This window comes from Micromys minutus, assembly GCF_963924665.1.
Source record: "Micromys minutus genome assembly, chromosome: 11".
NCBI classification, from domain to species: domain Eukaryota; kingdom Metazoa; phylum Chordata; class Mammalia; order Rodentia; family Muridae; genus Micromys; species Micromys minutus.
In genome coordinates, this window is record NC_137980.1 from 29,742,938 (window position 1) to 29,887,116 (window position 144,179).

Here is a 144,179-nt window from a genome sequence, read left to right on the forward strand (position 1 = left end):
TGAAGAGTGGCCCAGTGGCTGGCTCAGTTCATCTAAGTCTCCTCTCAGCACCTGGGCTGGGCTGCATCTTTGCACCTTGGTTGACCTTTATTGCTTACTCTGAAAGGGAGGAGCCTAGTGAATCTGGTCAGTTTCAGGGACTTCCTAAGGCTATTCTGAGTTTCCCTTCTGTCTTAAGGAGCTTTTCTGGAGGTGGAATACTATAAATATTAAAAGGATGGCTTATCCTTTTATTGGCCCCCGCAGTCTCACTCCGTGGACACTGCTACAGTGTGGAGCTGAGCGCATAGACTCTGTCACTTGGTCCACAAGCCACCCTCTCCAGGCTGTTCCCTTCCCAGGTGATTTACTCTACCCACTCTGCTGCTTTTGTCCCCGGTGGATACAACCACCCAGGGTTCCTTTCCTCCACCATCAAGCACAAACATGACTCCAAAGCCCAGTAGCTTTTCAAGCAGGTTTATATATTAAATTCTCAACCCACAAACCCTCTACACAATAAGATTACATCCAATGGGCAAAGATATAAACTGTCCTTCTATATGAGATAAAAAGACCTATAGAAACCCTTAAAAATATTCATGTCTACCTATAGCCAATTAAGTCCACCTGGATCTAGATCCTCCTTTTCCAGCTCCATCTTGATTCCTCTCAGAATCTCCTCCCCACCTCCTGCCTCCACTTCCATTCCTCAACCTTTTTCCGCCTATCTCTCTCATTTTCGATTATATATCATCTTAACATAAATCTACAGTGGAATGTTGCAGTCTCAAAGGAAACTGCTACCCAACACCCCCAGCCTTGCCTTTATCCTGGCACCCACACCAAAGTCTGACATCCTAATGGTTTAGGAGAAGCTTGGACATCGCTGCACATACCGTTTATCACAGCCTAGCATCATAAAAGAGCAGCTGGCTAGCCTGCTGGCTGCTTTGAACATCTGGTAGATGCTGCCAGCAGGGACAACCCTCTTCAGTCTTGTTATACCTAGAAACCCCAAATTTATTTACTTAATTTTCCCAATTAGGTGAGGTTCTAGAGTGCTCAAAAATTAGTAAGAGAGAGGTTCATAATTCAAAATTAGTTTACTAACTTAAAATTAGAGGTGGGAGGAGGAGCGGGGTTCCCTCACAGTAGCAGGCCCAGAGCAGCACCCCCTATCAGTGTGGTCTAGACTGTGGTACATGTGATAGTGATAACAGTGTGCCTCTTTAGACTCAAAGGCCCTGTGTTGAGGGCTCAGTGTTTAGGTGACTAAGAAACTATCGGCGAGTAATGGGACCTTCTGGAGGTGGTGCCTACCAGAGTGAATTAAGGCACTGGAGATGCACCTGTTGCGGGGGTTATTGTGGGCATTAGCCTGTAGAGATATTAAAAGCCTGAAGGAAGTAAAATAATTTAATTCTAGAAAAGTACATTAGCAGGGAATCACAGACCCAAACACATTTCAGAGTTTAGAGCAAGCATGGCTTCCCTTTCGTGTGACAGAAATCTAATGATAACTAACCTAAGCAAAAAGGAATGAATTTACTATCCAAATCCTGGGACTGTGGGCAGCAGCAGGCACATCTAAGGGCAGCTAGAAGCCGAGATGCCTGACTGGCAGTACTTTCGGCCTTTGCCATGCCAGGCAGCTCTAGACTGACTTCATTTGTAGCTCCAAGATCAAAGCACGGTGGTCCTCACTGCCAGATCCCTGGGATAGTTCTTCCTAGTTCAGTGCACAGCCACGCTTCACCCATTTGCCAGGTTTTTGTTTGGGATTTCATAAGAAGACAAGGAACGTGGACAGTAGGTAGAGAATGATAGAGCAGGTAATGCTTCATGGTGGGGGGTTAAAAAAGCAGGTAAGTCAGTGTCATAGTTAGAGTTTCTATTTCTGCACAAAGCATCACGACCAAGAAGTAAATTGGGGAGGAAAGGTTTATTCAGCTCACACTTCCACACTGCTGTTCATCACCAAAGGAAGTCAGGACTGAAACTCAAGCAGGTCAAGGAAGCAGGAGCTGATGCAGAGGCCATGGAGGGATGTTACTTGCTAGCTTGCTCCCCTGGCTTGCTCAGCTCACTTTCTTATAGAACCCAGGTCTACCAGCCCAGGGATGGCACCACCCACAATGGGCTGGGCTCTTCCCCCTTGATCACTAGTTGAGAAAATGCCTTACAGCTGGATCTCATGGAGGCATTTCCTCAACTGAGGCTCCTTTCTCTGTGATAACTCCAGCTTGTGTCAAGTTGACACAGAACCAGCCAGTACAGTCAGTCAATCATGTTAGAACAAAGACTGCCTTGGTATTAAAGATCCAGATATAGAAACTTAACAGTGTCGCCCACCTGCTCTGAATATCTAAGAATATGCTTTACATTCATATGAGGATCACAAACCTAAAAGTGCAAGCATTCCCAAAATGCCATCAGGTCTCCAATTCCCTTTTTTAAGCATTATTTTTATGTGTATGAGTGTCTTGTCTTCATGTATACAAATATACCATGGGTAGGCCTGGTGTCTGCAGGCGTCAGAGAAAGGGTCTCATGTACCCTGGAACTGGAGTATTGGGTGGTTGTGAACCACGATACAGGTGCTGGGAACCTAACCTGCGTCCTCTGCAAGAACAAGTGCTCTTAGCTGTGGAACTGTCTCTCCAGCCCTCAGGTTTTCTTTTCGTTACTTTTGTGGGTTTTGTTACTACTACAGAGACATGGTTCACAGCACAGTGCATATACATGGAGATCAGAGGATGACTGTGGTGTCTTATTCCATCTTTACTGGGGTCCTGGAGACTGAACTCAAGTCATCAGGCTTAGGTAGCAAATGGTTTTCCCTATTGAATGATCTCAACAGCTCAGGTTATCTTCCTCCTCTTCCTCCTCCTCCCTCTTTTTCTTCCTCCTCCTCCTCCTTCTTTCTTCCTGGCTGTCAGCCATATTTCTAGGTTACCTAACCCCACTGAGCTCTTTATAATCACCAAGGTTCTTTTGCCTTACACTGTAAGTTTAGACACCAAAACAAGACTTACTCTTGTGACACACCCAAATTGTTGGCAGGAATACTTTTCAAGTGTTGCCACACTCAGTGGTCTCCACAGTGGTTTTACTTGGAAATACTGTGGAAGGACAGCTTCAGTTGTGCTCCCAGCTCTGAGCACATGCCCACTTACGCCTCATTGTGGTCTCTGACGCCTGCCCCGTTCTGACAAGAGTAACGTGAGGGGTACAAAAAAAAAGTATACTTGCTTTTCTTTGACAACCTCCAGTGTCATATAATCATATTGACAAGTATGTTTTTCTCTTATTAGTTTCCTTGACTAGAAAGAGGGACCCCAAGCCTCTGTTTAGAGAGTTCTGGCCATGTGCTTCCTGTGTACTAAACACTTTGCATTAAACCATCTTGAAGATTCCTTCCTGCAGACATCTGAGATCTTACTCAAAGTGTGGCTTGCCCAGAAGTCTGAGAGTCTCACTATGTCCCTCTGACTGGTGTAGAACTTGCAATGTAGACCAAGATGGATTCAACCTCAAAGATCGCCACCTGCTTCTACCTCCCAAGTGTTAGGATCAAAGGCATGTGACACCATGCCAGCTTCTTTTTATGTTTGTTTGTTTGTTTTTGTTTTCCTTAATAGGTTTCTAAGCTTGCTTATTCTCTCTCTCTCTCTCTCTCTCTCTCTCTCTCTCTCTCTCTCTCTCTCTCTCTGTGTGTGTGTGTGTGTGTGTGTGTGTGTGTGTCTGTGTGTGTGTCTGTGTGTGTCTGTGTGTACTATAGCTTGTATGTAAAGGTCAGATGACTATTTTTAAAAGTCAATCTACATCTCTCTTTAAATAGGGCAACAGCCAGGAGCCACATTCAGTCACACTAACAATTGTTTTGTAATCAGTGTTGTTTGTTTTGAGACACAATCTCATAATACTCAGGCTGGTCTTGAACTCACCATGTAGCCAAGTTTGGCCTTCACTTTCTGATCCTCCTGCTTCTACCTCCTAAGTGCTGGGATTAGAGGTGAACCACATGCCCAGTTCTGCTCTTGATGATAGTCAACTCTGGAATAGTTTGAATGAGAATGGCACTTCTCAGCTCATGTTTGAATACTTGGTCCCCGGTTGGTGGAAATGTTTGGGAAGGTTTAAGAGGTGTGGCCTTGTTAGAGGAATTGTGTCACTGGGGGTGGGGGCAGGATTTTTGTTTCAAAGGACTGGGGCCATTCCCACTGTGCCTCTTCTGCCTTTGTTTACAGAGGGAGATGTGTGCTCTTAGCTCCTGCCTCATCAGGGCTTTACTCCTAGAGCCATCTTGGACTCTAACTCTCAAGCCATAAGCTAAATTAAATTTTTTCTTTTATAAATTACCTTAGTCATGGGGTTTTATCATGGCAATAGAAAAGTATTTAACACACTGCCCTATGAGTGTTTGGAAGAAGTGGATCAAGAGGGCAGACTGAGCATGGTGTACTCTTTCAGCCATAGAACTATTTAAGATATTTCATGGAGCTAGAATCTGAAAGGTCAGACACACTTGCCATGGAAACAAAGACAGATCTTTTTGAGTTCCAGGCCAGCCAGGGTTGTATAGTGAGTTCAAGTCCAGCCAGGGTTGTATAGTGAGTTCAAGACCAGCCAGAGTGGCATGATGGTCTCAAAACAAAACAGAAAATAGAAAGAAAGGAAGAAAAGAAGAAAGACCATATATTGAATGCACCCAATATAAATAGAAATATATCCATTTTTAGAATCAATTCTGATACTGGCTTTGTATCTGAAGCCCTCTCTACTCTCAGTAAGGTACAAGATCCCCGAATCAAACTATTCTTTCTTCAATTTTTTTTCTCCTTTCCCTCCCCCACCTCCATACCCATTCAACTCTCTCTCTTCCTGTCTGTCTGTCTCTCTGTCTCTCCCTCCCTCCTACCCTGCCCCGTGTGTGTGTGTGTGTGTGTGTGTGTGTGTGTGTGTGTGTGTGTGTGTGTATACGTGCACGTACACATTGTCCAAATGTGGGTCTCTGTGTGAGTTGTCACCTAGACAAGGGTTGAGAGAGGCAGTGGTCTATTGGAAGATTAGTGTGCCATTAGGAGTCATTTTATGCTGTGCTCCTTTAGCAGAATAATAATGGGTTGTCTTTATATGTTGCATCCTACATACACAGTCTCTCTTGAACTGGTTTTAGTCTCCGGAGGTAGCCCTCCTTGAGCTATCTCATGGCTCTGACATATCTAGTATCTCGTTGTCCCTACCACAACCCAGCCTTACCAGCTTCCCACGCTGGCCTTGGGACTCCATCCTTACTACAAGTCGCCTGGCCTCCGAGGTTTTCTGAAACCATGAAGAAAGAATCCACAACCCCTCCACTCTCTCGTCATCCCTGCCTCCAAAGCCAACATCTCGTGGATGGCACTGCCGGCTTGGAATGGTGTCCCACACCCCACAGCACATTTTTGGCATGTCCTTTAATGTGTGGCTGCTTTGCTGAAGCAGGGAACTCATTAGGCCTCCAGATTGCTGGTTCCTAAGGGTTTTCAGGAGCCGCCTACTCCAGAACAGCTCCTCAAAGTATTTTTCCTTCTTAAAAATGGGCAGAAGATACATTATCATAAAAAAACTTATACAGCTATGAAAATGTAAGCTGCGGGGTGGGGGCTGGGGGGAACAAACAAGCCTGCCGGGCCAGGCATGGTAAGTAAGCTTTGACCCTGGCATCAGCTTCTCTGGGTTCCTACCCTGTTTGAGTTCCTGTCCTGACTTCCTTTGGTGATGAACAGTGATATGGAAGTGTAAACCAAATAAACCCTTTCTCCCCTATCCCCCTAAAGAAAGAAAGAAAGAAAGAAAGAAAGGAAGGAAGGAAGGAAGGAAGGAAGGAAGGAAGAGAAAGAAAGAAAGAAAGAATGAAGGAAAGAAAGAAAGAAAGAAAGAAAGAAAGAAAGAAAGAAAAAAAAAAAGAAAGAAAGAATGTAAGCTAACAGCAACTTGGGAACCGACTATTGTCCTGAAGAGATGACTCAACGGTTAAGAGCACTGGCCGCTCTTCATAAGAACCAGGGTTCACTTCTATGTCCTCCGTGAGCTCTAGGCATGCACGAGATACACAGACATACAAGCAAAACACCCATATGCATAAACTTAAAAATAAGGATAGGGCCAGGTAGGGTGCACATCCTTTTAATCCCAGCATGCAGGAGGCAGAGGCAGGTGGTTGTCTGTGAGTTTGGGGCCAGCCTGGTCTACATAGTGAGACACTGTGGGGGGGGGGGGATAAGGAGAAAAATATCTGAGTGGTGTTGGTGCACACCTTTGATCTCAGCACTCAGGAGGCAGAGGCAGGTGGATCTTTGCGTTTCAAGCCATCCTGGTCTAAGTTCCAGGACAGGCAGAGCTATGCAGAGAAACCATATCTTTAAAAAAAAATAGAAAGTAAGAGAAAGAGGAAGAGGAGGAAGAGAAGACAGAAGCCACAGGAGCTAGTACATTATATCCTGGAGGTCTGTGGTTAGATATATTACTCTATGATGACATAAAATGGGGAACAGTTCTAGGCAGTAGACCCATCCATAAAAAGTACAATAACATGCTAGTTTGAGTGTATAAGCCGGTAAGCATTTTAAAGATTATAATAAAAGTCCACAGCACGCCCTAGAATTGATGAAGAAACTCAACATAATTCTGCTGAAATTTGTCAAGGTCACTGGAAGCCCAATGCAAACAGTTAAATGCATCTTACCAGGTACAAACACTTGGAGCATCGTTAGCCTGGCTCGGGCCACTGTACGGAACAAAAGCGGTGGGCTACCTTGTTCTCATTTCTTTTCCATGCAGTGAAGCACGCGTACACAAACCATGAGCCGTGGCAAGAACAAAACCAGCCAGGGTGAGGAAGATAAATTCTTTGTGTACCAGGGTGAGTGAATCGGGAGATGGAGTGTTTGAAAAAGGGCTGTGAAAGAGATGGACCATGAAATAGATGCTGAAGGGACAGGAGAAATGAGCGTCTGGGATAAATCAAGAGGAAGGCATCTGCAGGGGAGGGAGGGAGGGGGCGTAGGTGCTGCCCCCGCTGAGGTGCATAAAAGGGGCAATGAGCCACGCCATCCGTATACTGCAATCTTAAACAGTCACAAGAAACCCAAAAGGTCCAAGTTTTGTGCTGAGCCATCTCGGCCCTCTCATCTGGTGTCCCCTGTGATCTAGGGAAGGCAGAAAGATGACAGATGTGACCACAATGCTGGCAGAACCATATGGAGATGAAGTTCATGCCCTCAGCGGTCATCACTCTGGGAAAGCTGGGCACTAGGTGCAACACTGCGCAAGAGCCATTTAGTCGGCTATGCTGACCCATTGCAAGGCTGATGGAAGCAGCGGGGCTCAGTTCCATGACAGTAGGGGACTGAGGGAGTCAGGCGGGGACAAGAGGAGGCTTGGGCACAGACTGATGTACCAATTGGCATTTGCTTTCTTGAAGCAGAGGCAAACCCTTTTGGCTTGACAGAAGGTGACTGAGCAAGTTGGAGCCAGATGCTGACAGTTGAGAGGAGAAGTTAGCTCCTGAATGTCAGCATTTCTAAAAGGCTCTGAGATCCTAAAAGCAACAAGCAAGAGACTCTATGCATGCATGTGTGTGAGGGAGTGCATATATGAGTGTGTGAGTGAATGTGTGTGAATAAGTGTATGTATGTGTCAGTGAGTGAGTGTGTGTGTGTGTGTGAGTGTATGTTTGTGTGTCTCTGTGTGAGTGTGTGTGTGAGTGAATGTGTGTGTATATATGTGTGTGTCAGTGAGTATATGTGTTTGTGAGTCTATGGATGTATGTGAGTGTGTGTGTGTGTCTGTATATATGTGTATTTGTGTGTATGTGTATGTTTGTGTGTACATATGTAAATGTGTATGTGTGTGAGTGTATGTATGTGTATGTATGTGTGTATGAATGAATGTGTGTATATATATGTGTGTGTGTCAGTGAGTATGTTTGTGAGTTTGTGTATATATGTGAGTGTGTGTGTATATGTGTGAGTCTGTATATGTATGTATTTGTGTGTATGTGTATGTGTGTGTATATGTGAATGTGTATGTGTGTGAGTGTGAATGTGTGTTTTGTGAGTGTGAATGCATGAGTGTGTGTGAGAGTGTGTGAGTGTTGGTGTACAGCAGCACGAGCTCTCTAAAGGAACCATCCTAGGCGTATCTATCACCAGATGGAGCTGGAACAAAATTCCAGCAAAGCATGAGCTTTGCCACACAGGTATTTTAAGAGGAGCCGGGTTTATCCTAGAAGTACCGGCGTGAACCATTAGAAGCTGTGCTGTCTTTTAGTGAACGGCAAAATCATTCATCGATTTCAGACTGAAGCTGGGAGCTACTGTCCAAAATTTCGTCAAGGGAGTCTTTGCTGACTTCTGATCTGGATGCAGAATGTTCTGCTTAGATCACTGTTAGAATGGTATCACTAAGGCCCAAGTGTTGCCTTCTCTCTGTCATAAGCCTGGGTATCCAACCCAATGTCTGCTCTCCTCTCTTATATGATCACTGGAGAGATGGGGGTGGGGGGGTTGGCAATTATTCCAGCACCCGGTGTAGCTCTTTGGTTCCACTTTCAAGAGTTCTGCAGTAGCCTTCAGAAGCCACGTGACCTTGAAAAGCTTCCCGTGCCCATCAGTTGGGCCTGAGCAGGTGCAGTTTGGAATGACCTCAAAATGACTGAACTTTTATAGGCAACAACAGCCTGCATTTGCTCGCCTTGCCTGTGCAGACTTACTAAATCAAAACCAAACGTTAATGATGGCAGTTTCTCCTGGCTGGAGAAACTAAAATGCAGAGAGAGGAGACTCTAACAGCTGTCAGTAATCGGGTCACTGCCTTCCCCTGGGCCCGGGCTGTCAGGATTCACACCAACACCTAACAATTGCCCAGCTCTGTGAAACGCTCCCCTGTGTCACAGTGTCCGACTGGAGAAGTGTGTTCTTCAGAGCCTGAAGGTCCTGGAGAGGGACAGATCAGAATAGAAAGCAGATGTTAAAAAGCAGAATGGTCCTATGCCCCTCACAATAGTGCCACTCCCTGGAAGCTGCTGAAGCTACCCTGCAGCTACTGTGACCAGCACATTCTCCAGAGCCGGCAGCTTCCCCACGGGCCTATCATATGAGCTTTTGTTGCCTTTTCCTATAAAATGAGAACATCCTACCGTTCTGCAAAAAAAAAAACGTTCCTGTCAGCCGAACCCTGAGAGACTCTTGCCCCTCGTTCATTCTGAATGTGTGATCACAGGCTGTGGACCCCTAAGGGCTGAGAAGTGAATTTCAGTGGCCTATGCAGAGTGAGAAGTGTGGGTCCCAGCCTTGGGGACAGCCCTGGATCCTTTGTGTCACTGTTTCACTGGTGACTCACGTGGCCTTGAGGAATGAACTCCAGCCCATGTCTCTTAAACCAACAAGAAAATTTTATGTCTGTGCTTGTGCTCCCTGGGGGCAGTGGGGTTCTCCTAGATTTAAAAAGAGAAAAATAAAGAGGAGAGGGACAAGGAGGAAAAGAAAGAGGAAGAAAAGAAGAGGAAGAGGAAGCAACAGCAGCTGTTCCTGCTGCTCAGGCATTGGCACCAGGTCAGCTGGTGGAATGAACAGTGGCGTTTGCTCCTCATGACTGGCTTCTGATTCCTTCACCACAGGATGCTTACAAGAGGCATGTGGGAAACCTGTCACATGTGACTACTGAAAAAGAGAAGGTCTAGGCATGGTGGCCTGCAAGGTTGAGGTTAGCTCCATCTCCGTAGCAAGTTCCAGGCCAGCTGGGGCTACATAGTGAGACTCTTCCTAAAACAACACTAACTTAACTCTTTACTGGCTGGAAGGATGGTTCAGTGGTTAAGAGGACTTGCTGCTCTTAAAGAGAACCCATGTGCAGTTCCTACCTGCTCACATCCAGAGGCTCACAACTACCCATGACTCCAGCTCAAGGGGATCCAATGTTCTCTTTTGGTCTCTACGGTTACCTGCTCTCATGTGTACATAGACACACCCACCCATGCACACGCATGCACTCATAATTAATAATAAATTTCAGAACTCCGGTTGTTGGGGTCATGCTTGGGGCCCCAGAGATTGATCCAGAATGTCTGTGTGGGGCACGCTAAGCGATTTGATGTAAAGGAAATGATGAGATCTCAGAGCAGTAAAGAATGGGGGTCCTTCTGGTCTCCTTGCCCCTCCCTTCACAAGCCTGGAGATGCTCTTTGTGATCCTGTTAAATTCTGCATCACTGCACACTGCCTTCGCCCCAGTGATCCAGCCACCTCAGCCTAATTCAGGAAAGAAGACAGGGAGATGGAGCCACATGGGATGGACTCACCTACAAAGTACTGTTTGTCCCTCAGACTCCTTCAGATTGCAAAGAGAACCGTTCCACAGGGTTGCCCCTGACAACCCTTCCTTCACCTCACCGTCAGCCACAGGTCCTCCACGCCGTCCGCATCTCCCACATCACCCTCCCTGAGAAAGCAGGGATGTGAACTCGTGAGTCATCTCATGCTGGAGGTTTTACACTATCATCGCTTTGTGAAAATAAATTTTAAAAAGTATGATCCTTTCTCTAATTAATCTTTGTCACTTCACTGGGTCTCTACAGGGGGACCTCATCACTCCATGGTCACATCACAGAATAAAATTAGGGTTACATTAGGGGCAGGAGAGGAATCTGTCTATAGGGCTGTATGTGGTCTTCTGTATAGTCTGTGAAGAGTCATGCTAAGGTCATGTGCCACCAAATATTCCCACAATGCACTTTATTCAGGCCGGGTTATAGTGAAATTTAAGACATTGGCATCCCAGACCTCACTGAGGCCCAACCTGTCTGTGTGTTTTGATGGCTCTCTACCACAAGCCCATGGTATCGGGCCCTCTGGAGTTAAAGGCAGTGTGTACCACTTATGTACATGCTGAGAACTTGAACTCAGGACCTTTTGGAGATCATGGTATGCTTTTAATCACTGAGACATCTTCCTAGTCCTAGACCTCACTTCTGCTGTGACCTGCCCCTCGGGTTTACTCGCTTTTCCCCTTAACTGCCCACTCTTCCTCAGACCTCTGCACAAAAGCTCAGACCTAATTCCATTTCTCTGGGCTTTCACTTCTGCACACATGTCCCATAAAAGTGCTCAAGTGATCTGTCACGCTTCTCTCTGAGCAATCTGTGTGTTTGTCGTAGGACTGTCAGCCATAGGCATGGTGACATTAAGGAAAAGACGCTGACGCTACTGTTTCTCCCTATGTCTTTCTACTAATTGCTTAGTTTGGATCTTAAATGGTCCCCAAAGGTCCACGTGTTAAAGTCTTATTTTCCAGCATGGTGCTATTAGGAGGTAATGGAGTGGTACCTTGGTGGGGGTGGGGTGGATAATTGAAGGCATGTCCTTACACGAAATTGTAGGACTCAGGCCTCTCTCTCTCTCTCTCTCTCTCTCTCTCTCTCTCTCTCTCTCTCTCTCTCTACCCCTCCCTCTCTACCCCCTCCTTTTTCTCTCTCTCTCTCTAGCCTTGGGATGAGCAATTTGACTGTAATACCAGCCCCCACCATGATGGGATGGTATACAAGAGGACCCAAAGGAATGGGACCAGTCAGTCAGTCATTCAAAGACCAAATGTTCCAAAACCACAAGTGAAAACAAGCCTTGGCCAGGTGCAGTGCAGTATTTCTAATTAGGAGGACAAGGCCCAGAGTACAAGTTCCAGACCAGCTTCAACCTCAACGTGAGGCCTCCCATCTCAGAGAGTAAAAAAGGCAGGGACAAGTTGTCAAGCTGGAGAAATCGGAGAGACGGTATGTTCCTAGCATGAGGGAGACACCAGGCTCAGTAGCAAGACACACTCGAATCCCATCGTCTTTCTAAGTTGATTTACTGCAGTGATGGAAAGCTAACACACACACACATACACACCACCACCACCACCACCACCACACACATTTTTTTTTTAAAAAATTAAAATGTTGATCTTTTATTAGCAAAAGGTTTGCTTTAAAAATGATTCCCATGACTGTAAAAAGTAGTGATTAACTGTTCAGCTGCATAACAAGTCAAGAAAAATGAGCTCCAGGTGGGAAGGCAAACGTTGACCCCTTGCTGAGACTGCAGAGCCCCAAGGGAAGACCTTCCTGTTCACTCCCACCCTGCCAGAGGACAGGAATGCTGACTGCCCATCAGCGCCTACACAGCCGTGACAGATACGGACTAAAGGTATGAGAAAAAGACAGCGGAACAGCAGCTAACAGGAGTGACCCAGAAGAGACCTTGCCTATCTTACACGTTAGTGTCTTTTGTCATTTACGTGACGTTATTGTGGAAGAAAAGCTATGTTATGGTGAGAAAACAAAGTCACCCATTAAAAATTTAGAACACGAAGAACATTTAAAAAATGTCCCCATCCAGAAATAATTCATGCTGACCCCTGCACTCGTCATTCTTGTTTGCTTCAAACATACACACTTTCCCAATGCGCTCTACTGTCCTCCTAATTATTGGTCCTGTATGAGGGAATGAGGTCATTGCCAGAAGTTTATGAGAGCACCAATGTCACACCTCTCGGGTGACATTCTCCATGTTCATATAATGGTGGTCTAGGGTGGTATTTGTACATAGCAAACCTGCTATGCTAATGTGGAAAAAAAAAAAAAACAGAAAGAGGAAACCCCTGCCTCAGTGGGAAAACAAAGGTGAATGCCTCCCAAGGACTGACACACGAAATCTATCTATGATCTCCACAGGCAGTGTGCATACTCGAATTCGTGTGCACACACAGACACACAGGCACACATGCACATGCATCCATGCACAAACATACACAGACTCACAAGCACACATACACATGCACACACATGCAGGCTCACATGTACACATATGCATGCACGCACACACAGACACACGGATAGATGAGTGCACACACAAGAAGACACCAGTCGGCTCCCCTTTCTGTGCCTAAGCTAATGGATCCAAACTGAGGGGAGGAGCCTACCCCAGGTGTGCTGGTTTGAATGAGAACGCCCTTGCAGGCTCACAGATCTGAATGCTTGGTCACCAGGGTGTGGCACTATTTGGAAAGGTTAGGAGGCTTTGAGGTCCTAGCGAATTCAAGTGCCTCTCTTCCTGCTGCCTACTGATCCAGATGTAGAACTCTCAGCTCCTTCTCCAGCACCATGTCTGCCGATGTGCCCCATGATGACGACGGACTAGACCTCTGAAACTGTCAGCCAGCCCCAGTTAGATGTTTCTCTTTATATGAGTTGCCATGGTCGTGGTGCCTCTTCACAGCAATAGAACGCTAACTAAGACACCAGGCCGAAAAACACACTTCAAGTTCCAAGCCCTGCAGGGAAATGGATTTCAATTCCCAGATCCTTTTCCATGGGGACTCTCTCTCTCCTGTGTGTGTGTGTGTGTGTGTGTTTGTGTGTAGAAGCAAATGTGTGCATTCTTTCCTATGCCTTTTAATTCTTTCTTTTTTCAATGTATTTATTCTTTTATGATATGCTTACACTGTAGCTGTCTTCAGACTCACCAGAAGAGGGCATCAGACCCCATTACAGATGGTTGTGAGTCACCATGTGGTTGCTGGGATTTGAACTCAGGACCTTTGGAAGAGCAGTCAGTGCTCTTAACTGCTAAGCCATTTCTCCAACCTAGTCTTCTAATTCTTTAATAGTTGAAGAAAATAAACCTAATCAAGAATCCTAGATAGAAAGTTTTGTGGCTCCCCTTAGTGGAGTGCACGCTCAGCATGTACCAAGCCCTGAATTCCTCCTTTCACCATACACACACACACACACACACACACACACACACACACGCACGCATGTGCAAGCAGGGAGAATGTCACAACAAGGACAGAATCAGAGGTAGGAAGGGTGGATCTATAATTCAAGATAGTCTCTCTGACACTTGGACTTTGGTCTCCCAGGCCTCAGAATCATAAAGAATAAATTCTTACTGTTTGAAGCCATGAGGTCAAAGCACTTCCTTACAGCGGTTCTGGGATATAACTTCAGGGTGTGAGGATGCTCCAATTGGCTTCTTCACTATGGTCTTCCCTTCTGGGTCCTGGGACGTTCTTCAGTCTTGATAGCCTTGCCTCTCTCCATCTCTTCCCACTTTTGCCCAGGGTGAAGGAGGAAGAAACTGACTGCCGAGTCTGGGCAAGGCCAGACTATCCAGATCTGTCTTCTACCCTGCTCTGAGGCCTCCTGTTCAGCTCCACCATGCCAGGTGTGATGGCTTCCAGAAAAGCAGAGCCTGGGACAGTCTGAGCCGTCCCTCTCAGATGTGTCCACCAATGTATTCTAAAATGCCTGATCTACAACTCTTCTCCCACTACAAAGCTGCATCAAGCTGCTTCTATGTTGGAACATGGAACCTGGGGTAACCTGACTCCCTGTTTCCAGGGCTATGGACACTCGAATTTGCCTCTGTAAGAAACATTCGAGTCTTTTCTATTAGATATTATAAAGCCGGTATTTAGGACAATTAATTCAAATATGTTTATCATCCTTGATTTGTAATCCTTCCCACTCAGTGTTGGGATTCTGTAAACCCCACCCCACAGTTACCTGGCAACAGCCAGGCATGCTCCACCCCAGTTACCTGACACTATAAAAGGGGCTGCTTGCCCCCTCCTCATTCTCTTGCCCCTCCTCTCCCTATTCCCTTGCCCCCTCTCCCTCCACGTGCTCATGGCTGGCCTCTACTCCTCTTCTCTCTCTCTCTGCCCCTACTACTTTCTTAACTCCACTCCCCATGCCCTGAATTAACTCTATACTATACCATTCGTTGTGTGTCTGGTTCCTCAGAGGGAAGAGACTCAACATGGGTCCACCAGAGGCATCCTTACCCCCACGCCTCACCACACCTCCAGTGAACATATCCCCCCCCCACTCTGTCTTTTTACTAACACTCAGTAAAACCTGTGTTCACCCAAAGCCCCACTATGTTCTCATTTAAAGTGGTTTCCCTCTCCCTGCCTTATTTTCCTTGCACAGATTCTTTTAAAACTGATGGAAAATTGTGAGGTGAGCCCCAGACAAGGGAAGAGACACAGTCAACCACCTGCATTAGAATGAAAACCAGTGACTTCCGGTCTCTGCATGCTCCCCCTCCCAGGTGCACCCTCTTGATCAAGAGTAAGGGTCTGTGGTGTTGATACGTCAGTTGAGTGGGGATCTCTTTTCTGCCACCCCAAACTTATCCTGAACCCAAGCTGTGACTGTCCTTACCAAAGAGGTGACAATGATTTTGTTCCCGCAATATGAAGGAAACTGACAGAGAGACATCCACAGCACTTGTGATTAGCAGTTAGGGTTGTTCCCTTGTTTTTAAAGAAAGCATGTTTTTAATCATTTATTTATTTTATGATCATAGATTTCTGTTTTGACAGCATGTATGTCTGTGTGAGGGTATTGGATCCTCTGGAAGTGGAGTTACAGTCGTGAGCTGCCATGTGGGTGCTGGGAACTGACCCCAGGACCACCGGGAGAGTAGCCAGTGCTTTTAACCCCTGAGCCATTGCTCTAAGCCCAGAGAAAGCATTTCTTATTGTGACAAAACTCTGTGGAGTTTCTATCCACACAAGAAAAGCAACTAGAAAAGCAGCAGCAGCGACTAGTTTCAACCTCCATCTCTTCTCGTCTCTCTTATTGGTTTTTTGTTTGTTTGTTTGAGATAGGATCTGCCCTCAAACTTGTGTGGTGAGATCACCTTGGGCTCCTGACATCTGCCTTCACTCTCACGCATAGATCACACCTTGTACTTAGCTTGGGCCTGCCTTATCCAGACGGAAATGTGGACAGCTACAATCCAAGCATGGTGAACTGTAGTGATAGGGTTCTGTGGTGAGCTTATTTTAGGACAGCAGATGACACTCAGATTAGATTGTAACCACTGACTTTCACTGTGGCAACCCCGGCTCTGCAGCTGCCCCTAGTGGATGAATAGGGCGGACAACCACGCAGCTGCTACCATGAACCGGGTCTAGTGTCAAAGCTGGGCACGATGGTACACACCTTCAATGCCAGTATTTGCTAGGGAAGCAGAGGCAGGAGGATCTCTGTGAGTTCTTTGAGGCCAGCCTGGACTACAAACTCCAGGCCCGCCAGGGAGACACAGTGAGACCCTGTCTTGAAACAATAATAACAAAACTCAACACTGTTTGTAGCTAGGTATCACTCACACCAAGAGGATGCAGGTACATCTCTTCTGCTGTTTTCTTCCTCTGTGGCTTCCTGATTACTCTCCTACCTCAGTTTCCTTGTCTGTACCATAAGGTTAATAACTGAACGAGAAGATGAATAAAGGGGGTTGGGGTACACGACGACTCCTAAAGTATGGAGAAAAGTTTTCTTGTAAATGTAAGAAAGAAAGCAGACAGAGGGGAAAATTCAGGCTGAATACTGCCCGGGGACTAAACCAGACCATGAGAAGAGGAGGGCAGGCAAGAGAGGAGCTGCCAACCAAGAGACAAGAACGGAAAAGCCAAAATGGCTGGATTATATAGGAATCAGGCTTGGGGAAGGGAAGTGGAAGCTCAGTTCTCCCCTCCCCCCCGTGCCCCCCTCCTAGAAGCAATAGGATTGGCATAGGACTGGGGTGAGAAGTGCTGGGAGGAGCCACAGTACTGAGGGAGGCTGGGGGAGCTGGTGGACATCAGCTTTGATATGTTTATAGGCACCTCCGTTAGCACTAATAGCATCTGCATCGCTTATGTGAGAGCCAAGCCCATTATACAATCGTTTTTCTGGGTAAGTAGTATCCGCAAGCCTTAGCTTTCTAAGTCTCTCTCGATATCACTGTGCTCTACAGTGGGTACGAGGAAGAGGCCATCTTCCCAGTGAGACTGACCTTCTGGCAAGAGCTGTGATGATTCTCCAAAGGGCCAAGTCTGCCTCGCTCTTCGGAATCCTCCCAGAGGGCTAGCTTTGAGCCTACTTTCTAGCTCCCTGAGCAACTTTAAAAGTACCTAATTACCTCTATAAGAAGTTCCTCGCCGGGGCTGGCGGTGAGCATGGGAACACGGGGGAAAGGGGGAGGGCAGGGCACTTGATGTCTTCCACTGGCTTCCATGAGCACAGGAAGCTGCACACACACACGTCTCCCTAAGACACATGAGCTGCGCTCAGCTCCTACAAATAAACTCTTAGCACACTGAGTCCCTGTCTTAGTCCCTGGAATACTGCTATGCAGGGTTACCATAACCAAGACACCTTAGGAAAGAAAGCATTTAACTGGGGGCTTGCTTACAGCTTTAGAAGGTGACGCTGTGACCATTGAGGCAGTCGGGCAGAGACTTACATCTTATTCACAAGATGGAGGCAGACAGACAGACAGAGACAGCGAGCCCAGCCCTGGTGTAGGCATTTGAAAGCCCAGCCTGCCTTTAGATCTCCATTCTAGACGGTGTTTTTGAGTTGTTAGCCCAAAGAATCTACAGAAGAGACTTAGGTAGAATCGAAGTCCATGCTGCCTTAAGCCATTGGTTGCTATAAACCAAGGAGCTAAGACCAGGCATCTTATAAACAACAGTCATTTCCCAGAGCCCTAGAAGATGAGGTCAAGGTGCTTCAGGGGACACAGTTCTCTAGGGTTCTGTTTATTATTTTATCGTGATGGGAGCTCAGTCTTAAAAAGAGCTTCTATAAGAACTCTAATTTCGTCTGTGAGGACTCTGCCTCTGTGACCTGTCCATACCTTCTAAAGCTACTGTCCCCAAATGCCATCGCTCTGGACTCAAGCATTTAGTATATGGCAGTGGTGTGCTACGTTTGCTGACACACGCTTTTGATGCCAGAGACTGTTCTGTACCCCCAAATAAGGAAGTCTGCCATAGACTTATTAAATGTCTGAGCTCTTGGCTTCAGGGTGTGATGAGACTGATAAATCCCCACTGAAAAGTGAAGTTCCTGAGATAACCAGGAAGACAGTGTAATGCTGTCATTTCTATACGAGTGTGTGTGTGTGTGTGTGTGTGTGTGTGTGTACCATATGTTCCAAAGGCCAGAAGAGGCTATTGATCTCCTGAGAACTGAACTCATGCCCTCTGCAAAGGCAGCAAGTGCCCCTAACCATGGAGCAATCTCCCCAGCCACCCATGAAAAGGCCTTTACCTCACAACCATGGCTGCTTAGGCTGTGATTCGTGAATTGAGCAGTATACTGAGATAAAGCCGAGGCTTTGCTATTGTCACAGACTAGTTCATAGGTCTGACCAGCAGGGCTCACGGGGCCTGGGACCAAGGAAACCGGAAGCTGTGAGGAACCAGCTGGGTTGTCTCTCTGCTATGACCCAAGCTTGGTCTACCTTTGCTGGGCACATCTGTCTCTGTCTCTGCAGAGGGGCTCCTCAGCCCCATAGACACAGTGCTGGGAGTGGGGCCATAGACACAGTGCTGGGAGTGGGGTGCTCCCAGCAGTGACTTCAGCATCCTCATTACAAGACCCAGCATACCAGACACATACCAACAGGAGCTCATAGAACAAACTTACCATTCTGTATAAGTGTGTGTGTGTGTGTGTGTGTGTGTGTGTGTATGTGTGTGTGTGTGTGCGTGCACATGTGTTTTTGAGGAGGAAGAGAGAATACAGATTTTGGAGGTGCAAGACCACGTAGACAGTGTGACATGAAGGTAGAATACTCCAGGGAATGAGGACTTTGTAGATTTAAAGAACTTTCTTTCCTACAAGTACGGATGTTACACCAAGCATAGTCCTCCCTTCCCTTTTCTCACAAGACTGTTGTAGGAAGCTACCACATTCCCCATTACAAGATGGCGCTCAGCCCTAAGGGAGAGTGGCCAGTTTTGAGATAAACAAACTAAGTGCACATGCATGCCTGCCTGTTTTTGCTGACTCATGCTGACTCTGAGTATGCTAATTAGGGTGCACAGAATGCACCAATCAGGTGGCCACACAGTCCTCCTAAGCATATATAAGGAGGGCTGGTTTCTGGGCTCGGGGTCTTTCGCCACTGCAATCAAACCCGCAATAAACGCCTGTAGAAGGATCCTGTTGTGGTGCGTCTTCCTTGCTGGCGAGATAGGCGATCGCTACACTTTGTTCCTTGAAGAGGAAAGCCATGTGATAGTTATGTCTGCCTATAAGAACATTATGGCCTTCACATTTCAAACACACCCTCTGTGTATGATATGCATCCCCTTGTAGCCCCCTGAAATTGCTCAAAGCTAAAGCCTGGTGGCTTTAGAGTTTTCCTTATCCAAAAACACCATCTGGTGAGTCTGAGAAGGTTCCAGAGTAAGTGCAAAGACAACAATGAGATAAATAAAATTAGAGCTCTGGAAATGGTCCAGTGGCCAGTGCTCAGGATGCAATTAGGCAGCTGGAGAGGGGAATCTGTTTACTCGGGCCACTAGGGCACCATTGAAGAGATCCTTACGCCAGTAAATGAGGGCAAATGGGCCTCTAGTGACCAGGAAACCTGAGGCTGTTTTCAAAAGTTCTGATTTGCACCCAGGGAGCACCAGGAAAAGTCTGGGTGGAATAAAAAGCCAGATAAATAAGGCAAGATCAGAGTCTGGGCTGAGATGGCAGTGGGGGTTGAGACAGCAGGTGCTGGCAGATGCCTCAAAGGGTTTGTCACAGGAAGGTGACCACAGCACATTGATCGGCTTTGACCCCGGGGTGACGGCAAGGACAAGGGTGCACATGGATTCACTTGTATATTCCTAGCTGAAGCCAGGGCTTAGCTGAGGATGGAGACCAGAACCATGAGAAGCTCAGAGGAGAGAGTAGCCGGTCCTTCCTGGAGTCATACCTGCTTTCCTTCCTGCAGACTCAACGCTGTACTCTGTGGAGCATCAGTCAGTGTGAGGAATGTCTCTCTATCATGGGTTTTGTTTTGTTTTTTTTTTCTGCAGACAGAACATCATTTGTTGTTTCCACTTTAGAAATTAGTATTTAGGGGACAGTGAGGATCCACTAGGAGAGGGAGAGAATGCAGTACCAGAAGTTGTCCTCTGACCTCCACTCATGTGATGTGGCCCACACTCACCCACAGATCACACACTACACTAATAAACAAAATTAAGCGGTAAATAATGTCAACAATTTAATTAAGCAAGTAAATCCCCGCGGCTATTTCTAGATAGACTAATACATTCACCATATTTGATTTTCATCACCATTACTACGTAAAGCAACACGATGCTCCTATATCTTAAAACCTAACAAACTGTTAACATGTCAGCTTAAAATACCAGCTGTTGGGGCTGGAGAGATGGCTCAGTGGTTAAGAGCACTGACTGCTCTTACAGAGGTGCTGAGTTCAAATGCCAGCAACCACATGGTGGCTCACAACCATCTGTAATGAGATCTGATGTCCTCTTCTAGTGTGTCTGAGTTACTGGTTGACAGTAAACATTCATTAGTTTTTTTTTTAAAAAAAAATACCAGCTGTTGCCTGGCCGTGGTGGTGCATGTTCCTTTAATCCCAACACTCAAGCTGATGAGCAGGTGACTCTCTGGGTTCAAGGCCAGCCTGGTCTACAGAGTGAGCTCCAGGACAGCCAGGGCTGCACAGAGAAACCTCAAAAAAAAAAAAAAAAAAAAAAAAAAAAAAAAAGCAAAAGAAAACAAAAGACAGAATGAGATGTCATGTGTTCACGTGCTCCGATCATCTGGATAACGAAGCTATGACATCACTCTGATGTGGCACAGTTCGGGGACTAGAGAGGTGCTTGGACAGTTGAGAGCGCCAGTCCAGTTCTCAGCACTTCTGTGTCCCAGGGGACCTGATGCCCTCTTCGGGTCTCTGCAGCCCTGAGGCGGGCACATGGTGCACAGACATACTTGCAGGCAAATGCCCATTCACATGCAATAAAAATAAACACGCCTTTTGAAAATATCTACAGCTTTGTTAGCCTGAAATATTTGTGTCTAGATGTGGTTTTCCTGAACAAACCTCTCTTTAATGTTTTCTAAGAGTACAAGGTTTATCCCAAGGACAAGGACATGTTCTGCCTCCTCCAGAGGCTGCTGCTCTGATGGTTGAGGGCCCAAGAAACTAAGTAGCTGAGGATGACCTTGAACTTCTGACCCTCCTGCGTTCCCTAGGATTACAAGTGTGCACTACCATGAATTGTTGCTTGCAGGGTCTGAGACAGAATCTAGGAATTCTCCCGCATACAAGGCAAATATTCCACCAACTAAGTTCCATTGCCAGCCCTCAGCTGGAATGATACTGTTTGTATAGCAATGCAGCAGTGAACTGTGTATGACCTCTAATGATTTCCAAGGTGGGGTGCTGCCCTGGGGCCGGGCAAGTCAACCGTGTCACAGATCACCCTTTCCAGCACACTTTCCAGTGGGGCCGGAGTCTTACTCACTTTTTAAGATTGTGTGTGTGTGTGTGTGTGTGTGTGTGTGAACTTTACATCATGCACCCCAGCCCCACTCATCGCCCCTCCCCTACAACAGAGGGAAAAAATGGAAGCTGGGTTGTGTCATAGCATGTCCCACCGTTCCATTTAGTCCACACTTCATTGCTTGCAAATGTGATGACTTGTTAGTCTGGCACAAGGCATCTCCCCAAGCCTGAGTCTTATGAAAACCTACCTCAGCCTTCCTTTTCTTTATTTCCCTCCACCTCTTTTTCCTCTTCCTCATTCCTTTTTCTTTTATAGTGCTGGAAGTAGAACCTGGGGATTTAGGCGAGGTTAGCCCTGTGGAACTGAGCTACAACCCCAGTCTAGTTTACTGAGACAAGCTCTCGTACAGCTCAGAATGGCCTTGCGTTCATGATCCAGTTGCTTTAGCCTCTGGAATGTTAGCGTCATCAGCAAGTACCAGCACCCATCGCTGGGACCCTGACAGCCACCTAGGATGAAACACCGGGCCCATATAGTTTGCACTTCTTTGTTTCTTTTTACACATCTGAATTCACAAAATTTAGGGGTTTTTTTTTTCCCTATCTTGAAGGATGTATAATCCTTTCACACATTAAAATGCTGTCCAATGAACAAAAAAATTGAATAGTCATGCATTCTATAAAGGAACCATTCAAATGGTAAATAAGTACATAGAAACCATCATTAGTCAGCAGTGAGATGGAATCTAAGACCTTAGTGAGGTAAGATCACACACCCACCAGAATACCTAAAATGTTTTAAAGTAACACAACACAAAATAGTAAAGCTTCAGAAATTGTTTTGGATTGACCCAAAGATTTGTTCTGCCTACAAGATATGCAGGGACAAAGATGGACAGAGACCGAGGGATTGGCCAATGATTGGCCCAACTTGAGACCCATCCCGTGGGAGAGAGCCATCTCCTGACACTATCAATGATGCTCTGCTGTGTCTGCAGACAGATCTAGCATAACTGTCTCCTGAGGGGCTTCATCCAGCAGCTAATGGAGGCAGATGCAGAGACCCACAGCCAAAGAAGAGGTTGAACACAGCGAGTCCTGTGGAAGAGTCCAGAAACAGGGACGAACGAAGGGGAGGGGTCAAGGACACCACAGGAAGATCTGCAGGGTTAACTAACCTTGGCCTATGGGGCTCACAGAGACTGAACCATCAGCCAAAGGAGAAGTAGGGAATGGACCTAGGCCCCCTACGTGTTTGTAGTAAATGTACAGCTTGGTCTTCTTCATGTGGTTCCCCTAACAAGTTCAACAGGTCCTGTCTTAGACTCAATGCCTGCCCTACTTGAACTGCCTGGTTGGGCCTCAGCAGCAGAGGATGTGCCTAGTCCTGCTGGAACTCAATGTCCCAAGATGGGATGGAACCCAAGGGGTCTTCCCCTCCTCTGAGGAGAAGGGAAGGGGGTAACAGGGAGAGACTGGGAGGAAGGGGGGGCCATGATCGGGATGTAAAATGGATATTAAAAAATAAATTATTGAAAAAATTGTTTTGGCGCTGGTCCTGATGGTGCATGCCTTTAATCCCAGCACTCAGGGGACAGAGTCGGGTGGAATCTGACTTCGAAGCCACTCTGGTTGACAGAGTGAATTCCAGGACAGCCAGGGCTAAGTAAGGGTCCCTGTCTCAAACCATCAACAAGAAAACATTGTTTTGGCGATTTCATAGAAATTCTTTGCCTCTCAGTAACTCCTATTTGCCCCAGAGGAAACGTGACTGCGGTGCAGCCTTGCTGGAGAAGGCGGTCACTGGGGGTGGGCTTAGATGGTCTACGGCTCCGTTCCACTTCCGCCTTGTTCTCTGGTTTCCTGTGTGTGGCTGAGTCCTTCTCGCTCAGCTTCCTGTACCCAGGCCTCCTGCGGCCCATACCTTCTCCACCCTTCTGGATCTCGAGCCCTCTGGAACCACAAACTAAAACGAACTCTTTTATAAATTGCTTTTGGTCATGGTGATTTATCACGGCAACAGAAACACAGTGATAACGGTGCTGAACAAATTGTTTGCTGTTCTCCTGCAAGCGTCCTTCATATCAGCCTAAGTCTCGGGTGCACACTGAGACAATTGGAGACCGCCATGGATAAGGGATGGATAAAGGTCTAGGCTTTGATCCGTAATGGGTTACCCACTCAAAAGCAACAGTGTGGCTTGTCCCTATCCTGCTTTATCTTTTAAACTACCTATAGAATGTGCCCTTCCCGGCACTCCTATCTTGACGCAGGGTTGCAATCCGACGTCTCCAGGAATGAACCAGCCTCCAACCTAAGCACCGTAACCTAGCAAGCTGCGGTGATCTTTTATCCCAGCACTGGGGAGGCAGAGGCAGGTGGATCTATGTCAGCCAAACTGGTCATGAGTTCTAGCACAGCCAGGGATGCTTAGGTAGGGCCCTGTTTCAAAAACAAACAGACAAAGGAAAATTCCTGACCAGACAGACTCCAGCCCACACCAACAACCCTAGACAGACCTTGTTGGCTAAATAGCGCTTGGTGGACACTGCTCTCCTATGCACGGAAGACCACAATAAAGCTTTCCGAGTGTCTCCAGCCCCTTTAGCTTGTCTCCTCAGAAAATACCCATCACAGCCAAGGAACGAACCTAAGAGGGTGGAAAGAGTTCATAGAGGCGGCAATAGCAAGTGTTGGAGAAAACATGGAGAAGTGGATCTTCACACCCTGCTGGCAGAAATGAATTTAGTAATGGTCAGCACAGAAAACAGCTTGGCCAGGATCCCTCGAAAAGCTACATGTGGCGTTATCACGGGACCTGCTAACTCCTCACCTTAGTAAGTGAGAGGAAAGGAAAACATTTCTGCACAAAGAAGGCGTATACATGTGTAGAAGAACTAGGGAGGGAACAACACAGATGTCTATCGGTGGATGGACAGACAACACGTGTGGACTGTCCATGGTGATTGTTGCTCCTTGAGTTTTGGTTTGTGAAGCTGGGATTTGAACCCAGGGCATGCTACAACCTTGGTCCAGTGTGGCATATTCATAGAAGGGACTATTACTCGGCCATGAAAAGACACAAAGTGCCACAGTACACGAGAGACTTAACAGCAGTAAGAAAACAACAGTTCAGGAACCGAGACACACAAGAAACACTTAGATGCCTGGTGCTTCCTCAGTCAACATAGCTGGAGTTGACTTTGAAGTTCTGGTCCTCCTGCTCCATCTCCTAGGTGCCGGGATGCCGGGTGCACACTATCACGTTAGTTTCTTGCAGCACTCTGGATTGAAGCCAGGGCTTCTTAACAAACGAGCTATGGTAACTACGGTAAATTCCCTGCTCCATTCATTCATCTGAGACTATTTTGAAATAGATCCTAATCATCTCCGGTTTGCCTTCGAATACTCCAGCAGAGAGCTCTAAAAATCAAGGATCCTTGAAAAATAACCACAAGGCCAACACCCTGCCTTCTAAAATTAATGTTCACTTTTATGTTTACCTGTTCCCGGTTGCATCAGAGGTTTTTCTTTTTAAAAAAAAAAAACAAATAATTTACTTAAGTTTATTTTATACACATTCATGTTTTGTCTGCATGCACACCTGTGTGAGGGTGTCAGATCCCCTGGAACTGGAGTTACACACAGTTGTGAGCTGCCATGTGTGTGTGAAAATTGAACATGGGTCCTCTAGAAGAGCAGCCAGTACTTTTAGCCAATGAGGCCCCCTCCTTTGTCTTTTGAGACATCACTCATGTGTCCAGGTAGTTCAGAGTCACTAGGTAACTAAGGCTGGCCTTGAACTCCTGATCCTCCTGCCTCAGAGCTGGGATTCTAAAAGTCTGCTCCACATTCTGCCCATTTCTAGCATAAGAGGAGGTTTCCTTCAGGGGTGAATGCACATTTGACTTGTTTAAGTCTGAAGAGGCTCCAAGCATAAAGACTCGTCCTGAACAAATCTGATCTCAAATATGCAAACCACTTCCTGTGTCGCTACAGGTGGGTCTGGACTGTCCCCCAAGGGTTCGTGTGTTAAAGGCTTGATCACTGGCCCGCAGCTTCTGTGGCAGGTAGTGAAACTATAAGCTGAAAGGCCAAGAGAAAGATTAGAGGTGAAGGAAGAGGGCGCCCTACGGTGTTGTGGGAGCCAGAAGTGGAGACTGAGCATCTCTGCCACATGCTGTCACCTTGCTACGCCACACCAACGCTGGCCCAAAGCAGAGGCCTGAAGCCCCCAGGAACGTGAGCCAAAGAAGACTGCTCTCTTTTTAAGTTGAGTTCTTAAAGATGTTCTTATTATTAATAACGTGTGTAGACGTGCGCAAGAGAGAGCACGTGGAGGCGAGGACAATACTGTGACTCTGGTTCTCTCCTTGCATCCCATGTGGGCCCAGGGACTGAGCTCAGATCTCTGGGTTTATATGGCTTTTGCCCACTCAGCTGTCACACCATCCCTAAAGTTGACTTATTCCAGGCATTTGTTAAAGATACAGAAAGCTGATTCGTATGCCGGTTTAAGGGAGAAGAGGAGCCGTTTCTATCTGCATCCCTAATGGCTTCCACCTGGCTGCAGATGAAGTGTGTTAATGACTCGTGTTCTGACCAATAATGGTCCCATTTTCTAGTCACCATCTGAAGTAATGACAGCCTGTTACAATATTCAAGTGGCCATACGCTTGTGACAACCTTAGTCTCTTGTGCTGCTTTAACAGAATATCTGTGATTTGTAATGAATGGAAATGTATTTCGCACCGTTCTGGAGGCTGGGGTCGAGTGGACATCCACAGGCAGAAGCCTCCTTACTGAAGCATCCCATAGTGTTCAAGCAGAGGCTGGGTGGGAGTCCCTTTATATAGAATCCATTTCCAGCATATTAAACTCCTATAATGTCACCAATACTTCCCTGTGTGTTTGTGCATGTATGCAACATGTATGTGCAAGTGCATTCATGCACGGTTGTGTTTGTTATGACATTTATTATTTTTAACATATTTATTTTATTATTTTGAGACAGGGTTTTACTGTGTAGCCCTGGCTGTCCTGGAATGCACTCTGTAGCTCAGGCTGGCCTCGAACTTACAGAGATCCATCTGTCTCTGCTTCCAGGGTGCTGGGCTTACACTTTGGCTTTTGTAATGTGGATTCTGGGGTTTGATCTCAGACTCTCACACTGGAACTATCTCCCCAGTTACCTCGTGCAGATCCTACGTCTTTATAGTATTGAAATGCAGATCCTACCTCTTTGTAGTATTGAAATGCAGATCCTACCTCTTTATAGTATTGAAATGGCCAGTGAGATTCAGCAGCACTGGGAGTGATTCAGCCGGGAAAACACTTACCACTCAAGAACAAGGTCGGAGGTCAGAGGTCAGAACTCCAGCTAAGACAAGGTGTGAGTGCCACATGTCTATAACATCAACAGTCCTACAAGGTGGGAAGCAGAGAAAGGAAAATCCTGGGAGCTCTTGAGCCAACTAACCCAATGATGGCAGTGGTGAAAAACAAAAGATCCTATTTTAGAATGGGAAAGTAGACTGACCCTCAAAGCTATCCTCTGAGCTCCACATGTGTACCATGACACATTCATGCTCCCTCTAGCTCTCTCTCTCTCTCTCTCTCTCTCTCTCTCTCTCACACACACACACACACACACACACACTCACACACAAAAATAATTTTAAAAGTTAAACTGCATGTGAAGTGTGATGGCAAACAGCTTTGATCCCAGCACTCAGGAGGCAGAGGCAGGTGGAGTTTGAGGTCAGCCTGATCTACAGAGTGAATTCCAGGAAAGCCAGAGCTATACAGTGAAACCCTGCCTCAAAATAATAAGTAAGTAAGTTAATTAATTAATTAATTAATTAATTAATTAAATATGTTAAAAATAGTAAACATCATCCTAAGCTTTTGCGGTACACATTAAAACCATGGTAGTACCTGTAACACTTATAAGCCACCTAACCACTCAGTGGCCACTCCAGGCAAACCTGCAGAGTAAACAGTAGTCAGTACAAAACCTCAGTCACAGGGTATCTCAGGGTTTCTATGGCCACATCCAAATGCCATGATCAAAAAGCAAGTTGGTGCCAGGAGTGGGGTATTGCTGTGACAGATTTGACCATGTTTTGGGGGATGATTATGGAAAAACTTTGGAACTTTGGGCTAGAAGAGCCATTGAGTGTTGAGAGCTCAGTGGGAAGTTCTGTGGGAGCTTGGAAGAGGATGTGGAGAGCCTGGCTCGTGAAGCTCCAGAGGGAAGTTTGAAAACACTCCCAGGACCATTTGTTAAGATTCTGTGGTTCTGGTTAGCTGGGGTTGAAGAATCAGCTCTGATTAATAAGATACCGGAACTACTAAAATAAAACTTTGCCTTGCTTGGATACCTGATGCTCATCAGCTGTAGCTAAGAAATTAGCAGAGATTAAGAAGAGACCAGCATCATTGAGATAAAATCTTCTGGGAAGTGCTTCCTGAGAGCACAGAGGAGCTGTGTTCCAGGGGCAACCACGGTTATACCTAGTGTTGGCAGCCAGACTTGGTATTGTATAAGGGAAAAGCCCAGATGGTTTTGAAGGCATGAAGGGGTCATAGAGAGCAGCTGAGGCTCGGGACTGTGAGAGGCCAGGAGAGGCCATTAGTGAAAGTGCAGCCCAGATGCAGCAGAAGACCCCAGGGTTTCGGAGATGATAGTTCCATGGGAGGACCACCAGTGGAGCCCGAGGGAGCCTAGAAGACAAGCTGTGTGTACTGCAGAAGGCAGAGCTGGAGAAGTGACACAAGCCCTTTGCAGTTGTCCAGAAGATCATGAGTGGATCTCAGCCATTGGGCTGTTGGAGTTTGATTTTGCTTTTGATTGTGACTCTGTCCTGGTTTTTCCGTCTTGAAGTAAGTATTTTACCAGAAGAACCCACAGTAGAGAGACTTTAAATTTTAAGGGAGATTGGCTATTTTAAAGGGACTGGTATTTTAATGTGCTTTAATTTGTAATGACTGTGTGACTTTTAAAGCTATTTATGTTATTAATGTGAGACCTTGGGGATGAATAGGAAAGGAAGGCTTATAGATTAATAACGATGTGTTTGTGTGTTAAATTGACAAGGGGTCATTTGTACTGGCTGGTTTTTTGGGTCAACTTTACACAAGCTAGAGTCATCAGAGAGGAAGGAGCCTCAGTTGAGGAAATGCCTCCATAAAATCCAGCTGTAAGGCATTTTCTCAATTAGTAATCAATGGGGGAGGCCCAGCCTCTGGTGGGTGGTATCATCCCTGGGCTGGTGATACTGGGTTCCATAAGAAAGCAGGCTGAGCAAGCCATGTGAGCAAGCCAGTAACATCCCTCCAGGGCCTTGTGTCAGTTCCTGCCCTAGGCTCCTGACCTGCCAGGAACTCAAGTTCCTGTCCTGAATTCCTTCGGTAAAGTGGAAGCTGAATAAACCTTTTCCTCCCCAACTTGCTCTTTTGGTAATGTGTGTGTATGTGTGTGTGTGTGTGTGTGTGTGTGTGTTTCACAGCAACAGAAAGTATAACCAAGACACAGACTAAGTGAGTTCCATTGTATGGACTGTCTAGGGCACAGGCTTCCCTCCTAAGTAACTCAGAATTTGGAAGAAGCAAACTGGGAAATCTTTTTGCCCATCTTCAAAGTAGATTTCTTCATTCCCTTTCTCTCTTTCTCCCTTCCTTCCTTTTTTCTCTCCCTCCCTCCGTCCTTCTCTCTCTCTCTCTCTCTCTCTCTCTCTCTGTGTCTGTGTGTGTGTGTGTGCGCGCGCGCACACACACACACGCGCACTCCAGCTACTATGACTCAAACCCAGGACCCTGCACACTCAGTTTACCCCATATGTCTACCCAAAGCTAACTTACCATGAACCAGCAGTCCAGAACAGAGTAGAGAGCCCAGACTAAATACACCATCAGATGAGGCTGCTCTCTCCCAGACCTCAGTATTCCCACCAGCTGGACACATTTGACGGACATGCCTCTGTAACCTCAGCACTCTAGGACAGAGGGAGGAAAATCACTACAAGTTCAAGGTCAGCCTGGGCTGCTGAGCAAACCCCTGTTTCTGCAAACTCAAAATGAATCAATAAGGCGATAGTGTTGAATTCTTTCACCTGAAGATACATTTTAGGTTTCAAAAGGAGCCTGGTGTTTCTTGTATACTAAAGTCAGCTAAATAAAATGAAAAAAGAACTTTGAACTATGCCAGAGTACCTCACCTCCATCTGTCAGAAGAACTTGAAGCTCTTCAAAGTTAAGAAACGTTGTCTAAGGCCGAGCAGAGCAAGCCGTGAGTCCCAGCACTCAGGAGGCAGAAGAAGGCAGATCTGTTAGTCCCAAGCCAGCCTTGTCATGTATGGAGCTTCAGGCCAACTACGTCTCAAAAGCAAAAGTAATTGCCCGGTGGTATCACATGCCCGACCTGGCCTTACAGAGCGAGTTCTAGGACAGCCAGGGTTACATAGAGAAACCTTGTCTTGAAAAACAAACAACCAACCAACCAACCAAAAATGATTAACTATTGCTCCAAGGCCTCACACCGTACTGAAGGCAAGCAAGGGACTTTGCTACAAACACTCCGCATGTCCTATTAAAAAGTGTCTGAGGTGACAAATTCTCTGAATATGACCATCTCTCTTTCCCTGCTGTGTTTCTTCTCTGGCACAATAGGACAAAGCAACTTAAGAATCTGGAGCCAGAACTTAGATCTAGCCAAGAAACCATCATGAGCCAGCACTACCTTGGCTTCCTGTTTGTGTCCCAGTCCCTACATTCCCAACCTGCCTGGAAACCCTCCTTGTCACCTCTCAGGAGGTCACAATGTGGAAACATGGAGAGCTTGCAGTCTCCTTCCCAGAACACCCCACTACTCAGTAGCAATTGGTATGGATGGCTTCACCCTGTGACATTAGGAGGGAGGTGACAGGTGAAATCCACGTCAGGACACAGACAGAAAAAGGCCCCATCTTCTGCTTCCCCCTTCGGTAGGATTATACACTCTGGTCAGTTTTCTGTTACCATGACGTTTCTCTCTTTGTATCGTGACTATAGCATACCAACTCAGTGCAGGCCAAAGCATTAGCTATGTGTGTAGTTTTTAAATCACCCAAGGATAGACAGATTAATGGGTACAAATTAGATATACATTTCATAAAAGAATAATTGTTTATTGCTTTACTAAACAGAAAAACCCAAGGGCGTCATTAGCTTACTCAGTAATTACGAATTGATTACCTACTACAGGCCAGGCACGGTACCATGCATGGGCACGTCATGGGTATACCACAATCCCCATCCCTGCTTTTGAGAACTTTGTAAGCCCAGAGATAAGGTGAGCAAATACGGTCAATTCCAACTCGGAGGAGGCTGTGAGATATGTGTGCAGTGTGAAGTGTGTGTAAACGTTAAGAAAAACTAAAGAAAAATTGAGGCAACCGCAAAAGATAAATGCATGGGGGTTGGGGGAGGGGTAGTTGCTTGGGGGGCTTCTCGCTGGGTTTTAGCGGTTGACCATGCCTCTTAGGCTCTCCCAAGTACTGTTTACATAAGTTGTTTGAAAAACAGATTCCCCCCCTCCCCAGGACTGATTTCTAGTTGAATTTTAGCCAATGCTCAGATCAGGTTTTTCAAACTGCAAAGGGGATACCTGAGAAGCAGATCCCGGGCAGAGAACATCTTAGCTCGGTCAGATTCTGGCAGGCTCAAGTGACCAGCGTCTTAAGGCAGAAGGGAGTCGGGATAGGGGCTGGCTGAACCCTCAACCGGGGCTTTTAATTCAGGGTCTAGTCCTGACATCAAGTGGATAGGAACTAGAAAAGGTGACAGGACACCAGGAAGCTGGTCCCACTCCAGCGCGGCTCCCGGGCGTTCCCTCCCCAGGCCTCTGAGGATCTTGGATTCTGGCCACCTCCGCACCCTTCGGATGGGTGTGGATGATTTCAAAAGTGGACATGACCGCCGCGGAGGGGGAAGCCAGCACGGAAATGAAAGAGAGCAAGGAGGGGAGGGCGGGGAGAAGAGGGCGCGGGGGAGGGACGCGGGGGAGGGGTAGGAGGGATGGAGCGCTGTGGGAGGGTATGGAGCCCTGGCGCCAGAGGCGAAGCAGGACCGGGTACAAGGGGGTAGAGCCAGCGCGCCAGCTGCCCCAGCTCTCACGGCAGCGGGTGGTCCAGCCAGGTGGGATGCTGCGGCTGCTGCTGTTGTGGCTCTGCGGGCCGCTCGGTGCCCTGGCCCAGGGCGCCCCGGCGGAGACCGCGCCGACCGAGGACGTGGTGGACTTGGAGTTTTACACCAAGCGGCCGCTCCAAACCGTGAGTCCCTCGTTCCTGTCCATCACTATCGACGCCAGCCTGGCCACCGACCCGCGGTTCCTCACCTTCCTGGGGTAAGTGTAGCCCCCAGGTCCCATTCCCTCGCCTGTCTTGTCCAGCCACACACTCTTTGCTCAAACAACTTTGTGTTTGCTCTCGGGAGCCTCCCTCCCATGTGCAGCCACCACTCAAAAGCTTTTTCCTGATTCATTTACTCAGAGGTTGTTGCCTGGGCACCAGCCAGGCACAGGTATTAAGAGGAGATTTGGAGGAAAACAAAACAAAACAAAAACAAACAAAGCTGTCACAAGCCACAGTACCTCATCTGGAGCCTTTGAATTTTGCTTCACTGTAGAGCCTGTAAGCTGGTGTCCTTTACACTCTGTTAGGAGGTTTTGATGTAAAAGAAAAGCCATATGGAAAAAAACCCTATGGAGAACAACCATTGTTCATCTTGCTGGATTTTAAGCATTTAAATATTACTGGGTTGGGTGTGATTCGTTTAATGGACTGTGTGCCTCACATGCAGGAAGTCCTGGGTTCCAGCACCACGTAACCCCAGGCATGGACACACACTTGCAATCCCAGCACTCGGGAAGTGGAGGTAGAAGGATGGGGAATTAAAGGGACCATAGCAAGTTTGAGGCCAGACTGAATGGAGTGGAGGGAGGAGAGACTTGGAGATAGGAGAGACAGTCTAAATGGGAAAATGATAGAGGTCAGTGGGAGGGGCAGGGGAGAATATGATCAAAATACATTTTAGATATTAGAAAACGTCATGATGAACCCCATCATTATGTATAATTAATATATGCTAATAAAAAACTCCTTAAACGCATAGTTCTCCAAGATGAGGGTGCAGACTGTCGGCTGCCTCGTCAGCTGCAGGAACCACATCTGTGGCTTCTGTTCCATGAGTGCAGACTGTCCCCAAGATGAAAGGCTCGGGGCACAGTCATAGGTCATCTAAGCCTGGGAGCCTCCAGAGATCACCACATCGTTTGTTGTTTTGATCTTATGTAGCCATTAGCACAGGCTGCCCTTGAACTTGTGATTTCCCTGCCTCAGAGAGCCACCACACTCTTGACTACATCTTCCCCAGCCCTCTCTGTCACCATTATCAAAGGCCTAGACATCAACGGCATATGTCCGAGCCCACACTATCCGGTGTCATTTCAGATCTTGAAGACTCATGCCTGAGGGTCTGGTAGTCCAACCACCCTGCTTTCTCAAATCCAAGTCATTGGATTTCTGTGATGGCTTCATGACGTAGTAGGTACTTCCCACAAAGCTTGAAGGTTGAGCTAATTGTTTCTTCTTGACTACACACACAGAATCCTGGATTCAGTCCTCAGCATTTTGTAAAACTAGTCATGGTGATTCTCGGACTCTTATTCCAGGACTCAGGAACCAAAGGGTTGAGGATCAGAAGTTCAAGGCCATCCTCAGCTACATAGCAAGACCAGCCTGGGCTACATCAGACTTTATCTTAGGAAAAAAAGAAAAAGAAAGAAAGAAATATAAAGGCTGGTTGTGATGGTGAACTCTTTTAATCCCAGTATCTGGGAGGTACCAGTGAAGAAACTGAGGTTGTGAGAAATTAAATAACTCAACTGTGGTCTATCAGCTAAGAAATAGAAGTAGAGTTTGAAGCCAGACTCTGATCACAAAAACAAAGGCATACAAAAAGAAAACAAGCCAATTATTATTTTAAGGGAAATAGGGCAAAGTGTGTTTGTGTGTGTGTTTGTGTGTGTGTATTTGTGTGTGTTTGTATGCGTGTGTTTAAACAATTATCTAGAAACAAATTGATAGACTGATTTAAGAAAACAACAACTTCCATTAACATTCAGATAGGAGACGTGGGGCCCAGGCCTCTGAGGTACCTCCAGGAGGTTTTATCAAATGAATTCTGTGGTATGCGTTTGTTACAAGCACTAAATGAATTGAAACAGGTCTCTCTCACATTTGTAACCAGAGAACAGACAATATGCAAAATTTAAATGTTAATCATAGAAGACTCTAGAATTGAAAAGGGAACATCTGTTAAATTTCTCTTCCCTGGGGAATTTAGTCAAAATATATCCTCAGCCTGGATTAATGCAGAATATCAAGGAGACCCAGTCCTAGACACAGCGTGAAGCAGAATTGTGATGTGAGGCTCAGATACAAATGTAATTTTAAAACTTCTTGGTAGACACATTTAACAAGAGGCAGAAAGGCCAAACATGATCACTAGCTATAATCCTAGCACTTAGAGACAAAAAAAGCACATGTTTGAGGCTAGCCTGGGCTACATAGTGAGCAACCCCCCCCCCCCCATCTCAAGTAGCAAAACAGCAAAAAGGAAACAAACAGTAAAGAGACCTGTGTGAACGCTAAGGTTTGATGGAGCCTGAGTCCAGGGTCCCGCACACTGAACAGCCTGCTCTGCCACAAGACTGCGTCTGCGGCCGCTGTCAAAGCAGTACGAGATAGCTCACATCCCCTTTCCGGAATGATGCATCCAAAAGCCAGTGGTTTGCCCTGTCACTTCTCAGTTAAGCCCGACTACATCGGCTTACAAGTGCCCAGCAGCTATGCCTGCTGTATTAGAGAGCCCAGCTCCATCTGAAGTGAGGCACATACACAGGGCCATCATTTCCTCTGTTGGGATGACGACACGTTGTTTCAGATGACAGAATGTCGTGTTGAGGAGTGGCAAGTTCTTCAGGACAAAAGAATGACAAAGCAAAAGAAAAAAAAATGCAGCATTTGCTTGCTTCCTGTGCTGATCTTTTTCTTAGGAAACATTTTTTGTCATTTTATTATAATTTTAATAGTTAAATTCCCATATCATCATTGGCAGCTGCATTCCTTGTTTGAAGAAACATTTGTTACCAATATGAAGTACATGTTTCAATAACTCATTTTATTAGTTACTTTTCTGTTTCTGTGATAAAATAACACAACTGAAGGCAACATAAGGAAGAACGTTTACTTGGGCTTATATTTCAGAGAGAGTCCATGAGCATGAGGAAGAAGGGTGAGGAGGACGGGTGAGGAAGAAGGGTGAGGAGGAAGGGTGAGGAGGAAGGGTGAGGAGGAAGGGTGAGGAGGACGGGTGAGGAGGAAGGGTGAGGAGGACGGGTGAGGAGGAAGGGTGAGGAGGAAGGGTGAGGAGGACGGGTGAGGAAGAAGGGTGAGGAGGAGGGGTGAGGAGGACGGGTGAGGAGGACGGGTGAGGAGGAAGGGTGAGGAGGACGGGTGAGGAGGAAGGGTGAGGAGGACGGGTGAGGAGGAGGGGTGAGGAGGAAGGGTGAGGAGGACGGGTGAGGAGGAGGGGTGAGGAGGACGGGTGAGGAGGAAGGGTGAGGAGGAGGGGTGAGGAGGAAGGGTGAGGAGGAGGGGTGAGGAGGAAGGGCAGTGTATGGCCAGGCCAGGGAGTCTACACAAAGCAAGAGCTTCTGAAGTGGGGTGAGGCTGGAAGTTCTCAAAGCCAGCCCCTAGCGGCTTCCTCTAGCAAGGCCTCATCCTCTAACCCTCCTCAAACAACACCACTGTCTGGGGCAGGGGGGCGGGGGGACCGTAGGTTCAAATATATGTGCCTGCCTTAGTCAGAGTTTCTATTGCTATGATGAAACACCATGACCAAAAAGCAAGTTAGGAAGCAAAGCACTTATTCAGCCTACACTTCCAAATTGCTATTCATTATCAAACGAAGTCAGGACAGGAACTCAAACAGGGCAGGAACCTGAAGCCAGGAGCTGATATAGGCACTATGGAGGGATGCTGCTTACTGACTTGCTCAGCTTGCTTTCTTATAGAACCCAGGATCACCAGCCCAGGGATGGAGCCAGTCATAACAAGCTGGGCCCTCTCTCACTGAACACTAATTGAGAAAATGCCTTACAACTGGATCTCATGAAGGCATTTTCTCATCTGAAGCTTCTTCCTATCTGATGACTCTAGCTTGTGTTAAGTTGACATAAAACCAGTCAGTACAGAACCTATGTAGGACATTTCTCATCCAAACCACCAGACCTATTTTGGAAAGGGCCACAGGTCCCCTGTCTATTACTGAGAGAAAAAAAAATGTTTACTGGAGAGAGACAAAGAGCTGAAAACAACCACAGGCCTGATCCCTGAGATGCTCTGTCTCCGACTGACCTTTTGGTGTTTGGTGTCCCCTTCACTCCTAAGCCATTTCACTACACTCCCTGGAACCTTAATCTTGGTGGCCCGATATCATTTTCATAGTGTATTCCTTCACCCTCCATGCCCTAGCTAATACAAAACAGTTCCTGGAAGCCTCCTCTCCCCTGTAGCCTATGGAGAGCAAGTTGTACTTTCCCATTCTCCAGGCCTGTGCCTGCTTCTAGACAATGGCTCACTGGTGTGGATGCAGACTGCTGTAGTTTAAATCCCTGAGCTTGTGGCCTTCGGTGTGTTAGCTTGACTCCTGTTTGCTTAGGTTCTATATTTATAACGTGAGGATAATAACAACGCCCACATCATTGTGATTTCAGGAGACCTAGTGGGAAAAAAATCCTTCCAACCTGCCCACAGCGCTGGATAAAAGTGTTATGTATTAAAGACTGTTGTTGGGGCACCAGGGTGAGGTTTTTCTCCAGCTTCCTAGTCTCCAGATTGATTAAGGCCTGGTACTGCTCTCAGTCCCAAGTCACACTGTCACCACAGGTGACATCAAACTTACCCAAAAAAAAACAAATCTCAATTTCTCCATCCGCGTCCCTCAGATAATTGCTACTCGGTGTTGGACTGGTTTTGCATCACTGGGTCAAACCTGAGCATTTCTTCTCATGGCCACATTCTGTGGCATCGTGCCGATACCTTGAAGACAGTGACAGTGAGAATATTTATACCTTGGAAAATCGGCAAGCCCTGAGAACTAAGGTGCTTCTTTCCCTGATGGTTGTGAGCATATGTCACTCTCCTCCATATAAACCTGAGAACCTCACGACTGCGTCCTGACCCTTCATCTCTATTACCATCTTTTCTGTCTGTAAAAACTTGAAATTCCAAAGTCCTGCTCTTGGATCACAAATCTACGCCTTCTCAGCTCCTTCATGTTGTAGCAAAAGTAAAGCCCCAGCGCTCGCGCCTTTTAAAAAGTCCATCCCCGAGCACCTGTGTCCTCCCTGTTCCCTCCATAGTTGAGCTTTTGGATTTATCACCCAAAGTCTTCTGTGATAATAACTTCTACTTCTGCCTCATTGCTCTTTCTGAAATGCCAACCTATCACTTAGTCCAATCCTATTTCTGCCATCCCTTTGGAATCTCGGGGGTGGCCCCTAAGTCTGGCAATGGAAATATAAGAGCATTTGGTGCAGAATAATAAACCACCTCTGCTTCAGTGTCAAAGAGAAGCAATGTAGCTTTGCCCTAAAAGTAAAATAAAACACCTGCAGACTGGTGTGTGTGTGTGTGTGTGTGTGTGTGTGTGTGTGTGTGTGTGTGTGTTTGACAGCCTCTGGAAAAAGAACAGCTGCAACCACCTTACACATTTCTTTATTACTTCTTTGACACTGTGGTACATGGTGTTTCCTTTTTCTTTTTCCTGATATGACTAAAATGCTGTGCCTTTGATCAACTTTGTTTTTATGGAAAGTTTTGCAGCTGTGTTAAACCTAAGGGGTTTTTTTGTTTTGTTTTGTTTTTCTCCATCGGAGGGTATTAATTCCATACTCTGAAACCACAAAAGACACTTTACAGAAAAGGAGACAAACAAAAGATCCTTAGCAGCAAAACTCTGAGACTCACAACTTGCTCTGTGTGGCTATGGCTGTAGCCATGAGTTTTAATGTCATCTTCTCAGAAACAGTCATCGGCTGGTCTTCTCTTGCCTTTTCTTGGGCTGGCTTCCTTGTTCATTCACTTAAGGGATATTGGCTACGCCCTGCTGTGGGTCATTCTCTAGGCACCGAGGAGAATCTGATAGACCAGGCAAGGTCCCTGTCCTCAGGGACCAGGCAGCAGGTGAGACAGACAGACTAATGAGACAGATGCACGGGGAAGCCACTTCAGAGAGTGGGAAACCCTCTGCAGAACATAAGGTAGGCTGGCTTGATGGAGAGTGACCCATGACACTGCAGTCCATTCCTCAGGGGACCAGGGTTCCACCCATGTGTATCTGACCCAGACCATCCATTGGTTACAGCTCCTTTCCCTCCAGATCCCAAAGGACACCATCTGTTGTGTTGTCTCAGTTACAGATAGTAGGTACCTGCCTTACAGGTAGTAGGTACATAAACCCAAATGGATCTCTGTCATCAAAGTCAAAATGCCAGAACCAGTGCCTGGCCAGAGTCAGCAGATGATTCGAGGCCTGGTGACTCTCTGAGGAGGATGTTTCAAGGCCTGGTGACTCTCTGAGGAGGACCTTCGCATGAGCTCTAGGGATGTGTACTGACGCTCGGGGGCTGTGGGACTAATTTTGCTGGGTGGGTGTTCTGTTCTGTGGTTGCTGTCACTTCAATAGGACAGGTTGTGGACCAGTAGAATGATACTTGGTTTTCAGTCTGAGGCACTCTGGGTTTCGATGTTCAGACTCTAACTGGGCCTAGATCTGAAGCTCTGGTTGGGACTCTGGGTTCATGCTCTGAGCAGTCCCAGTTCATACCTTCCCAGATGGGTGAGGAGGGTTGGGGTGAGTGGTGGGCTGTCAGTGGGGGAAAGGGACTGACTCCGGAGATCTCTTATGTGAGGACTGAGGTCTGGCTCCACAGAAGGTGGGCAGAGGCAGAACTATGGGTATCATGGGTTGGCCAGGATGGCTTTGGAGCGGGGGTGATATGGGTAACAGTGGTAGGACTGGGGGGACCCTAGAGAGATTAGAATAGAGGGGGGGACAGAAGGCACAGGTGGCCACCTAGTCCCTGCCAAGTGTCGTGGCTGTGGAGTTCCTAGAAGCCATTAAGTCTGCAGTCTAGGTGTGAGGGAGTGATCCTGACTTTATACCAAGGAGTCTACAGGATATGTCCCCAGATTACATGCATTTCTCGAGCTCCGGTCACATGTGATCTGTAGCCCTGTGGGGTTTGGTGTCTGTTTATGTATTAGCTAGTTTTGCCAACCTGTGTCACAAAATGTCTGGCAAGAGCAACTTAAGGATGGAAAGGTCTGGTTCAACATATTGTTCATCACGCCAGGGACGTCCCAGTGGTGGGAGCCGCAGGCTGCTGGTCACATGGCATCTGTATGGAAGGCAGAGGGATGCTAATCTGGTTAATCACTGGATCTTTATTTCTGAGTCTTGGATTGCTCACCTCTCCTTATCCCCTAGGGGCAGATAACAGCCAGGAGTTAAGGAGTAGGTCCACCAATGAAAATGGTTAACTGAAATGTTAACTAAATGTTTAGCTTTCTCAGAAAATAATGGTTATAAGCTGCAACAATGTTGATTGTCTATAATCCTAGCATTCTGGGCAGAGAGATCACAAGTTTGAGGCAAGCATGGACTACATATTAAGATGTCTCAAAAAAAAACCCTAAACTAATAATAATTTTTGTTATGCTTTTTTGCCTGTCTCCTAACAGCTCTCCACGGCTTCGCACTCTGGCTAGAGGTTTATCTCCCGCATACTTGAGATTTGGCGGCACCAAGACTGACTTCCTTATTTTTGATCCCAGCAAGGAATCAACCTCTGAAGAAAAAAAGTACTGGCAATCTCAAGTCAACCATGGTAAAACTTTAAAAAGATTATATATTTCCGTTGGCCTCCATCAGTCATGAGACTGCTTAGTGGAAAGTGTTATTGTTCAGGCCTGACCCTCAGACAAGTAGAGGACTGAAGCAGAAAGAAGAGTCAGGTCGGCTTCCCTCCTCTGATGTCTTCATGACTGTCGAGCATCCCACACAGAGTGTGCTGAGCATAACTGGGGGTTATGAACACACACTGGTTGTAGCTGAAAATACCTGTTTGAAGAGATCCTATGGGTAGAAATAGTCAGACTGGAGTGTCTGTAGGTAACAATGTAGCAGTAGACAGAAACACATGATTACGTGAGAAGAGAAAGAAACAAAGAAACACAGGAGAACTTCCACCCAAGCATGATTTACTTTACTGGGCATTGGTTTTCAACTTTACAGATGGTCCCTATTGCCCCGTGAGTCTGAGTGATGGGGGTCCTCAGGGTTCCAACGTTAGATTCTGTCTTTACCAAGCTTATCAGACGGTTCTGTATGGGATATGTGTGGACCTGGTCTGAGAACCTGCTCTTGCTGGTCCTGAGGATTTGTCCATGACATGAGACACCAGATGTCTGGACCGTATACTTCTTCACACCTTTAAGAGTGTATACATATTGTCTTTGGTAGTGAGCAGCATCTAACCAGTTCACGTGTGACATTCCTTTCAGCTTACTTTCCCTGGTGAGAAGGTATTCAGTCAGCCAGCTATTGGTCCCAAATTGGAGAGTGGTGATTAGAAAAAGGCAGGAAAAAGGAGTGAGCACTCCTTTAATAGTAAGTTCCAGGTGTTTGCTCGGCTGGACGCTTGCCTACCAGTCTAAGCATTCCTGATTTTCTCTTTTGACTGTTATTCTGCAGCCATCCTTTAAGGGTAGATGGGAAGACAGTCTCTGCGTCTCACTTTCCTTATCCCAGGGCTCCCCTGAGACATCCTTTCTGAGCACTAGGGTAGAGAAGGGACTTTGTCAGCCAGTCCCAGGGCAGCATCCCAGGAAGGAAGTCATCAGCTGGTCAGCTGGTTCTGGCAGCATCTCTGGCAACCCTTCTGTCTTGTAATAAGGCCATTCAGACTTCCTGGGAGGAGAGTTGGGGTGGCTCCAGAGGCTTGGATTGTACCAGCCTTCGAGGCAGAACAGTCAGTAATTTGCCAGCTAAGAGCACCAAGTGCTCCTAACTACAGAGTCTCTCCAACCTTTTCTGGCTGGTTGTTTGTGCTCCGAAAGGTACTACATTTTATTACTGGACAAACCGCACCCCCAATTTAGACATGATCAAGTCTCCAGGTTAAAAATGTTGAACTCTAGAGCTTGAGAGATGGCTCAGCAGTTAAGAGCACTGAGTTCAATTCCTAGCAACCACATGGTGGCTCACAACCATCTGTAATGGGATCTGATGCCCTCTTCTGCTGTGTCTGAAGACAGTGACAGTGCACTAAGATATAAAATAAATAAGTCTAAAAAAAAAAAAAAATGCTGAACTCTGTCTGGCATAATTGTTAGGGACCGTGATTGAGTACAAATCCTGTCTTGCCTTTGTGTGGATCCTTACAGACCCAGCTTCCAGCTCCTATAGTGTCTTCTCTTACAGTTGTATCTGATTTTGTTCCCAGTTCTCATCTGAATCCACTGAGGAACAGAATAGTTTTGCTTTGTTTCTTGGCCTGGCATCACTTGACTTTGAAAGTCTTGTGAAATGTCACGGAGAGAAGCTGGCGCGGTGTTCTGTTTTGTTTTTAAGACAGGATCTGACTATATAGTCAAAGCTGGCCTCAAACTCATGCCAATCCTCCTGCCACAGCATGTGGGGATACGCTGAGGTGACAAGTGTGTGCCCCAACCACCAACTGCATATTAAAAGTGAACTTTCGTGTTTGAGCTGAACTCTGACCTCCACATCCAAATCTCTGATTAGCTCAAGCTGCTGAGGGGATTTCTGGACTATCAAACCATTTGAATCATTGCCCAGTGCTCCATGTCAGTGGGTACCCAATGTTTCTTAGGTTGTTGCCCTTTGGTTGTTCTCTTGGTAGTCAGTAGTTAGCCAACAAATGTGGTCCATGTAACAGAATATGTTTCTCTGATTTTGTACGTAATAACCAGAAATGTAATCAGCTGTCTCAGTAGCCACATAACAGTTGACTAGGTATCCAGGTTGGGTTTCAACCTTGCCTCTGGGCAAATTGTGTCCCTGAGTCCTCTCTTCTGCTTGCAGATGTTTGCAGGTCTGAGCCCGTCTCTGCTGACGTGTTGAGGAAACTCCAGGCAGAATGGCCCTTCCAGGAGCTGTTGCTGCTCCGAGAACAGTACCAAAAAGAGTTCAAGAACAGCACCTACTCAAGTAAGAGCTGCAGGCACCTGAAGGCTTTCTAGCCACAGGCATGCTCAGAGGGGTAATAACCACCTCAGCAATGTACAAAGCTCCACCGTATTTAATACTGTCAAGAATTAATGAGGAGTTGGGGGAAAATGGCTCAGTTGGTAAGGTGGCTGGTCGTACAGGCATGAAGGTCCCCAGCACTCACATTAAAAAAAAAAAAAAACTGTGTGTGCTGTGTATATGAGTTACCCCAATACGGAGACAGGTAGGTCTCCTTAGCTAACACTAGTTGATTGGTAAGTTTCAGGCTCAGTGAGAGACCCTGTCTCAAAAAAAAAAAAAAAAAAAAAAAAAAAAACTAGGGTGGGGACTGGCACAGTTAAGAACCATTAGTATGGCTTAGTGGTTAGAGCAGTGGCTGCACTTCCAAGAGAACTGGGGTGGGAGGTGTGATTCCCAACAACCTGTAACTCCAGTTCCAGGGAATCTGTCTTCCTCTTTTGCTCTTGTACACCAGGAGCCCATGTGGTATAAGACATGCATCCAGACAAAACACCTATACATACAAAATAAGTAATTTTTGAAAAGCTATTTGCTGTTATTTGAATAATGGATGAGAATAATCTTTTTTAAAAACCAAAGTGGGTAAAAAACATAGAAAGACTCAATGTCAATCTCTGACCTCCATAAGCGTGCATACACACACACACACACACACACACACACACACCTGCACACATGAACACACATGTGAACATACATGTACATATACAGAGTTAACCAGATAGGCTGGCATGAAGCTCCATGGTAGAGCATGCTCTGAGCACACATGAGGCTCTGGCTTCAATAACCAGCATCGAGAAGTGAAGAAGAATCCACAGAAGACCCCACCCCAAGCCCAAAGCTGGTAGGGCTTCCCCTTGACTTCTGACTCTGGCAGCCTGCTACAAAGTAGGATTCAGAAACCAACTTCTTCCTAAGTTTTCTTTATCCCTATGGAGTTTCTCAATGAAAAAGGAGGCAAAGAGAAATGAGAGAAAACACAGAACATTTGTCTTGCTCTGTCTGGGTTACCTCATTCAGAATGATTGCTTTCAGCTCCGTCCATTTACCTACACATTTTATAATGTCATGTTTTTCTCCATTTCCTAAGACAGTTACTCTGTGTAGCCCTGACTATCCTGGAACTCACTCTATAGACCAGGCTGGCCTTGAACTCAGAGATCCGACTGCCTCTGCTTCCCAAGAGCTGGGATTAAAGGCATGTGCCACCACTGCCTGGCTCGTAATTTCATTTTTAACAGCTGAATAATTTCCCATTGTGTAAACGTAGCACATTTTTATATCCTTCAGCTAAATAGTTTTCCAATGTGTAAACATAGCACATTTTTATTATATCCTCCAGCTGATTGACATCTGGGCTGTTTCCATTTCCTGGCTGTTGTGAGTAGAGCAGCAATGAATTTGACTGAGCTGCGAATCTATCAGAATATAGAGTTCTTTGAATAGAAGCCCAAGAGCAGTATAGTTGGATCACGTGGTACTTCCAGGTTTTATTTTGAAGCCCTCCCCACTCCTTTCCACAGTCACTGCACCAGACTGCAGTGTCACCAGTGTCACCAGCATGTGTTCACTCTCCTCATGTCCTCACCAGCATTTAATGTCTTTTTTTTTCCTTAGCCATTCAGCGTAGGATGACATTGTCCTACAAGGACAACAGGATTCTTCATTAACTGTGAAGTGTTCTCATCTGAAAGCTGATGTCGGATGACATTGCTTGGGTTGTGCTGAGAGGACAGCGTGGGCTACTGTGGCCTGATTCCTTTTTGTTTGTTCATGTTCCTTGAGACGGGGTCTCTCTATGTAGTCCTGTCCTGGCACTGACTAGGTTGAATATTCTGGCCTTGAAGTCAGAGAGATCCTCCTGTCTCTGCCGCCCAAGTGCTGAGATTAAAGAGGTGCTCCGCTGTACCCAGCAACCTTTAGCGTTCTTGTTGAAATTGTTTTGAGGTACCACAAGCTACATCCAAAGAAGACAAGGAACTTAATAAATGTGTGAATGCTGGCTGCCCCACCCACTTATTATTCCCTGCCCCGCCCCTCTTGCCCTCCTATTTCCCAAGACACAAGCAGATTGCGATTTGGCTGAGTCATGGTTCACAGTGACCTCTGATGACTCAAGCGGAAAAACATAAGAGTCAGCTGTCTCTCCAAGTCACAGTGAGCACAGCTTATCAAAAACCGAGGTAGGCAGAACACTTGGCCTCTTCCACTGAATAATTAGCCACACTCTGACTTCGAGGGGACACTGCTTAAGGAAACTGAAAGGTCTACTCCAGTGAGCACATGGTTGACTGGAAAGCAAAATGCCATTATTCATAATAAGGAGGGAGTTTTAGGGGTCAGCATGGAAGATTAAACCAGACACCACAGCCCCTTTGCCCAAAGCCTAATGCAGAGCAAACCATAGCTTTCCTCAGTTCTGTGAATCGGGGTGCCACAGAAGCGGCTAAAGGGACTGAGAGGGAACCTCAGGGCAGGGCAGTGTGCCCAAGGTATCTGCAGCCAGTTATCCAGAAGGTCTGGCTGGGATGATTGGTGAAGGGAGCTGTACCAACATCAGTGTAGGCAAAGCAGCCTTGTTCTAGAAGATGCCATGCAAGACTTTCAGAGCTGGAGAGAAGTCAAGGCTGGCTTTCCTGAGGTTACAGGCTCAATGAACAGTGGCTTCGACTTAAAGTCCCCCACTGAGACCTACCGATGGGGCAGGGGGAGAGATTGCTTTCAAAAACATACTGCACGCCAAGGTCACCCAGAGCTCTTCTGGAGGCGTCCAGGAGGCTAATGCAGCCTTCACGTCTGCTACCACAGCAGCACGCTATGGACTGCTGGTGCCATCCATGATTATGTGGGAGCACATCGAAATGCCAGTTGATGGGAGAGTTTGGAAGGAGTTCATTCTAACCCTCAAGGAAGATTTGGGAGGATTCAAAATGCCAGTGGAGGAAGTGACTGCAACTGTGGAAATAGGAAGGTGGCCCGGTTCCACTTTCACAGCAAAAATTTGTCATAGCTGAGGAGTTACTGCATAGAGACGGGCCAAGAGGGCGAAGAAGAGATTTCTTGTGATGGGTTCAATTCCTAGGGGAGATGCTGTGAGCATAGCGAAGCCACAGGGTCAAACTTAGACTGTTACATAAACAGGGCTGACAGAACAACACAGGATCTGAGCCTTTGGCTCGCTTTGCTGAAGCAGCTTCTTCAGGTAAGAGGCTGTCAAACTGCATCACATGATACAGAGAGAGCGCCAGCTGATAAGACAAGCTTCATTCCTGTCTTTAAAATTTTTCTGTAAATGTCTCCACCTTCAATAATCACAACCCCCATCAGTTAACAGCTGCCCAAATCGAGACCCTCTGCCACCAGCCAAATGTCACAAAATGTTACAACAAGGTACAGATGATTATTAGCATTTTAAAGCAGCAAAAAAAAAAAAAAAATTTTAAGATCTATTGTTTTGTTTTGTTCTTAGAGACACGGTTTCTTGTGTAGCCCTAGCTGTTCTAGAACTCTCTCTGTAGACGAGGCTAGCCTCGAACTCATAGATTCACCTGCCTCTGCTGCCCAACTGCCGGGATTAAAAGTGTGCACCACCACTGCCTGTCAGATCTATTTATTTTGTGTGCACTAGTGTTTTGCCTGCACGTATGTCTGTATGAGGGTGTTAGATCCGATGGAACTGGAGTTATAGACAGTTGTAAGCTGCTATGTAGGTGCTGGGAATTGAACCCTGGTCCTCTGGAAGAACAGTCACTGCTCTTAACCACTGACTCATCTCTTCAGTCTGCAATCTTTTTAAACTAAGGTAAGTACATGTTAACTTAATACTATATTGCATTCTAAATAGACTGTGGCACATATAGATATAATCTTCGGTTATACTCAGAAACAAAAAATTGTATGACAGACTTCATTATAATTTCATGTTTTCTTGCAATGATCTGAAACCAAGCTACATATCGCATAGCCGTGTTTATTTAGTACACAGACGAATTTACCTATCTTTGTAAGGCTTGCTGCATACAATCGGATTTCAGTATATCAGACCAATGCTTATTATATGCTATATACTTTTATATATAAAGTACATTAAAATGTGATCTATAAGGAAACCAAAAATGAGCCAGACTGGGGTGGCTCACACATTTGATCTGAGTACCTGGGAGGCAGAGGAACTCTAAATTTTAGGCCAGCCTGGTCTATAGAACAAGTTCCAAGACAACCAGGGAAACCCTGTCTGAAAAAAAAAAGAAAGATAAGAAAAAGAAGAAACAAAAAATGAATCAAGTGTTATATTGATGAGTAATATAGTTCTCTAAGCTCTGGCTTTATTTATTTGTTTGTTTGTTTGTTTGTTTGTTTCTGCATTACACAAAATGGTATTTTGCTTGCATGTTGTCCGAGCACAATGTGCATGCAGTGCCTGCAAAGGCCAGAAGAGGGCATTTGCGGTCTTGGTACTGGAATTATAGACAGGTATGAGCTGCTTTCTGGGAGTTAGGACTGCAGCTTGGGTCCTCTGGAAGAGCAGCCAGTGTTCTTAAACTGCGGAGCCATCTCTCCAGCCCCAACTCTGGCCTTCTTAAGTGGCATCAAACTACCCAGGCATGTTGGTTAGCTTGATTTATTGTTGAGTTAAACTTGGCTTTGATGGGCCATCTCTGATCCCTCTATGGGAATGACAGAAAGTATTAGAAATCCACAGTATAAAGTCTTATTTGTAAGAGGTCATTACATGGGTATGTAAGGAAACACATGGCGTTAGATAATAAATGATCTCCATTTCCATGTTGAGGGGGGTCATATTAAACATCATCCTACTTTAGCTTTAGTTTCTGAAACAGACTAGTGAGGACATACGTTACCAAGGTGATGGATTTACAGCATCCTTATGCCTCACAGAGGTGGCCTTACCAACAGGTAATTGACTTGGTACAGATGAGTCACTGTGTTGGTGATGCTAAAATGTATATAAATAAAATAAAATAAAATAAAATAGGTGTTCTAGAAAATATAGGTAAGTTTCCTAGTGCAGGTCCTATCGGACCTGCTTAAGAATCTCAACCTTCTTAATGCTGCGACCCATTAATACAGTTCCTCATGCTCTTTGTTGCTACTTCATAACTAACTTTACTATTGTTATGAATCATAATGTAAACAGGTTGAGAATGACTGGCTTAAGTTGAGAGCCTACTGGGGCAGAAGGAAGGAAGGAGCTGCCTTGTTATGCTGATCAGAGTTGAGGAGCTAGCCTCAGCTTCCTGTTCCTCTACCTTTCTCCCCTCTGACTCCAGCCCCTCAAGTGCAGCCCTATACAGAATGTCTTCATGCTAATTTAGATTGTAACTAAAAGAGAAGATTGGTTCTGTTTCTTTAATGTGTCTCCTGGTTTCCATTCATCCCATAGATCTCTCTGCTTTCCCAGGGTGTGTGTGTGTGTGTGTGTGTGTGTGTGTGTGTGATGTCATGTGTGGAGGGCAGAGGACAACTTGTGGAAGTTATTTAATCCCACAATATGCATCCTAGCAAACCAAACCTTTACTCACCGTGCCATACCTCTGGCCCCCTACTTTTCCTTTTAAGAATACATTTGAACTCAGAAGTACAGTGCCTTCGTCCTAGGAGATATTAGTGTTTATCATGTTATCAGGAGATGTTTGTTAAACCTGAAAGCTGTGAGGAGAATGACCAAATCCACAATTACCTAACTAAAGTAAGTTTCATTTAATACTGGCCAGGATGGTGGACAGTGCCCAGAGCCATATCCAGAATTCCCAGAGAATAGCAATGAATTGGGTTACAGAAGGCTAGGTACTAACTGTCTTCATCCAGAGTGAGGCATGAGGAGGGGTCGAGACCATATATTCTGATGTACTTCCTGCCTACATACATCTCACCTATGTGTGACCACACATATTTTGTGCAGCTGGGACAACCAACCTTGTTTACCAAAGTGAAAACACCTGGCTCATTACTGCGCCAAACAACAGCTTCCAGTGCAGGCATACAGTTTTTGCAACCTACTTTCAATAAGGGTTCAACCTCTCCTCTAGCCCACCAACCAGCAGAGGGAGTAGAAGAGAAAAGTTGTGGACCCGTTCAGCAAGAGTTCTTTGGCAGCAATTCAATCCCATAGCAAACACCAAATACGATTCAGCAGCTGCAGACCAGTCCTCTAGGCAGGCAGGCAGACACCAGGCACGAACCAGCAGCTGTAGTTCAGTTGCTGAAGAAACCACCAGGCTCATCAACCGACCTGAGGGGAGGCCGCAGAAGAAGCAAGCTGCCTCGGGAACCTGAGTGCTTGGTCGAGTTTGTCTCAAAGGCAGCATTATCACAAGTTGAGCTCAGCAACGATATGTAAGGTGAACCAATACACATGTGTCGTTAGCAAAAAGTAACAAGGCGGAGCAAACCAAACCAAGGCTCAGTGCCCCTCCCCCACTGTCTGTGGGCCATATTTATGCTCCTTCGTCAGGTGTCCTTTCACGAGTTTCCTGCATCCAAACATCCTTTCACCGGTGTCTGCTTCAGGAAAAGTCTTTTTCATGTCTGCTCTGGAAAACATGATCTGACAAAACTGACTTTCCAAAGAAACTAGACGTTTCCACTTCGCTCCAGCATCCCAGGGCGTAACTGTCCTTGGGCAAGTAGAGCAGGCTTTTTTTTTTTTTTTTTAAATAGATCTCCTATACACAGTAAGTTAAACTTAAAACATAACTTTAACATTCACAGTATTGTATACACAAACTGATGGTACATTTGGGAGAATTTAAAGAAATAGAGGCCAAGAGAAGCATGAACAGAATATACTCTACAAAGCGGGTGTGCCAGACTTTTTGAAAATGAGGACTAGGCAGCCATGATGCCTTACACCTGAATTTATCTGTCTGTCTGTCTGTCGTCTATCCATTGGTTTTGTTTTCAAAACAGTTTTCATGTGTTTGTTCTGCCATTGTTGTTTGAGACAGAGCTTCTTCACCTTGTAGTCCAGGCTAGCCCCAAACTCTTGATTCTTCTGCCTTAGGCTTCCGAGTACTAGGACCCCAGTTTATGCCACTGAGCATGTCTCTCATCCTTTCTCTTTGGAGTAGATGTGTCTGGTCCTCGTTTGAGACTGCAGACCCACTGCGTGCTCTGGAGGATAAGCTCGCTGCTCCTGCTCTTATCTGTAACTGGCAGAGGTGAACGTGTGACTCCTGTCCCAATTACAGATCCCTGTAACTGGGAAATCCCTGATCCACTTTCTGTGTCACACTTGGGATACAGTGTGATCATGGGTGTGACTGCAGCGGCTGAGCTACAGTTTGCAGTAGGCTTTTTGGCCAAGTGTAGATCACTGGACTTGATCTTTGGGTCTACACACATGACTGCTGAGGAATAGCCAACACAATCCCACTGTGGAGGTGGGCAGTCACCGGTGCTGAGTAGACCTCATAGCAAAGGTCTGGGGTGAGCTCAAGGCTGTCCCAAACGAAGGCTTTAAAGACTCAGTGGAATGCTATGTGGTTTCTCAAATCCCAGTCCACATCGGTCCTTGCTGACTGGCCACAGTGCTGTGGGACTAGGTGACAGCAAATATTAGCAAAGTGTTGTAGTAAATATTATCCTGGGCGTTTTTTACCCCACTCAGACCACATGCTTCTCAAATAAAAGACACAAAGCCTTCATATGAATAATAAACCTTAAAGTACTAGATCTGGGCAGATCTCTACCCTCTATGTATTTTGTGTCTACCCCTGTCAATAACTCAGGGATATCACTGCCTTGTTCAACTTGGGCCACTCCTACTCCAGCAGGCCAGCCCTCACTGCCCTGTGCTCACGATCCACCTACCCCACAGTGACTTCTTTGTTCTTTCTCTTTCCTCCTCCTGGTCTATGCCCAGGACCCAAAGCCCTGGAACCTTTGCTCCGCCCCCTCTTCTGCCCAGCCCAGGCTGGAATCTTTATCAACCAATCATGGAAAACTTGGAGGCAGGTTTCCAGGACAAAAGCTGGTGTGTGTGAGGATCTGCTCATCTTGGAGCAACCAGATCTTAGGGTCCAGTGTATAGCATTTGAATACAGAGCCCCAGACCAAGCCTTACACCCAAGGCTTTGCCAGCAGCGTTGAGCCTGAGACTTCACTGCTGTGATTACAAAGAAAGCAAAGCCACTTTCAAGGAGAAAGTCTTGACATTTATCAGATACAGAAGGCTCTCTCTCTCTCTTTCTCTCTCTCTCTCTCTCTCTCTCTCTCTCTCTCTCTGTGTGTGTGTGTGTATGTGTGTGTGTGTGTGTGTACGTGTGTGTTATGTTTAAAGAGTTCTTGAGTGAATTTCTGCTGAATAAATAATTTGAGAATTCATATAAAAATCATAGAGACTTATTACACCTATTATACCCAATTCAAAGACCACACTTAAAACTGCATTGATGAGGACCGAGCGATGCCTCCGTGGATGCTCTCGCAGAGGACCTGGGCCCAGTCCCCAGCACCACACGGCAGCTCACAACCATCTGTAACTCCAGTACCAGGAAATCTAATGTCCTTTTCTGGCCTCTGAAGGCATATATACACATGATGGTACGGCAAACATGCATGCAAACATGTGTGGGTGGTTATCCATGCACATATAAAAATGAAAGTGTAAAACCCTAAAATTGTATTGTTGACACTCTCAAAACCTAAGTAGAAAGCTACAATCACCAATGCTTAGGAGGTGGAGGCAAAGGGTTTGAAGTGTAAAGCCTTCCTCGTCTGGACAGTGGGTTTGAGGCCTGACTAGAACCCTCGGCTTCCTACATGTTAGCCAGACTCTACCATCTGAGCTATAACCCCAATCCAGACTTTTTTTTTATAAAGATGTATTTATTTATTTATTTAAGATAAGTGAGCACACTGTTTCACACACACCAGAAGAGGGCATCAGATCCCATTACAGATGGTTGGTTGCTGGGATTTGAACTCAGGACCTCTGGAAGAGCAGTCAGTGCTCTTAACCACTGAGCCATCTCTCCAGCCCTTCAGTCCAGGCTTTTCTCTGCTTTATTGCTTGTCCAGTTGTGTCGCTGCCTAGGCATAATGATAGTCATTTATTAGGAACAGAATTCCTTTGACTAAACAATAGAAAGAAAACTCATGGAAGTCTCCACTGCGGCAGTGCCAACGTAACTTAATGCTGCCATTTGCCTTTTAGGAAGCTCAGTGGACATGCTCTACAGTTTTGCTAAGTGCTCGAGGTTAGACCTGATCTTTGGTCTAAATGCATTATTAAGAACCCCAGACTTGCGGTGGAACAGCTCTAATGCCCAGCTTCTCCTCGACTACTGCTCCTCCAAGGGTTATAACATCTCCTGGGAACTGGGCAACGGTATGTATCTGGGAACATTTCATTTATAAATACAGCCCCTTGATGTTTTTCTGTTTTCATATTCCATCGGTCTCCACCTATTTTTTGAGGCAGGGTTTTTTGTTGAACTTAGAACTTAGTGATTAGCTAGATGTTTTGGGCCACTGAGCTCTGGGATTCCTGTTTTCTCCTCCCAGCCATTGCTTGGTTCTAGGAGTACTACTGTGCTAAACATTTATTGTGGGTCCTGGGAATATGAACTAAAGCTTTCTTGCTTGCTACAGCAGGCGCTTTGTTAACTGAGTCATTGTCCTGCCCTAAATGCTGGTGATGTTGGTTACATTGTTTTCCCTCTCCCTCTCCCCCTCCCCCTCTCTCTTTCTTTTTCTTCCTTCCTTTGTTGTTCAAGTGTGTATTATTTTTTTATTATAATATATGTGATAGGGGAAGGTCGAATGCCATTGCACACACATGAATAAATCAGAAGTCAGTTTCGCAAAGTTGGTTCTGTCCCCTTCCGGGTCCACGTGTGTTCTATGAAATGCTTCACCAGCCAGAATATCTCATTAGCTCATCTTCACGTTGTTTTGAAAACCCACAGAAGCCATCAGCTCCTGGCTTCCTCCCAGATTCCCATAAGCTTTGCAGTCTTTTAAACCTCTTGTGCTTAGCAAACTGATCTTTGTTTACATGTTGAGGTTGGCAGTTTGCTTTTCTTCCTTGCATTTGTCTCTCAGTCTGTCATGCAATCTCCACATGGCTGTCTGAATGAGAACTGTCTCCTGCCTATTCTTTTTATTTCTTGTCTTGTTTTCTCTCTGTGTGTGTGCTTGCATGCTTGTGTGTTTATGTTGTGTGTACACATGAACGTGCAAAGGCAAGTGAACACCCTAAAGTGTCATTCCTTGGTGCCTCCTACCTTTTTGTATGTGAGCAAGCTATGGTCTCTCACTCACCTTGGAACTCACCTGGAACTCACCTTGTAGACTAGGCTATCTGGAGAGCAAGCCACAGAGGTCCTCTTGTCTCTGCCTCTCCAGTGCTAGGTTTACAAATGTGCCACCATGTCCGGCTGTTTTTACATGGAGTCTGGGGATCAAATTCAGGTCCCCTGCTTGCAAGGCTGGTGTTTTACTGATTGCACTATGCCCCTAGTCCTCAGTTTTCAGTTGTTCTTTGTAAGGGAATAAATAAAAAGCTACTAAGTCCTGGAGATGACCTGCTTTCCAGATTCCCATAGATTTAACATTCTAGGTTTTGTAGTTCGAAAAACGTTTCTTGCTGTATGCTTGTGTTTATAGAACAGATGTTCAGGTGAGAGGTGAGTGTGAGACTTGCTGTCTTTCAGAGCCCAACAGTTTCTGGAAGAAAGCTCACATTTCTGTCAATGGATCCCAGTTGGGAGAAGACTTTGTGGAGCTGCATAAACTTCTACAAAAGTCAGCTTTCCGAAACGCAAAACTCTATGGTCCTGACATTGGTCAGCCTCGAAAGAAGACAGTTGAGCTGCTGAGAAGGTAGGAACTGGGGATGAACAGCTACTTCCTCCTCCTCCTCCTCCTCCTCCTCTTCCTCCTCCTCTTCCTCCTTCCTCTTCTTCTTCCTCTTCTTTTCCCCCTTCTCCTTCCCTTTTACTTCTCCCTCCTTCACTTCCTCCTTCTCTCTCTCCTCCTGTTTTCTTGCTTTTTCAAGGTAGGATTTCTCCGTGTAGCCCCGGCTCTCCTGGAACTTGTTATACAGACCAGGGTGGCTTAGAACTCAGAGGCTCACCTGCCTCTGCCTCTAGATTCTGGGATTAAAGGTATATGCCTCCACCACCTGGAGCCTTCTTATTTTTTTAATGCTTAGAAGAAGTACTTAAAATTAGCCTGCTGAACCGAGTTTAGATGGCCCCAATTTTGTTGTATGAAGATGAAGTGGAACATGTGCCTCTGTCAGGCCTGAGTAAGGGATATAGATCGATGTCCTAGATTCTCCTCTCAGCCTGTTTGATCCAACTCTTACTGGTCTTGACATAAACAATGAGCTGGATCATGTCGATGACTTCTGTCTTCTCTGTGACTGACTTGGAGGTCAGGGGGAACTAGATGATGACAGAGAAGTCAAGCTTGTTCTTCCAGGGGATGCGATCAATCGCTGAGGTATTCAAATTGCCTCTGGAGCTGTAGGGTCTCGGGCTGTGGGAGGAGGGTGACGTGCTCTTCTTTCAGTGGCCTTGACTTTGGCTTCAGCTCTGAGAGGGACAGGGGTTTCCTCCTTAGCTTTTGCTGCTCTCTTGGCAAGAAAGCAGAACCACTTTTCTTCCAGCGGAGAAGCCCCAGTAGTCCACAGATTAGTCAACAGTTTGCTGCTCAATTATTTGGTTTGCCAAAATAGAAAACATTGGCTTAAAATTCCAAGGATTCTGGAGCAAACGTCGAGTAGGATTAATGATGTTTGAGTTGCTTGACACTCATGTCATAATCAGACATCCCCAGGGAAAAAAGGTCTTCCGAAGCACACGTTCGTTTGAGGGTAAGTGACCCCCACCATGAAATGTTTCTTCTAGTTTCCTGAAGGCTGGCGGAAAAGTGATCGACTCTCTTACGTGGCACCAGTAAGTACTCACCGTACAATATTCCATTACTGATGTCAGTGTGTCTAACATTAGTTACATTACAAATGGCCGCTAATAGGCTGGAGAGCTGGCTCAGCGGTAAGAGCTCCACTTGCTGTTCTTTCAGAAGACCTGGCTTTGGTTCCCAGCTCACAAACATCTGTAACTCCATTTCTAAGAGATCCAACACCCTTGTCTGGCCTCCAGGGGTACTACACACACGTGTGCATGTAACTCATACAGACATACATTTACGCACAGAAACTAAAAATGAGTTGGGTGTAGTGGTACACATCTTTAATCTTAGCTCTCAGGAGATCTCTGTGAATTCAAGTCCAGCCTGGTCTACATATTGAGTTCCATGACAACCAAGGCTACAGGGTAAGACTGTGTCTCTAAATAAACAAACAAAATTTTTAATAGAGATTTTTTTTCTGATGTTGGTTTGTTTTCTGTTCTGATTCTTTTAGACAAAGTCTCTGTGCAATCCCACCCCCTTTTCCTTTTTGTTTTTTTGAGACATGGTTTCCTTGTGCAGCCCTGGCTATCCTGGAACTCACTTTGTCCAAGCTGACCTCAGACTCAGAGTTCCACCTGCCTCTGCCTCCCGAGTGTGGGATTAAAGGTGTGCACCACCCACCACCTCCTGCCAAAAGAAGATTTCTTAATGCTGAAAACATAATTCCAGTTGTATTTACTGTTATTTTTGCCTGACTGTTGATGGACTTTGAAAAGTTCAAGTAATGAGCAGGCAGCATCTCGAATGTCATTATACAAAAATTGTAATATTAACGAAACAAAAATGTAATGTTGTTTTAAGTAATGTGGTAGTCCTTACAAAGATGGAGGCACGTGGCCAACTGAGCCATGCACTACAGATGCAGGTAAAAGCAGCTGCTTGTCCAGGAATGAGTAACGCTGAGCACCTGTATTCTGCCGTCTCTTCCTAAGGTGAAGGAACTGATTGACACATAGTCATTTGGGCAAAGTAGTTCCTTCCTCGAGTTCGTTCCTCTCTGGAAGAACTTCTGCCTTTTAAAAAGTAATAGTAATGAGAAAGGGTATGAAAAAGAACAAGGTTCACCACTGACTTAACAGCAGGGAGTAAACTGTAATTTTTTTTTTCTGAATAATTTAGTTACTACTTGAATGGCCGTTCTGCTACCAAAGAAGATTTTCTGAGCTCTGATGTGCTGGACACGTTTATCCTATCTGTGCAGAAAATTCTGAAGGTAATAGTTTTTCATGCCACACTAGTCTCTATGGTACAGTCGAATGGTGTCTGTGGATATGTGTATCAACATTTTTTATCCTAATTTTAAAGAGTAAACACTATGTTTCACTCCTTGGTTTCCTAAGCAATGGATCTTATTTAGATATGATGATTAGAAATTGGAATACTCCCAATGGCCTTTCAGTGGAGTTAACTATTATTGGCCATGTTTCTTTCTCTTCCTTCGGTACCTTAGCAGGCCCATAAAAGAGACGTGTGCAGACCTGAGTAGTCACCGATGTATTTGTAATCAATAGGACAGATGAGCCTAGAGACTCAGCACGTGCTTTGTGCACTGTTCAGTCAGCGCTGAGGTGTTTGACTTGTTTTCGATGACCTTGTTCCTCAGGTAACTAAGGAAATGACACCTGGCAAGAAGGTCTGGTTGGGAGAGACGAGCTCTGCCTACGGCGGCGGGGCGCCCTTACTGTCCAACACCTTTGCAGCTGGCTTTATGTGAGTGACACTGTGTGGCCCTTAGGCTCAGATCCCAGTTCTTCTGCACCCACCGATGGCAGCCAAAACTTGTGTCAAGTCTGGTTTCTGGGGTAGAGCCCTAAAATTGTATGCCAAGGACTTAGGAAAAAAGCAGTTTTCCAGGTTGGAGAGATGGCTCAGTGGTTAAGAGCGCTGGATGCACGTTCAGGACTGGGGTTCAAGTCCCAGCACCCACATGGTAACTGCAGTTTTAGGAGATTCAGTGCTCTCTTACAGTTCCACGGGCACTGTACACACAAACACACATGCAGGCGAGAACACTCCAACACTTCAATGGAAGGTCTGCTAAACCTGTTGGACATCTTTACTTGGTGTCCCCAGCCAACCGTTGCAAACAAGTATAACATTTTTTAAATCAAGTTTGGCTGGGCATGATGGCACATATTTGTTATTCTAGCTACACAGGAAACTGAGGCAGGGGGTTGACATGTTCAAGATCTGATTGGACTACAGAGTGAGTTCAAGGCCAGGCTGGACAACTAAGAATCCTGTCTCAAAACAAAAAAAAAAAAAAAAACACGAAATGAGGCCTGAAGATATGTCAGTGACAGAGAGCCTGCTAGAGTGTTCTTGGGCCCCAAGCCTGACCCACAGTGTGACTATGGTAACGGTGATGATGATGGTGGTGGTGATGATGAGGATGATGATAAAGAGGAGGAGAAGGATTAAGGGGGAAAAAAAGAAACAATTATTATGCTCTAAAAACAGGCCAAAGAATTTGTGCAATCTTTCTGTCACTGTGGAAAAATACCCAAGATAAACCGTGTAAGAAAGGTTTATTTGGGCTCACTATGGGAGGTTTCAGCCCTGGACCGCTCGGTCCTGTTGCCTTTGGGTCTATGAAACAGACTGTTATGGCAGAAGTGAGTGGTACTAAACTGTTCACCTCATGGGTGATCAGAAGCAAAAGAGGAGCCAGGAGGACCTGGTACCCTTTCCCCCAAGGACCTACGTCCTCCAGCTAGGTCTTCCTGCCTCACACAAGCACCAGTAGCTAAGGCCAGGCCTTTGGAGACCGTTTAAGGTCCAAACCATCAGAATCCTTCACCGAGGAAGCTTGCTGTTTTCTAGGAGCCCACAGCTCCCTCATGAACCCTGTGGGAAAAGAAAGGAGGTGAGTAAGGAGAGGAAAGAAGGGTGGGGGAGGGGAGGGATGAGGATGAATGTCCTCCCAGAGTTTGGGTTCCGGGAACGCTTAGTGTGTGTGCAGCTTCATTGCAGAGTCTCAAGAAGCTTCGCCCTGAAATACTTACCGTCACATTCAGAGGGTGACCTGTGGACTTCGGGACTGTCGGTGACAGCTCACTGACCACTGCACACACTTGGTTGTTTAGAGCAGGGGTTGCTACTAGTCAGCACCTGCTGCTCTTCACCCTGGATCCTGCCGAGGCTCCCCCACTTCCGTTCCTACTCCTTTGTGCCCACCACCTTCCATTTTATGCAGTAGAATCAAACATGAGCCTTCGGTGTTTGCAAGGGCACACGGAACTGAAAGACGGAAGAGTTTGCCATTCGCTGAAGATGTGAGGGAGATGGTCCTAGTGGACTGGTTGTGGTTCTGTGTGGCCGACGTTTGACTTCACTGTTGGCTGCTGTCTTCTCCCTCTCCCTCTCGCTCTCCCTCCCCTTTCCTGAGTGTGTGTGTGTGTGTGTGTATGTGTGTGTGTGTGTGTGTGTGCGCATGCACTCGCGCGCACACGGTAGGGGTGAAGGATTGAGACCACTGGATAAGGAACTGTCTCTTTAATTCTGCTCTGCAGAAGTTGTCTTGTCCTGGAAGAAACTCCTCCAGCCTGTCATTCTAGGAGGGTGTGTCCTTTACCATCCCTTTTGAGCAACTTATTCTCAATTAACGACATTCTTATGGTTGGTTTCCTGTCAACTCCTCCCACCTACATGAACAAATCTACATGTAATTAGAATGGAATGACTTTGTTTTCCAACCTAAAGAGAGCTCTTGTCACTCTGTCCTAGGTGGCTGGATAAATTGGGCCTGGCAGCCCAGATGGGCATAGAGGTCGTGATGAGGCAGGTGTTCTTCGGGGCCGGCAACTACCACTTAGTGGATGAGAACTTCGAGCCGTTACCTGTAAGTGACCGCATTCTCCTGTGTCTGTGCGCAGAGGGAAGTCTGCCCTGGCCCGGTACTAACCTCTTGGGGATAGTTGGTGCCCTCAGTAAAGAGCCATGTGTGGCTGGGAGGACCCTTTTGGATTTTTTTTTCTTTCTTTTTTCTGTGACTCGAGGATAGAAATTAAAAATCAGGAATTATTTTTAAAATATTTCCCCCTCCAAAAAAAAAAAAAAAGCAAAAAAGCTAGGTGGTGGTAATCCCAGCCTTCAGGAGGCAGAGACAGTGAGTTCAAGGCCAGCCTGGTCTACAGAGTGAGTTCCAGGACAGCCAAGGCTACACCTGTCTTGAAAAAAACAAGGGAAAAAACCCTACTTGGAGTATGGTGTGCATTTTATTTAAAAATTTGAGTGAATGTTTTGCAGATTTTAGCAAGTCAAAGGTAAGGTTGCTGCTCCAGGACTGGGGGGCCACTTAGTGTGGGAAAGTGCTTATTGCATTTCCGTTTTTGTTTTGTTTTGTTCTCATTTATTTTCGAGACAAGAACTCTCTATTATGTAGCTCAGGCTGTCCTGGAACTCACTATGTACCTCAGGCTAGCCACGGTCTCACAGAGATCCCCTGCCTCTGCCTCCCTAGAGCTGGGATTAAAGGCATGCACCACCACACTTGGCCCATTTACTGCACTTTGAATCTGTTTTGACTACGAGAAGCTTGGTGCAGCAGCGCCATCTGAGACCCCAGAGCGCATATGAGATGCTCTCCAATGTGAGCCCTTGCCCTTTGGAAGAGCAGCCGGTGCCCTTAACTGCTGAGTCACCTCTCCAGCTCTTCAAAGAATGATTCTTAAGAGAATGAGTTGAATATATTTTGCCAATATTTCAGTTTCCTTGTTGGAAATAGTTGATTTATTCTGGTCAGAACTTATCCCGTTTACTGAGGTCATGACAATCCCTGGGGTAATTGTCACACTGGAACACCATAGCTGTGTAGCTGACACTGGCAGGTTAAGATACAGATGAGAAAATAACCAGAGATCTGTTTTCTGTCTCCCCTCCCAACCCCCCCCCCCCCCCCCCCCGCCGCCATGACTAGGATTACTGGCTCTCTCTTCTGTTCAAGAAACTGGTAGGTCCCAAGGTGTTAATGTCAACAGTGAAAGGCCCAGACAGAGGCAAACTCCGAGTGTATCTCCACTGCACTAACATCTATCAGTAAGTATGGAACATAGCCTTCTCCCAGCAGCAGTCTGGACTGTGGAGGCACGTAACTTCCGCGTCCAGCATCCAGCACTCTGGCTGTTCCATAGCTCTGATGGATGGGACCCATGTCGTTTTTCTTTCTCCCTTCCTGCTTGTCTTCATGATAGCAGGATCTAACCTCAAAAACTTGCTAGCAAGCTGGAGAGACTGCTCTGTGGGGGACGTGCTCTGTGGAAGCTTAGGGACCTATGTCCCTGTAGAAAAAGCCGGATGTGCCCCCCCCTACACCCTTAAGGACAGCACATTTGCATATGTGTGCGTACTAGAGAGTTGGCTCAGCAGTTAAAAGCACCAGCTGAGGGAGGACCCAGGTTCAATTCCCAGCACCAGCACTCATACAAGTCACTTAAACTGTAACTCTCGTTTTAGGGCATTCAACACTCTGGCTTCAGCAGGCACCAGGCACACACGCAGTATACATATATGCAGGCAGATCACTCATGCACATTAATGTTGTAAGACCCCAAGGAGTCTCAGCTCAGGAGCACGACCCACAGAGCACAACTAGATGATAGACCGCTGTAATAACCAGAGGTTTTTATTCTATGTACATGGGGTTACTCATCCTTGCAGGGAGAGTCAATCACGAACTCAAAAAGCATACATCTTTTATACTTTTTTGTGAGGTGGTGAACTACTATTTTACCATTGGTCAGCAGTATAATTTTCAGAAGGCAGAGAGGAAGGGGGAGAAAAAGAGGGAAAAACTTTGGCAGTAAGATTGTTGACAATTTGCATTCTCCTTGGAAATCAGTACAGGGAGGGGTAGGGCAGCTGTTCCTAAAGCAGCCATTTTTGTTTTGTCTTAACTCAGCTTGGTCAGTATAACTTTAGCTTGACCTGTCCACTAAAACTTTGTTTTTACATTTTCAGAAACTTGTTGATATATTTCAAAACTTTGAGGAGTTTTGTCCTTGTTTTGTTTCTCAGAATTGGGTGATTAGAGCATGAGCTAATTATGACATACGTCGGATCCTATCTAGGGTTTTCTAGAGGGCCAGGTGGCTATCAGTCAGTATATTCTGTGGTTTTTCCTGAGAATTACTCTGGGCCATTGTTTTTATTTGTCAGGCACAGGCAGGATCTCATAGCCTTGGGATGACTGGAAAAATTTCTGAGTCTGACTTTAACCATTTTTGTGCCTTTAGGGTCTCACATTATAAGAATGGGGTGTTTTGGTAAAGTCTCAGAGCTCCCAAAAACTTGGTTTTTTTTTTTTTTTTACATCATTAAGAATAAGTTTTTAAAAATAAAAACACGCCCGGCAGTAGTAACACACACACACACACACACACATTTAGCCCTAACACTTGGGAAGCAGAGGCAGGCAGATCCTTAATTTGCACCAGCCTGGTGTACTGAGAAGATTCCAGTCAGCCAGGGCACAGAGAAACTCTGTCTCAAAAAACCAAAATAAGTAAGATTTAAAAAACAAAACAATTGCTTTAAATATAGGCATTTGCAACTCAGCAAAGATTTACATAAAGATTTTAGTTGTTATAGTCTATACTGAAAATATCCTGAGGTTTTTAGGAATGGACACAGTAAAAATTCACCACATTCGGATGAACAGATGATCCCTTGAAGGAGTATGATGTTTAATCTGTCATGGTTGATAGGTTAGCACTAGCCCCAAACCACTTTCTATCTCTAGTGACAGAGGACTGTCTGAATGGAAAGTCCATAGTAAGAAGTAGGGGATTGCAGAAATGCATACATTATAAAAAGTCAACAGATTTAGTATTTGTTCTGTTTTGTTTGGACTAGAGTCTTACTAGATAAGAGTCTACTTGACTGGCCTGGAATTTGCTATGGAAACCAGGCTGGCCCTTGGATTCAGATCTGCCTGCCTCTGCCTCCCACCCACTCTGAGTAAAGACAGACACCATGCTTCACCTTTGTTTGTTTTAATTATCTTTTTTAAAAATTTTGCTTGTTTATTTTATGTGAAGAGGGCCTTGGATCCCATTACAGATGGTTGTGAGCCACCATGTGGTTTCTGGGAATTGAACTCATGACCTCTGCAAGAGCAGCCAGTGCTCTTAACCTTTGAGCCATCTTTCCAGCCCTTTAATTATCTTCTTTATTTTGTGTGATTATTATATCTTGTGTGTTCTTGTATATGGGCATGTTCACATGTGGGGTGCACATGTGTAGTCCCAGGTGTGCATATATATACACATATACATCGTGCGTGTGCATATAGAAGCCAGCATTCTCAGGGGTTCTTCCTCAGAGGCCATCTACCTTTTGTTGGAGAAGGAATGCTCATGGGCTTGGAACTTTGTCCAGTTTGTTAGACCAGTGGGCTAGCAAGCTCGGGGGGTCACGTCTCTCTCTCCTGTCCCACCATCACTAGAATGACAAGCAGGAGCCACCTCCAGCTTTTTCCATGTGTCTGGAGATAAAGCAAAGCATCTTAGCGGCTTACCCATCTCTCCAGCCCTGCCTCAGTCTTAGTGTTTTTGTTTGATATGTATGGTGTTCGCCTGCACATGTTTGTGCCCCGTGTGTGCCCATGGAGGCCAGAAGATAGCCTCAGCTCTGAAACTGTCACCTTGGAGACCGAACCCTGGTCCTCCAGAAGAGCAACTAGTGTTCAGTCTTTTTATGAGACTAGGAACAGCTCTTGTTGATATAGTTCATAACAAATTGACATGAATAGATGTTATTATCATTAAACCTTCTAAATATAAAAATATATGCCCTAGCTATGGGCTTCTGGAGCTCTACATAGCAAAGGAGAAGAGTGTTCTATCTCGGGAAGTGGTGGTGTGGAGAACAGTACTTTTCTTGTTTACAAAATAGGGCCACATGATTGGTCTAGCATCATCCTAGGAAGGGCTGCTAATAGGTCCCACCACCTTTGTGAATAAGGGCACTCAGGATGTCTGATCACATACAAGTTCATGTTCTCCATCATACCAGACAAATGCGTGACTGAATTAACCTGTTTGCATTTAGCCCAAGATATCAGGCAGGAGACGTAACGCTGTATGCTTTGAACCTCTATAACGTCACCAAGCAGCTGCAGTTACCATCTTCGTTCTTCAGCCGACCAGTGGATAAGTACCTCCTAAAGCCCTTTGGGTCTGATGGATTACTTTCCAAGTGAGTACATTTTCTTGTTGGTTGCAAACTTTATGTAAGTTTATTGGTATTTATTACAGAGGAGACGGGTTATTTTTTATGGAGGGGAAGGAAAGGGTAACCATTGTATTCTAACTTTTTTTATTTCAGAAACCCCATATATGAATACTTATTTATAGAAGTGTAGCTCCAGTGTAGAAGGAATGGGCACAAACTGATAGTCTAGTCATTCTAGAAGAAAATCTGTGATCTCAAATATTTTCACATATCAAGATCCATCCAGTATATCTAGTTAAATTTAAATTTATTTTGATCACATTCTTCTCTACCTCAAGTCTTTCCAGATCCTCTCTCCCTCCCTACCCACTCGGCTTTAAATTCTTTCTCAAAACAAAAACCAAAACCAACATAACCACAAAGCCTCCCAAACCAAGTAAACAAAATAAAACAATACCCATAAAAGGCGTCTGTTGTCTCCTGCCAGGGGAGGCTGGGTACGCCTCTCTTTTGGAGAAGACTGTTCAGTTGTTAACCTTTACCCTAATGACTAAGTTTCCCTGCATGTATTCATTCATTAAAAAAAAAAATAACAAAATAAAACATAACATAAGACAGAAATGATCACATCAAAGTTAGACAAGACAAACCAACAGAAGGAAAAGAGCCCAAAAGAAAGCACAAGAACGAGGGACCCACTGCCTCTCACACTGCGAGCCCCAGGCACCACGAAATTGGAAACCGTATTCTGTACCGCGGTGGACTTGGTACATATCTGTGCAGGCCCCGTGCTTGCTTCCTCCGTCTCTGAGTTCATATGAACCTTGCTCGTGTTGTTCAATGACAGTGTCCTCCATCCCCTCCGTCTCTTGGAGTCTTTCTGCAGAGCTCCCTGGGCTCTGAGGGGAGGATTTGACGGAGACGTTCTCTTTAGGGCTGAGTGTTCCAAGGCCTCTCACTCCCGAACACTGGCTGTGGTCTCTGTATGAGTTCCCGTCTCCTGCAGGAGGAAGTTTCTCTGATGATGACTGAACATGACGCTGATCCATAAATGTAGCTGAATATCATCCAGTCGTTTGCTCACCACGTTTTTGTTTGGTTTAGACCAGTGTTATTTGGCTTTACTGGGCTATCTAGTCTCAGGTCAGCAGTGCAGTGTCAGGTATGGGTTCCATCTCGTAGAGTGGGCCTTAAGTCAGATCAGACAGTGGCTGGTTACTCCCACAGGCCCTGTGCCACCATTGCCTTAGTGTATCTTGTAGGCAGCACAGCCTTGTAGATAAAGGACTTGTGGCTGGCTTGATGTTTATGGTATGTAGAATACCTTCCAAATTTACATTATTTGTTCTGAAAAGATACTCCTCTTGGGGACAGACAGCCACAGGGGTTGAACCACAGGTCTGATCTAGTTAGGGGCGTGTGAGTGGAATAAAACACCACACACGGGCTGGGTGGGATTCTCTGGGAGTACCAAAGCAGCCTTTTCCTTCCTTCCTTCCTTCCTTCCTTCCTTCCCTCCTTCCTTCCTTCCTTCCTTCCCTCCTTCCTTCCTCCCTCCCTCCCTTCTTCCCTTCCTTTCTTTCTTTTTTTGACTAGAGTAAGAAAAAACGTGGCCATAAATGTGCTTCTAGCGAAATCACTTGAATTCTTTCAAAATACATGTTGTGTGTGCATTCCCGAGTGCAGGATCGAAGGATAGCATCTGGAGGTCAGCTCTGAGCTCCCACCTTGTGGCTCTGGGAAACCAGATCCAGGCTGTTAGGCCCAGCGCTATTGCCTGGGGGAGTCTCTGCTCTGCCAAGCCCTTTGATGACTTGAACCTGCATCTCACCTGCAGCTTAACAGACTTTTCTCCTCATCCTCCCCTTTCTGTCTTCAAAACACACAAGAAGTTATCCCCCTCAGAGAAAGCCAATCATCCTCTTGCTCAAAGCTTGAACACACTTCCTGAGAGCGTGAGTGTGAGCGCAGCTGGTTAGCCGCCACACTGAGCAGATGGGAGCTTGCCGTCTCCGTGTCTTACGCAGCACTATTAATTCACAGTAACCAGGTTTGCCTTCAAGCTGAGGTACCGAAGCACTCAAGTCGGTGCACGGACTTTGGTAGGCATGGTCACATGATCCCTCAGTTCATGCGCAACACCCTCACACCACCATTCAGAGATACTTTTCAAGACCTAGTTCTGCTTCTGGCTTCCTGAAGCTGGCCATATTTTCTCCCCACCCTCATCTAAAGATTTGATGGGATATATAAGTATAAAAACAAAGCCAAGGCCTGTGGGCCTCACTATAGATTTGGTAGCCCATGGAACAGTCAGAGCAAGCTGTTCATAGGTCCTGAGTTGTGACACTCAGAGTCGAGCATCTAACAAAGGTTAACAAAGATGGAAGCTGTCTTCTTTCTACTGCTGAGCCCAGTAAGAATGGGAGGTGTGGCAGGACACCTTTAATCCTACCACTCAGGAGGCAGAGAGAGTTGGATCTCTGTGAGTTCAAAGCCAGTCTCGTGTACAAAATGAGTCCTAGGGCAGCCAGAGCTACATAGTGAGATCCAGCCTTAGACAAGTGAAGAGATGAAAAGGCTTTAATAGCAAACAATGCAAGCCAGGAATGATCATGTATAGCTATAATCCCAGCACCTGAGAGGCAGAAAAAGGAGGAGGTTGGCCCATAGGTTAGGAGCCAGTCTAGGCTACATAGTAAGTTCCAGGCCAGCTAGGACTACAAAGAGAGACCCTGTCCGAGAGAGAGAGAGAGAGAGAGAGAGAGAGAGAGAGAGAGAGAGAGAGAGAGAGAGAGAAGCACAGGATACATGGAAATATCTAAAAGTAGAGGATTAAGTAAATGCACTAATGGACTTAGAATCCTATGTGTTGCTTAAACTGAAGTGGTGGATGAATGCTGTAAGATGTGATTGATAAAGGGCTGGAGAGACTGCTCTTCCGGAGGTCCTGAGTTCAATTCCCAGCAACCACATGGTGGCTCACAACCATCTGTAATTAGAGCTGATGCCCTCTTGTGGTGTGTCTGAAGTCAGCTACAGTGTACGTGTATATAATAAATACCTTTTTAAAAAACGAATGACAGAATAAATATGTCAAAATGTTACAAGGAGTATGGGTAACAGATTACTTCTGTTAGGTTTAGTTTTGTTTTAGGGGTTTTTGTGGTGGAGGTCTCGTGTATTCAGAGCTGACTTTGAACTCCTGACCCCACTCCCAGAGGTCTGGCCTGGCATGCTCATTTGTGTGCAAAGTGGCAATATATAATATTTTCACAATGCTTATTGTGTACAGGCATAGTGATGGGTGTTCTACATGTGACATGAGTATTCCATATATGGCATAAAATAACTCATCTTCTCAGTTTTAGCAATAACGACAAAAATTAAGAAAAAGATAAAATCCCCGAGTGCAGTGCAGGTAGGAAGACTGTTAAGAGTCTGAGGCTAGCCTGGGTTACATAGTAAGTTCCAGCCTGAGCTACAGGGTGTGATGCTGTTTCAGAAAACAGGATATAATAGGTACCTGATCTTGTGCATGTTTCTACAAAAGGCTGCATACTCTCGGCTAGTCCCATTACGTTCTCTCCACTGCAGGTTTAAGTTTGTCCCTGTCACACACCTAAGCTCACCTACGCTCACCTCCCACTGAAACACAAATCTATAATTCAAGCTGCCACAAAAGTCCCCCCTTGATGATCTCAAATGATTTCACAGGTTCTGTAGGAGCCACAGTTCATGCGCAGCCTGCCTAAACTCAAGCGTGTCTTTCCTTCCTGCAGATCCGTCCAACTGAACGGTCAAACCCTGAAGATGGTGGATGAGCAGACCCTGCCACCTTTAACAGAAAAACCTCTCCCCGCCAAAAGCCCACTAAGCATGCCTGCCTTTTCCTATGGGTTTTTTGTCATAAGAAATGCCAAAGTTCCTGCTTGTATATGAAAATAAAAGGCATTCAGTGCCCCTGAGATGAAAGCCCTCAGGGGTGCCATTCATAAGAGTTAAAGCAAAACCTTAGCTGTAGGGGCCGACTCCTTATCCAGCTTCAGAGCCTTGGAAGGACGGGGCACGCTTCAGTGTTGCATCCAGTGCGGGGTTCTCCTCTAAGCAGACCACCGCAGGTGGTGACAGCTAATGGCGCTGTGTGGCAAATGTCTCCTAGCACTTTGCACGCACTATTCTGAGAGTTATTAAAAATGTATAGGAATGCCTCCAATATGACCAAGAGGCAAATAAGTGAAGGTTATGTCCTGGTTTTCTTTTTTTTAAGCTTTGTTTTTATTTTTGAGAAGATTGTCAAATACGACCAAATAAGATAGGAGCCTCTCTGTAGCTCCAGTGGGGGAAAGGCCCATTGCCACAACACCACACTGGCTGTAAAAAGACACCTGCTCACACTCTGAGAGGAACTAAAACAGAGAAACGGCCCCTGTGCCTCTTCTCTCTGTTCTTCATGAGTCCAGGAAAGGACAGGTGGCTGGGTGGAGTAGTATTAATCAAAGACAAAGAAAAGACCAGTCACAGTTGAGAGGAAAGGGACTCGAACAGTTTAGAAATGACGGTACGGGAGATGGATGGTTGGTGGCTGCGACATGTTTCTGGAAACATCTGACCTGCCATCATCCTCCATTAGTGTTTACTGTCTCTACCCCAGTAGTCGTTGCTTTGCTGAAAAAGCTTGGCCTGTGACTAATGGAAGCCTCTAAATGATGATACTTATAACCCCATGTGAGAAGTCGTTGGAGTGACATAAGGCCTGACAGCTGGGCACAGCAGCTTGACACGCCAGCAGGAGTCTGTCTTCCTTCTCCCTCTCTGTCCTGCTGTCTGTAGTGCTGGTTCCCAGCTTGGCCTGGTCATGTGATGGCTGTGCCTGATCTACAGATTCACTGAGATCTGGCAGCGAGCAGAGGAAAGAGATGACTGGTTTCTTCACAGGCCTGAAGCGCTCTCTCTCTAGGAGGCTCTCCCAGGAAGCCTTTCCTCAAGTCTCCTTGCACCTTACAGGCCAGGAACAGGTCTGTGGTCATTCCTCATCATATCCAGGATCAACAATGCCTGTAATAGTCCTTAAGCAATATTCCTGTGGGGCAGAGAGGTTTGGTGAAGTCCTCAGCACTGGACATTTGCTTTTGATCTGTGCTTTTCTGTAACAAAATGTAATTCTCCCCCTGCCCCAGGATTTCAATCTTCTCTATGTTTGTTCGCTGTGACTATTATCTCAGTCAAATCTAGTATGTCAATGAAGCTAGATCCTAAAGTTTGTAGGCTTCAATACTCTGTTTTTATGCAAGTAGTTTTTATATCTTCACATTTGAAATAAAGTAATTTTATAACCTTAATTTGCACAGTTATTCTAATAAATCTAAATATATAGGATCTTACATTTGAAAGTCTCATTTTGATGGATTGGAGCTGTGGTTCACTGGAAAAATGTTAGCCTAGCACAGAGAAAATACCCTGGGTTTGATCCTCACCACCTCAGGATGAATGAATGAATGAAGGAAGGAAGAAAGGAAGGAAGAAAGAAGCTTCTTGTTTATAATTTTCTGTATGCCTCCAAGCTGCATTTGTGCATCCTCCCCAACATTAAAGTGCTTGACTCTGCAGAAGAGAAAAAATCAGGCATAATTATAATTTCCTACTTCAGTCCCAAAACCTCATCTATTTTCTATGTCTTTCTCCCACTGAATAAACTCAATGCCTAATTTTTCACTTGGATAACTATAGCAACATCTAAGTTGTTCATTCACCCTGACTTTGCCTCAAACACTTTTGAGATTTACTTTTTATTATTCAACTGGGGGATAGGGGCTGATACACATGAACACATATGAGTGCATAAGCCCTCAGAGAGCAAGAACCTCACATTCCCTTGGAGTTGGAGTTACAAATGATTGTGAGCCATGCTGGGAACTGAACTCAGGTCTTCTGCAAAAGCAGTTATGTGCCCTTAATCACTGGCCACCCATTCCCCATGCCCTGCTCAAAGTACCTAAGTGGCTTCCCAGGCTTTCAATAACCAACACCTGCCCTTCATTGCCCTTAACCTTACACACTTCATCAATTCTGTTCTCTTTGCACACAAGGAGATCTGAGCAGTGTGCGCCTGTGCCTTGTTTCTTTCCCATGTTGTGTGTATGCTTAACCTCTGGCTGCTCTAGCCCAGTTCTCCATTCTAGGTGACAAATGTCCATGTTTGTGAAGGTTCATTCGGACATTAACTTCAACTTCTGACGTTCAAGGGACTTGCGTTGTTTGACTCTTTCCAGAGAACCTTCCCTCACACTCACAAGTTACTTCAGCCATCTTCATCCCACCTCACGTGACACTTATAAGTGGATACAGAGTCATAATCACTTTTTAAATTTCCTGTGATCATCGTACGGTCACAAATCTTTTTCTAATGGCAAACAATGAAAGAACAGGCAACCTAAGTTCCATCCTTGGAACCCACATAACGTTTCCTGGAGAGAGCTGACTCCACAAAGAACTGACCTCTACACATGCAGGGTGGCATGTGCACCTCCCCCCAACACACACAAATAGCTAAAAATAGATTGAGGTATTTTGATTTTTAATATTCAGGAAGTTATATTGAAACCTGAGAAGGTATTGCGTGTGTAAATTTAAGCTCCTGAAATAAATAAATAAATAAATAAACGGCTAGAACTATGCTCTAGATTCTAACTGGCTAATTATCTCGAACTTCATTATCGTACAGAGTCTAATTGTTATGGATCCAGAACCAAAATTACCTTGGACTATTTTTAGTTCCCTTACTAATCAGTCATTGCTAACCTGTCTCTGAACCAGCATCCTCCCAACCATCACACGAAACCTTTTAATGGATTCGTTTAGTTTGCCAACCCCAAACTAAGCGCCATAGGATTTATTCCTTCCTTTTGGTGTGTATTATTATTTCTATGTTGGAACATGATTTTGAGGTAATCTGAAGCCATGGTCTCGAGCCACGGTCACTCATGTGGTTCAGAAAAAACTAATATTCCCTGTGAAGTAAGAGATGTGTTTTTGTGTTTATGTATGTTACCTAGTTTAAAAGATTTGCAAATTTACTTGGCTATAGACATTGCTCATTGAGTAAAGGTGCTTGCCACTGAGACTGATGATTTGGGTTCAATCCCTGGGATCCACATATTTGACTTCGTAGACACACTCACACACATGGACATATGCACAGTCTCAAACATGTGGACACATGCACACTCACACACACATGTAGATACACTCACAAACATCGACACACACACAAAACAAGGTAACTCCTATCCATACACCTTACAAGACACCACTGCGCATGCCCGCTCGCGGGCCGTCGCCCTGGATGACGTCACCAGCCGGCGTCCAGCCAAGCGCCATGCTGCGCTTAGGAGGCGCGGGGCTAGCGCGGTGCCTGCGGGCCGTAGCGCCCGCATGGCTGCGAGGTCCACGCGGACTCCCGCTGGCCCTGGCGCGCACCGCAGGGGCGTCGGGACCGCGGGACCGGCAAGCGCCGGCCTCCGGAACGCAGCACGGACGCGCGCTCAGCCTCTCGGCCGCGGCCGTGGTGAACTCGGCGCCCCGCCCGCTGCAGCCCTACCTGCGCCTCATGCGCCTGGATAAGCCCATCGGTGAGTGGGGCGGGCTGGGCTGTGCGCCCCGGTCCTGCAGCCGAGAGCCCGGGAACTGCTGCCGGTGTGTTGAACACTGGGCCACTTACCTCGGGACTCGGTCAGCCAGAGACACGCAGTTTACCCTCACGCTCTGAGCCCCGAGATCCGAAGGTGGATATTGTAAACATGTATTCCCAGAGACCATTCAGATGTGGTCCGGCGCTCCATTGCTTTCTCGAAGCTTTTGATTGGCGATTTGCAATTTTGAAGCATTTCTGCATTCATTGGTTTTCGATTCTGCCTCCAATTATCGAAGGCCCAAGAGACCCTTAAAATTCAGGCTCCTCGTCAGAGCCAGACCAGAAAGACCCAGTAGTGTCGTGCCCGTCAACGTTAAACTCACACAATCCCCTCTCTCTCTCTACGACTCTCTTCCTTCTCTCTTTCTGTCTTTTTCATCAAAGTGCTCACGCATTGTTGATACCTGTAACACAATATAAGCACCGTGTGCACGGAACGCTTTTGTCTAGTTGGTAAAACGCTGGTCAGGGTACTAGATAAATTCACCCGGCTTCAGTGACAAAAAGAGCTAGGGAAACTACGGTCTTTGAAAGAGTTTGTTTCTGTGTGGAAAACACAGTTGATGATCCAGGAGAGTATGGAAACCAGTATCAGAGGTATAGGAAACAACCCACTGTGGGTCTCCAAAACTAGAAAAATGGAAGAATTAGTACTCCAGAGGAAATGTTATATTACAGAGGAGAAGAGAGATCTTGGAGATCCAAGGGTAGCCAAATACAGAGGCTCATATCTATAGTCCAACATTCAAAAGGCGAAGCAGGAGGATTGCTTCAAGTTGCAGGCCAGCCTGGATTATATATTCCAAAATAAAAAAAAATAAAACCAACCAAACAAGCACACTTAGTGCTGAAACACTACAAATATGAGTCTGACCTGCAACTCTAGAAAGATGTAGGAAATACGGGAGACGAGGAAGATGGAGAGGGAAACAACTGAATTCTAGCTAATTTAGGTGCCGAGATCTACAGTTTCAGTGTATGGAAGTATATCCAAATGCCAAATTATTTGTTCTGCCTTTACCTCTCCAGGACCCCCAATGTGGTCCCATTTGGGTGTGGTGTTTGTTTTCACAGAGGGTCCCACTATGTGTCTTTAGCCAACTTTCCACTCCTGCCTCCATTTCCCAATTGTTAAAACTGCAGACACTCCCCTCCATGATTTCGGTGTGTGTAGTTCAAGGTTTACACAAGCACTTCATAATTCTGTTCTTAGATTCTGGGTGACAGAGCTACAGGAGAGACTTGCAGACATGCAGGACAGATCCACAGCTGCCATTGCTTCTGTTTTCATAGTTAAGCATCATTATTCTGGTGGCTGTACATCCTGCTGTGTAAGAGGTTGTGAGGCAGGCTTTGAGCCAGTTCTTGTGGATTTGAACCTTCAGCTCCATCTAGTGGAGGGGCTGTGGTTAAATTACTTCATGTCTCTGCACCTTCATTTCTTTTTCTAGAAGGGAATGCTAATGTTGACTTTATAAAGTTAGCCTTAATGTCCATCTACACATGGCAAATACTTTGACTAGTGTTGCACATAAGGGCTCCAGAGGCGTTAGTCACTATCACTTCAAGCATGGAGGTTAGAGGAAATTATCTTTGTAGTTATTTGTGTTGAGTATCTTAAGATATTGACCTGCGTGTTTTGATTCTAAATAAGACAATTACAGGGTAAAATTCATTTAGTGAGTGGTTTTGAGCCCCTACCATGTATCAGAAACTCCTACCAAAATCAGCTGTAGAAATCATGGTTTAATATGTATATGCTTGTCTTGTAAGGCAGTGGTAGTTACTGTTTTACTGTATTGATGTTATGTCTAATTAATTTCATAGAGCAGTATTAGCCATTGTTGTGTTTTAGGAGGCAGTAACAAAGCTTTCCCGTTGTTTCTCAGTCCTAGGAGTGGACTCAAAGGGCCTTCCTATGCTAGTCTAGTGACATCCCTCTGGGCAGCCTCCCTGATCAGTCAACTGATGTTACTCCAGGAAGTTTCAGCAGGTGGCGCTTTCTACCAGGCTGGCAGTGTGTTTCCCGCTTCACTGCAGATGCCTGAAGCATTTTTTTAATTAATGATGTGAGGGGGTCTAGCCCACTGGGGGCATTGCCGCCCTGGTCAGATGGTCCTGGGTGGTAGAGAAAACAGGCTGAATGAGGCAGCAAGCATCAGTTCCTGCCTCCAGGTTCCTGCCCTGAGTTCCTTTTATGATGGACTGATGGGGATGCACACACACACCAAAGCAACCCTGTCACCATGGAGTCTGTCATACCAAAGCAACCCTTCTTCCCCACACCATGCAGTCTGTCATAGCAGCAGAAGGCAAGACGGTGACTCAGCAGATGGAGCAGTTAGTTACCTGACTTAAATTTGTTCCTTTCTTTTTTCTATGTGGTTTTGGTTTTGTTTAGGAACCTGGCTGCTGTATTTGCCATGCACTTGGAGCATTGGTCTGGCCGCTGACCCAGGTTGTTTTCCAGACTGGTACATGTTATCACTTTTTGGTACTGGAGCTATTCTGATGCGTGGAGCAGGCTGTACTATTAATGACATGTGGGACCGTGACTTCGATAAAAAGGTAGTTTCATCCTGGGAAGGAACAGAGAGGCCTCTCTCATTTTTGTAGAGCACCTGATGATTACAGGAAACCACTGAAGGCCACCGTGAAAGGTGGACAGTTGAGTGGCCACTGTTGAAATGCGGCTCACTTCCCTTCCAGCAGAAGAGTGGCCAAAGGGCAGGGTGTGTGCTGGAGTTTTACAAGTAACTCAGTGTGGGAAACAGGGTGAGGAAGGTGCATTAGAAACTGACCCTGAACCTTGGCATGCCCAAGAGATTGTCATCCTTCCTTTGAGGCTGTTCTGTCAATCAGTCTTAGTTTAAACGAACCCTGGCACAGGCCAGGCCTGTCAGCATTGGCCTCACTACAGCCCCACCCTCCGTTTACTCTCCAGCCCCAATACCTAGCCAGCAGTTGTCCAAAACTAAGTGGGAAACGCCAGAGTATCAGTGTATAAGCTTCATATGCACCATCCGAGTGTTTCCACAGAGCTCTTCCTAAGTAGTCTCACAGAGTCCTGCTTATCCTCAGATCTATAGCTAGTCTCCTACCGTGCCACAGAAGTACGAGCGTATTGAACAGTTCCATCCCTCCCTCTTTCTCCCCTCCTCACCCACGTGCCCTCCCTCCATCCCTCCGTGTCTCCCCCACCCTCTCGTGTGTGTGTGTGTGTGTGTGTGTGTGTGTGTCTGTGTGTGTGTGTGTGTGTGTCTGTGTGTGTGTAACCAGGTTGGCACTGTAATGGAAGGTGGGCAGAAGCCATGTGATTAAGCACCTCCATGCTATGCAGACATTGGGGCTGTTTGATTGGCCAGCAAACGCAAACTTGATTTGCATGTTCCCATTTCCTGGGTCATTTTTCATTCTGCATACCTTATGAATGAGGCTTCAGATTCATGTTTAAAGTAGTTCAGTGTTCCTTTTTTAAAAAACTCAATATAAGGCTTATAGAAAAAGGGGAGCTATAAATTAGTACATCTGTGAGTAACAGCTTACTTATGTATAGAAATGAGCATTGGAGGTTAAATATTTGAAAAGGATTTTGTTCTCAGTTACCTTCAAAACTAATCTTAGACTTGAGATTGGAAGTAGGGAATTTGAAGAAGAAATGAAACTTATATGAGTTACTTTGTCTGACTTAGAGACCATGTGAAAGTCCCGCACTTTACCTGTGTTAACACTGCTCAGATGTCTGACTTCCACCCTTAAGGTGGACTAGCCATGCTTGCTTTATTCTTCCCACCGAGCACAGCCAGAACTCCAGATAGCATGTAGAAGACAACACAGAAGACTGTAGAAGAGAAAATGGCAGAACCTCAGCCCCCAAAGCATGGGAATGACCTTTCCTGATCCTTTCTTGCCTCACATATCTCAGTCTTGGAACTGAAGAGGCCAGCAACCTGGGAACACAAGTGGACACTGACCACAGCCAAGTACTGACAAACGCCTACTCCTCCGGGAGCCAGTGGAGGCTAAGGAGCAAGAGTGAGCTAATTCCATGTGGAAATAATTAGACAGCATCTACAGTTCCTTCCCCTTGCCAAAGAGTTGTCAAAAGCCCAACTGAAACAAGATTAAAATGAGATCAGAGAGATTGGAAAGATGGTTCAGTGATTAAGAATCACCTGGATTCAATTCTCAGTGCCACATGACAGCTCACAGTCATCTGTAACTTCAGTTCTAGAGGATGTGACACCCTCTCCGGGGCTCTGTAAGCACCAGGCACAGGACTAATGAATAGACATACAAGCAGAACACCCATACAAGTACAACAAAAGAGATAGACTCTTACACACCTAAGACATTTGGATTTCAGGTAAGAAATACTGAAAAATGCCTGAAGAAATACAGATGAACGTCTGAAATTTGGCAAAAGGTGTAAGTACACTATGTGTTGGTGTACATTTTCATGAAGGTGCAAATATCAGCAGTTGTTATTGTTTTTTTAATGTTTATTTATTTTATTTTATGTGTGTGAGTACACTGTCGCTGTCTTCAGACACACCAAAAGAGGGCATCAGATCCCATTACAGATGGTTGTAAGCCACCATGTGGTTGCTGGGAATTGAACTCAGGACCTCTGGAAGAGAGCAATCTTAACCTCTGAGCCATCTCCAGCCCCATTATTGATGTGTTTAACAGCATTGTCCACACTCCTCCAACAGATTTACCACTAACATTTCAGCATAGTCAGCTAACATCACAGACTACAGACTCACTCAGTAGTGTGGCAAAACATTCCCGTGTGCCACCTCAGCGCATTTCTTCGCTGACTTCTGACTTAGTGCTTCCTATTCTCGGAGCAGGGCATTGGCTTTACACAGTATCTGCTGCAGTTCCCTCGCTCCCAAGAAGGAGCCTGTTACTACCTGCTTACCTGTGGATGGGAGCTGGATGTGCATTTGCTGAGCTGAGGGGCTATGCATCTAGATCGGGAAGACACTGTTTTGTTTGGAGTTGGGATGGGAATGCTTGTAACATTTAGCCCTTCACAAAGCCATTTTAAGCATTCAGTGTTAGTTCTTGATGGAACTTCAAATGTTGGCTTCATTCTGTTCATATTTGTGCCTAAGTGCCTGCCTTGACCCATCACTTTTAAATGCTTTTGTCTGCATGTATGTTTGCACACCAGAAGAGGGCAGCAGATCCTTTTTATATTACAGATGGTTGTGAGCCACCATGTGGTTGCTGTGAGTTGAACTCAGGACCTCTGAAAATGCAGCCAGTGCTCTTAATCTTAACCATTGAGCCATGTCTCCAGCCCTCACCTTAATTTTGAAATAACATTTATTTGTATGTGTGAAGGAAACACTGCTAATGAGTGGAAGTCAGAGTAAGCCTGGAGGAGGCATTTCTCTCCTGTCACCAGGCTTGAAGGCGAGTGCCAGCCCTGCACTGTGTCAGTAGCCCGTGGACTGTCTGCTTTAGGTGTTTAGATGGACAGTTGACTTGGCGTATGAATTAAGGTGCCTGTTTTCCTGTGTTGAGGTTATGAGGACAGCAAATCGCCCAATTGCTGCTGGAGACATTTCAACCTTCCAGTCCTTCGTCTTCCTTGGGGGACAGCTGACCTTGGCACTGGGTGTTCTCCTGTGTTTGAACTACTACAGGTACATCAGATGTGGTTCCACAGTTGTGTGTAAAAGATTCTCTGATTCAGATGTGGGAATGAAGTAGGAATCGCTGTTACAGATCTGCTCACTGACCCATGCAGAGCCTGTGCGTCAGCAGCGCACAGCACCTCAGCACATTGTCAGGTCCGCTTCACAGGCGCGGCAGCCAAGAGCACTTGTAGAGCACATCCCTGGGTTCTCTAGTGTGTATACAGCCATATGTGTGCGTATTGTGTATATAATTTTACTCACTCCACTCCTGTTGTTGCTGAGTACCTGGAAGCAGAAGTGGTTGTGCTCAGTTAGCAAAAAGTGGAACCGTGTCTTTCCCAGAGCCTGGAACTCCACAAAATAGCAGAAGAGAAAATGTGAGGACCCATTCTTGGGACTCGTAAATAGACACAGCATCAGCTGGCTGTTTTCAGAGTGCTTCGTGAGTAAGAAGAGGACAGGAGGGAGTGTCCACAAAAGTATTGCACTGTAGAGACTAGACCTGGTTATGTCAGTCCCCCAACAGCTTTACTAGTACTGAGGCTGTGTTAGATGAACTTTGAGCAACCTCGGAACATCTTATATTTCTGTAGCTGTTTTCTCTTTCTCTTTTGTTTGTTTGTTTCATTGATTTTTTTTTTTTTTTTTTTTTTTTTTTTTTTTTTTTTTTTTTTTTTGAGACAGGGTCTCAAATATGTAGCTCTGGTTGTCCTAGAACTCACTCTGTAGACCAGGCTGACCTCAGACTCAGAAAGCTCCTCCCGCCTCAGCCTCCCACTGGTAGGGTTAAAGATGTGCATGCACCACCACATCTTTTCTCTTTCTTGAGAATCCCTGCTGTGTATGAAGGGAATCTCCCCAGTCTATGAACTAACTCTGTTAGAGAGCTAAGAGCATGACTTACTTGGTGAAATACTTGCCACATAAGTATCCTTGATCCTTAGCACCTACTGTGAGGTCAGGGATGGGTATGTTTGTAATCCTGGCACTGGGGAGGCAGAGGCAGGCAGATCTCTGGGTCTCCTGGTTGTCAACCCTCAGGTTCCAATGAGTATCTCATCTCAAAAAGCAAGGTACGACTTCTCAGGATCACATCTGAGGTTAACCCTTCTTCATCCCTCATGCATACACACGCAGTAACACATGCATGTACCCACACGCACGTTCACACACACACACGCACACATACTGTGGTTTATTGCACACCTTGGTATTTTCACCATTTGGAAGCAGACAACAGTACAGGGTGGGACTGGAACCAGGTCGCCGTAAGATTTGAGCCTCGCTGTCCCGAGTGAGCTGCCGACGCTTGGCTCCTTCACCACTTTGCACTTCGGGTTCCACTCTACAGAAGGGAGTTCGATTAAAGCTGCCTGTTGCCTAGTGGAGATCGTAGAATAAACGAACAGTTGCCGCACTCATGGTAGTACCTAGTACATGAAAGCACCGTGTGTGTTGGCTTGTTTTCAGTTGTCTCTGTGCCTTGCAAAGTACTTTTCTAGTCACCTTCTATAGTAGGTAAAGTCACTCTAGCGAAAAATTTCACCAAGATATTACAAAGCACAAAAGTATCTTGCAGTTACTGACTTGGAAGTATCTAGTGACTTCTGAATGACGCACTAATCCTGTAGCTTCCTTCTGTTTCCAGCATAGCAATGGGAGCAGCGTCCTTACTTCTCGTCGTCACATACCCACTAATGAAAAGAGTCACATTTTGGCCTCAGTTAGCCTTGGGTAAGTCCCTTCACACTGTCTGCCATATTTTTATATCCTGCACAGTGTGTGTGTGTGTGTGTGTGTTTGTGTGTGTGTGTGTGTGTGTGTGTGTGTGTTTGTGTGTGTGTGTGTGTGTGTGTGTCTATGTGTCTGTGTGTACATACGTGAATGTCAGGTTAGCCATCAAGTTTTACAAAGAATAACTTTTCATACTTAAAAGGAGTTCACTTAGTTATTCTCATTGGCTAGGAAATCTTGCATTTTTATTAAGATTATCAGGTTTATTATTTTTCTGGAGTGCCTTTTAAAAATGTCATGAAAGGTGGTTGGTCAGAGTGTCCTATGGAGTTTAGAAGTGAGGGAGGAAGCACCTGAGAGGCAAAGGTGGACACTGATATCTTCAAGGCTCCTACTCTGAAAGTGTAACAAAACACATCTCTAGTCTCTGCCTCCATTAATAGACGGGGCGTGGCTAAAAAGCATCCTTCTCAAGGATGTTCTTCATGGAAGGACTTCTGCATCCTTCCTATTTCTAGGACATTCTAAATTACTCCTAGGCTGATTCAAATTCTGTGAGCCATTTTTCTAGTAAATAAATGAATCAAAGACATTCCATGCAGTAAGTGAGGGAGGAATTGACTTGTGGGAAAGTGTGATGGGATATTTATCCCCTCATCAGAGAGTGTCTCCCCCGACCCTCATTTTCTTTAATGTAGAAAGGGGTGTTCCGGTAGAATCTTTGATGAAGGGAGCACAGGTCTTCCTCTCTTCAGGCTCGTACACTAAAGCTGCTGTTTGTAGTTTCTCCCAACAGTTATCAAGCCCCTGCTTGTACTTTGTGCCAGGAACTACACCAGGCACTCAGAGATAAATGAGACTAAAACAGTCACCATTTTTTATGGACTAGAGGACAGCAGACAGGCAGGCCATTGCAGTGCGTTGTGACCAACACGTACGTGGTGGGAGCACAAAGGAGAGGCGTTTCTCAGAGAGGAAGGGTTTCTGAATGGGAGCAAACGGTGTAAGAAAAGGGAAAGCTTCTGCAGAGTGACCTGAGACACTGGCAGTGTGTCCACTAGCGAGCTGAGCATGGAGCCTGGACGTAGGGACGATGAGCCTTACACCTAGGATGGCGCAGCTGGCGTGTGGGGCGCTTACCAAGACTGTGCTCGCCGGTGAGGGTGAGTGAGTGTCTGCAAGCAGGAAGCCTGTGCCTTTTCTCTTGTCCCATAGCTCAGAGGCGGGGGAGAGGAGCCAGGGCTGAGCTTGGCAAGTTAAGTTGCCTTATTAAACAGTATTATCCTTTTTACTAGCTATGCTATTTATTATTAAACTTTCCGTTCCTGGTCTGTTGCTCTGTACGATGAGTCAAATAAATACCAACCCCAAGAGGCTGAGAAGATTCCGTGAAGGACAGAGAGCAGCGGAGCAGGCTTGACAGCAGGGAGCGTGTAACACGCCAAGCCCCGCACCCATGTCCCGTGCACTGCTGACATACAGTCTTCCCTCTTCCTCTGTCACCTGTGTAGGGCTGACTTTTAATTGGGGTGCGTTGCTCGGATGGTCTGCTGTCAAGGGCTCCTGTGACCCAGCTGTGTGCCTGCCTCTTTATTTCTCTGGAGTTATGTGGACGCTGATATATGACACTATTTATGCCCACCAGGTAAAGAAATGCAAGTTTTTTCTTAACTTTGGTTTGGCTGCTGCTGTTTTCTAAGAACCCTATTTGTTTCTTAGTTTGGTTTTAGTTTTTTGAGAGGACACTTGATGTTAGCCAGGCTGGCCTTGAACTTACTGTGAGGCCAAGGATGACCTAGGCCTCCCAGTTCTCTTGCCTCTGCTCCCTAAGGGGTGGGATTACGAATATGCATGGAGACTTTAAAGTAAGAAACAGATGAAAACACAAGTTGTGGTTTTCCTAAGAGGAAAGTCATTCACAGTTCCCTCTTCCAACAGACTGTTTCTGTTTGTTTACTCGGCGGTTCAGCTCATTGTTCACAGCATTTCAGTGGTACTTACTGTGTTCCAGGCACTGTTTTAATGCTAGCTAGCTTCCTAACAGCCTGCACAGAAGGATCTTTTTTGTCTTTAAAATAAGTTCTATAACTAAGTGATTCCCCTGTGGTTCCATGGGCAGTGGGAGCAGAGCTGAGGGTCAGGCCCGGCGGTCTCCATGCTCTGTACTGTAGCTGCTCCGCGTGTGTCTAACCACCGTATTAGACAGCATATAACCGTGTGGCAGTAAGCATCTCCTTTTTGTAGTTAGTTTAGCTTCTACAGTGTTCGAGACAGGAGTCTGGCCTTGAACTCCTATCCTTCCGTCACAGCCTCAGAGTCAGGGTTCTCGGCATAAGCTGTTGTGTCTGATCATTCCCCGTTTTAATCCATTTTCTGTCATTGTTACCTGAAGTCCGCTGAATAGTCCCTTGACTTGGAATGGAATCACTGTTTTAAATATAATATGTCTGTTCTGGCAAACCAAGCAGTTTCTGAGTTTTGACAATTATAAATAATATTATTCTCATTAAAACTTCAAAATATTGTTCTTGGGGATCTGGAAAGATGGCTCCACAATTGAGAACACTTGCGACTCTCATCAAAGACCCTGGTGGTCGACAGGTGACTGTCACTTCAGCTCCTGAGAATCTATACCCTCCTGGTCTCCATGGCAGACGTGGACACACACATGCGCATATGAATTAGAATCAGTCTTGTTTTAAAGGAGCATTGGCTCAGGCGCACACATTCTCACAACTCTTAGCACTTCCTGCGTGGTTGTTTGGGACACTTCGTTTCTGCTTTTCTTGGCTCCTGACCGTGTATGCTTATCCTTCTGCCAGCTGCTAAGGTCTAGTTGGCAACCATTGTCTCTGTCCAGTGAGTGTGAAGTGGTGCTGTGTCACACGCACCGTGTGATGTCATTAGCTTGGGACCACCTGTGTGTCTAGTGAAGATAGATTTTTGAACTTAAAGGTGATCTACTATTTTGTGTGTGTGTGTGTGTGTGTGTGTGTGTGTGTGAGTGCCAGCTCTCGTGCTCCCCCAGGAACAGAGGGAGAACAACAGTCATGAGCACCCAGGTCTGGAGCGAAGGATCAGCTGGCTGGCTGGGAAGTGGGGGTTGTGGCTGTGCGGTGAGCTCTTTATGCATCTGTGATACAAGCTAGAGCAACACAGAATGGAGGACCCTGGATAATGGAGCTCAGCCAAGACTAAGACTTGAAACTGAATGTGGCAATGCATAGCTTTAAATTCCAACACCCAGCAAGCAGAGGCAGGAGCTCAGTGAGGTCCAAGGTCAGCCTGGTCTACACAAGTTCCAGGAACTTGGAGAGACTATCTCAAAAATAAGATAAATTATATTAATTATAATAAGATAATGATATAACTATAGCTACATAATTAATGATTAATTATATTAATTGCATGAAGAGGAAAACAGTTGATTTTAGTCCCAGGTCATGAGGGTTGTAAGTAGCAGAGCGGGGCACGGAGGGGAGCCCTGGTTGTTCAGTGTGAAGTGATGTCCTGTGTATCCACCGAATCTGTTCTGCATCTCTCGGTTTTATAGCCGTGATGTGTCTGCATGGTCTTTAGCACATTGTGCTCTCTGAGAGTGGTGTGTGTCCTTGTAAATATATTAAAAATGGCTAAGTAGACTATGTAAGAAATGTGATCTTCATACTACTGAATTAAATATCAAACACACTTTTCTGTTCCTGGTATTAGGACAAAAAGGATGACGCTCTGATTGGCCTGAAGTCTACAGCACTGCTGTTCAGGGATAGCACCAAGCAGTGGCTCAGTGGCTTTGGGGTCGCCATGGTGGGAGCCCTGAGCCTGGCAGGAGCCAACAGTGGTCAGACCATCCCCTACTACGCAGCTGTAGCTGCAGTTGGAGCCCACCTGGCTCACCAGGTTCGACCTTTTCCTTACTTTCCCCTGTTTTCCCTAGTATAAATTATGGAAATTATTAAAACAAAATAACCACTGTTCACTAGGTGAGGAATTTCTTAAAACAGCTGCTTGGCTTCTGTTTCTTTGAATTGCTCCTTTCTCCACATCAACTTGTCTTATCAAAACATTATCATTGCCGGGTTTGTGGCATTGGCCTTTGATCCTGGTATTCGGGAGACAGAAGTAAGTACATCTCTGAGTCCAAGGCCAGCCAGGTCTACAGAGCGAACTCCAGGACAGCCAGGGCTGTATAGAGAAACCTTGTCTCAAAACAAAGAAGCAAACAACAACTAAACAAGCAAGCAAATAAAATCAACCTTGTTGATTTAGAGAAAAAGAACATAACCAGAAATGTTTTTTTTTTTTTTTCCTCTTCTTTGATTTTCATGAGATTACTTCTGGTGTCTGGGAAAATTTCAGACAATAGCTAAAGCTTGTGGATTGAATTCATTAGTCCAAAAACAAACTGATAAACCTTAAAATAATAATAATAATAATAATAATAATAATAATAATAATAGGGCCAGATAGATGAAGGTGCTTGCCACCAAGTCTAATGGCCTGAGTTTGTTCCCCAGGACCTTCATGGTAGAAGGAGAAAACCAACTCCCTTTTGTTATCCTCTGACCAATGCAAGTGCACTGTGGTGCACAGGAGTGTCACTGGGGACCACTGCTGGTGGATAAAACATAGATCTGAAGCCTGGAATCCCAGTGCCTCAGGAAGCTAAGCCAGGAGGATCATGAGTTCAAAGGCAGCAAAGGCACCTTAGTGAAACCTGATCTCAAAGGGAAAAGGGTCAGTGTTAGGGAGATTGCCTAGCACAGGTGCAGCCCTGGGTTCAAGTCCTAGCACCCAAACAGCAACAAAACCACCAAGAAATGCTAAGTGTGTCCAAGTTCTGCCTAGAAAACAAAACTGTACTCAGGGTGTTCGCTCAGCACCACACCCTAGGCTTATAGCGAGACCAACATAGAGAGCAAATCAAAATTCAGCCGAATCCATGGCTATGAAGTTCTCTGCATTTGGTGTTCTAGAGTTTCCTTTGAATAGAATAAAAAGGTATTCACAAGCCTGTGTTTAGATGATGTTTTTGAAGGTTACTGGGAACTGTGTATCACTGCAGGCAAGACTGGGATGACATTACCACAGAAACTGCTCTGATACACAGCATGCCTGCTCCATGGCCTCGATATGAACACTAGGATTCTTCAGTGCTTCATCATTTTCCTCTTGACACAGTCTCAAGCCCTTGCTGAGGCCCATATTCACCAATTAATTGTTGAGTCTACATAGACGTATACACATTAAAGTATTATTAAAGATAGTCTCTCAATATAGCCCTGGCTGCCCTGAAATTCTGCTATGTAAAAGGAAATCCTGATTTTGACTCTGCTGACGTTTTAACAGGAAAAAGAACTCAGGCCAGCCAGGCATGTGGCAAACTGCTTACATCCTAGCTCTAGGATGCTGAGGCAAAACAATCCAGAATTCAGGGCCACCCTCAGCTACACAGTGAGACACTGTACTGTCCAAAAAGAAAGAGAAGAAGGAAGGGAAGATAAATGAGGTTTATATACAGGGCTGGTGTGGGCAAAAGAACATGTCTGACCTGGGTATCGGGCCATAGGTTGGGGTCTCCGGATCTCCTATGAGCACAGGTGCGAGTTAGAGTTAGCACATGGGTGGAGCATCTTTAGTTGCCATAGTAACCCAGGATAGGCCCTCTGAATAGACTTGCTGTGCTGCTTACAGTCAAGAATGGATCCTGATGTAGCTCCATGCTCTTCTTCTCTTTCAGATTTACACAGTAGACATCCACAGAGCTGAGGACTGCTGGGATAAGTTTGTCTCCAACCGCACAGTAGGAATTCTCCTGTTCTTAGGGATTGTCCTTGGAAATTTGTGCAAAGAAAAGACGGAAGAAACAAAAGAAACTGAAGCTGTTGGGGTAGAGAGCGAGCAGACAAGCTGAGTTTGGTGGGCTGGCAAGAAAACCGTGGGGTCGAGGCATTGAGTGTCCCCAAGCAGCAAAGCTGCTAGAGCTGTAGCTCAGGGGAAGTGCATGGCCACCATGCCATGTGCCCGAGGCCCTGGTTCTCTCCAGCAGGTAGACGCATCTGTAGAACTCAGGGCTTCAGACCACATTAGACCTGGATGAGCACTCTGTTAAAAAGTAAGGAGCACTCGGGAAGCGAGCGTGCTGGGCTTTCCTGCGGCTGTCCCCGCCTCCCTGCCCCAGCAGCTTCCCAGGGCCTGGGCTTGGGTACACCGCAGCCTCCTGTCCTTGTCCTTGTTCCTTCTCACCTGGAGTTTCAGGAACTTCAGAAAGACTGTGTAACTCCTCTGAATTAATGGTTGGTCTGAAAACGGCATGTGCTTTGTTTCATTTCTCACTCAGAACCTCCTGTGGGGTTACTGTGATCTTTCTTCGCTGCCAAAGCCGATCAAGCCCTCAAGAAGCTGTTCGATTCTAGACATTTTAGAAAAATGTAACAAATAAAGTTGTTACTTACATCCATATATGTGCCTCTTCATTACAGCCCCGACAGAAAATTTGACGTGTTTATTTCTTCTTTATGGACTCTCATGGTCTGTGGGATGGTGACATATAAATGAGCTCTCTCCTCCAAGTTCCCCTTTCCTTGTGTGTCCATCGAAGCAGCCAGAAAATCTAAGTGAGGTCAAGTCATTCCTCAGCCCTCAGTGCAGGGCCCCACTCAGGACACAAGTCTGACCGGCCGGCCTCTGACCCTTTAGACTCACTGCCCCACACTGAGCAGACACCTCACCCAGGGCCTGTGCACTTACTATTCATGTTGGCCACAGTGAGAATTCTCCTCACAGCAGGCCTTCAAATGTCACTCTCTCAAAGACAATTTGAATTTTCAACAAATACCACCTGTTTCTTTTAATTCATTTTAGATTTGTTTTTATTTCATGTGATGAATGTTTTACATGCATGTATAAATGTACACCAGGTATATGTGCCTGACGCCCATGGAGGTCAGAAGAACATGACAGATAGAGTTCAGGAGGGTTGTGAGCCACCCTGTGGGTGCTAGGAACTAAACCCAGGTCTCCTGCAAGAGCAACGAGTCTCCAGCCCTTAATAATTTCCTCCTTGTATGATATATCTCATAAAAAGTTTTGTTGGCAGGTGTGTTCATGTACTGAGTGCACGCAGTGCCCACAGAGGCCAGAAGAAAGCATCAGATCCCTGGTTCTGGACTTAGCAGACAGTGGTAGCTGCTCTATGGGTGCTGGGAATTGAACCTGGGTTCTCTGGAAGTTCAGCCAGTGCTCTAACCACTGTACCATCTCGCCAGCCAGTGCTCTTTCAGTCTGAGTTCTTGACTGTTTCCTTGACATAAGCAGCTCTTACTGAGAGTGAGGTGTCTTCAGTGTATGATGCTGGTCTGCAGTTAGATTAGATGGCGGTAGTCCCTGAAGCACTCGGTGTTGAGAGGTCATAAGGTAGCAGCTGTACGTGCGTCACAGCAGCCGAATGAGGGGAATTAGGAATGTGCCAGTCAGGGAAAAGCTTGAAGGGAAGGAGATAAGATCCTGGCAGCTGGATGGAGACAGCCCCCACTGCGCAGCTGGGATCTACCTCCTGGTCTTATCTCCATCTGGCTCTGGAGATGAGGTAATGGGAGAAGGAAGAGGAAACAGAAAAGGGAGGGGGTGGGGGGAGAGAGATGGGGGATTAAGGAGAGAGCCCCGTCCAGGTGCTCTATGATCTACAGAGCCATCACACAGCCTGGAGTACCCACCTTTCCCAACACGACTTTCTGCCTGTTTCAGCTACAACAAACTCGCTTGTCTTCTGACTCCCTGGGGGAAAAACCTGGACATCTGGGCCACCAGCCCTCAGGACAGGGATGTTTGAAATGCGAAGATGCAGGCCTTTAGTAATGAATTCCAATTGTGTGTTTCATTTCCCTAGGTGAGCTAATGACAGTGACACAGAAACAAAGCTTAAAATCAATGAAAAATCTCAGTATTGGTGAGAAACAGGTATTCAGATCACAGATCTTCTCATTTGTAAAGATGTTTTGACTTAAGTTCTAGGCTTTCTTACTGCTTCTTAAGACTGAAGATGAGGCTGGAGAGATGGCTCAGTGGTTAAGAGCACTGACTGCTCTTCCAAAGGACCTGAGTTCAAATCCCAGCAACCACATGGTGGCTCACAGCCATCTGTAATGGGGTCTGATGCCCTCTTCTGGTGTGTCTGAAGACAGCTACAGTGTACTCACACATAATAAATAAGTCTTTAAAAAAAGACTGAAGATATTATGTAGGAGGATAAGGGGGGGTGGGAACAAAGGGGGAGTAGGTTTAAGACCCGACAATGACAGAATCAACTAAGCTCAGGCCAGGAAGGAGCCCAGTGGCTGTCCAAGACCTGTCTAGGACCACCCTGACCCAGCCCAAGTGAGGTTAGGGCGCTGGTCTGGCCTTGGTGACCCCCACCCTAGTCCAGTTCTGAGCCTGTGGGTCAAAGAGCCTTAGAGTTCAGTCTGTTGGATCATTGGATGGTGGGCTGGAGGCAGGAATCACATGATTGAATTGCATCCAGGTGGTCACTTGTCCCCCTCCCCCCCAGACTGCTGTAAAGGGCTTTGGCATCAGGCTGCACCGTCTGTAATGGCTGCCTGCATTTAGCTGAACTGGCTTATGTCACCTCAGCAGAGTCTCAGCCCTATCACACTCACATTTTGAAATCCTAACCCTGAATATTTCCTATGGCTGCATTTGCAGATTGGGCCTCTGAGGAAATTACTAACTTAAGAGTCAAGTGTGAGCTAGCAGGGTAGCACATGCTTGACGGTGAGTGTGAGGTCCAAGTCAGCCTGAGTTACAAAACCAGACCACTACAAAATGTGCAGAAACAGAAGCCTAACAGCAGAACCGTGGCTACCCTCAAGGGCTCATGGCTCACTTCCAGCATCCAGAATACTGAGAAAATTAGGTTTCTTGCTTAAGGAGCCCTAGAAAGCTACTGACCCCTTCCTGTAGAGGCCATACTTCAAATGGAATCCATCTGAAGCTCTACTGGCCTTTCCATCCAGTTCTCCCTCAGCTCAAGCCCTTCCTGGGTCTGCTACTGCAGTAAGCTGGAAAAAAGACCCCAGAACTCACTAATGTTACCTTATATGGCAAAGGCACCGCAACTACGCCTGAGCTAAGGCTAGGTAAGAACATAACCCTCCTGTATCTAGAATACAGAGCAATCACAGCCTTTCTTTACGCAGGCAGGAGATCAAAGGCAGGAGTAGGAGATGCAAAAGGACTCATGTCTCAGACCTAGAGGGAGCCAGGCCTTCTGACTGCCCTTTCTTGTTAGCCCAGTGGAGTTGACTTGAGGCTTGTAATTTCCAGAACTATAAGCTCATGCACTTGATCTGTTTTAAGCCACTAGATGTGTAACAATCTGCTATACATAAAATGAACGATTCCAACTCTTGTAGCCTATCTTCCAAATTCCCTGAGAACCTACCTGGTCCATACCTCAGAAACAAAGCTAAGAGCTGTGTCCCAGCCATAGCCACAGCAACGGGGTTTGGGGTCGCTGCCTTAAACCCTCACTTCTCAGAGGTCTGGGTGCTCAAATATGTTGAGAATTTTTCTGTTTCCTGTTAGGAAAGAAAACTCGGAGCTTCCCCCTTCCCCCATCCTGTCTCCACCACTGGGATGTCCCCAGCACACCACACTTGAATTCCGCAATGAGCGAAGTATTCCTTGTGGCTGTCAAGCAACATTTGAACATTTGAATGCTAACCATCCCATCTGGGGTGGCCATTAGGCACGGTTAGTGTCCTGGACAAACTCCAGTTCACAGCGTGAGGAGTCACAGTAAGAATGCTTCCATTTCATGTGCACAGGATCAAAACTGTGTAAAAACACGTAGTGAATACCAAAGACAAATTTGAGAAAGGTTCTAGGGGATGTGCTGGTGGCTACGTTGCTTGGCCTTGTAACAAAATCTGGAAGGCCATCCCTTGTAAGGTTCCTGTTTGAAACCACCCTGTGAGTAGAATAGACTCCCAGGCCAGCCCAGGTGCCTGGCATCTTTATTTTATTTATTTATTTTTGAATGACAAAATAGAATATTTTACTGTATTGTTTTAAAAAGTCTTAACATTGTAAAACTTGGAAATCAGCTCAGCAGTTGACGTCTGGGAGGCTGAGTAACTACCGGGAGCACTGTCCAAGTCCAGAGTGCTGTATGGGCTTGGCAAGTTCGAGTTTATTTGAAGTAACTGGACAGAATTTACTGGAACCAAACTTACAAGGGTGTAGAATGTTACTCTGGAAGTCTGCTGTCTATTTACTATTTTGATCATAGAAAATTGCATGAAGGAAATCCCAAACATTTAAAAAATACTGACATTTTAAATAAAATATCCATGGAAAACATGTAAGTTTACAACCAAAAGGTGGTAGCACTGTCAAAATATGGTCAATATGCAAAAGGTAAAAATATCTTTAGGAATCACAATTTTAAAACAATGGGCTAGGGAAGACTGCTCAGTTCATAAAATGTTTAATTTGCAAAGACGAGGGCCTGAGTTTTAGAACCTCCCATGCATATAGGTAATCCTGACCTGGGAAGACAGACCAGGCTAGGCCTGGCATCTTTAATCCCAGCACTCAGGTACCAGAGGCAAGGCCTCTGTGCCTGTCACTTTCAAGGACTGTAGAGCCCAGTTAAGACTGAGTGTAGTATTGTGAACATTTTTTATGGCCTAAGAAACACTTTCTCAAGTTGCACTCCAGAAAGATCTACATCTCTCTGCCCACAGTGCACAAAGTCTCATTCCTGACTCCTGCCAACATGAAGTTCATTCCTTAACGGTAACCAGGCAGGAATCCGCTGTTTCTTTAAATACCTGTGACTTCGGGGGCACTGAATATTTTGCTATGTGTTCATAAGAAATTTCTGTCCCTTCCTTATGGCTTGTCTGGGTGCCTTTGCCCATTGGGTAACAGTTTTTGTGGGTACATGCTGCCTCGTTGGACAGTAAGTGCTCAGGATCTGACATTAGACAGACTCCTGTTCTCAACGATAAGATCGTCGTTTAATTGGTAGAGGGAGGGCTTTAGGTTTTGTACTTTATACAGAACCCAGTCAGTCATCAAACACTTGAAACATCACTGTGTTTGAGACCTAGGCTACTTGCTTCGGACAGAGATGAATGATGCATTTCCCATCTCCCGAAAGCTTTTAGTGTTGTGTGTAGCACTGTGCCGTCCAATATAGCAGCCACGTGACGCTGAGGAGCACTTGAAATGCGGCTCTTCTGAACCAGAGTTGTCTGCAAATATAAAACACACTCTTTACTATAAAAACTTTGTATTTAAACCCACAAAATATGGAGGCTGGCTTGAATGTCTGATCTTCCTGCCTCGGATGGAAGACTGGATAAGCTTGCATGGCTTTTTTTTTTAACCACCGTGCCTGTCTCCCAAATGCATTCTTTTGTCAGATTGGAGCACCTTCATCTGTAATCACAGGCTGAGGCAGAGACCGCATGATGGTACCAGCATCCTCTCTCCTTGTTTCTAGGACTCACAAAACTTCCTGTGGAAAGCAGAAGTTTGCAGAAATAGAAGGTTTTGCCACACGAGAAGTGCGAGGAGACTGAACCTTTGAGTCCACCCCACTCCTTACAGCAGACCATTGAGACTTCTCCAGCCTCAGCCTAGATTATGATGGAACCTAAATTCTTTAATGCTAACCTCGTGGCTGTGGCGTAAGGCTTGCATGGGAAAATGGCTTACACAAGACTCGGGGCCATGTACATCTGCTTGTTCGTGTGTTTATTTTTGTTTGGTTTTTGCCAAATAGACTGCACATACTGGGCAAGCCTCTGCCACTGAGCTGTGTCCACAACCTTTTTCTTACTTTTGTTTTGAGGGAAAGGGCTCACTAAGGTACCCAGGCTGACCTTTGACTCACGCCTCAATGAGAATCAACCCTGAAAATTCAATCCTGTCTCAACCTCCTCAGTAGATGGGTTGACAGCCCTGTGCCACCAGGCCAAGATTCAGTGTGCAGTAAGCAGGTTCAGGCACTGCTACGGGATGAGCTCAGGAAACTGTTGGAATTGCTTAAGTACCATGTGTGCGTCCAGCCTACACCTGTCTTCCTTGAGCCCAACCCGGACAGAATTCAATACCAAACCACCTACTCCACATTTTTACTTCAACACCAGAAAAGTGCCTCCCAACCTAGCATGTTCAGAACTGAATTCTCCTCTTCCCCACCCCCCCCCCAGCCTTCTTGCCCCGCCCACTCCCACCCCACCTGTGCTCCCCTTAGCAACGGCATCCCCTCTTCCTTTCCTCTGGCCAAAACCAGGCAGTTATCAGTGACTCCTCCCAAATATGCTGTGTCCCAAATCCAGAGCCTCTGAGCTCCACCTCCAAAGACAGGCCCTCCCCCCCCCGCCCCCCCCCCCCCGCAGAGCCGCCACTCGGACCCAATCACTGTCTCCCCTCCTGTGGATCACTGCAGCAGCTCCTGATTAGTCCCTACCTCCACCACTCCCTTCCTCCCTCAGTACAGGATCCCTTTAAAGCTGTGGGCTGCACAACATCTGTCCACTGATCAGAACCTCTCAGAGACTCCCAGCCTCCCTCAGTGTGGAGCTGAGGTCCTGAGGTATGGCTTTATGTGGTCAGACTCAGGTGACCTGCCTCTCTCCTCCCTGAGTTCCAGGTTGCCTGGGCTGCCCTCTTTCCCTCCCCACATTAATCTTTGCCATCTCCCAGAATCCTTCTGTTTTCTGGAATCACACCACACGTGGTCCTAATTACGCCTTCCCTGCTTTATCTCTCCATATGAAGTTGATTCGCCTTCCTTTATTACCTGTCCTCACCAGCCAGTATCTAGTCTCCACACAGTGAGGTGTTTTCTGTGTAGGTCAGTGCTTTCTCTTTCCCTTCAGTGCTGGGAGCACTGTGAGAACACATTGATAGATTCTAGCTGCTTCTGCAGGTAAAGCCTTTAACAGAACAACCATGTGCCTGAGGTCACTGGTTGTAGCCATTGTCCATTCTCTTTCCTCCCCAAGTTCTGGCCTAACCATGTTCTTTTAGAGAGTAAGCTTAGTAACTATTTCCCCCCTTTGGTACTATTATAACAAACATAAAGTATGACTTGGGCTGGATAGATGGCTCAGTGGTTAAGAGCACTGACTGCTGCTCTTCCAGAGGTCCTGAGTTCAAATCCCAGCAACCACATGGTGGCTCACAACCATCTGTAATGGGATCTGATGTCCTCTTCTGGTATGTCTGAAGACAGCTACAGTGTACTTACATGTAATAAATAAATAAATGACCAAATTTGCTTCATACTTCACGGAGATAGGCAGCGGTCGAGGTCAGTTGCAGCAGGAAGCATTCTTTCCACAGACTGCTTTCAGGTTACCGTCCAGCTTCAAAGACAGAAGAAAGAAAACACTCACAGATTAGAAGCCAGAGTAGGTGCTTGCCTGCAGACCTGGTGGCCTGAGTTCAATCCCCATGGCCAGTTTCACAAAGGCGTCCTCTACACATGCATTGTGGCACACACATACACACTCAGATACATGTATGCAAGTATGTTTACTTACTACCAGCACAGTTTAGAAAGCGTATTGACTATGTGTAGACGTGTGTCTATGTGTGGGTGTGTGCCCGTGAGCACAGATACCAGCAGAGGCAAAGAGGTATTGGATCCCCTAGGACGGAAGTTCCAAACAGCTGTGGGCCACCTCTATACCCAGGTTTTCATTTTACTCATCCCCACACTGTATTCCTGACTGTCTTCAGTTTGGCTTTGGCTGGTCTTCATGTGTGTGTAAATAAACACTCCTGCAGATTCAAATGGTAACAGAAGCTGCCCCCCCCCATAACCAGTCCAGGAAGGAGGAAGTGAAAGTGAGGAAACTTAAGGAGGGATGAACAAATTCAAGAAATAGAAGGGCCAGGTTCCTGGTTTCATTCCATTGTCCGGCGGCATCTGACTGTAACGGACGGTGGGGCAGCTGGGACTCTGCCATATTACTCATCTGGCACTCTGGGCAGCCTGAGCTACTCACATAACCCTAGAGCAGTGGCCGTCCTCTCCAGCCAGACTCCATTCTTGTGCTTTCAAAACGGGGACCCCACTTGTTCAAAACCTAGAGACAAGCAGACCCCAGCCACCCAGCAAACTTGTCCAGCAGCCCCCAGCCATATCCTCTCCAGTGTTTTGACTCAGCTTGAGAAACTGCTCCTCATGTCGCGGTTCCCTGTGGACCTCCATCAGTTCTAGAGCGTCTTTGCATTCTCCTTATCCCTTAGTTAATAATTCTTGATGTTAGACTTTCCCTGGTCAAATTATGCTTGGACTCTGGTCTAGTACCAAGTCTGACACAGGGAGAGAACTGGCACCTCTAATAATCTCTGGGTGGATACCTTGAAATGTGTTGTTCATTTTCCTTAAAACCCACCACCACCACCCCCATCACACACCCTGTCCCTAGGTCCCCACCTACTGTCAGATCTCAGCATGCTTCAGAAGGGCAGGCACACACTAGAACCTAGGAAGAATGTAAGTACCACACTTCCCAAATCCACATAATCAAAAGCCCAGGGACCCTGAGTGGGGACATTCGGCTGTTAAGGCAAGAAAAGTGGAGCACCCCAGTAGACCAGGTCAAGTTCATTCACCCAAAATCATTTCCTAGAGAGCTCCCCTGCTGTCCTAAGAATGGGGGACCTGAAAGGTTTAGGGAGATGGGAGGCTTGGGCTGAATGAATCCCCTACACACACACCCTTGACTATGTTCCAAGGAAAATTCAAAAGCTTGAAAACCTTGAAAAGCTCCTCAGTTACCTTAATAGGTTAACTGTGACTGTAAGGGGTGTCACCAGTGAAAGAGACTTTCTGACTGGTTTGTTTGCTTGTTGAGACAGGGTTTCTCTGTGCAACCCTGGCTGCCCTGGAACTCACTCTGTAGACCAGGCTTTCCTTGAAGTCAGAGATCAAGCCTGCCTCTACCTCCTGAGTGCTGGGATCAAAGCCTGAGCCACCACCACCCAGCAAACTTTCTTACTTCAGTAAGAAGAGTAAGACTCACAGTAGCAGAGGCAACGTGGTGCATTATTTACAGAACAGGGTGCTATAGACATACTGTGATCAGCTGACATGGGTCACAAAGACCTTTGACAAGGGCTAATTAATCATGACGTCTCTAGGAACAGAACAACTTGCCTTCCATATTACTCCTACTATATTGGGAGAAATTCTAAGTCTGGTAGCCAAGACTTTGGCTTGAATTGTAGTGGAAACACACAGCTCAGTTTAGAGGTAAGAGAGTTATAGACAGAGGCCCTTGTCCAATGAGTGTCTGGTCCCCCACAACCAGAACCTGGAAGATGAAGGCAATGTAGTTCAGTCTGGCCAAGTCCCCTCACTACAGAGACACCACACAAAGGAAGGGACAAAGTAGAACAAAGGGGTTGACCAGTAGTCGGAGTCTCAGCCCTACACTGTCTGTGTGTCACCTACATGTATATTTGTGTGCCCTGTGTCTGCAGTGCCCAGTGGAGGCCAGATACAGCAGCAGATCCATTGGGACTGGGGTGATGAATGGTTGTGGGTGCTGGGACTCGAACCTGGGACCTTTGGAAGAGCAGTCAGTTTAGCCCTACTCTTAACTTTATTGACTTTCTTAGAAGCCCAAGGAGTGATACATCCCTCAAGCTTGTTCTGCATGGTATGAAGCTGGAGCTTGCTGGGTGGTTGGCACTGAGGGATGAACAAGGTAAGCTAGACTTCAGTTGCAATTGGTAAAAAAAAAAAAAAAAACATGTCCTCCCTACTGTTTTCCCTCCCTCTGAGGAGCAGTGGAAGGTGGAGGTCGGTGTCTGGGTCCCGCTTGCCCTTGGTGCTACTGAGCCCACACTTTCAGAGAGCTTTCTCAAAGCTGCGTGTCTGGGCCCCCTTTTTCTCCATGGAGGGTGACCACAAATCCTGGCTGCCTGGTACTTTCTGAGCTAAACTTGGCAAAATGGAATTTCCTCCAGGATCCAGAAATCCAGCCACCCTTCTGCTCTTCGGAACCATAAGGATCAGAACACTGATTTGCTCAATTTTAATCTCTATTTAAGTCTACTTGCATGCATGAGTGTGCGTGTGTGCATGTGTCCCTGTATGTGTCTTTCTGTGTGTGTCTGTGTTTGTTTCTGTGTGTGTATATGTGTCTGTCTGTGTCTCTCTGTGTGTCTGTGTGTGTGCCTGTGCTTGTTTCTGTGTGTGTGTGTGTGTGTGTGTATGTGTCTGTGTGGGTCTGTATGTCTTTGTGTGTCTGTCTGTGTCTCTCTGTGTGTGTGTCTGTGTGTCTGTATGTGTGTGTCTGTCTGTGTCTCTCTCTGTGTGTGTGTGTCTGTGTGTCTGTGTCTATTTATGTGGTGTTTAAGATAGAATCTTAGATCTTTCAAGCTGGCCTTGAATTTGCTGTGTAGCAGAGGCTGGCCTTGAACTCCAGATCCTCTTGCTCCTAGCTCTGGACTTACAGGTATGTACCACCACTCACCTGATGAGTTTCACAGCGTTTTAACCCCAGCAAAAATCTGCAAATTTTAAGGGGAACAGATAGTGAGTATGTAGATAAATTTAATTCAAGGTATGAGGAACTTCTTAGAAGTTGAACAGCTGTGTATGGTATGGGGCTTTTGTTCTTTAAAAATATTTTTGTTGTCTCTCCCTGACCTCCTCTCCTCTCCTTTCCCTTCTCCTTGTTTTCTTATATAGAAATCTGAGAACCAAGTGTCTAGAGAGCAGACAAAAGACAAAGCAAGAGAAAATACATTTTTCTTCAATTCTGGAATCTGCTTACTCACAGCAAGTTCTAAAACAGCACCGAAGGACAGGACAGTCCCTGCAAGTAACTTATCATATCAAACACAGTGACAGAGATTCAAAGTCCCACAAATCTGGCAGGAGGGACAACGATGATAAGCCCAGTGCACAGAGAGTGACAGGTGCTGATCCCATCACATTTCATCTGAGGACGGGTCTGTAGCTGTGGGACTGATAAGGACAGAGTCACTGAGGTCTCTGTTCTAAGGATGAGCCAAGTGAAAGAGAAATATCATGGGCAATAAATACCAGCTGCAGGCACTGGGCGGCCCTAAAGAGTGTGAGGTGCTCGCAGTACAAGACAGGAGCCCCTCCCTCAAGGCAGCTGTTTGTAGGCTTCAAGTGTGAAGGCTGCCCCCTTTCTGAGTTCTAATTCAAAAAAACACACCTTTCCCTTTTCACCTCTGCATCTCATCTTTGGAAGAACCCAAATCCTGAGCATGCTCCAACCACCATCCACCTCTCTCTGGCTCCTTGTAGACCTTCAAGTATTGCCTAACGGACAAGGCTTAACTCTTCCTCTCTCCTTTTCAGTCTCCCCGTTCTCTGCCCGCCGTGCCCCACAGTGACCAGCAGGATGCAGCTGCTGGTCTAGTCTGTAGCTGTGAGGTGATCCTCCCCAAGCTTCCTTCTGAGCCCATTTAAAAATTATTTTATCAGCTGTGCTCGGTGGCCCATGTCTTTCATCCCAGCACTGGGGAGGCAGAGGCAGGCCGATCTCTGTGAGTCCGAGGCCAACCTGGTCTACATAGCAAGTTTCAGGACAGCTAGAGCTGCATAGAGAGATCCTGTCTCAATAAACTTGTTGGTGAGATTGAGAAGCTGCAGAAGGGAATCCTAGTCCCCCTGTAACATACAGACACCAGTTGCAGTACATATTAAAAATAAAAATGGTTTATCTCTTTCTCGACCCTGACGTCTCACTCCTCAGGCCCAACCCTGATACGGAGCCTTGAACAACTCTGTCGCTCTGCCCAAACCCGGTCTGAGCCGCTACCATGGCCCAACGGCACAACTCCCTTCCCTTGGCAGTCTTCCTCTGCCTACCTTCCTCCGTCCCGGGTGTTCCTTTACCCAAAACGCAACACAAACACAACTCTACTGCTTTTCATTCAGGTTTATATATATATTCAACTCTCAATCCACAAACCCTCTACACAACAAGATTTGCCTTGTGGGGCCAACAGATGCAGGAGATTTTGACTGGACACTGGAGTAACCTAACAACTTGAATCTCGGTGATAGTGACATAAACCCCTTCCTGACTCTTAACGATTGTACTACACAGCACCCCTTAGTACGTTACCCAGGTGCCGTGAGACAAACATGGGACAACTGACACTGAAAGGCAGTTTGTCCCTTGACACTTGTCACTTCCTCCCTGTGGGACCACTTGAGGAGGCAACAGATCTTCCATGACACAGAGGTGAGGGTGGCGAGCAGAAGCTGCTTTCATTGTGGTCTCTGAAGAAAGGGCATTTGAGTTAAATGTGGTGGCTTGTAACTCCGACACTCGGCAGACTGAGGCGGAAGGAATGTCAAAGGTTCTAGACCAGCCTCAGCAACGGTGTAAGACCCAGCCTCGGGACGTTAGCCATTTTGAATAAGTTTACCAGGCTTCAGAGTATGACGTCTGTCCTAGTTGTCTGATAGGTGGGCGCTAGGAGACTGGGGCTCAGAGAGCCCAGTGAGAAAGAGCAAGATACCACACGTAGCCGATGACTAAGGTCCCAGTGTGGAGAGCTGGGTGACAGTGAGACAGGAATTTGCTCTCTGCAGGAAATGAGGTCAAGGCCCTGTGGGAAGACTGTGGAGATCTGATTGACTGTGGGACAGGAATTTGCTCCCTTCAGGAAGTGAGGTCAAGGCCTTATGGAAAACGGAAAACTGTAAACTAGTTATGTATTCCAAGGACCAGAGCAGAGAAATAGAGAAAGACAGAGGCACAGAGAGAGAGACAGAGAAAGTGAGGGGGGGGGGGAGGGAGAGAGAGAGAGAGAGAGAAAGAGAGTGAGAGAGAGAGAGAGAGAGAGAGAGAGAGAGAGAGAGAGAGAGAGGAGACAAAGATAACCATGATGACCCATCAGGTGGGCAGACAAGAAAGTTATGTGGGTTCCTCACTTACTTTTTGAAAGCCACCCCCCCAGTAGTATTCTCTTCTGGGGACCAAGCTTTACTGGGGCCTCTGGAGTCAGGCCATATCCAAACTACTGCAAAAGCCTAGACATTCAAAAAAAGAAACATCTAAAGGAAAAGGTTAGCCAAGGACACGGATAGGACTGAGGAGACAGAGAGCAGCTGTCAACGGACAGGAGAAAGAAGAAGCCATCTAGGAGCTGGAAGTGTGCCCAGCCTTAGAAAGTTAACAGAGTAGCGAGTTCCTGGAAGCCAAAGAGGAAGCCCGTGAGAGAAGAAAGAGCAGCCAGCACTGCGTGTCAGAGAGAAGCAAGGATGAGGGGGCTCCTCTGAGTTTGGTCAGACTGGACAGTGGTAGATTTTAGGCGAGAAGTGATGGAGAGTAGGGGAGGTGCACGTTCAAGAACTCAGATCTACATGTGAAGAAACGGGGTAAATCGCCAATGCAGACCCAGTGCGGGGCTTTGCTGTTGAGTTGAAATGAGGGATATGTGAGCCTTTGGTACTGTGGAGAAGCAGGAGACAGGAGTCTCTTGGAGAGAGAAGGGAAGCAAGCTAGAGCTCACGTGCAGGAATTGATGTTTCTAATTATTTAGAGACTGAGACAATGGTATAGCTCAGTCTGTAAAGTTCTTGCCTTGTGTGTGTGAGGACTTGAGTTCAATTCCCCAGAACCCCCAGTTTTTAAAAATTGCGTAAGGCTGGAGAAATGGCTCGCTGCTAAGAGAGGACCCAGGATCCATTCACCAGCACGGAGTACCTCACAACTCCAGCTTCAGATCACCTGACAACCTTTTCTGGCCTCTGTGGGAGCCCACACTCACTTACTTGTACACACAAGCACTGGTGCACACAAACACACACAGTGTCAGCTGCAACCTCCAGTTCCTCCTGAGCCTCATATACAGCAATTGTTGCTTTTTCGTTCTGCGCCAATGTCGACTCAGAACTTACCCTCTCCTCCACTTTCTAGGGGCAATAAATTTGAAAACGCTGGTCATCTGGAGTCCATAGACAGGAGCTCATTATGCGATAAGCCAGCCATCCTTTGACACCAGCAGAAGGACACATATTTAGCGGGTCTCACTCACTTCAGCCCACCACACCCCGCATAGGGCACGGAGCCTGTACCTGAAAGCCGTGGTCTCAGCAGCATTTTGTTTTGTGCCAGGCTCTGGGTGCCCGAGCCTTCACATGCTTCTGCTTGCACAGACCCAAGCCTGTTCGCAGGTCTCCTCTTTCCTTGTTCAGTCCTTCCTAGGCTGACCGCGCAGTGGGGGAGAACATAGACCTGGTCTCTGGGATTTCCCAAGCGACATAGGTTTGATGGGGTAGGGATGAGAGAACATAGGTTGCTGACACTGTGCTCCGAGAGTCTGCTGCAGAATGGGGTAGGGCAGACCTGGCAACGGGACAGGCCTCGCCTAACGAGAGATAGCTGTCCCATGGTCTGTTGTGGAACTTCATGCTGAGATGTCTAACCTTGACCCTGTCCTTGAGATCATTATAAATTTATAGCTACCCGGGGAGGTGGTTTAACAGCGCAGCACATTGCTTAGCATGTACGAGCTTCTAGAGTCAATCCCAGCACATGGGGCTTGGGGAGGAAGGGAGAAATGGAGGGAGGTGTGAAGGAAGGAGTTTGATGAGTTCAGAAAGGTGGAATATGTATCATTCAGTCTTTTTTATTATTATTGTAGAGATTTAGACGCCCATCTCCGGTCCTGCCTCAGAGGTGTTCTGGAAAGCAAGCTCTCTGTGGAAGGGTGGCGTCGGAGACCCATTTTGTAACATACCAAGTGCTGTGATATCTGTAGTGGCCAGGATGATTTAAAGCCATCTGCATGATGTCTTTTGTGTGAAGTTGACTCAGTTGGCACTTTTGACCCTCCTGAACCAGGATTGGAATGGCCAAAGATCTGCTGAGGTCAGATGCTGGAGGCCAGGCTGCCACCTGCTCTGACACCCTTACTTGCCTTTGTCTTGTCCCGCTTTTCTTCCCAGGAGCAACTAACTGACCGTGTATTGACTTCAAGCACTGCAGTGGCCAGTGTATTGCCAGGAACTGAGACCTGCTCTTTTGTTTGTTTGCTTTTGTTGTTGTTGTTTTGTTTTCTGTTTCTTGAGACAAGGTCTTACTATAAAGCCCAGGCTGATCTAAAACATGCACAAGTCCCTGCCCTAGCCTCCCAAGTGTTTGGATTATAAGTGTATGTTATCACATCTGGATTGGCTTGTGACTTCTCTTAAGGGTGACTTACACCATGTCTCACCTATAGGGGCTGCCTATGGGAAGCATTCATCCCCCAGTGACTTCTAGGCTTCTGGATTGTTCTGCAGAGTGTAAGTCAATTACCCTGGAATCAAGGGAATGAAAGGGAAGAGGCAAAGGTTACCCACTGTCCTGTCTAGAACTTGTCAGACACAGAACATGCCTAAGTCTGGTCCACATTCACGGGAAGGTAAAATAGGTCCCCCTGCCCCTTTGGAGGAAAGAGTGCAAAATATCTGTGAACATATCATAAAGCGATCATAAACCTCTGTGAGGAAGTGTTACATGCAGGGGATTATTATACGTATGAATATATAAGGTCTTCTAATAGTGAATTAGTGAGCACTGGTAACATTTAATATCAGTTGGATGATATGTTATGTGTGTATGCGTGTGTGTGTGTGTGTGTGTGTGTGTGTGTGTGTGTGTGTAGTAGTTATGGACTGAATGTTTATATCCCTCCACACTTGCTGTATATAAAGCTCAAGCCCCAGTATGGTGGTGGGGTGCAACACAGTTCAGATCTTACAAGAACAACTTCACATGGTAGTTTTATGTAAAAAGACTTTTATGCCGATACAACAGTAAGGTAAAAAGAAAATTACATGTTTTTTAAATTAAGCATGTGACTTCAGGGAACTTCTCTAGAACTTAAGAGAACTCTTAGTTTTGGTCTGAGCCACTTCCTCCCAGAAGCACTTTCTGTCCTTTCTCTTAGCCTGTGTCAGAAGGTCCGTTGCATCCTGGCCTCGAGGCGCCTGTGACAACTTCTCCTTTGTTGTACCTGAAGCATTCACCCCTGTTCTCTTGGAAGCCTGTTCCAACCTGTTCCTCCTCCTACTAGCCGCCATTTTTAAAGTATGCTTGTGAATGGTCAGGACCTGCTCTCAGCCACCGTGGATGGGTGTGCACTGTCTCTACCTCTGTTTACAGTCATTGGTCTTTCTTAATGATCTGCTTGATGTATGATTAAGTACACGTATCAGGTTCTATACATTTACTCTTTTTTCAGTGGATACTAGAAATGCAGGCAAACATCCTGCTGCCTGGTTACATCAGAAACTGGTCCTTGCTGTGGTACATTTGGGTCTGGCTCTCTCTTCCCCACCAGATCCAGGATGAGCACACATCCCAGCTGAGGATCCCGTACCATCCTGGGGACCTTTCATGGGAGGGTTTTGTTGGCCTTCAAGATCAACATGTATTTCCTTTACCATTTTTATTTAAGATTTATTTTTATACTGTGTGTGCAAGTGTTTTGCTTACATGTATGTCTATGTACCCAGGGAGGCCAGAAGTTGGTATTAGATCCCCTGGAACTGGAGTTATGGATGGTTGTAAGCCATTTTGTAGGTGCTGGGAATTGAACCTGGATCCTGTGGAATAGTAGCTGCTGCTCTTAACTACTGAGCTTCTCCAGTTCCCTTTCTCATTACCAAGTTATGCATTTTTGACCATTAAGAAAGGCCTAGTAGACAAAATAAAACGTCAAGAACCTATTGGAGCAAATTGTGATTTGTGTATCAGGGAGACCAAAGATGGTGGTTTGGGGGCCTGCTGGAGAGAACACAAGAGGAGGAAAGTCTCTTACAGGGTGAATCTTCATGGGAAGCAAAGGAAATATTTAACTGGGAGTAGTTATATTTTCCTGGTCTGCTCCACTTTGCCAGGAATTCCTTGAGTCAGTTGGGAGTTTGTAGGTGGTTGATTTAAGTCTCAAAAAGGGCACTGTAAGGAACTAGCTCAAGCTTTCACTTTTGTTTGCACATCAAGCGAGGCAAGGAAAGGCTCATGTGTGGTGTGGTAACGGGCTATGGGAAGCCACTTTCAAGAGGGCCTGTTTCCGTCCATGTTGCAATAGAATTAATTGCCCTTTTTGTTCCTTCTTTCCTGTCCTTTCTTTTTCTTTCCTCTTCTTCCTCTTCCTAGTCTTCCTCCTCTTCTTTCTGTTTTGTTTTATTATTATTTCAGAGGAGGAGCTGCTGAGGACCAGTTTCAGCAGCAGAGCACACACTTTCTAGCCCCTCCCGCCAACCCCGTAGAATCCCACACAAATAAACCAAAAACCCCACTACCTCAACCGCAAACATTATTCTGAGAAGTCGATGTCTTTCCTGGCTCTGTATAGCACGGATAAAGAGTCTACCGGTGACAGACAGATGGGACTACAGACCTTGTCTGGCCTGCCAGCCATGTGGACCTTGAGCAATAATTGTGCCTTACAAGCATCATTGTTCCCACAATAAAATGGAGATAACAGTACATATTATGGAGTTTTAAGGATTAGATGAGATTGTTCATGTAAAACATTAACATTAATAAATGGTAGACACGACCACTACAGGAAAACATTCCTGAATCTCATACGTGTTCTTGCTTTTCCGTGTCCCATAATTACAGAGCCCTGGCTCAGGTTAATTAATGGTTGGCTGTTCATAGTGTTTATAAATGGTTCTATTCTCTCTCTTGTCATCACCTAAAATATCTTAAATCGTTTATGTGATAAAGCCTAACAGGCTTGTTCCTACTCTCTCACGGAAAGCACCACTTAAAATATAAACACTACTGTTAACATTTTGTCTAGGCTCCTCCCCACAGTTGCCTGGCAACATCCATGTGTGCCTGACTCACTATAAAAGGGGCTGCTTGCCCCCTCCTCTCTCTCTCTTGCGCTCTTGTCTTCTGGCTCCTGCTCTGTCCTCTCACCCCTCTCTTTCCATTCCCCTCCCCCTCCTCTCCACAAGCTCATGACTGGCCTCTACTCCTCTCTCTCTCTCTCTCTCTCTCTCTCTCTCTCTCTCTCTCTCTCTCTCTCTCTGCCTCTACTACCCTCTTAGCTCCCTTCCCCATGCCCTGAATAAACTCTTTTCTATACTATAGAGTATAGTCCTGTGGCTGGTCCCTCAGGGGGAAGGGATACTTCAACATGGGCTCGCAGAGGCCCACACCTGACTACACATCCACCAAACATATTCCCTCTCTCCTCATCTTTTTATAAAACACAACTTGAACCTGACTAGAAGCGATTCTAGCAGCATAGCCCTGAGAAAGGAACACACGAAAGGAGCTCAGGAGGGCTGTCGCTTCAGTCAGCAGACACCGTAACCGAGGGACATGGGCTGGAGTGAAGATCAAATCCTTCCCCACACCTGTTTCTGCCCTGGTGCTCTTTCCTGCTGAAGCAGGACAGAAAGCAACTTCCAGAGAAGAGCTTCTGTTGCCTTGGTAACACGAGAGCTGAGTTTGTATGACCTTTTCAACAGAGGCATGTGCTGCTGAGGAGTCCAGACACAAATCAGAGGCACCTGAGACAGTCGGGAGCCACTTAGCGTCCCCTTCCCTTTGTTTCTGACAGTCTGGAGACCAGGAAGAGAGCATTTGACATCTGGCTAGCACGCTGGGTACATTCTGACCTGGATTCTCTGCACAGACACTACAAACAGTACCTCCCTGAATGCTGTCCCTGTCCTGGTCTCGTAGCAGCGCGCATCAAGGATGTTTCCAGGAAGGCAGAGACTGTTGCTTCAGTTGGGACTGTGCCACCACCAGGGAGTACTTAAGTTTTGATTTCCCAGCAATTACGAGAGAAACTGAAAGTTCATTCTTCTGCTACGCTATCTGCCCCTGGCAGCCTTGCTCTCAGTGTGGGGGTAGTAGTTTTTCCAAAACTGTACTGGTACATTTGAAATGTCTTTGAGGCAGGACAGAAAGTTGAGGGAAACGAAGGGGCCATGAAAAGCAGAGAATCCCCTCTCCACAGATCTGGTGATGGCTCCTGTTGGCTGCAAGTCAGAAACTTCAACACAACAAGCAAGTCTGCCTGGAGACACTAAGACATTATTCCCTTCCCAAGAGATTCCAAATAGGAGTGTTAAAGGCCACAAATGGACCGTGTTGTGTTTATAAAAAGATAAAGAAAAGATGTCCTGGGTTTCAGCACCAATGTTAGGAAAAAGATAGAGTGTGGGGCAGTGTTCTATGGTGGCGTGGTGAGGTGTGGGGGAATGGGGTGACCCATGTTGGGCATCCCTTCCCCCTGAAGGACTAGCCACATGATGGTATAGTATAGAATGGAGTTTATTCAGGGCATGGGGAGGGAAGTTAAGAAGGTAGTAGGGGCAGAGAGAGAGAAGAGAGGGAAAAGGAGTAGAGGCCGGCCATGAGCATATAGAGAGAGAAGGTGAAAGGGAATAGGAGGGGCAAGGGGGTAAGAGCGAGAAGGCAAGAGAAGAGAGCAAGAACCAGAGAGTGAAGAGGGGGCAAGGAGCCCCTTTTATAGTGCCAGGTAACTGCGGGGCAGAGCGCACCTGGCTCTTGCCAGGTAACTGCGGGGTGGAGTTTGGGAGAATGCTAAGAGACTGTGTTCTGGCCAGAATGTTCACGGCTGTTAAGTTTAATTGAATTGGCTCCCTCTTCGCTGTCAACCCCATAAAACTACTTAAAAGATCATTTACAAACAAATTCTTTCGGGTAAGAGAACTAAGTAAACTGACTCATATTTTCTCAACCCAGGACCACCAGCCCAGGGGTGACACCATCCACAACAGGCTGGGCCCTCCTCATTAATAACTAAGAAAATGCCTTACAGCGGATCTTATGGAGGCTTTTTCCTCGACTGAGGTTCCTTCCCTCCTTTCAGATAACTCCAGTGTGTTAAGTTGACATAAGGCTAGCCAGCACACCGGCCTTTATCAGGTCAAGGGAGTGAGGAAGAGGCCAGAAGTCGGCCATCTTTATTATTTGTCTGTGGCCCCTTTCCCTGCCTGTCTCTCAGTCCCTCAACCTTGTAATGAAGTAACCTCGTCCCCTCACAGTAACTTAAGCTACAGTGGCTACAGGGATCTTCTTACCCCTTTCTTGTCAACTTTTCCTTTGTGGTGTTAATTTAGGGGAACAGAACAAAGTCAATTCTCAAGACCTACACCACATCAAACACCATTTGTTTTCTTCTCAAAAATAACAATACCCGTCCTTCCTCTTTTTAAAAATTAGCAGGAACAGAGTTGGTCTTGGTCACACACGCCTGTAGTTTCAAGAGGTAGAGGTAGGAGGATTGCTGGGGACGGCTGGGGACCTGCAGGGCAGTCACTGGAGTTCAGGATAGAGGTGGGTTTGCATGCCAGAAGACCGCTGTACAGGTGAGGACAGAGGGATGCTCAGCCCCTCAGTTACACACCAATCCGTGAAGGAATTGAAGGGCACTTTCTCGAGATAGCTTGTCTTCCTTTTCAGTGCACGGTAGAGACTTCAATAAAATTTCCCTCGTGAACATCTTCCTGTAGTTCAGTAGTGCCAGTTATATTTTTTGTGGTGACATCTGTTAGGTGTCAATATAATAACAATCAAAGAGAACACTGGCTGCTAGGTTCTCCCAGCATTCCTCAGTCCCTACCTGGTACAGGATCCTCCAGGTTGGAATACTCCACCCACCCACCCACCCTCCTCCCCACACCCATATCCTGGCTGTCCTTCCCTGGGCACCCTTCCATTTATAATCTCTCTTCGTCTGGCTCTCTCTTCTCCCCTCCCCCTCTCCTCACATGGCCCAGCTCAGTCTGGCCAAGTTCACTCCGGATTCTCCCGGATGTCCCTGCCTCTGGCTATGTGCTCCCTTTTGTCTACCGTAACCCTTCTCCACCATCCCTAGAAATGATGCCTTTTCTTTTTTTCTTTTAATCTGGTGAATGAAACCCTGGACCAGTCGTGCCTTTTCTTTTTTTTTTTTAATTTCTTTTTCTTTTTTTCTTTTTTCATTTGACAAGAAGTAGACATGGGTATGTGTGAATTCACGAGTGAACGTGGAAGGGGAACCGCCGTGCAGAAAGCATTGCATAAGCAGCTTTGGATGGTAGGGGTGAGGGACAGATGAGATATGAGAAGTAGAGAGGTGAGGCCCACAACCCAAGGTTCAGTTCTCAGGCCGTTCCTTCCTTCATTAAAGTCCCTAATTGCCTAATGCCTGCTAGCTACACACTTCTGCCCGTGTCCTCATGGAGACACTGCATGTACCAACAATAGGTGTGTCCACCCTTCCTTAATTGAGGACAGAAGGTTCAGAGGCATTAAATGCCTTACAGAAAGTCACATGGTTGTGGTAGGTAAGGAGGGCCATGCTTGACCTGTGTCCTAAATCCCAGGAGTTTCTCTCTTCTGTGACTCAGTCCCTTTGATAACCTCAACAGATAGCCCAGCCGCCCACCTCCCTGGGCTCTGTAACCTTCCCCATTATCAGGATGTTCCCAGTAATGTCACGGAAATAAAATGTCAAAACCTCTTAGTCTTTCGCCAAACCCAGTTCACTTGTAAATGTTTATAGTCAGTCTAATGGCAGTGTTCTGCCAGTTAGCTGGAAATACAACCTTGACTCTCTTCTCATTCGCCCCTGGCTTTGGGGGACACACCAAGTCCATGATGTGTCACTTCATAAAAGCTGCATGCTCGACTGTCCCGTTTCACCTCCATTGCCAATCTCATTACGCCTGTCAGCATTTGAACACAGGTCAGGCAGCAAGTGTCTGTTGTCCCTATGGTGTCTGAGATATTAGATCCCAGATGTTTCTATTGACAAAAAAATTCAACCACCAGGACACAAAGCTGAAATTACTTCATCATTATAGATGTGGTTAATGAGGTCCTCATGTGAGGAACTTGCCTCAGCACTGGATAAAATGTGTCATTTACTGCTGGGAACAGAAGAGAGATAACCATGTGAGCTCCCCAAAGGCAGGGGGTGCAGGGCCCCGGCTTTCTCCCATCTTTAGAGCAGTGCTGATCCCACCGACTGGGATCTCTGGTTCAATAGGCAGATCCTTCTTTTTCAAAGAAATCGTGTGTCTCTGATGCAACTGTGTGACATTTATTTCATAACATTTTAAAGCATTTCATGAACTTTCGCTCAGTTATTAATGCTACATTCTACACCCAAAAAGGCTGAGACACTCTATAAATAGGTATGAAAACATTTCTCATGCTTCACAAGTGACAGTCTAACTCATATCATCATTGTGGTTGCCATCTTCATCATTTGGTTTTAAGATACCAGAGTCCTGTCCTTGCAACATTACATGGGTTGCAGGAATCAAGCCCAGGCTGGGTAGCAATGCTTTAGCCAATGAGCCATCTGACCAGCTCTGTGTTTAGTTTTTTGAGAAGGCTTCGTATCCTCACTTCCAGAGTGGCTGCAGCACTCCACACTCAACGATGGTGAGTAAGATCTCTTTTCTCTATCCTGGCCACATTCCTTGCCAGTTGTCTTGATGGTAGCCATCCTGACTGGGACGAGACAGAATCTCAAAGTGTGCGTGTAATGTGTGAAATGTGTGTAGGCTGTATTTACATACATGTGTGCAAGTCCTCACGGCTATGCATGTGATCAGGAGCTAGAGTAGAGCCTTGGTTGTTTTTCTCCATTGCTCTCCACTTCACTGTACAGAAACAATCTCTCTCACTGAGGCTGGAGACAGGCAGATGGCCGGGAAACATCAAAGATCCTCTTACCTCTTCCTTCTCACAGCACTGCTGTGGGCATGCTTACACGGCCTCACCGGCTCTTTGTTTGAGTGCTAAGGGCTGAAATCAAGTCCTCATACTTGTGAAGAATTACCCAATGAGCCATCTCTCCAGGGCCTTGCAGGGTTGAGGAGTCAAAGTTCTGAGCAAGCGCTCTCCCACTGAACCTCACTCAGGATCCAACTGACCTCGAGTTTCATGGGGAGATGGTAACGGTAACTGGGCTCTGAGAAAGAACCACCCTTACAGGTTTCAGATAACCTTGCTTATTCGTTACTCTGAAGTCTTCAAATAGAATAAAGACACTTGCAAAATGGCCACATTTTGTCTGTGGGCAACTTTTCTCACTTGATCACCTCCTTTGATGAACAGAAATTTGTTCATTTCATGAAGTTCCATTTGTTGATTTGTTTGTTTGGTTTTGAAACACACAGGACTGTGTAGTCCTGGCTGTCCTGGAACTTGCTGTGTAGACCAGGCTAACCCCAGATCGTAGAAATATGTCTGCTTCTACCTCCTGAATGATGGAATCAAAAGTTTGTGCCACCGTGGCTGCCTTCCATTTGCCAACTACTAGCATCATTCTCTAAGTGACTGGGATCCTACTCAGGAACTCCCCTTTATATCTACAGCTTGTGTCCCCCTAATGCCCCTCTAATAGCTTCTGATCTTGCATTAAGGTCTTTGGTCCATTTGGAGCTAAGTTCAGATGGTTTCTGTAATTAATAGCTATGCTTTTCATTTCTGAGGCTGCCCCTCGGAGCAGCAGGTTTTCGTGAGCTCACAACCGAAGGCTCTTTCGAGGTAACTAGACCCAGGAAGTGAGTTCACTGCAAACTTGTCGATTGCCTTCCACCGTTCTATAACGGTTGTTCCCTGGTGTTTCTTCCCTCCTCTAGAATCAATTTTGATCATATTTTGTTATGAAATTGTGTATTTCCTCTTGGCTCCCACAGCCACTGGCATCTAAGAGCCTCTGGTGTTTAGATTCCTTAAGTCTCCCGCCTGTCTCCAGTTGCTCTGTTTCCCCCTTTCTTTCATTTTCCTCTTTATGAATCTGTTCCGTGAGCCGTTAGAGCTGCCTCCAGCCTGTCTCCTCCTCTTCTTAGCCTCCCTATCATTTTCCTTTTTCGTTCACTCCAGGTTTTACTGATGTCATCTCCTGCTTCCTGCTTCTCTAAGGTTTGGAAGGAAGGCGCTGTTCCTCTGCCAGTGGTTTTTCTTTTTTGAACTGGGAAGGCTTTAGATGTTCTTAGGATGGAGAGGCTCCTTTTATTCCTGTGTAACCTTTATATGAGTTTCCTTTGTCCCTCAGTTTTTAGTTATTAAAGATTTTTAGGTCATGAGTTCATCATTTTTCAGGTTGTAACCTAAGCATTTGTTGTTAAAGTGTTGTTGGGGAGAACCAAGATAGGACATGTAAATATTGTGATGCAAACATTTATTTATTTACTTACTTATTTGGAGACAGGGTCTTAGCATATAGCCGAGGCCAGTGTTGAACTGACTGTTCTAAAGCTGACCTCACGGCAACCATCTTCCCTCCTGGTCCCTAGCACTGCAAGCCGAGTACCGCAATATCCAGCTGACATTTTCATTTTTGTGAAAAAAAAGTTGGTTTTTTGTGGAAACATAAGAAGACTTTATATGTGCGACAGAAAATCCTTCAGTTATATTATTTTGTTCACGTGGATGCTCTCTTTTTAAATAGCAAAATATATTACTTTGTTAGTCTGTCTTGTTAGGCCCTTTTGACTTTTAATTCTGGCTAATGATTGAAAAGGTACTTTGAAACTTTCCAGAAAAACTGTATGCCTATAAATTTCTTCTTGCCTCTAGATGGTATTTGTTTCATTCATTCTAAGGGCTGCAATTGCAGGACTTATGTATTTAGCCAGTTGTGTGTGTGTGTGTGTGTGTGTGTGTGTGTGTGTGTGTGTGTGTACTTGCAGCGGCCAGGAGAGAGGGCATCAAATCCCTTAGAGCTGGAGTTTCAAGTGGTTGTGAGTGGCCCCAAGTGAGTTCTGGGAACCAAACTCAGGTCCTCTGGAAGAGCAGCTAGTGATCCTAACCACTGAGCCATCTCACCAGCTAACTCCCCCCCCCCCCATGTTCTTCAATGTTCTGCTGAGTTACTTCTGTGTTTGTCCCCTTGCACTCAGGATTTCCCATCTACAGTGTTGTACCACTCTGGCTCTTGTTTACTTGGTATTGTTTGCCATCTTTTTATGTGCAGTGTTTTATTACTATTATCTGGTTTCCAGTATGAATCCGTGTTCCCCGAGAGGCAGATCTCCGCAGGGTGTTTTCCAGCACACTAAACCTACACAAGTGAACAGCGAGTTCATTGGTCATGTCCCGAACTTGTTTTTTATTTTCCAGTGGAGTTGTCAGCGACCTTGCTGTGAAGCCTTTAGACACCCTGGCTCTGAGTAGAGTCCCATCCCAGCTTGTCTCAGGCAGGGATGTCACACCGGCTGATGGCTTTCCTCATGCCCACTGCAGAAGCAGACAAGTGACTGCCTGGCCAATTAGAAGGCCCCTTTCTCTAAACCTGTGTGATGGTTATTCTTGGCTGTCAACTTGACTACATCTGGAATTAACTACAACCCAAATAGTTGGGTACACCTGTGAGGGAGTTTTTTTTTTTTTTTCCTTTTTATCTTTTTTCTTTTTCTAAATTGCTTTATAATTTCAAATTATGGAAAAGATTTTTTTCTAAAATGGGTTAAATTGCCACGTTAATAGAAATATTTAGAATTTAATGCAACAATTAAACAATGTTTATATAGAAACCGTTAAGTGGAAACACCAAAAGTTTACAGAAAAGAAAAATACCCCACTAAATACAAGCTTGTAATATAGTAGCCATTTTATGAGCCCAGAAATTTCAAGGTATGAGGCAAAAGTCCTAATGATTGTCAGGTTTCAGTGTTCAGAAACGCATGTAAGACCTCACCTGTTGCTCCTTAGTCTTTCTCTTGGCTTCCATAACCTGCCCTAGAAATCTCCCAACATCCTCTTCCCCTTCATTGTGCTCACCGTGTCTATTAAGTGTGACCAATAGAAAGTTAGGCACAAGTCACTGACTTTCCTTTTGACATTTCCCCGGAAGGCCCACTCTTTTCTTATTTTTATTTATTTTTATTCACTTTACCTCTGGCTCATTGCCCCCTCCTGGGCACCCCCTCCCACAATCCTTTCCCCCACCCTCCCTACTCCCTTCTCTTTTGAGAGGGTGGGTGTCCCCTGGATATCTCCCAACCCTGGGACATCAAGTCTCTGTGGGGCTAGGCACATCCTATCCCATGGAGGCCAGACAAGGCAGCCCAGATAGAAGAATGTATCCCTGGGCAGGCAACAGCTTGTGGGATAGTCCCTGTTCCAGTTGTTCAAGACCCACATGAAGAGCAAGCTGCACATCTGCTATATGTGTGTGGGGAGGCCTAGGTCCAGCCTGTGGATGCTTTTTATTTGGTAGTTCAGTCTGAGAGCCCCAAGGGTCCAGGTGAGTTGACTCTGTTGGTCTTCCTGTGGAGTTCCTATTCCCCCACCCCAGGGCCTCAATCCTTCCTCCTATTCTTCCTAAGAGTCCCCAAGCTTCAACCAATGTTTGGCTGTGGGTGTCTGCATCTGTCTGAGTCTGCTGCTGGGTGGAGCCTCTCAGAGGACTGTCATGCTGGACTCCTGTCTGCAAGTATAACAGGGTATCATTAATAGTGTCAGAGACTGGAGCTTCCCCATGGGGTGGGGGAAGACCCGCTTTTAATCCTTATCTTTTGAGGTGGGAAGATGCACCTTTAATCTGGGCCACGCCTAATGATGACAACGTACATGAAGGACATGGAAGAAGGAAGTTTTCATCATTACCTGCTAACTCTCCCTTTCAGTGGGAAGGAAGTCCATCCCTTCACTGGCACCGGGTGGAGCCTGATGCTTTGAGATTGTGGCACAAGCTGAAGTCCTGCTCAAACATCCAGCCTCATTTGAGGTAATGGCCACTGTTGGACTAGCTGGACCACAGCCTACAAGCCATTTTAGTAAGTCCCATATATATTTATTCTATAAGTTCTGTTCCCTTAAAAACAAAACAAAAAAACAAAAGAAAGAAAGAAAGAAAGGAAGGAAGGAAGGAAGGAAGGAAGGAAGGAAGGAAGGAAGAAAGAAAGGAAGGAAGGAAGGAAGAAAGAAAGAAACCCTGGCTAATACAGCCCGGCTGGACCCAAACACAATACCTGCCATATACTAGGTCCCCAAAGACATGGCCTCTTCCAAAAGGGACATTTCAGAGCACAGCAGTAATTGAAAACTAGACTCCCTGGAAAAAAAGCCCAACTCTGACCATGGCTGTAGACTATAGGCTGGTGGTTTAATGTGCCTCCGTTTTCCTGCCTGTGGGACCATATCAAACACAGAGGATGCTTGTGGATATTACACTTCCAAATATATAAAACATCAGAATAGTGCCTTGTGCCTATTTCTTTGTCCTCGAATTCAGAGGACAAGGAGTGATTAGTGCTACTCCTTGGGCACATGACGTTGAGAAGAGATAAGGTTCACGTGACAGGAGGATAAGGGCCAGATGGCAGGGCTCTGGACCTTCACAGGGGTTAGGTTCTGGAACTAGCTGATCCTAAAATTGGCTGTGCCTGAAACTTTTCAGTTGCTTAATATTCTGTGGCTTGCATTAAAAAAAAAAAAAAAAAAAAAAAAAACAGTCCTGAGAGCAGAAAGACGGGTGTCGTCCACATCCTATGTTGTAAGTCTTTCTACTTCCTCAAGTTTTTCTCATTCTGATTCTTCTTCTTCTCCCACGCCTCTACTAAAGGGAAGGCTGGACTTAGGGAGGACACTTTTGAAGTGTTCATAGAGAGTGAGCTTGGGCATGTGAACTGTTTAACCCTGTGAGAACCCTGTAGGGCACAGCCAGTGACCAGTCTAAGACACACAGTGAGCCGGTGGCGGTGCCTCCACCTGCGGCCACTCTAGATAAGGTCAAATTCTAGACAGACTTCAGAACTCCGTTCTAGTCAGTACTGACCTTCAATTGTGCTTAGTCCCTTTTAAAAAGACGGCGCCTACCCCAGAGCTCTCTAGTCAAACCTGGGGTCACACACAGGTCTCAGTAATCTTTCTAAGGCAACCAGTCATCGACTTTTTTTTATCTACCTGTCCTCAGTCTCAAAGCTGAGTCTTATTTGCAAAGAAAATATGACCTGGCCACACAGCTCCAAGGCCTCCATGTTCTCTCCTGCATTACTTTCTCCTCACAGCAGGCCTGACAGTCGAGGTCTCCGCCATCTTTGTGGCTGATGGCAAGGCCTAAGCCCAGGCTTCTGTGTCGCGCTGGCCTGAGTTTGAGTTTTACTTTTCCTGGTTACGGATGGTGGGACACATGGGCAGGAAGAGGACATGGGGGTAAGTGGGTTTTTAACCCTGTTCTGTCTCATCACTAGTCCATCCTCTAACACAGTGAGCAGGTACCAGATGCATGGGGCTCTTTCCCACACCAAGCACTTAGTCAGTGTTTGCAGCCTCTAATGCAGTCTGATTCTGACACCACTGACCCAGAGGTAACACCCGATGCCCCAGGTCATGGATTTGGTGTGCATCTGGCCAGTTCTTTATAAATTTGGAACTCCCATGGCCCCTTCCTTGCATTGCAGTAGTTTGTTAGGATGTCTCAGCGAATTCAGGGAAGCCCTCGTTTATGGCCACCACATACTGACCTTTTGCTTGTAAAATCCTGGTTTCCAAACAAGGTGTGTGCTTTGCCTCACCTCCCAGGTTTCCGGGAGTCACCCACCGTTTCAACGTAACAGCCTAGATATGAACTGGTTGTTGTTGAAGCACTGAAATCAGGTAACATTATGCTGTGTGTCAGTTACTTTCTAGTCACTCTGAGGAAATGTCTGATCGAGTCCCATTTCAGGGGTGGATGTAATCCTCATGGCAAAGGCATGAACACGTGGCAGAAAGATCAAGAAGCACACGTTTAATCCCAGCATTCTGGAGAGGCAGCATCAGACAGACCTCTGAGTTTAGGGCCAGCCTGGTCTACATAATGAGTTCCGGGATGGCCAGGGCTTCATAGTAGGCTCTTATCTCCAAACAAAACAAAACACACAAAAAGAATGACCGATAAGAAGCAGAGAGAGACAAGTGCTGGTGTTCAGCTGAAGCTTTCCTTTCTCCCCTTTTGGTTCAGTCCCAGAACCCATCCCATGCGATGGTGGTGTTCACAAGCAGGCCAGGGCCTCCTTCAGTCAGTGAAAATGTCCTCCGGGTAAGCTCAGCACTTTATCTCCTAGGTGGTTCTAAATCCCTCTGAGCAGACAGCCCACACCGGGAATCGCACGCTGAGTGGGGTCCTCTACTCGGTGTACGTGTGGATGGTGACCACAGAGGCAAATTCCTCCCTGAAATCATGGAGCACCAAGTGACCCTTCCCATCTATGCGTCATGTCCGGGAACAAAACTCTCTAGTGTTAATTATGACTGGGGAGAACATAACAAGGATGTTTTATGGCGTGAGTCATCCAAATTTTATATTCAAATATAATAAAAGGATACATGAGTTACTAGAGCCATAGCTAAAGGGTTGAAAGACATCTGGCCTGTACTAAACTATCAGATTTTAGTCATCGATCCCGGAATAATTATGGCTATGTATAGGATACTGTGTGTGTGTACCTAGCTCAAGATTCATTTGATGAGTCATGTCCTCTCTGCCCTTCGACCTGGGTTGTAAGAGCGGCCATTTTACTTGCCATGATTTTCTATTCAAGTTCTCCTCCTACCTTCCCCTGCTCAAGGCCTCTGATGTCAGCCTTACCTTGGGGACCAGTCCAGGGCGATGAAGCACCATTGACCATGTTCTTGCTGAACTCCAGTCTTTCCATCTCCGCTTGTCTACACTCATTAGCCAAAAACACAAGACCCACAACCTGGCTTTGGGTTTCACCAGCTGCTACTCACAACGGCATTAGTGTCCTGAACATCTTGAAGTGAAGGGGTTGGATGGCCTCAAAAGAGTCTCTCAGAACCCCACCCACACCCATGTCCCTTACTCTTTGTTCCCTGAAGAAAGTCACAGAGAGAAGAATCACTAAGGTGGAAAAGCCCTCTTCACATTCCTTGCCATTAGCATTTTGAAGGAAATCTTTCCCTCTCTCACAACCAAATAATATTCTTAGTTGTCTAACAAAGTTGAAAGTTGTCTAACTGCTCACTGAAAAAGGTAAAAAGCAAAAATATTCAGACCAAATGGCTTCTGGGCCTCAGGACCTGACAGACAAACCAGGTCGGTTCAAACATGAGGTCCTGAAGAAGATTCCGTGTGCAGAGCCACATTTCACAGGTCTTCCGGTTTCTGTAGCCCAAGCTGTAAATCTGAGGCTTGTAAAGGACCAGCCTCCTGCATCGAAAATGAGAGAACAACTGATCTGCCCAGTGCTCTGAAAATGCGAGATGGGACCCTCCTTTGCTTTATCACTGCTGAGCTCCTACGGGAGGCAAATAGCTCCAAAGAAAAGAAAGAAATAGAATACGGGAAACGCCTGAGTCTGAGCTTGTTTCATCACACCAACAGTAACCCCCACTAAGGCCAGGCATATGTCAGAGTTTCTCAGCCTGGACACCACTGGGGCAAATAATTCCTTGCTGGGAATTGAGGCTGAGGGGCGGCCCTGTGCATTGTGGACTGTTCAGGGCACCCCTGGTCTTACTAGATGTGGTTAGCCCTTCTCTTCCACCACCAACCCCCAGCTATAGCAGTCCCCAAGGCTGAGGTTACATGAGTTGGGGGAACTTGTGGGTTCCTGCCTCCAGTCACCTCTACGAGGAGTGTCACTTTTGTAAAGATCCTGCCATCATACAAATTGGTTTGTACATTGTGTTTCGGTTCAAGAAAGAGTGAACCGCTGGGGTCTCAGAGGAATAAAGTGTGATCTAAGAAAAAAGAGAAAGCAGGCAGGGTGGGACATCGAGCGAGAACTCTAGACAGGATGTCCAGAGAAAGCAGGCAGGGAGGGGTAGCCCATGCTATGAGAACTCCAGGCACAGGATGTGAACCAATCTCCCGGGAGGTCAGGGTCACCTAAGCAGACCTGAGTTCCTGGATTTGTGTGTCAGTCTCCAGGTTCTCATGGTGACTTGTACGTGTGTGCGTGGGGCTGTGGTGACAAAGCCGACAGGATATGACGCTTAGCTATGTGACCTCTGCAACTCCTGCTCACGGCAAAATGTGGTGCAGAGAAGCCAGAGGCTTACTCCGGCCTTTTCGTCTAGCAGCCTACACTGAATCCAGGAATGATATCTGAATATCCTAGTCTCAAGAATTACTCATGTGGGGGATGGTGGGTGAGATGGCTCAGGGGGAAAGTACTTCCTGCCAAGCCCAATGGCCTGAGCTAGAGCCCTAAGACCACATGGTCGGAGGACAGGACTATTTGTAGAGTTGTCCTCTCTTCCGTTCATACAAGCGTAATACCCCCACCCACAACAAATAAATAAATAAAGACATAGACAAGTGAATAAATAAATGTAATAGCATAAAGCACTTTAAAAATTTACATACTGGTACTTCCCTTCTACACCAAACACAGTCATTCCTGTTCTAAACTAGTCAATACAATGAACAGATGTGTCTGTTGCTATGTAAGCATTTATAAAGGACTAGATATTAGATGTTCGCTGTTTAAGATGTGGTCTAGGGTTCTTGTGAGATGGCTCTGTGGATGTAGCATTCACTGATCTTACAGAGAACCGAGGTTCGATTCCCAGCACCCACACAGTGACTCACAGCCTTCAGTAACTCCAATTCCAGGGAGCAAGGTGCTGGAAACTGAGCCCGGATACTGTGCATGAACATCACATGCTATTACCCTCTGAGTATCCCAGGTATGTGTTTAGGAGGTGATATCTTCAACTCACCCTTGAGGCTTGGAAGTATTTACCTGTAACGGTTAATCTTGGCTGATAACTAGCCTGGATTGAGAGACACCTTGAAGATTAATAAAGCATGCCTGTGGGCATGTTTGTAAGGGTGTTTCCAGAGAGGATTATCTAAGGAAGCGTCTTAGTTACTATTCCATTGCCATGAGGAGACAACATGACCAAAGCAACTCAGGAAAGGAAGCATTCAACTGGGCGTTTCTTTGCAGTTGAGGGAGTAAGTCCATGACCATCATGGTGGGGAACATGGCGGCAGCAGGCGGGCATGGTGCTGCAGCAGTAGCTAAAAGCTTATATCTGATCCACAACAGAAGTGGAGGGTTGGTGGGGGGATGGCTGGGACCAGTCTTGGCTTTTGAAAAGTGACCCTCCCTGGGGCTGGAGAGATGGCTCAGTGGTTAAGAGCACTGACTGATCTTCCAGAGGACCTGAACCCAATTCCCAGTCAACCACACGGTGGCTCACAACCATCTATAATGGGATTTGATGCCCTCTTCTGGTGTGTCTGAAGATGGTGACAGTGTACTCATATACATAAAATATAATAAATCTTTTTTTAAAAAAAAAATAGTTGACCCCTAGTGACAGACCTCCAGGAAGGCTAATACACCTACCTCCTAATCCTTCTTAAGCAGGCTACCAGCTAGGAACCGAACATTGAAGTTTAGGGACGGATAGGGACCATTCTCATCCAAACCAGCACAGGACAAATGTGGTAGGCACCACCCTGAATGTGGTAGGCACCAGCTCACAGTCTGAGGACCTAGATGAAATCGATGCAGAGAGAAATGAAGAGGCACAGTATGTAGCCATTAGCTCTTGTTTAGAGCCTTGTCCCCGCCATGAGGTAATCTGATTTGCTCTGTGAGCCACTTCCCACCATAATAGACCAAAACATCTGAAGCCCAGAATTAAAGTGAATTCTTCAGGCCTTAATTTGTTTTCTTCAGATATGTGCCACAGCATTGGAAGGCTCTCATGTGGTGCCGTGCAGAGCTGGATAGTGTACTACCTGTAAAGTTCAGTCTTGTGCTTAAGTATTTCGCATACGGTAATTAAGCTTCTATCATGTGCCAACTGTGATCAAATGGTAATAGTACATTAAGCTCTTATCACGTACCAACTGTAATCAAATGGTAATAGCACACAGCATACACAGTCCTGTGCAGTATGAGATGTACACAGCAGGAACACTCTGGAACCAATTATCAATGCTTGCTACATGTGGGAGGTATGAAGATCATACATTGCCAACCTGCATCTGACCCTGCTTCCAACTCCAAAAACCTGCAATTTTGTTTACTTTGAGACAGGGTCTCACTATGTGGTACAGACTGGTCTGGTACTTGCTGTGTGACCCCGGTTGGCAGTAAATTCACAGCAATTCCACTGCCTCTGCATCTTGTGTGTTCAGATCACAGGCCTGAGCTACTAAATTCATCAAAAAGCTGACATTTTTATTGCTCCTCATGGCTTTTGCAAACTGTGTCCTTGGCATTCTCTCCAAGTATGTCAGACTGCCTAGATTACTCTACTCCCTGTGCTCTGGACAGCGCCCTCCAATCTGTTCCCAAAAACACCAGTGAGTCTGTCTCTGTTAGTTATTGATTAATTAAAAACAGATTGCACCCAGATTATGAGTTTGGGTTTTTTTCAGCTCAGAGCCCTAAATCTGATACTTATCATCTATTTGCGACCAAACCAACACCTTTCCAGTCTGGATTTGTTTGGATTGAAATTACAAAGCTATCACTTCTTCGACTATGGCCTGTATTTGTCTTGTGTCAATTTTTCTGGTTTTCAGATCTTCAGTTTCACCACAGCAGAATCCCAGAGAATGGGACTCTGGACTCTACCTCCTCTCCTTCTTCCTTCCCTTCCTCATCCTCTGTTTCCTTTAATGAGTTCTCTTCCTTCTTACTTTTCCTTCTTACACACAGTTCTGGTTGGCTTGTTCATGCTTCTCGACTCTGGGCAGCACCCAGGTGAACCTGAGCCACTGGGTGAAGGATTCTGAGTGAGCTCTACTTTTTTTTGTCTGTTTCCCATTTGGTTTTCAGAAGTCACTGTTGGAAAGAGGATTTAGGTTTAAATTTAAACACCATCATGTAGGGGGCCTTTCACCTCTCACCTTTACCAGTAGCCATTAAGGAGTGCTCTGGGTGCTTATTAAGAATACATATTTCTCAATCCCTTCTGAACCACACTGAGTCCAATTTTGTAAACAAAATCTTTAGAGAGCAGAGATGCTCAACCCTCCTAATGCTGTGACCCTTTGATAGTTTCTCGTTTTGTACTGACTCCTATCCAACCATAAAATTATTTCTTCATAACTGTGATGAATCACAGTGTAAATATTTTAGAGATAGAAGTTTGCCAAAGGAGGCAAGACTCAAAGGTTGAAAGCCATTGCTCCAGGAGCTTAGTAAGGGATTTAACTGCCTTAACTACAAGAGCTTGGGTTGAAGAGATGGTTCAGTGTTTAAGCACTGGCTGCTCTTCCAGAGGTCCTGAGTTCAAGTCCCAGCAAAACATGGTAGCTCACAGCCATCTTTAATGGGATCTGATGCCCTCTTCTAGTGTGTCTGAAGACAGCTACAGTGTACTCATATACAAAAAGTAAATAAATCTTAGAAAAACTATAGGAGCTTTACAGGAAGTAGGTGGAAGAAATGAAGAAGCTACTTCCATCCTTCTGCTTGGTTAAAGGAGATTGGTGTCTCTGGTGTTTGCCAGCGGTTTCCTCAGAATAGTGTTCCTAGATCATGCCATGTCTTTGATTTACATGCCACTCCTGTCATGGGCATAGCCCAGAAAACCCAGAAACTGCTGGAGAAAAGGAGAAAGAAAAGAAACAGCTTCTGGGAGCATGGCTTCTGGGCAGTGACTGGGATGTTGCTTTGGCGTAGATCTTCTACTCATGAGCTCTTTGCAGTACGGAGATTAGCATGGGGACTATTATATCCATTTTGCAGGTATGGAACAAGATTCAGAAAGACAGTTACAGATCGTGTGAATTGTAGAACTGAGACTCAAATGTAGGCTAACTCCAAAGGTCTGATTTTTCCCAGGTTACTGCTGGTCCTTCCTGTGTACATGGATATTTCTTCAAGAACCCAATTCGCCTGGTTTCCCACTGTATCCATGATCTAAGAACACAGACAATTTACTGCATTATGGAATCCCAGACCTAGAAATGACCTCAGGGCCAGAAATGGTGGCAAATGCGTGTAAATTACAGCATTAAAAAGGTTGAAGTAGGAAGATTGTAAGTTCAAGGTAGACCTAGGCTACAAAACAAACTTCTGTCTCAAAAACAGAAAAGAAAAAGAGTGAGTGTAAATGTTATTTGGCATGACTTCCTCGTGGAAAATGTGGAAACTTTAAATGTCAAACTAGTTCTCAGAGTGTTACAAAATGAGCCGGCTACTGCTTTGTTTCCCCAAATTTCACCCGCAGAATCAAGGTAACCCCTGTTCTTCTGTACTTCTTTGGGGATCCAGGAATCTCTCCATCACAACCGTGTATATCCCTACAACACAAGACATTTGCACACGGTTTCAGGAGGTTGGTGGCCCAGGCAGCGTCAAGATACTATGTGAGTTAAGCAGGGTGAACCAGCACAGAGAACAAATAAACCCAAGGATCCTAGATACAAAACTACCCAGAGAAATGGCTGCATTGTGTTCTGGGGCTAAAAACAAAATCAGCAACAGATACTAATTACGTGCTGAGTACTCTAATATGTTATCTTGTGTAAAGCTTACCTCAACCCCACGCATGTAACAATTAACTCAACACTATGTGTGTGAGGCTCACCTTGGCACTATGCGGGAGGTACTGTTCTTTCCAGTCCACCAGGTCCAGACCCGAAGCACAGAAGGTTAACAGCTCACTCTGCGGAAGCAGAATCACACAGAGGCTTGAGTTTCAGGCACGAGAATCCCTCATGCCATAAACATCTTGTAGTTTTCTAGATCACTCAGAATAAACACTAAAAAGTCCCCCCAGATGGCTGGCATCTCTGGCTTTCTGTCATTTTTTTTTTTTTTTTTTTTTTTGATGTTTCACATAACCTTAGTTGTAGTCTTCTGTTCTGTGAGTTTTTCCCCAGACAAGACACCTGCTGGATCTCTTAGCTCTTCCTGTCCTAGTTGAGGTCTCCCTGACAAGTCTAGTTAGAATTAGAACCCATCCACTCCATTCCTTGCTTCGTCTCCTCTCTAAGCACTTCTCCATCCCCATACTGTGCTATTGTGGCCATGTTCTCTAATCAGAAGGCAGAATGGACTATTAATGTCATATTATTAGTTGATTCATGAAAGAATCTCCAATGGCTGTTAGGTTTGAGGAAGAAGAATAAGGACCTTTATCACAGCTAGCGTGATGACTTCTGTCTGTAATTTCTGCACTATGGGGCCCAGTGGGAGGATTATGAATTTGAGGTCAGCCCTGGATTTCATAAAAAGACACTGTCTAAAACACACTACCATCACCACCACTACAATAACAACAAAGTGACAAAAGCAGGCAGGATCGCTCACACCAGTAATCACAGCAAAACCCCTATTCAAAACAATGTTACTGTTGCACTGAGGTGTGTTTACATTGACTGGGAATGAAATGAAAGTCTCCTAAACAATTCCACACATGCTATTGCAATTGTATCTTAGGTTACCCTGAGATCTAAAGTACTGCTGAGTTAGGAATACTTGTTTCTCAGATAGCAAACTGAACATTAAGAGTCTTTCTTCTGTTGGAAGAAAGTTCTTGTAGTGTAATGACTCCAAATTCAGTCATTCAGAAGATGAGTCACTTAGTATAGGAGTTGGACTCTGGACCTGGGTCCTCTCCTGTCAAAACCCCACTCCTGTCTCCCAAAAACTTTCTAGAGAAGTATAAGCCTCTAACAGAAGAAAAATTCAAGTAACAATGATGACCTTTCTTTCCTCATCCATTGCTAATATAGTAAGAGCTTCTCTTCATTGCGTTACTAGGGACCTCCAGACCACTGATGCTTTAACAGAAGACATATATTTCTCAACAGGCCAATTGACTTTCTCTTGTTAAAATGTAAGGCCAGAATCTGAAAAGAAATAAAAAATGTCAGGGCCTCACAGAAAGCCAAGTTTGGGCGAATAACCAGGAAAAAAAGCATGTGTCCAACTGACACCTATACTATTCCAGTTGTGTTTGGTTTCAGATTAGGGTTGAATGGTCTTCATTGCTGTTTGAATGCTAATTACAATTCTGTGCTCCTTTGTTGGGCTGGCAATCCCACTCCCTCCTCTCCTTGTATCATTTGTTTTCCAGTGTGTGTGGATGATGTGTGCCCATCTATGTATGTGCATGTGAAGCTCAGTGGTTGACACTGAGCACCTTCCTCAGTTGCTCTCCACCCTATTTTGAGATAGAATCTCTCACTGAGTTTGGCACTTATCAGTTTGGCTAGACCAGCTGGCCAGTGGGGCCCAGGGATCTGCCTTGTTTCCTCTTCTCAACATTGTGATTGTAGACACACACTAATGTACCTGGCTTTTACGTGGGCGCTGGGGATATGAACTTCCGGCTTCATGACTGAGCAGCAAGCACTCTGCAAACTGAGCTGCCTCCTCGGGTTCCTGTTTGTAATACTTCCCCTTGGCAGAGATAAGAAGGATCCTGTCCCTGTGCTTCACTGACTGTCCTCTTCTTCCCTGGTACCAGGGAGGGCCCTAGTCAGGACTCTGCCACAGTACATTTCATGCCTTACTGTGCTGACTTAGTATGCCTTCCTTCCCTCCCTCCCTTTCTTCCGTCCCTCCTTCCCTCCTTTACTTCCTTCTTTCACCCTAATCATCATGCCCATGGAGGACATTTTATAGTGAAACTGAAACTTTCCACTCAGTCCCCAAAGGCTCATGTCCATCTGCTAATGAAAAATACATCTGCTCCTCCTCCACTGCCCTCGTAGTCTTAGTTCCAATGAAAATTTGAATTCTCCTCTGAGACACGGGCTATATTTGACTATGAGTCCCCACAGAGTAGAAAAGTTAAATATTTCTAAAAATCAGTGGCATTGTGTCAACAGTACCATTTTCAGTGAGAGGAGCTGGAAGCAATACGGAACTCATCACGGCAGACATGAAATTCTGTAGCCCTCTGTCTAGTGTCTAGCACATAAGATGATGTAAAACAATCTCCAACAGTCCTGGGTATAAACTTAAAGAAGTATCAGAGAAGGGGGAAAGTTCTGAAGTCTCAGAAAGGCTACATGAAAACGCACACTTCTGCATAATTGCTCGTAGTTCCAGCTGGCACTGCTGCTTAGAGCCAGAATTGCAGGCATCTACACAGTTCACACAGCCTCACTGCAGGCATCTACACAGTTCACACAGCCTCACTGCAGGCATCTACACAGTTCACACATGCTTCCCCAGTGGGAAGTTGCTGAGCCTGAGCTACACAGGTGTCAGCATCCCATAGAGAGCATTCACAATACTGCAGCTTCCAGGTCTGACCTAGGCCTGCCTGTTTTCTGCTGACTGTTTAATATCCTCCTGATGTATTCATTCCAATGAGTGCATTATTGAAGTTAGAGTAGAACCAACTTCTGTTGCTGGTAGTCAAAGAACCATAATTTAAGACCACTCTCCCTGACAACTCACACTGAAGTCCATTTGAAAAACCGTATGGAAACCTATTAGTATAGAAACTTTCTAAGATATATACATATGCAAAAGGAAAGGGGTTTAAACAGAATCACCAAACAATATGGAAGAAAACGCTCCCACTAGACATCTCCTGCCACCACAGAAAACCCCCAATGCCAGCACTGGGTCACAGCTTGCTAAGTCATGGGGTCAGGAGGCGCTATGGAAACGTGCAAACATCTCAAGCTAAGGTTGCTTTCTGCAACCTGGTGGATATATAATAAGACCCTCTCATTTATGTCACTGAACATGGAAAGGTCATGTGTCCAACTGGAAGATTCACTGCTGCTGTCTAGTACTGTTCATACTGGAAGATACCCTGCAAGCTGCCAGACAGGTAATCACCGCCCAACTGCAAACCCTGTGACCTATAATAATGACCTGCCTGCAAGATATACCTGGGCACTAGGAGTGCAGACATTAGGGGAATACTTAATCTTTAGCTTGATTTAAGGCCTAGGTATTAGTCAGGGTTCTCTAGGTCACAGAACTTATGGGATCTCTCTATATATTAAGGGAATTTATTGCAATGACTTACAATCTGTAGTCCCACTAACCAACAATGGGCAGCTGTGAATGGGATGTCCAAGAATCTAGTAGTTTCTCAGTCCAACAGATGTCAAGTAAATGCAAGCAGGGAGAGGAAGGAAGCCTTCCTCCTCCATTGTCCATCATCTGCAATAGAAGGTGTGGCCCAAATTAAAGGTGTGAACCACTAAGCCTGGACTTAAGCTGTTCTTTACTTAGAAACTTGCTCCTTCCCAGGCTGGGCTTGAACGCGGAGATCTACTTGTCTCTGTCATATGGGATGAAAGGTTTGTACCACCTTGCCTGGGCCTAATCTTTTCATGACCACTATGCCTCAAGATCCAGATCAAATGCCCATGTCTTCCAGCCACAAGATCTGGGTCACAGGTGTGCCCTCCATTTCTGGATTGTAGTTCATTCCAGATGTAGTCAGGTTGAGGACTAGAAATATCCTTAAGTGTAGCAAAGCACAAGAGACTACATAGATCCCAGTCCTGGGGAAAAACAAATACTATTGTTTTGCTTAATTAACATAGCAATGACTCCTAATGAGAGTCTAATATACTCATGGATCCGAGCACTGCTTAGCCCTCATCGAACTTCTCATGGTCAGTGAGAACGAACACAGAGACCCACAACAGGACAGTGTGCAGAGAGAGAGAGACCTTGGAGCACTCAGTCCTTAATGGGATGACGTCATCAGATCTCTTTCCCCAGGGCTCAGGAAACTCAGAAAAAGAGGAGACAGATAAATTCTAAAGGCCAGAGGTGATAGATGACTCCAAGGAACCAGCATCTTCCAGAGACAGTGGGGCTGATGCACATGTGACTCACAGAGACTGTGGTAGCATCATGGGACCTGCACACGTCCATCCAAGCCAGACAGAGCACCAGGACAAGAGGGACGTGAATATGGAGTCGCAGTCCTAACCCAGGAGCCGCCCACATTGATACCCAATGGCAAAAGGAAAACCAGCTTCCTCTATGGTGTGTCACTGGGTATATAATCCACACTTCAGGTCAGGCCCCAGGCCCAGGAGTCAGCTGACATGAAACAAACTCAATTAAAAAAATAATAAAATAAAATAAGTACTTGAGAAAACTGAAACAAACAGACAAAAACTACCACATACATAGCCTAGGGGGCTGAGGGGAAGACTTCCTTCCTACCCCTAAGATAGCGTAGAGTTCTGTTCCCACAGTCTGGACATAAATACCTGCTTTAAGATCCTTGCTAGATTACAGTGGAGTGACTTTTCCAATACTAGTCTCCAAGATGACTGTCATTCAAAAATTATCTTCCTGGAGGCTGGGGGAGAGATAACACATATAGATTCATATTGACACGTTTAATTGGAGTTGTCCTACACAAAGGGTTGAGTTCATTACACTTCCAGCCACCCACCCAGGGAATCGTTGGATCTGAGAATAAAAGACAAAGCCAATGGCTGGGCACTTCTAATCCTCTGCCTTCTGCCACTTATCCGAAATCTCACACGGCTGGCTGGCTTTATCTCCTACAACTCCCACATCCATCCATATCCCACCGATTCATGGTGATTTTTCTTCCTCCTCCCCCGAGTCCTCACCCCCATAACTCTAAGAGTCCCACCCCATCTCCCTTTACCCAACCATCAGCTGTTGACATCTTTATTGTTCAATCAAAAACTAGTTGGGGGGGGACTGGAGAGATGGCTCAGTGGTTAAGAGCACTGGCTGTTTTTCCAGAGGTCCTGAGTTCAATTCCTAGCAACCACATGGTAACTCACAACCATCTGTAATGGGATCCAATGCCCTCTTTAGGTATGTCTAAAGAGCTACAGTATACACGCATACATAAAATAAATATGTAATTCTTTAAAAAAAAAAAACTAAATGGGGACAAGGACCTTTAGGGTTTGGATACGCAGATTCCCAACTAAATCAAAGTCTTAGAACCAATCTCCCACACTCATCTCATAAGCTACAGGCTGCTAAATAGGGAACCCAGTGCTAGTTGTGGGATCCCTCCCCTCAGTTTGTTGGTCAGAGGTATCTTGGAGACTTTGAAACGATAAAGCTTATCACAGTTGTTCTTGGTTTCCTGCCACAATCTGGTAGCCAACCCCACTGTTGAAGTTACAACACACACTGGCACTGGACATGTAGAAATCAGGTTAGTACTGTCCAGGAAGTTTGTTCACTACCTGAGAGCTTTCATAGTTAGAGGGTTAATGATCTGAAACAAAGGTCCTCCCCGGAGAAGCTGAAAAGCTCCTGACTCAGCATGATGATAAGACTACCTGCTGGCAAGAAAACCAGCATAATAAGGAAATCTGTGGTCAACTGAAAGCTGGAAAACTCCCGATGACAAGGTTAATATATGATAAAAATGTCTAGCATGTCTGAGACTACAAATAACAGATCTACAGATAAAACTTTCCACTCCAAAAGTTCCCTTACAAAACCTTCAAGTCCTCTTCATCTCAGCAAATACTGTCACTACTCCCATAGAGAAACCACTGCCCCTCGCTGTTCTAGCAGGGGACAATCTGCTTTGGTTGAAGCCAGTCTCCTCTTTCTTTTATATTTATGTTGCCTCAATCACTCCTAATCTAACAGTAGTATTAGGAGGTGCTATACAGGCAACTGGAAGAAAAAAAGTTTATCAGCTGTGAACTCTGTGAACAATGACTGGGGTGGGAAGATCTGCCCATCCATCGGTGCAACTATGGCATGAATATTGTAGCGGTAACCAATTGCTCTCTGATTGGCTCTAAAGCCTGCTCCATGGGAGGCAGCATGTCTGAGCCTGCACATCTGGACAAGAGCTGGTTTGCTAAATGTATCAACAGATTAGCTCAGCTCTGGGATTTCTTTGCACAGTGGATGGTGGTTAACACGGAGACTTATAACTGGTCAAACTGTAAAGAAGTGTCTATGATTGCTCAGCCACAAATGAGAAATCTATAGAACACCCCTCCCCAAGGCTCGGGACCATTGTGGAGGAGGGGTAGCAGGAATGAAAGAGGTCAGGAAGGGCTGGAGTGAAACCATCTTCTGGACATCAGAGGACCACTGTGCTCATGAGCTCACAGCCCAAGAGCAAGTCTATTAACATTCCAGCACAGAGCCCCATCCCTAACTGAGGAGTTAGCTGTGCACTGCTGACAGGCTCCTTGGGGGGGAGGGGTGTCGCTAAGCTTCAATTGATGGCCTCATGCCCAGGAATATAAAGGTAGCACAACTTAGACCCCATGACTTATTAAAACCAACAAAAAAGAACACAAAGTCGGGACATGGGGGTGAGTCTTGGAAACTTTAAGGAGAAAAATAGGAGAGACTATGTGCTGAAAGGAGCAAGCCGACTCTATAAATAATCTTCTGGCGTCCACGTGTGAGCAATGGCAGGCATGCACACAGTGATACACATGCACACATACAATAAATAAGTGTTTGTTCTGTTGTTTAGGACAGTGAGACCAGCCTGATGCCCCGGAAGCCGAATGACAGTGTAGGCAGTCTGTATGCTCTACTTTCCATAAACATCACTGTCCATTTGCCGAGCAAAAGACACTACATTGCTGATTTTATTTCCCCCGAAAATATATGATCTCGCTGTAGAGACTGACTCGTCATTCTGAAAATATGTGCTTTTCTTCCTTCAGAGCCCTAAAATGGTATTTGATGCCTCTTTATGTCCTCAAGAGTTCGTTCACTCTGGGACTGTTGTTTTGGCTAGTTTAGTCTGCCTAGGCTTTTGTAACAAACAACCCTGCCTTCTCCTTCTCCCTGTCCAGTCTGCCTCACAGGGAGACAGTGAAACAGCCTTTCTGAAGCTCAGCCCTTCCCTTCTGCGCAGGAGAGACTTGCATGCTTGGCTCTGTCTCATTTTTCTTCTCTTACACTCTTTTCTCATTCCCTGGACATCTGGACTTAGGCATATCTTGAATCTGAATCTGGTGAGTGTCTCTTAGAACCAGCCAGAACCATCTGGGCTAGGGGCCAAGGGTTAACTCAGAACAACCAATCCATTAGCACTATGCACATGTTAAACTATTAATAACACACATGATCAGAATCTGTTATATGGTATAAAGTAAAAATGGGTCCTTATAACAGATATAAAAGTGCTTCTATCCATCCCTCTTGCCCCTTATGGGGTCACAAACAACCGCATCACATGATGTCACGTGTACCTGGTTGGTGTCAGCATAGTTTCTTCCTAGTAAGAAAAGGAAAACTCTCTGGCACATATTGACTAATATATATTATATTACATACTATATGATAATATAATACATTATGTGGAATACTATAGAAAGTTATGATTTGGTTGAAGATGTTTGAAATATGGCTGTTTCTGCAACAGCTACCAAAACACAAGTAGTAGCTTGTGTTACTGAGGTTAGAGCACAGTAGTCTGTAACAGGTATAAAAACCATTTGGCACAAGCAGACTCCATCTTTGCGGTTTGCTTTGAGACAGGTTCTTAATGTAGCTCAGGCAAGCCTTAAACTCAGGGTAGTGTTGTCTCAGCTTCCCCAGAGCTGAGATTACAAACATGTACCACCATGCCCATGTGAGGTTATTTTAATCCAGTTTGTACCACCATGTCCATGTGAGGTTATTTTAATCCAGTTTTCCCCTTGTCTTTAAACAATTATTTTAAAATATTCTTTATTGTCAGGGAGCTGGAAAGATGGCTCAGCACTTAAGTAAAAGCCCTGATTGCTCTTCTAGAAGGCCCAGTTCAATTCCCAGCGCGCACACACACGGTGGCTCACAACCGTCTGTAACTCACCCACAGGTTGCACTGCCGTATCTCTGGGATGAAACCTGTCCCACTATTTTAATCTAATGACCCTACATTTAGAAGTAGATCAAGTGACAGATGTCACTCCAGTGTCAGTAAATCTCTTTTGTCAGTTTTAAACAGCACAGAGATATAAGGGGAAAGGCTCTTGGGCCAAGATCACTCAAAGTCTATTTTTTTTTTCAATTTAATTTTGTCTATAACATGGATTATGACCCAGCATTTTAAAAAAGTAGTTTAGCAGCTATGTTTATATATAATGTCAACAAAAGAACAGTTATAAATTTATATAAACAATAAAAAAATCATCAGTCAAGATCCTAAGTCTTCAGGGAACCAAAATGTGGGTCAACAGCCAAAAATGCTGTGGTTAGAATTCCACAGAGCTCAGATCATGTCACTAACATAAATAAAGTGTGAACCCTGACTTTGTTAATACTCAGTTTTCTAAGTGGCATAAAGCGTGACAAACATAGCAGAAATTGGTTAGATGTATCTTTTAGGGAAGTTTTGTAAGTATTATGCAAGAAGACACTATCTTAAGAGGGTGACATTGTTTTAGAGTTTCCAACCTGTGTGCTGAATACCCTTGGAACTTTTCAACTTTGGTTATATGTGTGTGAGTGTGTGTGTGTGAATGTTTGTGTGTGTGTGTGTGAGTGTGTGAGTGTGTATTGTGTGTGTGTGTATCTGTATGTGAGTATGTGAGTGTGAGTGTGTGTGAGTGTATGTGTGTGTGAGTATGTGAGTGTGTGTGTGTATGTATACATATATCTTGTGAAACTTAGTTGGACCCTTTTTGAAGTAGTTAAGCATCTTAGTTTTACCCTTAACATTCCTTTTTTTGTTTTGGAAAACTCCAAACATTTTGTCTCAGGATAAAACCTTATTTTTGGCTGAAGCCGAGGCTGCCAGCGACATGTTCAAGGTAATTCAGAGGTCAGTGGGGCCAGCCTGAGCCTGCTCACCTTCAGAGTCTATGCAGCACCCAAAAAGGACTCGCATCCCAAAAGTTACATGAAGATGGAAGAGCTTTCATTCTACTCCGTTCCTGAGGGTCAATTTAAATATGTGGCAGAGGCAAGGACTCAACTTGAAGAAAACATCTTACAACTCCAACATTGTGAGCCATATACAAGTTTGTGTCAGGAAGTATACTCCCACATATCCCAAGGTGGAATACCTTGTCCAGTGGGGAGTAGACAACTATAACTATCTTCAGAATGTACCTCCTGGGTTTGTCCCAAGACTTGGTGTTATTGGTTTTGCTGGTTTTGTTGGACTCCTTTTTGCTAGAGGTTCAAAAATAAAGAAGGAGGTGTATCTTTCTTTTCTCATGGGATTAGGTGCCTCTGTCTATTACCCAGAACAAGCCATCATCATTGCCCAGATCACTGGGGAGAAGTTATATGACTGGGGATAACAAGGGTACACAGTCGTCAAAGATTGGTGGAAGCAAAATTTTCAGAAGAATTCACCTGGACATAAATAGAAAAGTCCATTCTCTGCCCATTTTTATCAGTTATAAGTAAACATTGGAAACTCCAGACAGTAAATCAGTATTTCTACAGACAAATGGCAGAATCAGTCCTGGATATAGTAAACTGGCTTTCTTCAGGAAAAACAACACTAAGCCTTTTTGCTGTTTTGGGTGATGCCATATTACAGACCAACTAATCTGCAATCTTTCACATGGAAATAAGGTACAAGCCTTAGAACTCCTCATTCTTAGATCACTATTTATGTACACAATTAAAATCCAGATTCCAACAGCAACAACAAAAAAACTTATTTTTCCATATAAGTTTCTGGTTTTATAAAAACTTTTCTTATTATGGTTGTTTGAATAAAAATAGCCCCCCATGGGCTCATACATTGGAATATTTGGTCCCCCATTGTTTAGAAGGATCAGCAGGTGTGACTTTGTAGGAGGACTGGGAGCAGGCTGGGAGGTTTCAAAGGACTGAGGCCATTCCTAGGGCTCTCTGGCTAACCTCCGAAAACCTAAACCCAACGAAATGCTTTGCTCGTTTGATTGTTTTTTGAGACAGGGTTTCTCTGTGTAGCCCTGGCTGTCCTTGCTCTGTAGACCAAGCTGGCCTCTGCCTTCTCGGTGCTGGGATTAAAGGCATGTGCTACCTGGTAAATGCTTTAAGAACAGTCACTAAGACGTTTATGAAAAGCAAGGTTTTTTGTTTTTTGTTTTTGTTTTTTGTTTGTTTTTGTTTTTTTGGTTTTTTTTTTGTTTTTCTTTTTTTTTCTTTTTTTTTTTTTTTTTGCATGTTTGCATCTGTCACCCCTTCTGCTGGTTTTCTTTTAGGTTATTTTCTTTTCTTGCATCATGAGACACAGCAATAGAACAAAGTTTTGAACTTACTACAAGATATTTGAATCTTAATTACATCTGTGGCATCCTGTGATAAATTAAGATCAACTGTCTATATGGTTAAACCATAAGGTCTTAGGTCGGCTTCATCAAGACTTGAAGTTTTAGAAAATGTGTGTGTGTGGGGGGGGGAATCTAGAGTTCCAGAATGCAACATCTCAGTGAGAAACGGCCAATATGACAAAGCTTCCAGTGACTTTAGACAATGGGCAATCACTTACAAGCAAGAAGCCAGATGGTAGAGAAAATACACAGAATAGCAAAAATCTTTCCATGTTAACCTTGCAACGGTAGTCTGGGCTACAAAGTCTGTCTCCATGAAGCTCTGAGGACAGCAAACAGTTTCTCTCTTTAGAGGACAAAGGAAAAAATCAGAGGGAAGGTGAGGTGCTTAGCAGTACACACTAGACAGATGTGCTGAGGGAAGGTGAGGTGCTTAGCAGTGCACACTAGACAGATGTGCTGAGGGAAGGTGAGGTGCTTAGCAGTGCACACTAGACAGATGTGCTGAGGGAAGGTGAGGTGCTTAGCAGTGCACACTAGACAGATGTGCTGAGGGAAGGTGAGGTGCTTAGCAGCGCACACTAGACAGATGTGCTGAGGGAAGGTGAGGTGCTTAGCAGTGCACACTAGACAGATGTGCTGAGGGAAGGTGAGGTGCTTAGCAGTGCACACTAGACAGATGTGCTGAGGGAAGGTGAGGTGCTTAGCAGTGCACACTAGACAGACGTGCTGCTAGGTTCACCATGGCAGGCTGGCGCCAGGGTATTGTGTATTCATCTTCAAAATGTAACATGGAGAGCCTGAATCTAACTTTGGCATGGGTCCTACACTCCGTTATACTCAAGAATTCTAAGGGTGAATTAGACAGAAAATAGGATGTAGATGAGTTACATATCCAAAGTGCGCTCTTAAGTAGAAATGAAGTAAACACAATTTTTTTACAACTGTTAGGCAGAATATAGTTAAATGGAAGCTCAAGGCCAGAGGTAATGTTTGTTTGTAGACTTAAGGAAACATTTGTATCTAGTTTTCTGGGCCTTGGAGAAACAACTCTAAACATACAAATAGTATGACTTAGAGGGATGCCCCAAGTCTCTTAGGGGGTTACCACACTCCCCCTCCAGCCAGGCGGCTACCCTTGCCCTCTACACATGTAGTCTCTGTGTTTGTCAATTACTACAGCCTTCCCTCCCCATCTGCATGTGGAGTCTCAGTCACCCCAGAAGTGCTTAGGCTACTTAGTGTCTGCCGATCTCAACCTGACCTTCTTCCACGGCCAAACACTGGGCTGGAGTTAACTGTGAACAAAGCATCAACGGTGTGTGTGTGTGTGTGTGTGTGTGTGTGTGTGTGTGTGTGCATGCGCGAGCTAACCTATTAGTACTGTGTTCCTACAGGATGCAGGACTAGCATGTCTTCGTATTGTAAAGTACAGAAATCTGTCACCTATCCTCTTGTCCCCCTCAGAGCTACATCCACTAAGCTGAGAAACACTTGGGACACTCTGACACTGTAGCCGACTTCACTGTGAGGCATGAGCAGACGGGAGGTCGGGCTGGAAATCTATTTATTGTGTAGCATGTTTTCCATATCGTTCATTGGAAAAGTACATTAAAGCTCAGGATAGAGATGCAAGATATGGGGGGAAGGGCAGGATTGTAAAAATTATCATGAGTAATTTATCATTTATTATCATTTTTAAAATCGTCTACCTAGCTGAAAACTGTAATGAGTGTGTAGCCTCATTCTTTCCTGGTACTGTGCTTTACCTTATGTGCTCCAAATACTCAAGGCTCCCACACACCAGGCTGCTTTTTCCAAATCAAAGCCCTTCTAGAATTCTACTTGACACTGCAGCCAAAAATCAGCATATTCTCTAAGGGAGCTGGGAGCAAGAAAACATACATGTATACATTCAAACACTTATACAATGATGAGCATCATTTTAAAAATGCATTTTTATTTGTATGTATATACGTATGTATGTATGCTTGTATGTATGTATGCCTGCATAAGTTTATGTGTACCGTGTGTCTGCAGGTGCCCACAGATGGCATTGGATCCCCTGGAGCTGAAGTTATAGGTAGTTGTTAGCTGCCATATGTATGCTGGGACTTAGACTCAGATCTTTGCAAGAGCAGCCAGTGCTCTCCAAACCCTGGGATCATTTTTCCTGCCCCCATAACACCCTCTGGGGGAAAAGGACCTCTTGCCTCTGCTCAAAGAAGTAAAAGTGGATGGAGCGTGTAACAACAGTTAATTTCCCCAGACCTACTGACTCCTGTCTGTGGTGGGATCCAGGAAGTCTAGGCCAATAATTAAGACATGGATTGCACCCGCCATACTGTGGATAACCTATGGAGTTAATGAAAGGACTGGAAATCCTGAAATAACTCTGTTTTTCTTGTCATCCCTTCTCTTCCACCCTGCCCCCCATTTCTGCTTTCTTCCAGCCTCTGGAAACACTGCGTTCTCTATGAGGTCATGACCTGTGTATTATCACATTGTAACAACTGCTTCTTTCCTTCAACCAACCTCCTCGCCCTAAGCACTCTCATATTCTCCAAGCTACAAGAAGGCCTGAGTTCCCATCCTTCATTTCTGCCACAGTAGCTGCTTTATGCTCAAGAATTCAGTCTTCTCCTGGGAAGGTGTGGATGCAGCATCTTCAGGCTGGAGAAACGGCAGTCATAATCCTCCCCAAGTCTTGTCTCTCTTGCGGCTCTTGTATTGTAATATCTGTTCTGAAGTATCATCAATATTCTCTCTGCCATAGAGCGCAGAAGGAATCTCCAGAAGTAGAAAACCACTGAGCTTCACTGCCTTGGAGTTCATAAGGCAGCAGTGGATGGAGGAAGGGAGCTGAGGGGATATTCTGGTCAGTCCAGTTTTTATTCAAGAGTTGGTCACATCCTCAGTCCAGGTTCTAGAAAAGGAGCAGTCCTTTAGGGGAAAGAGATAAGGAAAAGCCTCACCTGGCCATGAGGAAACCAGACAACCTTTCGGCCTAGGCATTTCCGGTATCTCTGGCCTCTGTTAAGAAGGAAGCTAACAACATTTTTAAGGATACATCCAACTTCTAGCCAAGAAAGAAACTGGTCATTTTTCTTTTTACTCTAAAGCACCTCACTTCCTATTCTCATTACAGTTTTAATTGACCCCCCTGCTCCTCCCCTCTTGAGTATTATCACTTACCCACTGCCATGGGTCCCCTGCCCACTGAGTTCCCAGAATCCCCATGCATCATGAACTGTTTAGAAGAAAATGACTTCCAGGCTGATGAGATCACTTAGCAGGAAAAAGCACCAAGTGTGACCTGAGTTTAATCCCAAGAGCCAATACTGTCAAGAGAGAACACCAGCTCTTTACAAACTGTCCTGTGACTTTATACCATGACATGTGCATGTGGATGCATGTGTGGCCCAACACATAGACAGGCAAACAGACAGACAGATAAATGTTGTACATACATACATGACAGACAGGTAGACAGAAATGGAAATTTCCGGTTTCTTTAACAATTCAGTCATATAATGTGATGTTATTCTAGAATCTGTCTTGTGAGAGGGCACATGATGTTTAGAAAGAATATAACTGGAACCCCACTGACAGTGAGAGGATGCGCTTGCATTGCTCTGTTATGCAATGCTTGGCTTCTTTGCTGATCTCACTTCTTTGCTGGTCTTCACTTTGTACATGCCAAAGAAATTCTCATGAGATTATGGCTGATTCTGGCCAATTCGCTGACTCATGCCAATTCTGGCTGGATCAAGCGTCTACTGCTGATTCTTGTTTGGTGTTTGCTATTGAACTGGACTGCTGGTTTCCTGACAACAAAGAGTGGAATTGTCCCAAGGAACTGCTTCTAAGCAGGTCCACAAATCCCATTTTCATATTAATGTTCTTTCTCTCCTACCACTGGTTGGTGGGCTAGAATGAAAGTTAAAACCTTTAAGAACCCTAAATAAAGTAAATTTTGAAAAATCTAAGCCTACCATAGATAGATAGATGGATGGATAGATAGATAGATAGACAGATAGATAGGCAGGCAGGCAGGCAGACAGATAGATAAATACATAGAAAAATAAAGATGTAACAACAAAAGGTAATGGTGGCATCATTGTTCTAAGTCCCATGACTATGGTGTTCCCTAGTCACAGGGACCCACTTACGGCTTTGAGTCCCACCCTAACTGAGACCCTGCCTCCAGAACAACTGTCTTTCCCTGATAAAGACAGCAGTAACTGGCCTGTTGCACTTTAAGATATGGATACAGTTTGTGCTTAAAAATAAAATCTCAGAAAACTTAAAATCTGAGAACAAAGGAGGCTCTTGAAAGACATGGAAAAGCAATGAAAAAACAAAACTCGGTCCAAACAAAGGAAAGCTCTTCTCACAGAATCTAGAGCTGACAAGAGAGAGTATGCTGAAACCCTGCAGGCTGTTTCTCTCTATGCCTTAGAGAGGTCAAGGCTCTGGCAGACTGTAATCTCCACAGGTGTTTTACTTCCTAGGGTGCATTTCAGAGCTGAATGCTGCTTTAAAGTTTAGATTGTTTTTCCTCAAACTGACGTTTCTCCTTCCTACCACCTTAAATGAGAAAATACACATCATCTGGCATAGTAAATCCGAAACAGAAACTGAGAAAAGCAACAGATCAGGGAAATTTGAATTCACAGAAAGGAAGTGTCACCCTAGAATAACTAGGGAAAGAGACTCTGAAGAACATGCAGACCCTGGGAATGAATGTTGCCATGGGAACATGCATGCTGTAGTAATTGTGTGTGTCACTCAATGAAGCAACCAGACTTTTGTTTTATTGTTATTTTATGTTTGCGTAGTATAAGGGTAGGACACATACCACAGTGTGTGAGACTGGTTTGGTATTGTTATTTTATGTTTGTGTACTATATGGGTAGGACACATGCCACAGTGTGTGTGAAAGTCCAAAGACAAAGGTACTGTTACACACTGACCCATCTTACTGTCCTGGGAGACAGGGAATTTAAAGGTACATTGAGGAGGGTTACAGAACTCATTTGGAGACAATTACCTTTGACTACCAGGAGCAGAAGCCAACTTTGCACCTTGCTACTAAGGCTGCTGTCTGCCATGTCTAGATAACTTCTCTGAGCTGGGAGCAAAATGGAGGCCGCCCTTGTCCATCAGGGCTTCCCCTTCTCTGACCTTGTGTGGGGAACCGGACCTCACACCCTCCCCTTGAGAAAAGTCACACTGCCTTTTACAAGTCTACAAGTTCAACTTCCTGCTTCCGGAACAGAGCCTACTCAGGAAGTACCTGGGATTCCTGGAATGCCTCTCCGGACAAATAAGGCTTCCACACTTACTCTAGCCGATGATTTTATAGTCTGAAAACTTCCCACTCGCCAACGTTCTCCTTGGCCATCCTGAATAAAGTGTGCAGTACAAGGTATGTCACTGAAAATTGTCTAAGAGCAGTTTCACTGAGAACCAGCTAAAAGAGCCTTAACAATAACCCCCAATCCTCCACTCCCCAACCCCCTACCCTTCAACCCCCATCCCCCACCTCCAGTCTCCCACTCCCCGATCTCCCACCCTCCAATCCTCCACACCCACCACCCACCCCCAACTCCCAGCCCCACTATGTTCCTGCAGACACCATCCATCCCAGACTTTGCTGCATCCTTCCAACCAGGTATACAGTAGCATCTGGACACCCTGAGGGAAGAAATGGGGGGTCTGGAACCATAACTGGTGCCCAAAACGCGTAGGGTGATATCAGTCTAAGACTGGAGAGGAGAATACTCGGCAGATGTCACCGAAAATATTTTGTGTGAGGGCTGGAGAGATGGCTCACTGACTAAGAGCACTTGTTGCTCTTATAGAGAATCCAGGTTTGATTCCTATCAACCAGGTGGTGACTCAAGACCGTCCATAATTCCAGTTCCAGGGATTCAACAGGTGCTAACATGGGGTGCACAGACATGCATGTAGGCAGAACATTCATACACATAAAGAAAAATAAATCAAGGGTTTTTTTTGTTGTTATTTTTTTGTTTTGGTTTGTTTTTTTCAGAACAGAGAGTACTTGTGTGAGCTTGTGGTTCTGATGGTCCTTATCAGATATACATGAATGTGGTCCCCTCGTGATATCCTTTATTTGATTATTATTTGATTAGGGTTAACAGGAATGACCCCATGTCAATTTTAAAACCTTTCAGTGGAGAACTACGAGGTGAGCGAGAAGTGCTTCAGATGCTCTCCAAGTTCTTGACTATAGAGTATTTGGTTCATCCTGGTACACTCAGCTTGGCTGCTGGAGTTGCTTGTGGCATGTGCCTGGGCTGGGGCCTCCGGAGCCACCTTGGGATGTTCCCCCACAACTCAACAAGTGTGACAAATAGAGACACAGAGACTGGAACCGAAGCAAGCATCATGGGAGAGAGTGGAGAATACAAATTGATTCTTGTGGTTCGAACTGACTTAAAGACGGGGAAGGGAAGATTGCCATCCAGTGTTCTCATGCTGCGGTTCCTGCCTATAAGCAGACTCAAAGGAAAAACCCTCAAGTGCTCAAAGAGTGGGAGTGCTGTGGCCAGCCCAAAGTGGTGGTCAAAGCTCCAGATGAAGACACCCTCGTTCAATTACTCACCCATGCAAAAACCTTGGGACTGACTGTAAGTTTAATCCAAGATGCTGGATGTACTCAGATTGAACCAGGCTCTCGAACTGTCCTGGGAATTGGGCCAGGACCAGTAGAACTGATTGATGAAGTTACTGGCCACCTAAAACTTTACTAGGTAAGCTTTAGCTTGACGGTGATTCTGTCCGAAGACTAGGGGCTACATTCAGCAAGTCTCAGTGCAGAGGGACTAGGACAAAGCCAGCTGAGGAAAGGGACCTGGTAGCAGAAGACACAGACGTACCAGGAGGGGGACTTTGAGGAGGCGGTGCTCCGTGTGAGAGCTAATGGGTATCAGAACAAAGTTGGGGCAAGTCTTCTGGGGAAGCTGGTGTTCACCTGAAACCAGAGGGTAACAAGTTACTAGCCATCCAGGATGGGCAGGCAGGGTGGAACAGGTGTCAATCAGGAGTGTGTGCCAACACCTATCAAAGAGGAAGTGGACTGTCTGATGACGCTGGCCTCCCAGAATGCGGTCAGGCCCTCTGACAATTTTATGGCACCTGGTTTCCAATACCAGCCTGGGCAACCAAAGCACAGGTAGGAAATGGAGAGAAGCTTATCCCTGGGAGGGAATGTAATACCTGGCCCTCTAAATTCCTTGCAATCAAGCTCCACCCTGGAGAAATACACATTAAGCTGAGGAGAAGCTTTGCTCCCTGGTTTGCCCCAGCAAATGACCTCACTGCCGTCTTTTCAACTAAGCGCCAAATCTCAGCATAAAACAAATGTCTATACTGAGCTCTCCTGATGTTAACCCACAGATGAGAACCTGCTAAAAGACTGAGGAGTCAAGAAGTCAAGGTGACTTTTAATAGTGGGACAGTTCCACACCCATTATCTTTTCCCTGTCAAACCATCCCAGTTTGCCTCTAGGGTATCTGTGCTTAACCATCAAAAGCATTTGTTCGTTACCTTTGTGTCAAATCAGCCACAAGTTAATGACTGTCACTCTTGCCAGAACCAGAACATTAGATGAAAAGTGCAAGGAGCTTTGGGTTTTCTTTATCATGCATCCTGGTTCCTACCATATCCCCGCTATTGTACAGGGATCTGAAATATGGATGAACGCCTTAAACACAGTGTCTGGGGTTACATAGAGTTGGCAATACCATGCACTCAGTTGCCTAACCTGGTTGGTAGCAGGCTCTGACGACCTGCCCCTGCTTGACCCTCCCCATTGGCCTTCCTTCTTGGTGTTTCAGGAAAACAAATGGAGAAGCTTCCAACTGAAGAGCCTGCAGGTGGAAAGTATGGATATCGGCATTTTTGATACGTTATTAGAGGCTGTCTTAATCTCTGTTCTGTGGTTGTGAAGAAACACCACGAACAAGCAACTCTTCTAAAAGAAAGCATTTAACAGGGCTGGCTTACAGAGTCAGAGGGTTAGTCCACTATCATGGCAGGAATCGGGAATGTAGCTAATAGTTACATGGTTATCTTCAGGTAAGAAGACACTGGCCTGGTGTGGGCTCTTAAAACATCAAAGCCCATCCCCATAGACACACTTCCTCCTACAAGACCATACCTCCTAATCCTTCTCAAATAGTGCCACATTCAAATCTATGAGCCTATGGAGGCCATTCTTATTCAAACCACCACAAAGGACTCCAGTTTAACCCCTAAATGGGGAGAGAAAGGATGCCACCAAAAATGAAGGCGCTTGTTTCATTTCTGGAAGGAATAAAGTGAAAAATGGCAGCCAAAGATAAAGGGAGGGGGATGGGTGGCTAGGAGTGAGGTGTGCTCTCTCTCTCTCTCTCTCTCTCTCTCTCTCTCTCTCTCTTCTTTCCTTTTTATTTTTTTTTTTAATTTTTGTTTTTGCCCTCATTTTTCAGACAGGATTTCTTTTTGTAGCCCTGGCTGTCCTGAAACAGACTCTGTAAACCAGACTGGCCTCAAGCACAGAGATCTGACTGCCTCTGCTTCTCGAGTGCTGGGATTTAAGGTGTGTATCACCACCCACAGCTGATCCTTTCTTTTCTTTCAAAACAGTAAAGATGCTTATTTAAGAAACATTGAAAAGTAGTAGGAGACAGAATTAATACATTCACTAGTGTCTCAGGGATTCTATTGCTATGATGAAACACCATGACCAAAAGCAAGTTGAGGAGAAAAGGGCTTATTTGGCTCACACTTCCATATCATAGTTCATCACTGAAGGAATTATGTCGATGTTGGTTTTCTTCTTCTTCTTCTTCTTCTTCTTGGTATACTTTATTGGGTTTGTATATCTCAACCTTCTTTCCAACCCTTATTCCACCCTAATCCCTTCCAATACCGCCCCCCAACACTTGGTAGGAGAGAAAGAAGATAGGAGAGAGGGAGCGTAGACCTCTTAGACTACTTTCTGCTGAGTAGGGAGCTCCAGTTCCTTGGGAAATGTTGATCTTTCATCAGGGTATCTTTAACTTCTTCTTGTCTCTTTGCTCATGACCACTTACAAACCATAACAACTACAAGCAAACGTGGCAGAAGTAGCAGCCATCCCTAGCCCTCTCTTGGGACTTTTGCATTTAAACCCTCTCCAGAGTCCCCAGAATTAAACTGTCTTCAGCTGGCAAAATCACACCCCTGCTAGTGCACCAGGCAAGCCATGATCACCTGCTGTGAAGCAGCCTCTTATCCCACACCTGGGGTTAAAACCAAAACACATTCTTGTAACATGACTGGGTTTTTTAAGAAACCAAAATTCTCACTACAGAAGACAGGACAGGAACTCAAATGTGGCTGGAACCTGGAGACAGGAGCTGATGCAGAGGCCATGGAGGATGACAATTAGTGGCCTATTCCTTCTGGGTTGCTCTCCCTGCCTTTTTATAGAACCTAGGACTACAGCCCAGGGAAGAAGCCATCCACAAGGTGCTGGGCTGTCTCCCAACAATCACTAATTAAGAAAATGCCCTTCAGGCAGATCTTTCCCCCGCCCCCAGGCATTTTATTGAGGTTACTTCCTCTTTAACAGACGTCAAATTGACATAAAACTATCCAGCACAACATGAATCAGAGATAGTAACTAAAAGAAACTGATTTTTCCTCAAGCTGAAGGAACCTGAGTCTGGGTGCAAGGATTCTTAAGGGGGCCAGCACAGTGAAAGAGGGGTTAGTGCAATTTACAACTAGATATCTCAAAAACATCCAGGACATGTGTGACGCCCTCGAGTCTGGTCAAGGCACTGGAAAGGAAAAGAAAAATCAATAGAATTCCATCAGCCCCATTAGACCATAGAAATGAATGATAGCCTCAAAACTCTAGAGAAAAATGTATTGACAGAGGTGCACATAACAGGGAGGCTTGCTCTTTTTACACAGCAGCTACAAGAAGCCAGAAACCCCAAGAACGAGACCTGAAGGTTTCACCTGGACCTCATTCATCCAGCAGAAGGTGTGATTCTTGATTCTGGAAGTTCTGGACAGCTTCTAGAAAACGTTAAAGTCAAGGGAAGGCGTGGAAATCTTGGGAATGGTGACCATATTGAACGCTTGAAGAACAAAACCACAGTTGCTTCTGAGAGACAGCTCTCCAAAAGGTATTTGAAATATCTTATCAAGAAATACCTTAAGAAGAAGAATTGCCAAGATTGGCTTCCCGTTGTCACATCTGACAAGATTTATGAACTTCCTTATTTCCAGATTAGTCAAGATGAAGATGGGTCAGAGTCTGAAGACTTGTTGGCCTTTGCTTTCAATAAAATGCAAGTCTACTAAAGTAACCTGAAGTTGGTCTTTATCAGCAATTTTCTTTAAAAAAAAATTGTACTCTATTAAAATAAAAGTACACCTAACATTTAATCATGAGTTTATGATTGTAACATGAACATCCACGAAGCCATTGCCGTACTAAAGTTATTTAATATCTCAGGCACTCGTGACAAATCTAAGGTTCCTGGCCTGGATTCTTTTGCCCCCACTGTAGAAATCTGAATTTTGCACTAGTAATTTCCTTGATTTCCTTTCAGCTTCTCGCCTGTTTATGTATTGCTGATCAATATAATTCTGTTTAAAAAAAAAAAAACACATATCACATAAAATGTATCTTTTATTTGAATTTTTCAATAAATTATACCATATGACATGTTTTCCTCTGAAGGGCTTCTTTCTAATCCATGTATTTTTTAATACGACCACATTGCTATGAACAATGTGAGATCCAAATAAGTTCTGTGATACACTCTATTTACCTAGTAGAATACAGGCACACCAGCTTCACTCTGAGTAATCCCTAGTAAACCTTGCTCTCCCCTTTGGCTTATGCAGATCTGTGCACTAAACTGTCAAACCTCGACATTATAGATGGATTTATTTTTAAATCTGATCTGATAACTAATGTTTTAACTCAGTTATTTAATGTGATCCCTGGTGTGGGAACCTGCTTTCACCTCCTTTGTAGTTATTTCTTTTTTTTAATTTCTATTTCTTGTCTGTCTTTCTTTCTCTCCCTCTCTCTCTTCCTTTCTCTCTTTTTTCTTTTTCTTTCTTCCTCTCTCTCTTTCTTTCTTTTGAACTAGTTGAGTCTCTCCTTCCATGTTCCCACTTCTGTACAGAAATCTGTTGAAACATAGAATTTCTAATCAAATTATAAAAGTCTAAGGGAAGAATGAAAACCTTTTGGACATAGAAGGACTCAAAAATATCTTCTCCAGTTCAACAGGTGAGAAGCTGAAAGGAAATCAAGGAAATTACTAGTGCAAAATTCAGATTTCTACAATGGGAGCAAAAAGCAGGAATCCAGGCCAGGAACCTTAGATTTGTCACAAGTGTCTGAGATATTAAATATCTTTAGTAAGGCAGTGACTTCTTGGATATTCATGTTACAATCGTAAACCCATGATTGAATGGTAGGTGTAATTTTTTTTTTTTTTTTAAATAGAGTACAGTGAATGCGATCCAGTTAAATGAGGCGTCCAGTTAAATGAGGCGATGAACCAGGGAAAGGGATGAACAATGGAGAGAAATGAGAAAGGCTTCCTGGGAGTGAAAAGGCCAGCAGCTGGAGACTGTAATCACCTGATTGTAGGTACAACTCAGAGGTAAGGCCGGAAGCATCAGGCTCCACCTCGGTGGGGGGAGGGGCAGAAGTCAGAGGGTGAAAATTGGAGTAAGGAGCCATGGGGGTTGGGGGGAGGGGAGAGAACAGAATTCCAAAGATTTGGAGCTAGCATGGAGCAGCAGATTAAAGTACATTCAATAAGAAGATAAAAGACGCACTAAGAAACTCTCCAGGGAAAAAAATGACCTCATCAGTAACATTTATTGTTATCGACCTCATGGGCCCCTTGTGAGGACTAAGTTTGTTAATAACTGTAGAGTGATTGGAAGGGCCAGAATAAACAGATAAAAGAAAATTAAACTTGGCCGAGTGAGCCCTTGTTGTTAGCTCACAGAGCCATGGAGGAGGGGTCACTTCCTTAACTGCTGAGATTCATTCAAGCCCTAGTCTGAATCACTGAGTGCTTAGCCATGGCTAAAGATAGAAGTTTTATTAGCTTAGAAAACATACAAAAACTGTAAATATGTAAAACATTAAAAATACAGACACTGGGAAATAGGAATGAAAGAATGAATGGAAAGAACCCAAGACATGATGTCCCTGTCTTACACAAAGAACAGGATGGGCTGGGGAGGTGACTCAGCAGTTAAAAAGCACTGCATGTCCTTGCAGAGGGCCTGGGTTGGAATCCCAGCACCCACATGTTGACTTACAACCATTCATAACTCCATTTTCCTGGGGGTCTAATGCCCTCCATAGACACAGACCTACACAGAGGCAAAACACCATACACATAAAACAGTGTGGTGGTTTGAATGAGAATGGCCCTCAGACTTGGCATTGTTGGAGGAGGTGTTCCCTTGTTGGGTGGTGTGGCCTTGTTAGAGGGGGTGTGGCCTTATTGGAGGTATTACTGAGGGTGAACTTTGGGTTTTCAAGAGCCCAGGACAGCTCCAGTATCAATGTCTCTTAGCTTACTACTTGCTGTTCAGAATGTTGTAAGTTCTTAGTAGTTCTTAGGCACTACTCTAGTGCCATGCCCGGCTGCATGCCTTCATTCTTCTGGCCACAATGGTCATGGACTTCCCCTCTGAAACTGTAAGCAAGCCTCCAATTACATGCTCTCTTCTATAAGTTGCCTTGGTCATAGTGTTTCATCACAGCGACTAATACAAATTCTTAAAAAAAAAAAAATTGTTTAAATAAAGGAAAGAACATAAAAGTTCTTTTTAAACTGTTCGGATCTTGGTTCTGACTTTAACCAAAGGGATGGTGTGTAAAGCAGACAGAAATGAAGTAGAAATCTAAGTGTAGCATTTTCCTGTAAGGTCATTCATTAACTGAGATGTGATAACAAGGAGTTACCGTGGCTATGCTGAGAGATGAATATGAGAGAGGTGAATATGAGTGAAGCCTGTCCTCCTGGATCACATGGAAAATCCTGCCTGAAATCATTAGTTACTGATCAATAACCAACAGTAAATACGGTATACACTGATAAGAAGATGAACCCCCAGAAAGGATATAAACAGAAACACAAACAATTCAAGGGGTTGACACTGTCCTTTCTCTGGAGCAGGAGAGTCTGAAAAAGTACACAGAAGACTTAAGCTTTCCTTAGAAAACTTTCTGTAGGCTTTGAAATTCCCAATAATTTCCATGGATCACTTTGGAAAGAAAATAAAAAGCACTTAAGTATACATTTACAACTTGAATGGGGGAAATCTTGCAATTACCATGTTTTAAATGCTTAGCTTAATTTTTCGTTATTAACAGTTTGTATTATCTTCAAATTCTTATACGAAGATCAAATGTCTTCATGATACAAGCATGCAATGTTGAACAAATATTAACAGGTCATGAGTAAACCACCCCCACCCCACCCCAAACTGCCCCCACCCCTCCACCTTCACCCTACCCTCACCCATCCCACTCCCTACCCCGACCCCCCACCTCCATCCCTACTCCCCAGCCTCCAACCTCCCCATTCTCCCCAAGACAGGGTAGTCCTGTCTTGTAGCCTGTAGGACACAAGTTCTGTAGTCCTGGCTGACCTGGAATACTGGGTACACCAAGCTGGCCTCAATCTCAGATCTGCCTGCCTCAGCCTCTCAAGCGTTGGAATTATAGGTATGTGTCACCATGCCCAGCTCCAAATAGTTTAAAGTTTTAGATATACCAAATTACTAATTCTCCTAAAAAGCCCTCAAGCCTTGATAATCTATAAATCATGTCAAAAGTTGGAAGATTGTTGGTTGTGGTGGTATTTTATCCTAGAGCTTGGGAGGCAAAGGCAAACAGATCTCTGAGAATTCAAGGCCAGCCTGGTTTACACAAAGGAACCCTCTCTTGAAATAAGAAAAAGAAAGAAAGAGAGGAAGGAAGGAAGAAAAGATGGAAGGAAGGAAGGAGGGAAGGAAGGAAGGAAGGAAGGAAGGAAGGAAGGAAAAATTTTCCCCAATACAATAAAGGCTGAATAAGAACGTTTTTAAATTACATTTTATTTCGTTTGTGCATGTGTGTGGAGGAGGAAGAAGAGAAGGAAGAGGAGGAGGTGAGTAAGAAGTCTTGTATGACACTTTTCTAAAGCTGAGGTAAACTTCCTCACTGACCCATGAGTAGCTAGCTACTGCACGCTATGCTTTTGTTCCCTAGTTGGAAAAGAGGAGAAGCCAAGAAGAATCCAGAGGCTTCCTTTACATTAGGGAGGAAAATTCACTTTTGGAAAACACACGGATCCAATGCTAGAGGTGACTCCAACAGAATGGCGGCATGGTGCCAGAGAGGTCGGAAGTTCCCAGGTTCCCCTTAAGCCAATGAACAAGAAAGGGACCGAGGGAAAAGGGCCAGCGTGTCTTCCTTGTTCTTCACAGGCTTTGCCATTTTTGCTTTGTTCTATAAAGAGGAGAGTTAGTTCCTGTGACCTGTCCACCCAGAACTTTATGGCTTCCCTTAATTTCAGAAGAGGCCTGCTTGCAATTAAAAAGACCAGAAGCAGGAAACAGAAAGTCCTAACTGCTCCAGTTCAGGGTTCTGGTCTCTTCTAAGGGCTTCTTAGATCCCTGCCCCTCAGGGCCTTTATTTCTTCGGCCTGTTTTGATTACTGAAAGTAGTTCAGGATCAGCTATGGGTTTCTGTTTGGTGGCCTCTCTACCAAGGGTTTTCACAAGGAAAGCTGCCTCTCAAAGCTCCTGGGAATAGACACAGTGAGCCTCCAAGAAATGGAGTCTCCTATCCAGAGGCTAAAGGTTAAGGACGTAATAAGAGACTCCACAATAAAAATATACCCAGGAAAACGCGTCATAAACCACTTCCATGGTCACATTCTCTGTTACAACCTGGGCGTGTATTTCCGCCAAACAACCCCTGTCACTGGCATGATCTTTGTAGGAGCCAAAGATGTAGCTGGCGATTGACACCCATGTTTGTTTCTTTTCCTTTCCTTGAGAGACAGGGAAGTGAGGGAGCCAAGTGGGCTGAGCAGCTCTCCTCAAAGCTGC

At 45.5% G+C, this 144,179-nt stretch overlaps 3 protein-coding genes and 1 pseudogene across 4 annotated transcripts; all 4 read left to right on the top strand.

Moving 5' to 3' along the window:
• Positions 1–31,461: 31,461 nt before the first annotated feature.
• Positions 31,462–65,773, top strand: HPSE (heparanase; the record flags this gene model as incomplete). Its single annotated transcript, XM_080925749.1, has 12 exons — positions 31,462–31,715; positions 39,181–39,326; positions 41,546–41,671; positions 50,892–51,065; positions 52,393–52,561; positions 53,593–53,640; positions 54,779–54,872; positions 55,263–55,369; positions 57,386–57,500; positions 58,578–58,696; positions 61,709–61,855; positions 65,614–65,773. Exons 1-12 carry the CDS (start codon positions 31,513–31,515, stop codon positions 65,771–65,773), a joined length of 1,608 nt encoding a protein of 535 aa, XP_080781875.1. The 5' UTR covers positions 31,462–31,512.
• Positions 65,774–69,199: 3,426 nt separating this feature from the next.
• Positions 69,200–83,361, top strand: COQ2 (coenzyme Q2, polyprenyltransferase). The gene is made up of 7 exons (XM_080924870.1): positions 69,200–69,462; positions 71,926–72,092; positions 75,063–75,184; positions 76,827–76,912; positions 78,424–78,557; positions 80,624–80,812; positions 82,653–83,361. Exons 1-7 carry the CDS (start codon positions 69,210–69,212, stop codon positions 82,824–82,826), a joined length of 1,125 nt encoding a protein of 374 aa, XP_080780996.1. The 5' UTR covers positions 69,200–69,209; the 3' UTR covers positions 82,827–83,361.
• Positions 83,362–127,555: 44,194 nt separating this feature from the next.
• On the top strand, positions 127,556–128,128 carry LOC308427617 (MICOS complex subunit Mic26-like; annotated as a pseudogene). The gene has a single exon. The product of its transcript is annotated as an MICOS complex subunit Mic26-like (transcript).
• Positions 128,129–135,232: 7,104 nt separating this feature from the next.
• On the top strand, positions 135,233–135,842 carry LOC308427166 (peptidyl-tRNA hydrolase 2, mitochondrial-like). The gene is given in 2 exon segments (XM_080925202.1): positions 135,233–135,494; positions 135,497–135,842. Coding segments are annotated over 2 exon segments (543 nt in total). The 5' UTR covers positions 135,233–135,262; the 3' UTR covers positions 135,808–135,842.
• The last annotated feature ends 8,337 nt before the right edge of the window (positions 135,843–144,179 follow it).

What these genes read in the sequence shown, in the direction of transcription:
- COQ2 (XM_080924870.1), top strand. Translation starts at nt 69,210, where the DNA reads ATGCTGCGCTTAGGAGGCGCGGGGCTAGCGCGGTGCCTGCGGGCCGTA. An exon ending in CTGTGTTTGAACTACTACAG is followed by an intron (nt 75,185 to 76,826) that starts GTACATCAGATG and finishes TTCTGTTTCCAG; the next exon opens with CATAGCAATGGGAGCAGCGT. An exon ending in ACACTATTTATGCCCACCAG is followed by an intron (nt 78,558 to 80,623) that starts GTAAAGAAATGC and finishes TCCTGGTATTAG; the next exon opens with GACAAAAAGGATGACGCTCT.